This window comes from Panulirus ornatus, chromosome 10 (assembly GCF_036320965.1).
Source record: "Panulirus ornatus isolate Po-2019 chromosome 10, ASM3632096v1, whole genome shotgun sequence".
Classification (NCBI taxonomy): domain Eukaryota; kingdom Metazoa; phylum Arthropoda; class Malacostraca; order Decapoda; family Palinuridae; genus Panulirus; species Panulirus ornatus.
This window is the reverse complement of record NC_092233.1, coordinates 44,033,985-44,178,163: the sequence shown is the minus strand read 5'-3', so window position 1 is coordinate 44,178,163 and position 144,179 is coordinate 44,033,985. Positions and strand designations below refer to the sequence as shown.

At 41.7% G+C, this 144,179-nt stretch overlaps 1 long non-coding RNA gene across 1 annotated transcript; it reads right to left on the bottom strand.

Moving 5' to 3' along the window:
• Positions 1-50,896: 50,896 nt before the first annotated feature.
• On the bottom strand, positions 50,897-118,741 carry LOC139750922 (uncharacterized). The gene is made up of 2 exons (XR_011713250.1): positions 118,617-118,741; positions 50,897-51,077 (listed from the first exon to the last, which is right to left on the bottom strand). It is a non-coding gene; the product is annotated as an uncharacterized lncRNA (long non-coding RNA).
• Between the last annotated feature and the right edge of the window lie 25,438 nt (positions 118,742-144,179).

Here is a 144,179-nt window from a genome sequence, read left to right as displayed (position 1 = left end):
TGTGTGTGTGTGTGTGTGTGTGTATGTGTGTGTGTGTGTGTGTGTGTGTGTGTGTGTGTGTGTATGTGTGTGTGTGTGTGTGTGTGTGTGTGTGTGTGTGTGTGTGTGTGTGTGTGTGTGTGTGTGTGTGTGATGCTATTTCCTGTGTAGAGGGGTGGCGACTGAAGTGGATGAAGGCAGCAAGAATGAATATTTACATGTTTACATATGTATATGTCTGTGTATATATACACTGGAATGTATATGTATATGCATATGTATGTGCATGTATGGGCGTTTATGTATGTATATATATATATATATATATATATATATATATATATATATATATATATATATATATATATATATATATATATATATATATATATATATATATATATATATATATATATATATATATATATATATATGTGTGTGTGTGTGTATAGGAGTGGTTGGGCCATTCTTCGTCTGTTTCCTTGCGCTACTTTGCTGACACGGGAAAGAGCAAATAAGTATGGTAATAACAAAAAAAAAAAAAAAATCATAAGTATATGTATGTGAGTAGGGGAGATGGTCAAAGGGCATTATTGGACGTGTTAATTGATAGGAGTGTAAAAGTGAGCTTACGGATGTTAATGTGCTGAAAGGGTAAGCTGGAGAGATGTTTGATCACTATCTTCTGGAGGCGAAGGTGAAGATTTGTGGAGGCTTTCAGAAAAGAAGAGAGATGTTGGGAAGAAAAGAGTAGTGAGAGTAAATGAGCCGGGAAAGAAGACTTATGTAAGGAAGTATCAAGAGAGATTGAGTTTAGAATGGCAGAAGGTGAGAGCAAATGACGTGAGGGAAGTGGGTGAGGAATAGGATCCATTTAGGGAAGCGGTGATGGCTTGTAGAAATGATGCATGTGGCATGAGAAAAGTGAGAGGTGGGCAGATTAGAAAGAGTAGTGAGTGGTGGGATGAAGAAGTAAACTTGTTAGTGAAAGCGAGAAGAGAGGCGTTAGGATGATACTTGCAAGGGAGGAGAGCAAATGACTGGGAGATGTATAACATAAAGTGGCAGGAAGTCAAGAGAAAGGTGCAAGGGTTGAAAAAGAGGGCAAATGTGAGTTGGGGTGAGAAAGTATCACTAAATTTTAGGGAGAAAAGTAGAAGTTTTGGTAAAAGGTAAATAATGTGCGTAAGACGAGAACAAATAGTAACATTGGTGAAGGGAGCACGTGGGGAAGTGATATCAGAAAGTGATGGAGTGAGAAGATGGAGTGAGTATTTTGAAGGTTTTTTTTTTTTAATGTATTTGATGATAGAGTGGCAGATATAGGTTTTTTTTTGGTCGGGGTGGTGTGCTAAGTGAGAGGGTCAGGGAGAATGGTTTGGTTAAGAGAGAAGAGTTAGTGAAAGCTTTGCAGAAGATGAAATCCGGCAAGGCGGCGGGTTTGGATGGTATTGCAGTGGAATCTATTGAAATACGGGGTGACTGTGTTGTTGATTGATTGATAAGGGTATTCAAAGTATGTATGGACGATGGTGAAGTGCCTGAGGATTGGCGGAATACATGCATAGAGCCATTGTACAAAGACAAAGGGGATAAAGGTGAGTGTTCAAACTACAGAGGCATAAGTTTGTTAAGTGTTCCTGGAAATTATATGGGAGGGTATTGATTAAGAGGGTGAAGGCATGTACATAATATCAGACTGGGGAGAAGCAGTGTGGTTTCCGAAGTGGTAGAGGATATGTGGGTCAGGTGTTTCCTTTGATACAGCCGATGATACAATTCTAGTGCCTGATTCGTGTGAGAAACTGCAAAGGATGGTGACTGAGTTTGGAAAAGTATGTAAAAGGAGAAAGTTGAGAGTGAATGTGAATAAGAGCAAGGCTATTAAGTTTAGTAGGGTTAAGGGACAAGTTAATTGGGATATAAGTTTGAATGGAGAAAAACTGGAGGAAGTGAAGTGTTTCAGATATCTGGGAGTGGACTAAGCAGCGGATGGAACTATGGAAGCGGAAGTGAGTCACAGGGTGGGGGTTGGGGAGAATGTATTGGGAGTGATGAAGAATACGTGGAAGGAGAGAACGTTATCTTGGGGAGGAAAAATCGGTATGTTTGAAGGAATCCTTGTTCCAACAATGTTACATTGTTGAGAGACGTGGGCTATAGATAAGGTCTTATGGAGGAGGGTGGATGTGATGGAAATGAAATATTTGACGACAATGTGTGATGCGAGGTGGTTTGATCGAGTAAGCAATGTAAGGGTAAGAAAGATGTGTGGAAATAAAAAGAGTGTGATTGAGAGAGCAGAGGAGGGTGTGCTGAAATGGTTTGGACATATGGAGAAAATCAGTGAGGAAAGACTGACAAAGAGGATATGTGTCAGAGGTGGAGGGAACAAGGAGAAACGGGAGACCAAATTGGCGGTGAAAGGATGGAGGGAAAAAGATTTTGAGCGACTGGGGTTTTAACATACAGGAGGGTGAGAGGCGTGCAAGGAATAGAGTGAATTGGAACGATGTGGTATATCGAGGTCGACGTGCTGGCAATGGACTGAACCAGGGCATGTGAAGCGTCTGTGGTAAACCATGGACAGGTCTGTGGGCCCTGAATGTGGATAGGGAGCTGCGATTTCGGTGCATTACATATGAATGCTAAAGACTGGGTGTGAACGAATGTGGCCTTTTTGTCTTTTTCCAGCACTACCTTGCTGAAGGTGGAGAGTGGCCGGGGTGGGAGGGGGGGCGATGCTGTTTCCTATGGCGCCAGGAATAGATGAAGGCAGCAAGAATGATTATGTGCAGGTGTATATGTGTCTGTGTATGTATATGTATGTATACGTTGATATGTATATGCAGTTGTACGTTGAAATATATATGTATGTATACGTTGATAAGTATATGTATTTATACGTTGATATGTATATGTATGTATATGTATGTATACGTTGATATGTATATGTATGTATATGCTTGTGCATGGGCGTTTCTCCCCTATCCCTGGGAATAGGGGAGAAAGAATACTTCCCACGTATTCCCCGCGTGTTGTAGAAGGTGATTAAAGGTGACGGGAGCGGGGGCGGGGGGGGGGGGGGGGGTAGAAACCCTCCCGTCCTTGTATTTTACCTTTCTGAAAGGGGAAACAGAAGAAGGAGTCGTGCAGGGAGTGTTCATCCTCCTCGAAGGCTCAGATTGGGGTGTCTAAATGTGTGTGGATGTAGCCAAGATGAGAAAAAAAGGAGAGATAGGTAGTATGTTTGAGGAAAGGAACCTGGATGTTTTGGCTCTGAGTGAAACGAAACTCAAGGGTAAAGGGGAGGAGTGGTTTGGGAATATCTTGGAAGTAAAGTCAAGGGTTGGTGAGAGGACAAGAGCAAAGGAAGGAGTAGCACTACTCCTGAAGCAGTTGTGGAAGTATGTGATAGTATAAGAAAGTAAACTCTAGATTGATGTGGGTAAAACTGAAAGTGGATGGAGAGAGATGGGTGATTATTGGTGCCTATGCACCTGGTCATGAGAAGAAACATCATGAGAGGCAAGAGTTTTGGGAGCAGCTGAGTGAGTGTGTTAGCAGCTTTGATGCACGAGACCAGGTTATAGTGATGGGTGATATGGGGCGTTAAGCGTTGTAAATGGTAATGGTGAAGAGCTTGTAGGTTTCTGTGCTGAAAAAGGACTGGTGATTGGGAATACCTGGTTTAAAAAGAGGGATATACATAAGTATATGTATGTAAGTAGGAGAGATGGCCAGAGAGTTATTGGATTACGTGTTGATTGATAGGTGCGAAAAAGAGAGACTTTTGAATGTTAGTGTGCTGAGAGGGGTAACTGGACGGATGTCTGATCATTACGTTGTGGAGGCGAACGTGAAGATTTGTAGAGGTTTTCAGAAAAGAAGAGAGAATGTTGGCGTGAAGAGAGTGGTGAGAGTAAGTGAGCTTGGAAAGCAGACTTGTGTGAGGAAGTACCAGGAGAGATTGAGCGCAGAATGGAAAAAGGTGAGAGCATATGACGTATGGGGAGTGAGGGAGGAATGAGATGTATTTAGGGAAGCAGTGATGGTTTGCTCAAAAGATGCTTGAGGCATGAGAAAAGTGGGAGGTGGGCAGATTAGAAAGGGTAGTGAGTGGTGGGATGAAGAAGAAAAGATTTTTAGTGAAAGAGAAGAGAGAGGCATTTGGACGATTTATGCAGGGAAATAGTGCAAATGACTGGGAGATGTATAAAAGAAAGAGGTAGGAGGTCAAGAGAAAGGTGCAAGAGGTGAAAAAGAGGGCAAATGAGAGATGGGGTGAGAGAGTATCATTAGATTTTAGGGAGAAAAAAAAAAGATGTTTTGGAAGGAGGTAAATAAAATGCGTAAGACAAGGGAACAAATGGGAACATCAGTGAAGGGGTCTAATGGGGAGGTAATAACTAATGGTGAAGTGAGAAGGAGATGGAGTGAGTACTTTGATGGTTTGTTGAATGTGTTTGATGATAGAGTGGCAGATATAGGGTGTTATGATCGAGGTGGCGTGTGAAGTGAAAGAGTCAGAGAGAGTGGTTTGGTAAACAGAGAAGAGGTAGTGAAAGTTTGAGGAAGATGAAAGCCGGCAAGGCGGAGGGTTTGGATTGTATTGCAGTGGAATTTATTCAAAAAGGGGGTAACTGTGTTGTTGACTGGTTGGTGAGGATATTCAACGCATGTGTGGTTCATGGTGAAACGCCTGAGGATTGGTGGAATGCGTGCATAGTGCCATCGTACAAAGGCAAAGGGGATAAAGATGACTATTCAAATTACAGAGGTATAAGTGTGCTGAGTATTCCTGGGAAATTATATGGGAGGGTATTGATTGCGAGGGTGAAGGCAAGTACAGAGCATCAGATTGGGGAAGAGCAGTGTGGTTTCAGAAGTGGTAAATGATGTGTGGATCAGGTGTTTGCTTTGAAAAATGTATGTGAGAAATACTTAGAAAAACAAAAAGATTTGTGTGTAGCATTTATGGATCTGGAGGAGGCACATAATAGAGTTGATAGAGATGCTCTTTGGAAGGTGTTAAGAGTATATGGCGTGGGAGGTAAGTTGCTAGAAGCAGTGAAGTTTTTATCGAGGATGTAAGGCGTGTATGAGTAGGAAGAAAGGAGAGTGATTGGTTCCCAATGAATGTTGGTTTCCGGCAGGGGTGCGTGATGTCTCCATGGTTGTTTATCTTGTTTATGGATGGAGTTGTTAGGGAGGTAAATGCAAGAGCTTTGGAGAGAGGGGCAAGTATGCAGTCAGTTGTCGATGAAAGGGCTTGGGAAGTGAGTCAGTTGTTGTTCGCTGATGATACAGCGCTCGAGGTTGATTCGGGTGAGAAACTCCAGAATTTGGTGACTGAGTTTGGTAAAGTGTGTGAAAGAAGAAAGCTGAGAGTAAATGTGAATAAGAGCATAAGAAGAGTAGGGTTGAGGGACAAGTCAATTGAGAGGTAAGCTTGAATGGAGGAAATGGAAGGTTGGTGCCACTTCACGTGTGGCGGGATGGCGTCGGGAAAGCATGAAGGCAGATAGTATGAATATGTACATGTGTATATATGTATATGTCCGTATGTGGGCGTGTATATATATATATATATATATATATATATATATATATATATATATATATATATATATTTTTATACTTTGTCGCTGTCTCCCGCGTTTGCGAGGTAGCGCAAGGAAACAGACGAAAGAAATGGCCCAACCCCCCCCATACACATGTATATACATACGTCCACACACGCAAATATACATACCTACACAGCTTTCCATGGTTTACCCCAGACGCTTCACATGCCTTGATTCAATCCACTGACAGCACGTCAGCCCCGGTATACCACATCGCTCCAATTCACTCTGTTCCTTGCCCTCCTTTCACCCTCCTGCATGTTCAGGCCCCGATCACACAAAATCTTTTTCACTCCATCTTTCCACCTCCAATTTGGTCTCCCTCTTCTCCTTGTTCCCTCCACCTACGACACATATATCCTCTTGGTCAATCTTTCCTCACTCATTCTCTCCATGTGCCCAAACCACTTCAAAACACCCTCTTCTGCTCTCTCAACTACGCTCTTTTTATTTCCACACATCTCTCTTACCCTTACGTTACTCACTCGATCAAACCACCTCACACCACACATTGTCCTCAAACATCTCATTTCCAGCACATCCATCCTCCTGCGCACAACTCTATCCATAGCCCACGCCTCGCAACCATACAACATTGTTGGAACCACTATTCCTTCAAACATACCCATTTTTGCTTTCCGAGATAATGTTCTCGACTTCCACACATTCTTCAAGGCCCCCAGAATTTTCGCCCCCTCCCCCACCCTATGATCCACTTCCGCTTCCATGGTTCCATCCGCTGCCAGATCCACTCCCAGATATCTAAAACACTTCACTTCCTCCAGTTTTTCTCCATTCAAACTCACCTCCCAATTGACTTGACCCTCAACCCTACTGTACCTAATAACCTTGCTCTTATTCACATTTACTCTTAACTTTCTTCTTCCACACACTTTACCAAACTCAGTCACCAGCTTCTGCAGTTTCACACATGAATCAGCCACCAGCGCTGTGTCGTCAGCGAACAACAACTGACTCACTTCCCAAGCTCTCTCATCCCCAACAGACTTCATACTTGCCCCTCTTTCCAAAACTCTTGCATTTACCTCCCTAACAACCCCATCCATAAACAAATTAAACAACCATGGAGACATCACACACCCCTGCCGCAAACCTACATTCACTGAGAACCAATCACTTTCCTCTCTTCCTACATATATATATATATACACACACACACACACATATGTATCCCTGGGGATAGGGGAGAAAGAATACTTCCCACGCATTCCTCACGTGTCGCAGAAGGCGACTGAAGGGGACGGGAGCGGGGGTTTAGGAGCCCTCCCCTCCTTGTATTTTAACTTTCTAAAATGGGAAACAGAAGGAGTCACGCGGGGAGTGCTCATCCTCCTCAAAGGCTCAGATTGGGGTGTCTAAATGTGTGTGGATGTAACCAATTGAGAAAAACGGAGAGATAGGTAGTATGTTTGAGGAAAGGAACCTGGATGTTTTGGCTCTTGGATGCATCTATAAAGTGCCATGTAGAAATTGTGATAAATTTCATGTTGGTCAGACTGGTAAGGATCTTTCTGTTAGACTTAAGCAACATAAATATAGTATAAGAACGAGAGAAGAATCAAATGCCTTGTTCAATACGTGAAAAACTATGATCATTGTATTGAGTGGAGTAATGCCATCTCAGTTATTAACTCTAACTCTATTACCAAGAGAAATATCATTGAATCTTCTATTCTTAAAAACACAATGAATTATAATCTAATATCATTGATGGTCTATACAAGTTAGATAACTTTGCTGATAAAATTTGTGAAATGGTAAGTTAATGAACGCTCGTTGTATGTTTTGGACAATCACATGTTTACCAAATGGCGTCCTAGCTTCGTCTCTTCGATGTATATCACCCGACATAATTCTCTCTTGTGTCTCCCCTGATGATGTGATTATTACACGAAAGTGTACTTGGGAACTTATCGTGTTTCATTTTCCCCGTGGACTCATAGGAATATCTTGATCACGCGCAAAATTGTGATCCTTTCCAACATATATATATATATATATATATATATATATATATATATATATATATATATATATATATATATATATATATATATATATATATATATATATATATATATATATATATATACATATGTGTGTGTTTGTGTGTGTGTGTGTGTGTGTGTGTGTGTGTATGAGTAGTTGGGCCATTCTTCATCTGTTTCCTTGAACTGCCTCGCTGACACAGGAAACAGCGATTAAGTATGGTAATAATAATAATAATAATAATAATAATAATAATAATAATAATAATAATAATAATAATAATAATAATAACAATATACATAAGTATATGTATGTGAGTAGGAGAGATGGTCAAAGGGCATTACTGGACTATGTGTTAATTGATAGGTGTGTAAAAGAGATTTTTGGATGTTAATGTGCTGAGAGGGGCAGCTGAAGGGATGTCTGATCACTGTCTTGTGGAGGCAAAGGTGAAGATTTGTAGAGGTTTTCGAAAGAGGAAAGAAGAGAAAATGTTGGGGAGAAATGAGTGGTGAGAGTAAGTGAGCTTGGAAAGGAGCTTGTGTGAGGAAGTATCAGGAGAGACTGAGTGTAGAATGGCAGAAGGTGAGAGCAAATGACACGATGGGAGTGAGTGAGGAATGGGATGTATTTAGGGAAGCAATGATGGCATGCACAAAAGATGCATGTAGCATGAGAAAAGTGGGAGGTGGGCAGAGTAGAAATAGCAGTGAGTGGTGGGATGAAGAAGTAAAGTTGCTAGTGAAAGAGAATAGAGTGTTTGAATGATACTTTCAGGGCAGGAGTGCAAATGACTGGGGGATGTATAAAAGAAAGCGGCAGGAGGTCAAGAAAGATGTGCAAGGGTTGAAAAAGAGGGCAAATGAGAGTTGGGGTGAGAGAGAATCACTAGATTTTAGGGAGAACAAAAAGATATTTTGGAAGGAGGTAAATAACATGCGTAAGCTTCGTATTCCTATTGCAGGGTCCTTCCAGAAGCTGGACATCGTGGCTTCCAGAGGGTCAGAAAACTGCATCACAGATACGCAGGTCTCTGGAGTTTGCTTCGCGCTCTCAGCTGCCCATGATCACAAGTGTAGCTACTATGGCACCCCAGAAGTCCTCACCTGAAAAGACACCGCGCACGCGACATCTGCAACATCAAATTAGCGAGGCGCATGGTGTCAGGAGAGTGGGAGTGCTCTCAGAGGGTTAGGGCTTTCCTACCGGCACCTGGAGGTGTGCTCCGCGAGAGCCCTAACCTGGATCCACTCCCTTTACAGGATGTGGTCCAAGAGCACAGGTTAATTAGTCAGTAGCCCGCTGTGTAACATCTGGTATCAGCCCTTTGGCTGGCTGAACGTGTTTCCCCCTTCGTGTGCTTGTGGATGACAGTTGGCTGTTCGTCCCCCCGAAGGTTCATTGGCGGGTCCCAGTTCCCGAAGGTGGTTCTGTATGGTAGGGGGAGTAGGTGTCTTGGCAGGATCACATGCTGACAGGCTACACTGGACGGTAAGGGGTGCTAGGGACTGAGTTGGGTACAACCAAATTTGGATAGTATGGTGGGGCCCACCACTTTCCTGTCTGCCCATCTCATTCTTCCACCCATGCTGTCAGTAGTCTGACTTTTTACCTTCCTCTTTTTGACTCACACATTTCTGGTCAACCAACATCTTTCACTATCTACACTTGTAAATACATCTTATCTTACTAACATAGCACTGTATGTGATTAGTCTTTGCACTTTTACTGATAAATGGTAACAGGGAAAAAATAACATCGAAGAAGGTAGCAAGTGGGGAAGTGATAACAGACAGTGATGCAGTGAGTATTTTGAAGGCTTGTTGAATGTGTTTGATGATAAAGTGGCAAATATAGGGTGTTTTGGTCGAGCTGGTGTGTGAAGTGAGAGGGTCTGGGAGAACGGTTTGGTTATGAGAGAAGAGGTAGTGAAAGCTTTGCAGAAGATGAAATCCGGCAAGGCGGCGGGTTTGGATGGTATTCCAGTGGAATTTATTAAAAAAAGGGGGTGACTGTGTTGCTGACTGGTTGGTAAGGGTATTCAAAGTATGTATGGACCATGGTGAAGTGACTGAGGGTTGGCGGAATGCATGCATAGTGCCATTGTACAAAGGTAAAGGGGATAAAGATGAGTGTTCAAACTACAAAGGTATAAGTTCCTTGAGTATTCCTGGGAAATTATATGGGAGGGTATTGATTGAGAGGGTGAAGGCGTGTAGATTGCATCAGACTGGGGAGAAGCAGTGCGGCTTCCGAAGTGGTAAAGGATGTGTGGATCAGGTGTTTGCTTTGAAGAATGTATGTGAGAAATACTTAGCAAAACAAATGGATATGTATGTAGCATTCATCGATCTGGAGAAGGAATATGATAAGGTGGAAGGTTTTAAGAGTATGTGGTGTGAGAGGTAAGTTGTTAGAAGCAGTGAAAAGATTTTTACCAAGGATGTAAGACACGTGCACGAGTAGGAAGAGAATAGAGTGATTGGTTCCCAGTTAATGTCGGCCTGCGACAGGGGTGTGTGACGTCCCTATGGTTGTTTACTTTGTTTATGGATAGGGTGGTTAGGGAGGTAAATGCAAAAGTTTTGGAGAGAGGGGCGAGTATGCAGTCTGTTTGGGATGTGAGAGCCTGGGAAGAGAGTCAGTTGTTGTTTGCCTATGATACAACTCTAGTGGCTGATTCGTGTGAGAAACTGCAGAAGTTGGTGACTGAGTATGGAAAAGTGTGTGAAAGGAGAAAGTTGAGAGTAAATGTGGATAAGAGCAAGGTTATTAGGTTCAGTAGGGTTGAGGGACAAGTTAATTGGTATGTAAGCTGGAGTGGAGAAAAGTTGGAGGAAGTGAAGAGTTTTAGATATCTGGGAGTGGACTTAGCAGCGGATGGAACCATGGAAGTGCAAGTGAGTCACAGGGTGGGGGAGGGTGCAAAGGTTCTGGGAGCGTTGAAGAATGTGTAGAAAGAGAGACCGTTATCTTGGGGAGCAAAAATGGGTATGTTTGAAACAATAGTGGTTCCAACAATGTTATATGGTTGCGAGGCATGGGCTATATATAGGATTGTACAGAGGAGGGTGGATGTGTTAGAAATGAAATGTTTGAGGACAATGTGGTGTCAGGTGGTTTGATCGAGTAAGTAATGTAAGGGTAAGAGAGATGTGTGGTAATAAAAAGAGTGTGGCTGAGAGAGCAGAAGAGAGTGTATTGGAATGGTTTTTCACACATAAAATGAGTGAGGAAAGATTGACAAAGAGGATATATGTGTCAGAGGTGGAGGGAAGGAGAAGCGGGAGACCAAATTGGAGGTGGAGGGATCGAGTGAAAAAGATTTTGAGGGATCGGGGCCTGAACATACAGTAGGGTGAAAGGCGTGCAAGGAATAGAGTGAATTGGAATGATGTGGAATACTGCGATAGACGTGCTGTCAATGGATTGAACCAGGGCATGTGAAGTGTCTGGGGTAAACCATGGAGAGGTCTGTGGGGCCTGGATATGGGAAGGGAGCTGTGGTGTCGGTGCATTACACATGACAGCTAGAGACTGAGTGTGAATAAATTATATCCTTTTTTGTCTATTTCATGTGTGGCGGGGTGGCGAAGGGATTGGATGATGGCAGCAAGTATGATTATGTACATGTGTATATATGTATATGTCTGTATATGTATATATATGCTAAAATGTATATGGATGTGCATGTGCGTGTATGTGGGTGGGTTGGGCCATTCCTCATCTTGCGCTACCTCGCTAACTCGGGTGACGGCGATTAAGTATAAAATATATATATATATATATATATATATATATATATATATATATATATATATATATATATATATATATATATGTATATATATATATATATATATATATATATATATATATATATATATATATATATATATATATATATATATATATATATATATATATATATATATATATATATATATATATATATAAATATATATATATATATATATATATATATATATATATATACATATATATATATATATATATATATATATATATATATATATATACATATATATATATATATATATATATATATATATATATATTTGTATATATATATATATATATGTATATATATATATATATATATATATATATATATATATATATATATATATATATATATATATATATATATATATATATATATATAGCCCGGTCTTGTGCATCAAAACCACTAACACACTCATTCAGCTGCTCCCAAAACACTTGCCTCTCATGATCTTTCTTCTCATGCCCAGGTGCATATGCACCAATAATCATCCATCTCTCTCCATCAACTTTCAGTTTTACCCATATCAATCTAGAATTTACTTTCTTACACTCTATCACATACTCCCACAACTCCTGTTTCAGGAGTAGTGCTACTCCTTCCCTTGCTCTTGTCCTCTCACTAACCCCTGACTTTACTCCCAAGACATTCACAAACCACTCTTCCTCTTTACCCTTGAGCTTCGTTTCACTCAAAGCCAAAACATCCAGGTTCCTTTCTACAAACACACTACCTATCTCTCCTTTTAGACACCCCAATCTGAGCATTCGAGGAGGATGAGCACTCCCCGCGTGACTCCTTCTTCTGTTTCCCGTTTTAGAAAGTTAAAACACAAGGAGGGGAGGGTTTCTAGCCCCCCGCTCCCATCCCCTTTAGTCGCCTTCTACGACACGTGAGGAATGCGTGGGAAGTATTCTTTCTCCCCTATCCCCAGGGATAATATATATACATATATATGGTGATGTGAGAAGGAGATGGAGTGAGTATTTTGAAGGTTTGTTGAATGTGTTTGATGATAGAGTGGCAGATATAGGGTGTTTTAGTCGAGGTGGTGTGCAAAGTGAGAGGGTTAGGGAAAATGATTTGGTAAACAGAGAAGAGGTAGTAAAAGCTTTGCGGAAGATGAAAGCCGGCAAGGCAGCAGGTTTGGATGGTATTGCAGTGGAATTTATTAAAAAAGGGGGTGACTGTATTGTTGACTGGTTGGTAAGGTTATTTAATGTATGTATGACTCATGGTGAGGTGCCTGAGGATTGGCGGAATGCGTGCATAGTGCCATTGTACAAAGGCAAAGGAGATAAGAGTGAGTGCTCAAATTACAGAGGTATAAGTTTGTTGAGTATTCCTGGTAAATTATATGGGAGGGTATTGATTGAGAGGGTGAAGGCATGTACAGAGCATCAGATTGGGGAAGAGCAGTGTGGTTTCAGAAGTGGTAGAGGATGTGTGGATCAGGTGTTTGCTTTGAAGAATGTATGTGAGAAATACTTAGAGAAGCAAATGGATTTGTATGTAGCATTTATGGATCTGGAGAAGGCATATGATAGAGTTGATAGAGATGCTCTGTGGAAGGTATTAAGAATATATGGTGTGGGAGGCAAGTTGTTAGAAGCAGTGAAAAGTTTTTATCGAGGATGTAAGGCATGTGTACGTGTAGGAAGAGAGGAAAGTGATTGGTTCTCAGCGAATGTAGGTTTGCGGCAGGGGTGTGTGATGTCTCCATGGTTGTTTAATTTGTTTATGGATGGGGTTGTTAGGGAGGTGAATGCAAGAGTTTTGGAAAGAGGGGCAAGTATGAAGTCTGTTGGGGATGAGAGAGCTTGGGAAGTGAGTCAGTTGTTGTTCGCTGATGATACAGCGCTGGTGGCTGATTCATGTGAGAAACTGCAGAAGCTGGTGACTGAATTTGGTAAAGTGTGTGAAAGAAGAAAGTTAAGAGTAAATGGGAATAAGAGCAAGGTTATTAGGTACAGTAGGGTTGAGGGTCAAGTCAACTGGGAGGTAAGTTTGAATGGAGAAAAACTGGAGGAAGTAAAGTGTTTTAGATATCTGGGAGTGGATCTGGCAGCGGATGGAACCATGGAAGCGGAAGTGGATCATCGGGTGGGGGAGGGGGCGAAAATCGTGGGAGCCTTGAAGAATGTGTGGAAGTCGAGAACATTATCTCGGAAAGCAAAAATGGGTATGTTTGAAGGAATAGTGGTTACAACAATGTTGTATGGTTGCGAGGCGTGGGCTATGGATAGAGTTGTGCGCAGGAGGATGGATGTGCTGGAAATGAGATGTTTGAGGACAATGTGTGGTGTGAGGTGGTTTGATCGAGTAAGTAACGTAAGGGTAAGAGAGATGTGAGGAAATAAAAAGAGCGTGGTTGAGAGAGCAGAAGAGGGTGTTTTGAAATGGTTTGGGCACATGGAGAGAGTGAGTGAGGAAAGATTGATCAAGAGGATATATGTGTCGGAGGTGGAGGGAACGAGGAGAAGTGGGAGACCAAATTGGAGGTGGAAAGATGGAGTGAAAAAGATTTTGTGTGATCGGGGCCTGAACATGCAGGAGTGTGAAAGGAGGGCAAGGAATAGAGTAAATTGGATCGATGTGGTATACTGGGGTTGACGTGCTGTCAGTGGATTGAATAAGGGCATGTGAAGCGTCTGGGGTAAACCATGGAAAGCTGTGTAGGTATGTATATTTGCGTGTGTGGACGTGTATGTATATACATGTGTATGGGGGGGGGGGGGGGTGGGGCCATTTCTTTCGTCTGTTTCCTTGCGCTACCTCGCAAACGCGGGAGACAGCGACAAAGCAAAATATATATATATATATATATATATATATATATATATATATATATATATGTATATATATATATATATATATATATATATATATATATATATATATATATATAGAATAATAATAATAATAATAATAATAAAAATAAATCACATAATTCAAAACTTTTTTTATTTTTTTATTTTATTTTTTATTTAACATGTAATTTTTCTATCCATGCATCACTACATGTTTCACAGAGACAATCTGTCTCATCGGGTGCAAATATTTCATAAAGTTTTAAAATCCTAACACCACTACAAAACTTCCATCTTTGTTGCGCCATTCTCAACTATACACTCATTGTGTTGTGCCATTCTCGACAATGCATTCAGTGTATTGTCGAGAATGGCAAATGAAAAACGGAATTTTTTGTGGTGGTGTTGAGATTTATAAACTTTATGAACTGTTTGCACTTAATAAGGTGGACTGTTTCCGTGAAACATGTAGTGATGCATGTCTCCAAAAATTACATATTTAATGAAATTATCTGAACTCCTACTGAACTGTGATTTCACCTTCATAACTATCATCACGGACTGGTGTGAGCAACATATCAACACATATATTCATGAATAGAGTTGAAATTATACTTCCCATGTATTGCCTGCGTGTTGTAAAAGGCGACTAAAAGAGGAGGAAGTGTGGGGCTGGAAATTCACCCCTCCAGTTTTTCCTTTTCCAAAAGAATGAACAAAGAAGGGGAGCAGGTGAGGATTTCCCCTCTTCGGCTCAGTCCTCTGTTCGTAACGCTACCGCCCTATTCTATCTATCTTGTATTTATCTAATATACATAATCAAAAAGGTAGTGAGTGGTGGGACGAAGAACTAAGATTGTTAGTGAAAGAGAAGAGAGAGGTGTTTGGATGATTTTTGCAAGGAAGTAGTGCAAATGACTGGGAGATGTATAAAACAAAGCAGTAGGAGGTCAAGAGAAAGTTGCAAGAGGTGATAAAGAGGGCAAACAAGAGATGAGGTGAGAGTGTATCAATATAATTTAGGGAAAATAAAGAGACGTTTTGGAGGGAGGTAAATAAAACGCCTAAGACAAGAGAACAAATGGAAACATCAGTGAAAGGGGCAAATGGAGAGGTAATAACAAGTAGTGATGTAGTAAGGAGATGGAGTGAATATTTTGAAGGTTTGTGGAATGTGCATGATGATAGAGTAGCAGCTATAGAGTGTTTTGGTCGGGATAGTGTGCAAAGTGAGAGGATCAGGGAGAATGGTTTTGTAAACAGAGAAAAAGTAGTGAATGTTTGCAGAAGATAAAAGCCGGCAAAGCGGCGGGTTTGGATGGTATTGCAAAGGAATTTATAAAAAAAAAGGAGTGACTGTGTTGTTGATTGGTTGGTAAGGATATTCAATGTATGTATGGATCATGGTAAAGTGCCTGCGGATTGACAGAATGCATGTATAGTGCCATTGTACACAGCCAAAGGGGATAAAGATGAGTGTTCAAATTACAGAGGCATAAGTTTGTTGAGTATTCCTGGGAAATCATATGGGAGTGTATTGATTGAGAGGGTAAAGGCATGTACAGGGCATCAGACTGGGGAAGATCGGTGTAGTTTCAGAAGTGCTAGAGGATGTGTGGAACAGGTGTTTGCTTTGAAGAATGTATGTAAGAAATACATAGAAAAATAAATGGATTTGTATGTAACATTTATGGATCTGGAGAAGGCATATGATAGAGTTGATAGAGATGCTTTGTGGAAGGTATTAAGAGTATATGGTGTGGGAGGTAAGTTGGTAGAAGCAGTGAAACGTTTTTACCAAAGATGTTAGGCATGTGTACAAGTAGGAAGAGAGGAAAATGATTGGTTCCCAGTGAATGTCAGTTTGCAGGAGTGCGTGATGTCTCCACGGTTGTTTAATTTGTTTATGGGTTGGGTGGATAAGGAGGTGAATGCAAGAGCTTTGGAGAGAGGGGGAAGTATGCAGTCTGTTGTGGATGAGAGAGCTTGGGAAGCGAGTCAGTTGTTGTTCGCTGATGATACAGCGCTGGTGGCTGATTCGGGTGAGAAACTGCAGAAGCTGGTGACTGAGTTTGGTAAAGTGTGTGAAAGAAGAAAGTTGAGAGTAAATGTGAATAAGAGCAAGATTATTAGGTTCAATATGGTTGAGGGACAAGTTAATTACGAGGTAAGTTTGAATGGAGAAAAACTGGAGGAAGTGAAGTGTTTTGAATATCTGGGAGTGGACTTAGCAGCGGATTGAACCATGGAAGCGGAAGTGAGTCACAGGGTTGTGCGGAGGAGGGTGGATGTGTTGGAAATGAGATGTTTGAGGACAATATGTGGTGTGAGGTGGTTTGATCAAGTAAGTAATGAAAGGGTAAGAGAGATGTGTGGCAATATAAAGTGTGTGGTTAAAAAAAGAAGGGAGCTGTGGTTTCAGTGCATTACACATGGCAACTAGAGACTGAGTGTGAAAGAATATGACCTTTTTTGTCTTTTCCTGGCGCTATGTCTCCGGGTGTGTGTGTGTGTGTGGGGGGGGGGGGGGAGGTTATACCATGTGTGAGGGGGCTGGTGGCGAGAATGGATAAAGACAGCAAGTATGAATATGTACATGTGTGTATATATGTATATGTCTTTTCCCATCAGGCTCACACAGCCAGCAGATAGACCGGTGTAGACCCCGTTGCTCACCAACGTGGTGCTAAGAGCATTCGAGTACATAGTATTCGAATAGTCATTTCCTTATTAGGGGCGATCATAGCCTAACGGTAGCGCTCCCGCATGTTGCACAGGGGTCCCGGCTTCGATCCTGGCTGTTGGAGGTTTGTATTTTCTATGAAGATGTTCGTTCATATGCACTTTGTTCGTATATATATATATATATATATATATATATATATATATATATATATATATATATATATATATATATATAGATAGATAGATAGATAGATAGCTGGATAGATAGATATATATTATACTTTGTCGGTTTCACCCACGTTAGCGAGGTAGCGCAAGGAAACAGACGAAAGAATGGCCCAACCCACCTACATGCACATGTATATACATAATCGACCACACACACACACACGTGTATACATACCTATACATTTCAACGTATTCATACATATACATACAGAGACACATACATATATACACATGTACACATTCACATGCTGCCTTTATCCATTCCTGTCGACATCCGAGCACACATGAAATGGCAACCCCCTCCCCCCGCATGTGCGCGAGGTAGCTCTAGGAAAACACAACAAAGGCCACATTCGTTCACACTTGGCCTCTAGTTGTCATGTGTAATGAACCGAAACCACAGCTCCCTTTCCACATCCACGCCCGACAAAACTTTCCATGGTTTACCCCAGACGCTTCACTTGCCGTGGTTCAATCTATTGCCAGCACGTCGAGCCCTGTATACCACAACCTTCCGATTCACTCTATTCCTTGCACTTCTTTCACCTTCCTGTACCTAATGACCTTGCTCTTATTTACATTTACTCTCAGCTTTCTTATGTCACACACTTTACCAAACTCAGTCATAAGCTTCTGCAGTTTCTCACCTAAATCAGCCACCAGCGCTGTATCATCAGCGAACAACAACTGACTCACTTCCCAAGCCCTCTCATTAACAACAGACTGCATACTTGCCCCTGTCTCCAAAACTCTTGCATTCACCTCCCTAAAAACACCGTCCATAAACAAATTAAACAACCATGGAGACATCACGCACCCCTGCCGCAAACCAATATTCACTGAGAACCAATCATTTTCCTCTCTTCCTACACGTACACATGCCTTACATCCTCGATAAAAACGTTTCATTGCTTCTAGCAACTTACCTCCCACACCATATATTCTTCATACTTTCCAGAGAGCATCTCTATCAACTCTATCATATGCCTTCTCCAGATCCATAAATGCTACATACAAATCCATTAGTTTTTCTAAGAACTTCTCACATACATTCTTCAAAGCAAATACCTGATCCACACATCATCTACCACTTTTGAAACCACACTGCTTTTCCCCAATCTGATGCTCTGTACATGCCTTGACCCTCTTAATCAATACCCTCCCATATAATTTCCCAGGAATACTCAACAAACTTATACCTCTGAAATTTGAACACTCACCTTTATCCTCACTGACTTTGTACAATGGCACTATGCATGCATTCCGCTAATCGTCGGTTACTTCACCATGAGCCATACATGCAGTGAATATCCTCACCAACCAGCTAACAACACAGTCACCCCCTTTTTTAATAAATTCCAATGCAATACCATCCAAACTCGCTGCCTTTAATCTTCCGCAAAGCTTTCACTACCTATTCTCTATTTACCAAACCATTCTCCCTGAACCTCTCACTTCGCACACCACCTCAACCAAAACACCCTATATCTGCCACTCTATCATCTAAGAGACCTATCATTCAAGAGACCTTCAAAATACTCACTTCATCTCCTTCTCACATCACCACTACCTGTTATTACCTCCCTATTAGCCTCCTTCCCCGATGTTCCTACTTGTTCTCTTGTTTTATACATTTCATTTACCTCCTTCCAAAATATCTTTTTATTCTCCCTAAAATTTAATGATACTCTCTCACCCCAACTCTCATTTGCCCTCTTTCTCACCTCTTGCACCTTTCTCTTGACCTCCTGCCTCTTTCTTTTATACATCTCCCAGTCATTTGCACTATTTCCCTGCTAGACTCGTCCAAATGCCTATCTTCTCTTTCACTAATAATCTTACTTCTTTATCCTACCACTTACTACCATTTCTAATTTGTCCACCTTTCACGTTTTTCATGCCATAAGCAAGCCATCACTGCTTCCCTAAATAAATCCCATTCCTCCCCCACTCCCTTGAAGTCCTTTGCTCTCACTTTTTTCCATTCTGCACTCAGTCTCTCCTGGTACTTCCTCACACAAGTCTCCTTCACAAGCTCACTTACTCTCACCACTCTCCTCACCCCAACATTCTCTCCTGTTTTCTGAAAAACTCTACAAATCTTCACCTTCGCCTCCAAAAGATAATGGTCAGACATCCCACCAGTTGCGCCTCTCAGCACATTAACATCCAAAAGACTCTCTTTCACGCGCCTATCAATTAACACGTAATCTAATAACGCTCTCTGGTAATCTCTCCTACTTACATATGTATACTTAAGTATATCTCTCTTTTTAAACCAGGTATTCCCAATCACCAGTCCTTTTTCAGCACAGAAATCTACAAGCTCTTCACCATTTCCATTTACAACACTGAACACTCCATGTATACCAATTATTCCCTCAACTGCCACATTACTCACCGTTGCATTCAAATCACCTATCAATATAACCCGGTCTCGTACATCAAAACTGATAACACACTCACTCAGCTGCTCAGAAAACACTTGCCTTTCATGATCTTTCTTCTCAAGACAAGGTGCATAGGCACTAACAATCACCCATCTCTCTCCATTCACTTTCAGTTTTACCCATATCAACCTAGAGCTTACTTTCTTGCGCTATCACATACTCCCACCACTCCTGTTTCAGGGGTATTGCTACTCCTTCCTTTCCTCTAGTCCTCTCACCAACCCCTGACTTTACTCACAAGAGATTCCCAAACATTCTTCCCCTTTACCCGTGAGCTTCGTTTCACTCAGAGCCACAACATCCAGGTTCCTTCCCTCAAACATACTACCTATCTCTCCTTTTTTCTCATCTTGATTACATCCACACACATTTAGACACCCTAATCTGAGCCTTCGAGGAGGATGAGCACTCCACGCGTGACTCCTTCTGTTTCCTCTTTTAGACAGTTAAAACACAAGAAGGGAAGGGTTTCTAGCCCCCGCTCCCTTCCCCTTTAGTCGCCTACTACGACACGCGGGTAATACGTAGGAATTATTCTTTTTATATAAATATATATATATATATATATATATATATATATATATATATATATATATATATATATATATATATATATATATACATATATCCCTAGGGATAGGGGAGAAAGAATACTTCCCACATATTCCCTGCGTGTCGTAGAAGGCGACTAAAAGGGGAGGGAGCGGGCGCTGGAAATCCTCCCCTCTTGTTTTTTCTTATTTTCCAAAAGAAGGAACAGACAAGGGGGCCAAGTGAGGATATTCCCTCAGAGTCCCAGTCCTCTGTTCTTAACGCTACCTTGCTAATGCGGGAAATGGCGAATAGTTTGAAAGATATATATATATATATATATATATATATATATATATATATATATATATATATATATATATATATATATATATATATTCTTATATATATATATATATATATATATATATATATATATATATATATATATATATATATATATATATATATATATATAGGGGAGAAAGAATACCTCCCACATATTCCCATATATTCTTTCGTCTGTTTCCTTGCGCTACCTCGCAAACGCGGGAGACAGCGACAAAATATAAAAAAAAAAAAAAAAAAAAAATATATATATATATATATATATATATATATATATATATATATATATATATATATATATAGGGGAGAAAGAATACTTCCCACATATTCCCTGCGTGTCGTAGAAGGCGACTAAAAGGGGAGGGAGCGGGGGGCTGGAAATCCTCCCCTCTTGTTTTTTTTAATTTTCCAAAAGAAGGAACAGAGAAGGGGGCCAGGTGAGGATATTCCCTCAGAGGCCCAGTCCTCTGTTCTTAACGCTACCTTGCTAATGAAAAAAAAAAAATATATATATATATATAGTGGTAGAGGATGTGTGGATCAGGTGTTTGCTTTGAAGAATGTATGTGAGAAATACTTAGAAAAGCAAATGGATTTGTATGTAGCATTTATGGATCTGGAGAAGGCATATGATAGAGTTGATAGAGATGCTCTGTGGAAGGTATTAAGAATATATGGTGTGGGAGGAAAGTTGTTAGAAGCAGTGAAAAGTTTTTATCGAGGATGTAAGGCATGTGTACGTGTAGGAAGAGAGGAAAGTGATTGGTTGTCAGTGAATGTAGGTTTGCGGCAGGGGTGTGTGATGTCTCCATGGTTGTTTAATTTGTTTATGGATGGGGTTGTTAGGGAGGTGAATGCAAGAGTTTTGGAAAGAGGGGCAAGTATGAAGTCTGTTGGGGATGAGAGAGCTTGGGAAGTGAGTCAGTTGTTGTTCGCTGATGATACAGCGCTGGTGGCTGATTCATGTGTGAAACTGCAGAAGCTGGTGACTGAGTTTGGAAAAGTGTGTGGAAGAAGAAAGTTAAGAGTAAATGTGAATAAGAGCAAGGTTATTAGGTACAGTAGGGTTGAGGGTCAAGTCAATTGGGAGGTGAGTTTGAATGGAGAGAAACTGGAGGAAGTGAAGTGTTTTAGATATCTGGGAGTGGATCTGGCAGCGGATGGAACCATGGAAGCGGAAGTGGATCATAGGGTGGGGGAGGGGGCGAAAATCCTGGGGGGCCTTGAAAAATGTGTGGAAGTCGAGAACATTATCTCGGAAAGCAAAAATGGGTATGTTTGAAGGAATAGTGGTTCCAACAATGTTGTATGGTTGCGAGGCGTGGGCTATGGATAGAGTTGTGCGCAGGAGGATGGATGTGCTGGAAATGAGATGTTTGAGGACAATGTGTGGTGTGAGGTGGTTTGATCGAGTGAGTAACGTAAGGGTAAGAGAGATGTGTGGAAATAAAAAGAGCGTGGTTGAGAGAGCAGAAGAGGGTGTTTTGAAGTGGTTCGGGCACATGGAGAGAATGAGTGAGGAAAGATTGACCAAGAGGATATATGTGTCGGAGGTGGAGGGAACAAGGAGAAGAGGGAGACCAAATTGGAGGTGGAAAGATGGAGTGAAAAAGATTTTGTGTGATCGGGGCCTGAACATGCAGGAGGGTGAAAGGAGGGCAAGGAATAGAGTGAATTGGAGCGATGTGGTATACCGGGGTTGACGTGCTGTCAGTGGATTGAAGCAAGGCATGTGAAGCGTCTGGGGTAAACCATGGAAAGCTGTGTAGGTATGTATATTTGCGTGTGTGGACGTATGTATATACATGTGTATGGGGGGGGGGTTGGGCCATTTCTTTCGTCTGTTTCCTTGCGCTACCTCGCAAACGCGGGAGACAGCGACAAAGTATAATATAAAAAAAAATATAATATATATATATATATTCAGCGACAAAGTATAATATAATATATAATAATATAGATATATATATATATATATATATATATTTTTTTTTTTATACTTTGTCGCTGTCTCCCGCGTTTGCGAGGTAGCGCAAGGAAACAGACGAAAGAAATGGCCCCCCCCCCCATACACATGTATATACATACGTCCACACACGCAAATATACATACCTACACAGCTTTCCATGGTTTACCCCAGACGCTTCACATGCCTTGATTCAATCCACTGACAGCACGTCAACCCCGGTATACCACATCGCTCCAATTCACTCTATTCCTTGCCCTCCTTTCACCCTCCTGCATGTTCAGGCCCCGATCACACAAAATCTTTTTCACTCCATCTTTCCACCTCCAATTTGGTCTCCCTCTTCTCCTTGCTCCCTCCACCTCCGACACATATATCCTCTTGGTCAATCTTTCCTCACTCATCCTCTCCATGTGCCCAAACCACTTCAAAACACCCTCTTCTGCTCTCTCAACCACGCTCTTTTTATTTCCACACATCTCTCTTACCCTTACGTTACTCACTCGATCAAACCACCTCACACCACACATTGTCCTCAAACATCTCATTTCCAGCACATCCATCCTCCTGCGCACAACTCTCTCCATAGCCTACGCCTCGCAACCATACAACATTGTTGGAACCACTATTCCTTCAAACATACCCATTTTTGCTTTCCGAGATAATGTTCTCGACTTCCACACATTCTTCAAGGCCCCCAGAATTTTCGCCCCCTCCCCCACCCTATGATCCACTTCCGCTTCCATTGTTACATCCGCTGCCAGATCCACTCCCAGATATCTAAAACACTTCACTTCCTCCAGTTTTTCTCCATTCAAACTCACCTCCCAATTGACTTGACCCTCAACCCTACTGTACCTAATAACCTTGCTCTTATTCACATTCACTCTTAACTTTCTTCTTCCACACACTTTACCAAACTCAGTCACCAGCTTCTGCAGTTTCTGACATGAATCAGCCACCAGCGCTGTATCATCAGCGAACAACAACTGACTCACTTCCCAAGCTCTCTCATCCCCAACAGACTTCATACTTGCCCCTCTTTCCAAGACTCTTGCATTTACCTCCCTAACAACCCCATCCATAAACAAATTAAACAACCATGGAGACATCACACACCCCTGCCGCAAACCTACATTCACTGAGAACCAATCACTTTCCTCTCTTCCTACACGTACACATGCCTTACATCCTCGATAAAAACTTTTCACTGCTTCTAACAACTTGCCTCCCACACCATATATTCTTAATACCTTCCACAGAGCATCTCTATCAACTCTATCATATGCCTTCTCCAGATCCATAAATGCTACATACAAATCCATTTGCTTTTCTAAGTATTTCTCACATACATTCTTCAAAGCAAACACCTGATTCACACATCCTCTACCACTTCTGAAACCACAATGCTCTTCCCCAATCTGATGCTCTGTACATGCCTTCACCCTCTCAATCAATACCCTCCCATATAATTTCCCAGGAATACTCAACAAACTTATACCTCTGTAATTTGAGCACTCACTCTTATCCCCTTTGCCTTTGTACAATGGCACTATGCACGCATTCCGCCAATCCTCAGGCACCTCACCATGAGTCATACATACATTAAATAACCTTACCAACCAGTCAACAATACAGTCACCCCCTTTTTTAATAAATTCCACTGCAATACCATCCAAACTTGCTGCCTTGCCGGCTTTCATCTTCCGCAAAGCTTTCACTACCTCTTCTCTGTTTACCAAATCATTTTCCCTAACCCTCTCACTTTGCACACCACCTCGACCAAAACACCCTATATCTGCCACTCTATCATCAAACACATTCAACAAACCTTCAAAATACTCACTCCATCTCCTTCTCACATCACCACTACTTGTTATCACCTCCCCATTTGCGCCCTTCACTGAAGTTCCCATTTGCTCCCTTGTCTTACGCACTTTATTTACCTCCTTCCAGAACATCTTTGTATTCTCCCTAAAATTTAATGATACTCTCTCACCCCAACTCTCATTTGCCCTTTTTTTTCACCTCTTGCACCTTTCTCTTGACCTCCTGTCTCTTTCTTTTATACATCTCCCACTCAATTGCATTTTTTCCCTGCAAAAATCGTCCAAACGCCTCTTTCTTCTCTTTCACTAATACTCTTATTTCTTCATCCCACCACTCACTACCCTTTCTAATCAACCCACCTCCCACTCTTCTCATGCCACAAGCATCTTTTGCGCAATCCATCACTGATTCCCTAAATACATCCCATTCCTCCCCCACTCCCCTTACTTCCATTGTTCTCACCTTTTTCCATATATATATATATATATATATATATATATATATATATATATTTACACAGACGTCAATAGTAGTTTTCATCAATTTAACCACTGTATCAATAAACTTCAATGTCTAAGCTACATTTTTTCCAATTTCACTATTTTCTTGTCAAAGCACCATGTATCCAAACTATCACTCCAGTAACACAACTATAAACATTTACTTCCCCTTTAAAAAAGTTCTGGGGAAGTCTGTCTCGATACACTGCGGGTCACTCTACCACCTGGCGAGGTTTGTGTTGCAATGGTTCTTGATTCACAAACGTAGTAGCATCACTGGTGGGCGGAAGAACATTCTTGTAACCACAGCAAGGATCACAGTCCAAGCAACTCCATTATGATGGTTCTTCTCATGACGCGACTCTTAAGCTTCTAAGTAGCGTGACCAGAGAGGATCCAGAGAGCGTCGTGGCTGGGAACCGCCAAGACTGCGCCTGACCTCACGAACACTGAGGACCTGGGTTCGACACTCGGCTGCATGTTGGCTGCTCCTTGTGCCACTGGAGAAAGTACAGTTCTCGACGTCTCATCACAGATGTCCGTCCTTTTTTGGGAAACCTTCAGTGTTATAGTGATGGGTGATTTGAATGCAAAGGTGAGTAATGTGGCAGTTGAGGGAATAATTGGTATGCATGGGGTGTTCAGTGTTGTAAATGGAAAAGGTGAAGAGCTTGTAGATTTATGTGCTGGAAAAGGACTGGTGATTGGGAATACCTGGTTTAAAAAGCGAGATATATATAAGTATACGTATGTAAGTAGGAGAGATGGCCAGAGAGCGTTATTGGATTACGTGTTAATTGACAGGCGCGCGAAAGAGAGACTTTTGGATGTTAATGTGCTGAGAGGTGCATCTGGAGGGATGTCTGATCATTATCTTGTGGAGGCTAAGGTGAAGATTTGTATGGGTTTTCAGAAAAGAAGAGTGAATGTTGGGGTGAAGAGGGTGGTGAGAGTAAGTGAGCTTAGGAAGGAGACTTGTGTGAGGAAGTACCAGGAGAGACTGAGTACAGAATGGAAAAAGGTGAGAACAATGGAAGTAAGGGGAGTGGGGGAGGAATGGGATGTATTTAGGGAATCAGTGATGGATTGCGCAAAAGATGCTTGTGGCATGAGAAGCGTGGGAGGTGGGTTGATTAGAAAGGGTAGTGAGTGGTGGGATGAAGAAGTAAGATTATTAGTGAAAGAGAAGAGAGAAGCATTTGGACGATATTGGCAGGGAAAAAATGCAATTGAGTGGGAGATGTATAAAAGAAAGAAACAGGAGGTCAAGAGAAAGGTGCAAGAGGTGAAAAAGAGGGCAAATAAGAGTTGGGGTGAGAGAGTATCATTAAATTTTAGGGAGAATAAAAAGATGTTCTGGAAGGAGGTAAATAAAGTGCGTAAGACAAGGGAGCAAATGGGAACTTCAGTGAAGGGCGCAAATGGGGAGGTGATAACAAGTAGTGGTGATGTGAGAAGGAGATGGAGTGAGTATTTTGAAGGTTTGTTTAATGTGTTTGATGATAGAGTGGCAGATATAGGGTGTTTTGGTCGAGGTGGTGTGCAAAGTGAGAGGGTTAGGGAAAATGATTTGGTAAACAGAGAAGAGGTAGTAAAAGCTTTGCGGAAGATGAAAGCCGGCAAGGCAGCAGGTTTGGATGGTATTGCAGTGGAATTTATTAAAAAAGGGGGTGACTGTATTATTGACTGGTTGGTAAGGTCATTTAATGTATGTATGACTCATGGTGAGGTGCCTGAGGATTGGCGGAATGCTTGCATAGTGCCATTGTACAAAGGCAAAGGGGATAAGAGTGAGTGCTCAAATTACAGAGGTATAAGTTTGTTGAGTATTCCTGGTAAATTATATGGGAGGGTATTGATTGAGAGGGTGAAGGCATGTACAGAGCATCAGATTGGGGAAGAGCATTGTGGTTTCAGAAGTGGTAGAGGATGTGTGGATCAGGTGTTTGCTTTGAAGAATGTATGTGAGAAATACTTAGAAAAGCAAATGGATTTGTATGTAGCATTTATGGATCTGGAGAAAGCATATGATAGAGTTGATAGAGATGCTCTGTGGAAGGTATTAAGAATATATGGAGTGGGAGGCAAGTTGTTAGAAGCAGTGAGAAGTTTTTATCGAGGATGTAAGGCATGTGTACGTGTAGGAAGAGAGGAAAGTGATTGGTTCTCAGTGAATGTAGGTTTGCGGCAGGGGTGTGTGATGTCTCCATGGTTGTTTAATTTGTTTATGGATAGGGTTGTTAGGGAGGTGAATGCAAGAGTTTTGGAAAGAGGGGCAAGTATGAAGTCTGTTGTGGATAAGAGAGCTTGGGAAGTGAGTCAGTTGTTGTTCGCTGATGATACAGCGCTGGTGGCTGATTCATGTGAGAAACTGCAGAAGCTGATGACTGAGTTTGGTAAAGTGTGTGAAAGAAGAAAGTTAAGAGTAAATGGGAATAAGAGCAAAGTTATTATGTACAGTAGGGTTGAGGGTCAAGTCAATTGGGAGGTAAGTTTGAATGGAGAAAAACTGGAAGAAGTAAAGTGTTTCAGATATCTGGGAGTGGTCTGGCAGCGGATGGAACCATGGAAGCGGAAGTGGATCATAGGGTGGGGGAGGGGGCGAAAATCGTGGGAGCCTTGAAGAATGTGTGGAAGTCGAGAACATTATCTCGGAAAGCAAAAATGGGTATGTTTGAAGGAATAGTGGTTCCAACAATGTTGTATGGTTGCGAGGCGTGGGCTATGGAGAGAGTTGTGCGCAGGAGGATGGATGTGCTGGAAATGAGATGTTTGAGGACAATGTGTGGTGTGAGGTGGTTTGATCGAGTAAGTAACGTAAGGGTAAGAGAGATGTGTGGAAATAAAAAGAGCGTGGTTGAGAGAGCAGAAGAGGGTGTTTTGAAATGGTTTGGGCACATGGAGAGAATGAGTGAGGAAAGATTGACCAAGAGGATATATGTGTCGGAGGTGGAGGGAACGAGGAGAAGTGGGAGACCAAATTGGAGGTGGAAAGATGGAGTGAAAAAGATTTTGTGTGATCGGGGCCTGAACATGCAGGAGGGTGAAAGGAGGGCAAGGAATAGAGTGAATTGGATCGATGTGGTATACCGGGGTTGACATGCTGTCAGTGGATTGAATCAGGGTATGTGAAGCGTCTGGGGTAAACCAAGGAAAGCTGTGTAGGTATGTATATTTGCGTGTGTGGACGTATGTATATACATGTGCATGGGGGTGGGTTGGGGCATTTCTTTCGTCTGTTTCCTTGCGCTACCTCGCAAACGCGGGAGACAGCGACAAAGAAAAAAATATATATATATATATATATATATATATATATATATATATATATATATATATATATATATAGACATATATATCATTTATCATTTTTTATTTTGCTTTGTCGCTGTCTCCCGCATTAGCGAGGTAACGCAAGGAAACAGACGAAAGAATGGCGCAACCCACCCATATACGCATGTATATACACACACGTCCACACACGCAAATGTGCATACCTATACATCTCAACATATACATACATATACACACACAGATATATACATATATACACATGTACATAATTCATACTGTCTGCCTTTATTCATTCCCATCACCACCCTGCCACACATGAAATAACACACCCCTCCCCCCTCATGTGTGCGAGGTAGCGCTAGGAAGACAACAAAGGCCCCATTCGTTCACACTTCTTCTCTAGCTGTCATGTAATAATGCACCGAAACCACAGCTCCCTTTCCACGTACAGGCCCCACAGAACTTTCCATGGTTTAACCCAGACGCTTCACATGCCCTGGTTCAATCCATTGACAGCACGTTGACTCCGGTATACCACATCCATCCAATTCACTCTATTCCTCGCACGCCTTTCACCCTCCTGCATGTTCAGGCCCCGATCACTCAAAATCTTTTTCACTTCATCTTTCCACCTCCAATTCGGTCTCCCACTTCTCCTCGTTCCCTCCACCTCTAACACATATATCCTCTTGGTCAATCTTTCCTCACTCATTCTCTCCATGTGACCAAACCATTTCAAAATACCCTCTTCTGCTCTCTAAACCACACTCTTTTTATTACCACACATCTCTCTTACCCTATTATTACTTACTCGATCAAACTACCTCACACCACATATTGTCCTCAAACATCTCATTTCGTGCACATCCACCCTCCTTCGCACAATTCTATCCATAGCCAACGCCTCGCAACCATACAACATTGTTGGAACCACAATTCCTTCAAACATACTCATTTTTGCTTTCAGAGATAATGTTCTCGACATCCACACATTCTTCAAAGCTCCCAGAATTTTCGCCCCCTCCCCCACCCTATGATTCACTTCCGCTTCCATGTTTCCATCCGCTGCCAAATACACTCCCAGATATCTAAATCACTTCATTTCCTCCAGTTTTCCTCCATTCAAACTTACCTCCCAATTGACTTGACCCTCAACCCTACTGTACCTAATAATCTTGCTCTTATTCACATTTACTCTCAACTTTCTTCTTTCACACACTTTGCCAAACTCAGTCAAAAGCTTCTGCAGTTTCTCACATCAATCAGCCACCAGCGCTGTATCATCAGCGAACAATAACTCACCCACTTCCCAAGCTCTCTCATCCACAACAGACTGCATACTTGTCCCTCTTTCCAAAACTCTTGCATTCACCTCCCTAACAACCCCATCCATAAACAAATTAAACAACCATGCAGACATCACACAACCCTGCCGCAAACCTACATTCACTGAGAACCAATCACTTTCCTCTCTTCCTACACGTACACATGCCTTACATCCTCGATAAAAACTTCTCACTGCTTCTAACAACTTGCCTCCCACACCATATATTCTTAATACCTTCCACAGAGCATCTCTATCAACTCTATCATATGCCTTCTCCAGATCCATAAATGCTACATACAAATCCATTTGCTTTTCTAAATATTTCTCACATACATTCCTCAAAGCAAACACCTGATTCATACATCCTCTACCACTTCTGAAACCACAATGCTCTTCCCCAATCTGATGCTCTGTACATTCCTTCACTCTCTCAATCAATACCCTCCCGTATAATTTATCAGGAATACTCAACAAACTTATACCTCTGTAATTTGAGCACCCACCTTTGTCCCCTTTCCCTTTGTACAATGGCACTATACAAGCATTCCACCAATCCTCAGGCACCTCACCATGAATCATACTTACATTAAATAACCTTACCAACCAGTCAACAACACAGTCACCCCCTTTTTTTTTTTTATAATTTCCACTGCAATACCATCCAAACCTGCTGCCTTGCCGGCTTTCATCTTCCGCAAAGCTTTTACTACCTCTTCTCTGTTAACCAAATCATTTTCCTAACCCTCTCACTTTGCACACCACCTCGACCAAAACACCCTATATCTGCCACTCTATCATCAAACACATTCAACAAAACTTCAAAATACTCACTCCATCTCTTTCTCACATCAACACTACTTGTTATCACCTCCCCATTGGCCCCCTTCACTGAAGTTCCCATTTGTTCCCATGTCTTACGCACTTTATTTACCTCCTTCCAAACATCTTTTTATTCTCCCTAAAATTTAATGATACTCTCTCACCCCAAGTTTCATTTGCCCACTTTTTCACCTCTTGCACCTTTCTCTTGACCTCCTGCCTCTTTCTTTTATACATCTCCCACTCATTTGCATTATTTCCCTGCAAAAATCGTCCAAATGCCTCTCTCTTCTCTTTCACTAATAATCTTACTTCTTTATCCCACCACTCACTACCCTTTCTAATCTGCCCACCTCCCACGCTTCTCATGCCACAAGCATCTTTTGCGCAAGCCGTCACTGCTTCTCTAAATGCATCCCATTCATCCCCCACTCCCCTTACCTCCTTTGTTCTCACCTTTTTCCATTCTGTACTCAGTCTCTCCTGGTACTTCCTCTCACAAGTTTCCTTCCCAAGCTCACTTACTCTCACCACTCTCTTCACCCCAACATTTTCTCTTCTTTTCTGAAAACTCCTACAAATCTTCACCTTCGCCTCCACAAGATAATGATCAGACATCCCTCCAGTTGCACCTCTCAGCACATTAACATCCAAAAGTCTCTCTTTTGCGCGCCTATCAATCAACACGTAATCCAAAAACGCTCTCTGGCCATCTCTCCTACTTACATACGTATACTTATGTATATATCTCTCTTTAAAACAGGTATTCTCAATCACCAGTCCTTTTTCAGCACATAAACCTACAAGCTCTTCACCATTTCCATTTACAACACTGAACACCCCATGTACACCAATTATTCCCTCAACTGCCACATTACTCACCTTTGCATTCAAATCACCCATCACTATAACCCGGTCTCGTGCATCAAAACCACTAACACACTCATTCAGCTGCTCCCAAAACACTTGCCTCTCATGATCTTTCTTCTCATGCTCAGGTGCATATGCACCGATAATCGCCCATCTCTCTCCATCAACTTTCACTTTTACCCATATCAATCTAGAGTTTACTTTCTTACACTCTATCACACTCCCACCATTCCTGTTTCAGGAGTAGTGCTACTCCTTCCCTTGCTCTTGTCCTCTCACTAACCCCTGACTTTACTCCCAATACATTCCCAAACCACTCTTCCCCTTTACCCTTGAGCTTCATTTCACTCAGAGCCAAAACATCCAGGTTCTTTTTCAAAAACATACTACCTATCTCTCCTTTTTTCTCATCTTGCTTACATCCACACACATTTAGACACCCCAATCTGAGCCTTCGAGGAGGATGAGCACTCCCTGCGTGACTCCTTGTTCTGTTTCCCCTTTTAGAAAGTTGAAATACAAGGAGGGGAGGTTTTCTATCCCCCTGCTCCCGTCCCCTTTAGTCACCTTTATGACACGTGAGGAATGCGTGGGAAGTATTTCTTTTTTTTTTTTTTTCCAAAAGAAGGAACAGAGAAGAGGTCCAGGTGAGGATATTCCCTCAAAGGCCCAGTCCTCTTTTCTTAACGCTACCTTGCTATCGCGGGAAATAGCGAATAGTATGAAAAAAAAATATATATACATATATATATATATATATATATATATATATATATATATATATATATATATATATATATATATATATATATATATATATGTTGATGGAGAGAGATGGGTGATTATTGGTGCATATGCACCTGGGCATGAGAAGAAAGATCATGAGAGGCAAGTGTTTTGGGAGCAGCTGAATGAGTGTGTTAGCGGTTTTGATGCACGAGACCGGGTTATAGTGATGGGTGATTTGAATGCAAAGGTGAGTAATGTGGCAGTTGAGGAAATAATTGGTATACATGGGGTGTAGGGTGTTGTAAATGGAAATGGTGAAGAGCTTGTAGATTTATGTGCTGAAAAAGGACTGGTGATTGGGAATACCTGGTTTAAAAAGCGAGATATACATAAGTATATGTATGTAAGTACGAGAGATGGCCAGAGAGCGTTATTGGATTACGTGTTAGTTGACAGGCGCGCGAAAGAGAGACTTTTGGATGTTAATGTGCTGAGAGGTGCAACTGGAGGGATGTCTGATCATTATCTTGTGGTGGCTAAGGTGAAGATTTGTATGGGTTTTCAGAAAAGAAGAGTGAATGTTGGGGTGAAGAGGGTGGTGAGAGTAAGTGAGCTTGGGAAGGAGACTTGTGTGAGGAAGTACCAGGAGAGACTGAGTACAGAATGGAAAAAGGTGAGAACAATGGAAGTAAGGGGAGTGGGGGAGGAATGGGATGTATTTAGGGAATCAGTGATGGATTGCGCAAAAGATGCTTGTGGCATGAGAAGAGTGGGGGGTGGGTTGATTAGAAAGGGTAGTGAGTGGTGGGATGAAGAAGTAAGATTATTAGTGAAAGAGAAGAGAGAGGCATTTGGACGATTTTTGCAGGGAAAAAATGCAATTGAGTGGGAGATGTATAAAAGAAAGAGATATGTCAAGAGAAAGGTGCAAGGGGTGAAAAAGAGGGCAAATGAGAGTTGGGGTGAGAGAGTATCATTAAATTTTAGGGAGAATAAAAAGATGTTCTGGAAGGAGGTGAATAAAGTGCGTAAGACAAGGGAGGAAATGGGAACTTCAGTAAAGGGCGCAAATGGGGAGGTGATAACAAGTAGTGATGATGTGAGAAGGAGATGGAGCATGTTGAAGGTTTGCTGGATGTGTTTGATGATAGAGTGGCAGATATAGGGTGTTTTGGTCGAGGTGTAGTGGAAAGTGAGAGGGTTAGGGAAACTGATTTGGTAAACAGAGAAGAGGTAGTAAAAGCTTTGCGGAAGATGAAAGCCGGCAAGGCAGCAGGTTTGGATGGTATTGCAGTGGAATTTATTAAAAAAGGGGGTGACTTTATTATTGACTGGTTGGTAAGGTTATTTAATGTATGTATGACTCATGGTGAGGTGCCTGAGGATTGGCGGAATGCGTGCATAGTGCCATTGTACAAAGGCAAAGGGGATAAGAGTGAGTGCTCAAATTTCAGAGGTATAAGTTTGTTGAGTATTCCTGGTAAATTATATGGGAGGGTATTGATTGAGAGGGTGAAGGCATGTACAGAGCATCAGATTGGGGAAGAGCAGTGTGGTTTCAGAAGTGGTAGAGGATGTGTGGATCAGGTGTTTGCTTTGAAGAATGTATGTGAGAAATACTTAGAAAAGCAAATGGATTTGTATGTGTAGCATTTATGGATCTGGAGAAGGAATATGATAGAGTTGATAGAGATGCTCTGTGGAAGGTATTAAGAATATATGGTGTGGGAGGCAAGTTGTTAGAAGCAGTGAAAAGTTTTTATCGAGGATGTAAGGCATGTGTACGTGTAGGAAGAGAGGAAAGTGATTGGTTCTCAGTGAATGTAGGTTTGCGGCAGGGGTGTGTGATGTCTCTATGGTTGTTTAATTTGTTTATGGATGGGGTTGTTAGGGAGGTGAATGCAAGAGTTTTCGAAAGAGGGACAAGTATGAAGTCTGTTGTGGATGAGAGAGCTTGGGAAGTGAGTCAGTTGTTGTTCGCTGATGATACAGCGCTGGTGGCTGATTCATGTGAGAAACTGCAGTTTGGTGGAGTGTGTGAAAGAAGAAAGTTAAGAGTAATAGTGAATAAGAGCAAGGTTATTAGGTACAGTAGGGTTGAGGGTCAAGTCAATTGGGAGGTAAGTCTGAATGGAGAAAAACTGGAGGAAGTAAAGGCAGCGGATGGAACCCTGGAAGCGGAAGTGGATCATAGGGTGGGGGAGGGGGCGAAAATCCTGGGAGCCTTGAAGAATGTGTGGAAGTCGAGAACATTATCTCGGAAAGCAAAAATGGGTATGTTTGAAGGAATAGTGGTTCCAACAATGTTGTATGGTTACGAGGCGTAGGCTATGGATAGAGTTGTGCGCAGGAGCGTGGATGTGCTGGAAATGAGATGTTTGAGGACAATGTGTGGTGTGAGGTAGTTTGATCGAGTAAGTAACGTAAGGGTAAGAGAGATGTGTGGAAATAAAAAGAGCGTGGTTGAGAGAGAGCAGAAGAGGGTGTTTTGAAATGGTTTGGGCACATGGAGAGAATGAGTGAGGATAGATTGACCAAGAGGATATATGTGTCGGAGGTGGAGGGAACGAGAAGTGGGAGACCAAATTGGAGGTGGAAAGATGGAGTGAAAAAGATTTTGTGTGATCGGGGCCTGAACATGCAGGAGGGTGAAAGGAGGGCAAGGAATAGAGTGAATTGGATCGATGTGGTATACCGGGGTTGACGTGCTGTCAGTGGATTGAATCAGGGCATGTGAAGCGTCTGGGGTAAACCATGGAAAGCTGTGTAAGTATGTATATTTGCGTGTGTGGACGTGTATGTATATACATGTGTATGGGGGTGGGTTGGGCCATTTCTTTCGTCTGTTTCCTTGCGTTACCTCGCAGACGCGGGAGACAGCGACAAAGTATAAAAAAAAAAAAAAAAAAAAAAAAAAAAGTATGAATTATGTACATGTGTATATATGTATATGTATATGTGCATCTATATATGTATACATTGAGATGTATAGGTATGTATATGTGCGTGTGTGGACGTGTAAGTATATACATGTGTATGTGGGTGGGTTGTGTCATTCTTTCGTCTGTTTCCTTACGCTACCTCGCTAACGCGGGAGATAGCGACAAAGTATAATAAAAAAATAAAAAAAAAAAAAATATATATATATATATATATATATATATATATATATATATATATATATATATATATATATATATATTCCTGTGAGTCCACGGGGAAAATGGAGTATCTTGATCACGCGCAAAATTGTGATCCTTTCCAATATATATATATATATATATATATATATATATATATATATATATATATATATATATATATATATATACGCCCACACATGCACATATATATACCTGTACATTTCAACTTATACATACATATACATACACAGACATATACATATGTACACATGTATATATTCATACATGCTGCTTTCATCCAATCCCGCCGCCACCCCGCCACACATGAAATGGCATCCCTTTCCCCTGCGTGCGCGCGAGGTAGCGCTAGGAAAAGACAACAAAGGCCACATTCGTTCACACTCAATCTCTAGGTGTCATGTGTAATGCACCGCAACCACAGCTCCCTTTCCACATCCAGACCCCACAGAACTTTACATGGCTTACCCCAGATGCTTCGCATGCCCTGGTTCAATCCACTGACAGCTTATCGACCCCGGTATACCACATCATTCCAATTCACTCTATTCTTTGCACAACTTCCACCCCCCTGTATGTTCAGGCCCGATTGCTCAAACTCTTTTCACTCTATCCTTCCAACTCTAATTTGGTCTCCCACTTCTCGTTCCCTCCACCTCTGACACATATATCCTCTTTGTCAATCTTTCCTCACTTATTCTCTGCATGTGACCAAACCATTTCAATACATCCTCTTCTGCTCTCTCAACCAACTCTTTATTACCACACGTCTCTCTTACCTTTTCATTTCTTACTCGATCAAACCACCTCACACCACATATTGTCCTTAAACATATAATTTCAGACACATCCATCATCCTCCGCAGAAACCTATCTATAACCCACACCTCACAACCATATACCATTGTCGGAACCACTATTCCTTCAAACATACCCATTTTTGCTTTCCGAGATAACGTTCTCGCGTTCCCCACATTCTTTAACGCTCCCAAAACCTTCGCACCCTTCCCCAACCAGAGACTCATTTCCGCTTCCATGGTTCCATCCGCTGCCAAATCCACTCCCAAATATCTAAAACACTTTTCTTCGTCCAGTTTTTCCCCAGTCAAACTTTCCTCCAAATTGAATTGTCCCTCAACCCTACTGAACCTAATAACCTTTGTCTTATTCACATTCAGTCTCAGCTTTCTTCATTCACACACTTTACGAAACTCAGTCACCAACTTCAGCAATTTTTCACCGGAATCAGCCACCAGCGTTGTATCATCAGCGAACAACAACTGATTCACTTCCCAAGCTCTCTGATCCACAAGAGACTGTATACTTGTCCCTCTCTGCAAAAATCTTGCATTCACCTCCCTAACAACCCCATCCATAAACAAATTATAGAACCATGGAGACATCACACACCCCTGCCGAAAACCGACATTCACTAGGAACCAATCGCTTTCCTCTCCTACTCGTACACTTTCCTTACATCCTCGATATAAACTTTTCACTGCTTCTAGCAACTTACTTCACACACCATATATTCTTAATACCTTCCACAAAGTATCTGTGTCAACTCTTATTATATCCCTCCTCCAGATCCATAAATGCTACATAGAAATCCATCTGTTTTTCTAAGTAATTCTCACATACATCCTCTACCACTTCTGAAACCACATTGCTCCCCAGTCTGATACTCCGTACATGCCATGACCCTCTCAATCAATACACTCCCATACAATTTACCAGGAATACTCAACAAACTTATACCTCTGAAATTTTAACACTCACCTTTATCTCCTTTGCCTTTGTACAATGGCACTATGCATGCATTTCGCCAATGCTCAGGAACTTCACTATGAACCATACATACATTGAATATACTCACCAACCAGTCAACAATACAGTCACCCACTTTTTAAATAAATTCCACTGCAATACCATCCAAACCTGCTGCCTTGTCGGCTATCATTTTCCGCAAAGCTTTCACTACCTCCTTTCTGTTTACCAAATCATTCTCCCTAACCCTCTCACTTTGCACACCACCTCGACCAAAATACCCTATATCTGCCACTCTATCATCAAACATATTCATCATACCGTTAAAATACTCACTCCATCTCCCTCTCACTTCACCACTACTTGTTATTACTTCCCCATTTGCCCCTTCACCGATGTTACCATTTGTTATCTTGTCTTACGCACTATATTTACCTACTTCCAAAACCTTTTTTCATTCTCCCTAAAATTTACTGATATTTTCTCACACCAACTCTTATCTGTCCTCTTTTTCACCTTCATCTTGACCTCTTGCCTCTTTCTTTTATACATTTCTTAGTCATCTGCACTATTTCCCTTGAAAAATCGTCCAAATGCCTATCTCTTCTCTTTCACTAACAATCTTACTTCCTCATCCCATCAATCAATACCGTTTCTAATCTGCCCATCATCCACCTTTCTTATGCCACAGGCATCTTTTGCACAAGCCATCGCTGCTTCCCTAAATACATCCAATTCTTCCCTCACTCCCCTTACGTCATATATTCATATATATTGGAAAGGATCACAATTTTGGGCGTGATCAAGATATTCCTATGAGTCCACGGAGAAAATGAAACACGATAAGTTCCCAAGTGCACTTTCGTGTAATCATCACATCATCAGGGGAGACACAAGAGAGGATTACAACAGTCAGTTGATATACATCGAAGAGACGAAGCTCGGGCGCCATTTGGTAAACATGTGATTGTCCAAAACATACAACGAGCGTTCATAAACTTATCTTACAAATTTTATCAACAATAAAGTTATCTAATTTGTATAGACCATCACTAATATTAAGATTATAATTCTTTGTGTATTCAATAATAGAAGATTCAATGATATTTCTCTTCGTAATAGAGTTAGAGTTAATAATTGAGATGGCGTTACTCCAGTCAATACAATGATCATAATTTTTAACGTGATTAAACAAGGCATTTGATTCTTGTCCCGTTCTTATACTATATTTATGTTGCTTAAGTCTAACAGAAAGATCCTTACCAGTCTGACTAACATAAGATTTATCACAGTTTCCACAAGGGACTTTATAGATGCATCCAAGAGAAATTTCTGGTGAATTCTTGATTAAGATATTCTTTATAGTATTATTGTTGCTAAAGGCAACATTTACATTAAAGGATTTAAGCAACATGGGAAGCAAAGTGAAATCATTATTAAAAGGGAGAACTAAAAGATTCTTGGTGTCAATGGGAGGTTTGGGCTCAACTCTATAAAATGATTTCTTTGCTAACTTATGGGATTTATCAATGAAAGATCTAGGGTACTTTAACTTAGATCCAATATAATATATCTTCTCAAACTCATCATCAATAAACTCTGGACTGCAAATACGTAATGCCCTAAGGAACATAGATTGAAATGATGATAATCTAACTCTGTCATGATGAGTAACAATGGATATATGAGCATACATTGGTGGGTTTTCTGTATATGCTAAACTTAAACTTGTTTCCTTGTCTATGTATCATGCAATCTAAAAATGGTAACATACCATTATTTTCATTTTCTACACGCAAATATACATACCTATACATCTCAATGTACACATATATATACACACACAGACATATAACATACAAAGCTCCAACAGCCAGGATCGAACCTGGGACCACTTGTGCAAGAGGCAGGCATGCTAACCGCTAGGTTAAGGGACTGTATAATAGGAAACAACTATTCGAAATACTAAGTACTCGAATACCCTTCGTCTCACAATGGTGAGCAACGGGGTCTATCGGTTGTTTCCGAACAGAACACATAGCCAGCTGATAGCGTTTTACCGAACCAGACTGTACAACGCGGAGTTATATGAATACGAATAAAGTGTATATGAACGCGCACAAGGGGTCCCAGGTTCGATCCTGGCTGTTGGAGCTTTGTATGTTCTATGAAGGTGCGCGTTCATATACACTTTATTCGTATTCATATAACTCCGCGTTGTACAGTCAGGTTCGGTAAAACGCTATCAGCTGGCTATGTGTTCTGTTCGGAAACAACCGATAGACCCCGTTGCTCACCATTGTGAGACGAAGGGTATTCGAGTAACTAGTATTTCGAATAGTTGTTTCCTATTGTACAGTCCCTTAGCGTAGCGGTTAGCATGCCTGCCTCTTGCACAAGGGGTCCCAGGTTCGATCCTGGCTGTTGGAGCTTTGTATGTTCTATGAAGGTGCGCGTTCATATACACTTTATTCGTACACAGACATATACATATATACACATGTACATAATTCATACTAACTGCCTTTATTCATTCACAACGCCACCTCGCCACACATGGAATAACAACCCCCTTGCCCTTCATGTGTGCGAGGTAGCGCTAGGAAAAGACAACAAAGGCCACATTCGTTCACACTTAGTCTTTAGCTGTCATGTAATAATGCACCGAAACCACAGCTCCCTTTCCACATCCAGGCCCCACAGAACTTTCCATGGTTTACCCCAGACGCTTCACATGACCTGGTTCAATCCATTGACAGCACGTCGACCCCGGTATACCACATCGTTCCAATTCACTCTATTCCTTGCACTCCTTTCACCCTCCTGCATGTTCAGGCCCCGATCACTCAAAATCTTTTTCACTCCGTCTTTCCACCTCCAATTTGGTCTCCCACTTCTCCTCGTTCCCTCCATCTCCGACACATATATCCTCTTGGTCAATCTTTCCTCACTCATTCTCTCCCTGTGACGAAACAATTTCAAAACACCCTCTTCTGCTCTCTCAGCCACGCTCTTTTTTATTTCCACATATCTCTCTTACCCTTATATTACTTACTCGATCAAACCACCTCACACCACATATTGTCCTCAAACATCTCATTTCCAGCACATCCACCCTCCTGCGCACAACTCTATCCATAGCCCACGCCTAGCAACCATACAACATTGTTGGAACCACTATTCCTTCAAACATACCCATTTTTGCTTTCCGAGATAATGTTCTCGACTTCCACACATTCTTCAAGGCTCCCAGAATTTTCACCCCCTCCCCATCCTATGATTCACTTCTGCTTCCATGGTTCCCTCCGCTGCCAGATCCACTCCCAGATACCTAAAACACTTTACTTCCTCCAGTTTTTCTCCATTCAAACCTACCTCCCAATTGACTTGACCCTCAACCCTACTGTACCTAATAACCTTGCTCTTATTCTCATTTACTCTTAATTTTCTTCTTTCACACACTTTACCAAACTCAGTCACCAGCTTCTGCAGTTTCTCAAATGAATCAGTCACCAGCGCTGTATCATCAGCGAACAACAACTGACTCACTTCCCAAGATCTCTCATCCACAACAGCCTGCATACTTGCCCCTCTTTCCAAAACTCTTGCATTCACCTCCCTAACAACCCCATCCATAAACAAATTAAACAACCATGGAGACATCACACACCCCTGCCGCAAACCTACATTCACTGACAACCAATCACTTTCCTCTCTTCCTACACGTACACATGCCTTACATCCTCGATAAAAACTTTTCACTGCTTCTAACAACTTGCCTCCCACACCATATATTCTTAATACCTTCCACAGAGCATCTCTATCAACTCGTATCACATGCCTTCTCCAGATCCGTAACTGCTACACACAAATCCATTTGCTTTATTAAGTATTTCTCACATACATTCTTCAAAGAAAACACCTGATCCACACATCCTCAACCACTTCTCAAACCACACTGCTCTTCCCCAATCTGATGCTCTGTACATGCCTTCATCCTCTCAATCAATACCCTCCCATACAATTTACCAGGAATACTCAACAAACTTATACCTCTGTAGTTTGAGCACTCACTCTTATCATCTTTGCTTTTGCACAATGGCAGTATGCAAGCATTCCGCCAATCCTCAGGCACCTCACCATGAATCATACATACATTAAATAACCTTACCAACCAGTCAACAATAGAATCACCCCCTTTTTTAATAAATTCCGCTGCAATACCATCCAAACCTGCTGCCTTGCCGGCTTTCATCTTCCGTAAAGCGTTTACTACCTCTTCTCTGTCTACCAAATCGTTTTCCCTAACCCTCTCACTTTGCACCCCACCTCGACCAAAACACCCTATATCTGCCACTCTATCATCAAGCACATTCAACAAACCTTCAACATACTCACTCAATCTCCTTCTCACATCACCACTACTTGTTATCACCATCCCATTAGCCCCCTTCACTGAAGTTCCCATTTGCTCCCTTGTCTTACGCACTTTATTTACCTACTTCCAAAACATCTTTTCATTCTCCCTAAAATTTAATGATACTCTCTCACCCCAAGTTTCATTTGCCCTCTTTTTCACCTCTTGCACCTTTCTCTTGACCTCCTGCCTCTTTCTTTTATACGTCTCCCATTCATTTGCATTTTTTCCCTGCAAAAATCGTTCAAATGTTTCTCTCTTCTATTTCACTAATAATTTTACTTCTTCATCCCACCACTCACTACCTTTTCTAATCAACCCACCTCCCACTCTTCTCATGCCACGAGCATCTTTTGCGCAAGCCATCACTGCTTCCCTAAATACATCCCATTCTTTCCCCACTCCCCTTACCTCCTTTATTATCACCTTTTTCCATTCTGTACTCAGTTTCTCCTAGTACTTCCTCACACAAGTCTCCTTCACAAGCTCACTTACTCTCACCACTCTCTTCACCCCAACATTTTCTCTTCTTTTCTAAAAACTCCTACAAATCTTCACCTTCGCCTCCACAAGATAATGATCAGACATCCCTCCAGTTGGTCCTCTCAGCACATTAACATCCAAAAGTCTCTCTTTCGCGCGACTATCAATTAACACGTAATCCAATAACGCTCTCTGGCCATCTCTCCTACTTACATACGTATACTTATGTATATCTCGCTTTTTAAACCAGGTATTCCCAATCACCAGTCCTTTTTCAGCACTTAAATCTACAAGCTCTTCACCATTTCCATTTACAACACTGAACACCCCATGTATATCAATCATTCCCTCAACTGCCACATTACTCACCTTTGCATTCAAATCACCCATCACTATAACCCGGTCCTGTGCATCAAAACCCCTAACACACTCGTTCAGCTGCTCCCAGAACACTTGCCTCTCATGATCTTTCTTCTCATGCCCAGGTGCATATGCACCAATAATCGCCCATCTCTCTCCATCAACTTTCAGTTTTACCCATATCAATCTAGAATCTACTTTCTTACACTCTATCACATAATCTCACAACTCCTGTTTCAGGAGTAGTGCTACTCCTTCCCTTGCTCTTGTCCTCTCACTAACCCTGACTTTACTCCCAAGACATTCCCAAACCACTCTTTCCCTTTACCCTTGAGCTTCGTTTCAACCAGATCCAAAACATGCAGGTTACTTTCCTCAAACATACTACCTATCTCTCCTTTTTTCTCATCTTGATTATATCCACACACATTTAGACACCCCAGTCTGAGCCTTCCAGAAGGATGAGCACTCCTCGCGTGACTCCTTCTTCTGTTTTCCGTTTTAGAAAGTTAAAATACAAGGAGGGGAGGGTTTCTAGCCCCCCGCTCCCGTCCCCTTTAGTCGCCTTCTTCGCCACGTGAGGAATGCGTGGGAAGTATTCTTTCTCCCCTATCCCCAGGGATATATATATATATATATATATATATATATATATATATATATATATATATATATATATATGACTTGAGGAGGCAGAAGTGATATTGTGACAGTGATTGTGTCAGCGTCGCGTCGCCTCGCCGCAGTGTATCGAGACAGACTTCCCCAGAACTTTTAAAGGGGAAGTAAATGTTTATAGTTGTGTTAATGGAGTGATAGTTTTTCATGCATGATGTTTTTGACAAGAAAATAGTGAAGTTGGAGAAAAATGTAGCTTAGACATTGAAGCTTATTGACACAGTGGTGAAATTGATGAGAACTGCTATTGACGTTTGTGTGAATAAATTGTACATTTCCTTTTCCATAGCCAGAGGTTGTACCATTATGTGACATTCATTTTTTTTCATTCATTTCAAGCTAAAAGTTTGTTTTCTAAATTGTTTCTTACATTTTTCATATGTATATATATGTATGTGTGTGTGTGTGTGTGTATGTGCATATGTGTGTGTGTGTGTGTGTGTGTGTATATGTGTATATATATGTATATTATCCCTGGGGATAGGGGTGAAAGAATACTTCCCACGTATTCCTCGCGTGTCGTAGAAAGCGACTAGAGGGGACGGGAGCGGGGGGCCGGAAATCCTCCCCTCCTTGTATTAACTTTCTAAAATGGGAAACAGAAGAAGGAGTCACGCGGGGAGTGATCATCCTCCTCGAAGGCTCAGAGTGGGGTGCCTAAATGTGTGTGGATGTAACCAAGATGTGAAAAAAGGAGAGATAGGTAGTATGTTTGAGGAAAGGAACCTGGATGTTTTGGCTCTGAGTGAAACGAAGCTCAAGGGTAAAGGGGAAGAGTGGTTTGGAAATGTCTAGGGAGTGAAGTCAGGGGTTAGTGAGAGGACAAGAGCAAGGGAAGGAGTAGCAATACTCCTGAAACAGGAGTTGTGGGAGTATGTGATAGAATGTAAGAAAGTAAATTCTCGATTAATATGGGTAAAATTGAAAGTTGATGGAGAGAGGTGGGTGATTATTGGTGCATATGCACCTGGGCATGAGAAGAAAGATCATGAGAGGCAAGTGTTTTGGGAGCAGCTAAATGAGTGTGTTAGCGGTTTTGATGCACGAGACCGGGTTATAGTGATGGGTGATTTGAATGCAAAGGTGAGTAATGTGGCAGTTGAGGGAATAATTGGTATGCATGGGGTGTTCAGTGTTGTAAATGGAAATGGTGAAGAGCTTGTAGATTTATGTGCTGAAAAAGGACTGATGATTGGGAATACCTGGTTTAAAAAGCGAGATATACATAAGTATACTTATGTAAGTAGGAGAGATGGCCAGAGAGCGTTATTGGATTACGTGTTAATTGACAGGCGTGCGAAAGAGAGACTTTTGGATGTTAATGTGCTGAGAGGTGCAACTGGAGGGATGTCTGATCATTATCTTGTGGAGGCTAAGGTGAAGATTAGTATGGGTTTTCAGAAAAGAGGAGTGAATGTTGGGGTGAAGAAGGTGGTGAGAGTAAGTGAGCTTGGGAAGGAGACCTGTGTGGGGAAGTACCAGGAGAGACTGTGTACAGAATGGAAAAAGGTGAGAACAATGGAAGTAAGGGGAGTGGGGGAGGAATGGGATGTATTTAGGGAATCAGTGATGGATTGCGCAAAAGATGCTTGTGGCATGAGAAGAGTGGGAGGTGGGCTGTTTAGAAAGGGTAGTGAGTGGTGTGATGAAGAAGTAAGAGTATTAGTGAAAGAGAAGAGAGAGGCATTTGGACGATTTTTGCAGGGAAAAAATGCAATTGAGTGGGAGAAGTATAAAAGAAAGAGACAGGAGGTCAAGAGAAAGGTGCAAGAGGTGAAAAAAAGGGCAAATGAGAGTTGGGGTGAGAGACTATCAGTAAATTTTAGGGAGAATAAAAAGATGTTCTGGAAGGAGGTAAATAGGGTGCGTAAGACAAGGGAGCAAATGGGAACTTCAGTGAAGGGCGTAAATGGGGAGGTGATAACAAGTAGCGGTGATGTGAGAAGGAGATGGAATGAGTATTTTGAAGGTTTGTTGAATGTGTCTGATGACAGAGTGGCAGATATAGGGTGTTTTGGTCGAGGTGGTGTGCAAAGTGAGAGGGTTAGGGAAAATGATTTGGTAAACAGAGAAGAGGTAGTAAAAGCTTTGCGGAAGATGAAAGCCGGCAAGGCAGCAGGTTTGGATGGTATTGCAGTGGAATTTATTAAGAAAGGGGGTGACTGTATTGTTGACTGGTTGGTAAGGTTATTTAATGTATGTATGACTCATGGTGAGGTGCCTGAGGATTGGCGGAATGCGTGCATAGTGCCATTGTACAAAGGCAAAGGGGATAAGAGTGAGTGCTCAAATTACAGAGGTATAAGTTTGTTGAGTATTCCTGGTAAATTATATGGGAGGGTATTGATTGAGAGGGTGAAGGCATGTACAGAGCATCAGATTGGGGAAGAGCAGTGCGGTTTCAGAAGTGGTAGAGGATGTGTGGATCAGGTGTTTGCTTTGAAGAATGTATGTGAGAAATACTTAGAAAAGCAAATGGATTTGTATGTAGCATTTATGGATCTGGAGAAGGCATATGATAGAGTTGATAGAGATGCTCTGTGGAAGGTATTAAGAATATATGGTGTGGGAGGCAAGTTGTTAGAAGCAGTGAAAAGTTTTTATCGAGGATGTAAGGCATGTGTACGTGTAGGAAGAGAGGAAAGTGATTGGTTCTCAGTGAATGTAGGTTTGCGGCAGGGGTGTGTGATGTCTCCATGGTTGTTTAATTTGTTTATGGATGGGGTTGTAAGGGAGGTAAATGCAAGAGTCCTGGAAAGAGGGGCAAGTATGAAGTCTGTTGGGGATGAGAGAGCTTGGGAAGTGAGTCAGTTGTTGTTCGCTGATGATACAGCGCTGGTGGCTGATTCATGTGAGAAACTGCAGAAGCTGGTGACTGAGTTTGGTAAAGTGTGTGGAAGAAGAAAGTTGAGAGTAAATGTGAATAAGAGCAAGGTTATTAGGTACAGTAGGGGTGAGGGTCAAGTCAATTGGGAGGTGAGTTTGAATGGAGAAAAACTGGAGGAAGTGAAGTGTTTTAGATATCTGGGAGTGGATGTCAGCGGATGGAACCATGGAAGCGGAAGTGGATCATAGGGTGGGGGAGGGGGCGAAAATTTTGGGAGCCTTGAAAAATGTGTGGAAGTCGAGAACATTATCTCGGAAAGCAAAAATGGGTATGTTTGAGGGAATAGTGGTTCCAACAATGTTGTATGGTTGCGAGGCGTGGGCTATGGATAGAGATGTGCGCAGGAGGATGGATGTGCTGGAAATGAGATGTTTGAGGACAATGTGTGGTGTGAGGTGGTTTGATCGAGTAAGTAACGTAAGGGTAAGAGAGATGTGTGGAAATAAAAAGAGCGTGGTTGAGAGAGCAGAAGAGGGTGTTTTGAAATGGTTTGGGCACATGGAGAGAATGAGTGAGGAGAGATTGACCAAGAGGATATATGTGTCGGAGGTGGAGGGAACGAGGAGAAGAGGGAGACCAAATTGGAGGTGGAAAGATGGAGTGAAAAAGATTTTGTGTGATCGGGGCCTGAACATGCAGGAGGGTGAAAGGAGGGCAAGAAATAGAGTGAATTGGAGTCATGTGGTATACAGGGGTTGACGTGCTGTCAGTGGATTGAAGCAAGGCATGTGAAGCGTCTGGGGTAAACCATGGAAAGCTGTGTAGGTATGTATATTTGCGTGTGTGGACGTGTGTATGTACATGTGTATGGGGGGGGGGGGTGGGGCCATTTCTTTCCTCTGTTTCCTTGCGCTACCTCGCAAACGCGGGAGACAGCGACAAAGTATAAAAAAAAAAAAAAAAAAAAAAAAAAAAATATATATATATATATATATATATATATATCCCTAGGATATATATATATATATATATAAATATATATATATATATATATATATATATATATATATATATATATATATATATATATATATATTTTTTTTTTTTTTTTTTTTTTTTTTTTTTTTTATACTTTGTCGCTGTCTCCCGCGTTTGCGAGGTAGCTTCCCACGCATTCCTCATGTGTCGCAGAAGGCGACTAAAGGGGACGGGAGGGGTGGCCAGAAATCCTCCCCTCCTTGTATTTTAACTTTCTAAAATGGGAAACAGAAGAAGGAGTCACGCAGGGAGTGCTCATCCTCCTCGAAGGCTCAGATTGGCGTGTCTAAATGTGTGTGGATGTAACCAAGATAAAAAAAAAGAGATGGGTAGTATGTTTGAGGAAAGGAACCTGGATGTTTTGGCTCTGAGTGAAACGAGGCTCAAGGGTAAAGGGGAAGAGTGGTTTGGGAATGTCTTGGGAGTAAAGTCAGGGGTTAGTGAGAGGACAAGAGCAAGGGAAGGAGTAGGACTATTCCTGAAATAGGAGTGGTGGGAGTATGTGACAGTGTAAGAAATTAAATTCTAGATTGATATGGGTAAAACTGAAAGTTGATGGAGAGAGATGGGCGATTATTGGTGCATATGCACCTGGGCATGAGAAGAAAGATCATGAGAGGCAAGTGTTTTGGGAGCAGCTGAATGAGTGTGTTAGTGGTTTTGATGCACAAGACCGGGTTATCGTGAAGGGAGATTTGAATGCAAAGGTCAGTAATGTGGCAGTTGAAGGAATAATTGGTAAACATGGGGTGTTCAGTGTTGTAAATGGAAATGGTTAAGAGCTTATAGATTTATGTGTTGAAAAAGGACTGGTGATTGGGAATACCAGGTTAAAAAAGAGAGATATACATAAGTATACGTATGTAAGTAGGAGAGATGGCCAGAGAGCGTTATTGGATTACGTGTTAATTGATAGGCGCGCGAAAGAGAGTTTTAGATGTTAATGTGCTGAGAGGTGCAACTGGATTGATGTCTGATCATTATCTTGTGGAGGCGAGGGTGAAGATTTGAAGGGGTTTTCAGAAAAGAAGAGAGAATGTTGGGGTGAAAAGAGTGGTGAGAGTAAGTGAGCTTGGGAGGGAGACTTGTGTGAGGAAGTACCAGGAGAGACTGAGTACAGAATGGAAAAAGGTGAGAACAAACGAGGTAAGGGGATTGGGGGAGGAATGGGATGTATTTAGGGAAGCAGTGATGGCTTGCGCAAAAGATGCTTGTGGCATGAGAAGCGTTGGAAGTGGGTTGATTAGAAAGGGTAGTGAGTGGTGGAATGAAGAAGTAAGATTATTAGTGAAAGAGAAGAGAGAGGCATTTGCAGGGAAAACATGCAAATGAGGGGGAGATGTATAAAAGAAAGAGGCAGGAGGTCAAGAGAAAGGTGCAAGAGGTGAAAAGGAGGGCAAATGAGAGTTGGGGTGAGAGAGTATCATTAAATTTTGAGGAGAATAAAAAGATGTTTTGGAAGGAGGTAAATAAAGTGCGTAAGACAAGGGAGCAAATGGGAACTTCAGTGAAGGGGGCTAATGGTGAGGTGAAAACAAGTAGTGGTGATATGAGGAGATGGAGTATTTTGAAGGTTTGTTGAATGTGTTTGATGATAGAGTGGCAGATATAGGGTGTTTTGGTCGAGGTGGTGTGCAAAGTGAGAGGGTTAGGGAAAACGATTTGGTAAACAAAGAAGAGGTAGTAAAAGCTTTGCGGAAGTTGAAAGCCGGCAAGACAGTAGATTTAGATGGTATTGTAGTGGAATTTATTAAAAAAGGGGGTGACTGTATTGTTGACTGGTTGGTAAGGTTATTTAATGTATGTATGACTCATGATGAGGTGCCTGAGGATTGGCGGAATGCTTGCATAGTGCCATTCTACAAAGGCAAAGGGGATAAAAGTGAGTGCTCAAATTACAGAGGTATAAGATCATTGAGTATTCCTGGTAAATTATATGGGAGGGTATTGATTGAGAGGGTTAAAGCATGTACAGAGCATCAGATTGGGGAAGAGCAGTGTGGTTTCAGAAGTGGTAGAGGATGTGTGGATCAGGTGTTTGCTCTGAAGAATTTATGTGAAAAATACTCAGAAAAGCAAATGGATTAGTATGTGGCATTTATGGATCTGGAGAAGGCATATGATAGAGTTGATAGAAAAGCTCTGTGGAAGGTATCAAGACTATATGGTGTGGGAGGCAAGTTGTTAGAAGCACTGAAAAGTTTTTATCGAGGATGTAAGGCATGTGTACGTGTAGGAAGAGAGGAAAGTGATTGGCTCTCAGTGGGTGTAGGTTTGCGGCAGGGGTGTGTGATGTCTCCATGGTTGTTTAATTTGTTTATGGATGGGGTTGTTAGGGAGGTGAATGCAAGAGTTTTGGAAAGAGGGGCAAGTATGCAGTTTGTTGTGGATGAGAGAGCTTGGGAAGTGAGTCAATTGTTGTTTGCTGATGATACAGGGCTGATGGCTGATTCATGTGAGAAACTGCAGAAGCTGGTGACTGAGTTTGGTAAAGTGTGTGAAAGAAGAAAGTTAAGAGTAAATATGAATTAGAGCAAGGTTATTAGGTACAGTAGGGTTGAGGGTCAAGTCATTTGGGAGGTAAGTTTGAATGGAGAAAAACTGGAGGAAGTAAAGTGTTTTAGATATCTGGGAATGGGTCTGGCAGCGGATAGAACCATGGAAGCGGAAGTGAATCAAAGGGTGGGGGAGGGAGCGAAAATTCTGGGAGCCTTGAAGAATGTTTGGAAGTCGAGAACATTATCTCGGAAAGCAAAAATGGGTATGTTTGAAGGAATAGTGGTTCCAACAATGTTGTGTGGTTGCGAGGGGTGGACTATGGATAGAGTTGTGCGCAGGAGGGTGGATGTGCTGGAAATGAGATGTTTGAGGACAATATGTGGAGTGAGGTGGTTTGATCTATTAAGTAATGTAAGGGTAAGAGAGATGTGTGGAAATAAAAAGAGTGTGGTTGAGAGAGCAGAAGAGGGTGTTTTGAAATGGTTTTGAAATGGTTTGGTCACATGGAGAGAATGAGTGAGGAAAGATTGACCAAGAGGATATATGTGTCAGAGTTGGAGGGAACGAGAAGTGGGAGACCAAATTGGAGGTGGAAAGATGGAGTGAAAAGGATTTTGAGGAGGGTGAAAGGCGTGCAAGGAATAGAGTGAATTGGAACGATGTCGTATACCGGGGTCGACGTGCTGTCAATGGATTGAACCAGGGCATGTGAAGCGTCTGGGGTAAACCATGGAAAGTTCTGTGGGGCCTGGATGTGGAAAGGGAGCTGTGGTTTCTGTGCATTATTACATGACAGCTAGAGACTGAGTGTGAACGAATGTGGCCTTTGTTATCTTTTCCTAGCGCTACCTCGCACACATGAGGGGGGAGGGGGTTGTTATTCCATGTGTGGCGAGGTGGCGATGGGAATGAATAAAGGCAGACAGTATGAATTACGTACATGTTTATATATGTATGTCTGTATGTGTATATATATGTGTACATTGAGATGTATAGGTATGTATATTTGTGTGTGTGGACGTGTATGTATATACATGTGTATGTGGGTGGGTTGCGCCATTCTTTCGTCTGTTTCCTTGCGCTACCTCGCTAACGCGGGAGACAGCGACAAAGCAAAATAAAAAATAAAATATATATATATATATATATATATATATATTCTTTTCTTTTAAACTATTCGCCATTTCCCGCGTTAGCGAGGTAGCGTTAAGAACAGAGGACTGGGCCTTTTTTGGAATATCCTCACCTGGCCCCCTCTGTTCCTTCTTTTGGAAAATTAAAAAAAAAAAAAAAAACGAGAGGGGAGGATTTCCAGCCCCCCGCTCCCTCCCCTTTTAGTCGCCTTCTACGACACGCAGGGAATACGTGGGAAGTATTCTTAATCCCCTATCCCCAGGGATATATATATATATATATATATATATATATATATATATATATATATATATATATATATATATATTCGTATGAGTGACTGAGCCATTCTTCGTCTGTTTCCTTGTGCTATCTTGCTGATGCGGGAACCAGCGATTAAGTATAATGAATATAAATAATATATATATTTATACATATTTACCATTTCCCGTGTTAGCAAGGTAGTGTGAAGGATAGAGGATTGAGCCCCATAAGGAATATGATCGTAACACATGGAAAGCAAGATAAAAGTTATGGCATCAATTCATAAAAGAAAACAAAAATTTATGATAAAATAAGCCTGTCAGCAACATTTGTCATCATTATCTACAATAATGACGGTACAATAACTTATTTGTGAAGTTTACCGGTTAAATTTACTTTAATATTATGTCTCTCATTCTTTAAGGGTAAAAAGATTTTATACAACTTTAAAAGACATGAATTTCATAGAAGTGGAAAAAAACTTTATTGAGAGGTTAGAAGGTTAAGACACATCCCAATTACAACTAATCCACTATTTTATCTTGATATTCAGGATGACGGTTCTCCTGGAAGTATTTCTTTAAATACCAACACGTCAACTTCATCTGCTGGTTGCTTGCAACGAAGTGGTCAAATGCTGCCTGCCAATGGATAAATAAACAAAATTATGTATATCAGTAAATACAATTCTTTCACAAACTAAAAGTAAATTGCGATCATGGATACATAAACGTTTACAAGAATATAAATGATTCCTTTTCATTATATAATTTCCATAAACATATAAGAATATATATGCTGCCTGTCTTTATGAAGTGCAGCTGCCAAGTTGGAGGAACCCCATAAAATGGGTACTCCAGTTCCATAAAAGCAATAATAATAACAATGATAATAATAAAAAGAGGAACTCCCGGGAAGAAAATATTTCATTGAAGACTGTACTACCTTTCATTGACTGACGATAATACAGGCTTGCTGAATGTGACTTTTCACTTGTGGTCTTAACAAATGCAGGTGACATTTAGTAGCATCTCTATATATCATCAACATTTGATGGAATTCACCAATACTTGCATATTTCAAGGTGCAGGGATTATGGCCATACTTCGGTTGCATCTGCCTGCCTTCATTTAAACAAGAGGTGTGCTTTATCATCATGTATAAGTACCATATATCACAAATAACTATAACTAGCTCCAGAAAAATCCTAGACCATTAGAAAACCATATAACACAATCAGGTAATATCTCTGACCTGAGGAAATTAGCCATACTTGCCTTTCCCTACCATCTTTTGAACTGGAAAGCATGCTTTATCAGAAATAATCAGCAAGAGGAAAAATCCTGGTGTTTTAGTTACCCAAATAACACGATGCGTACACTATGCCAATCAATAACAATCTTTGGGACACTTAGTGTGGTGATCATGATTCAGTAGATGTTGAACTATTAGCTTTGGGAAAAATTATTTGCCGATCAGTAAACCATTGAAAGTGACAAAGAAAAGATGTGTTAGTCATCAAAAGTCAACAAACTTGATAAGTTGAGGATGTGCACGGCACCAAGTTTATATGTAAGTACAACAAAAAATATAAACGATTGATCAAGTCTTTCCACGTTTTTCAACTTATTTTTATTAACTATTAAAACTTGATTCTATTTGAATTTTTGGATAAACCTACATCCTCAGGACTCTCTAAACTTTCAAAACTCTATCCTTTCATGGGTTCAATATATATGAGATATAAAAATATCATTATTATCAATACTATCACCAATATCACTGTTATTATTCATGATTATCATTTTAATATAATTTAACCCAATGACCCTTTCATGGAACTCCTATAGCTTCAAGGAGCAAGGAAATGATGTACTCCTTTGAGCAAAATAATGACAATGCAGACCTGCTCCCCTAGATGCAGTCCCTTTTCCAACTCTCTTCAATTTCTTCCTACAAACTCTTCTAATACCTCAGACAAACCTTAACATGAAGGTCATTTCACATGCACACATCACAATACCCTGACACCACAACAATAATGTCAAACATGCAGCACTTACATTACACAAATATGACTCACCCAGAACAGAATGTCTTCATCTCCAGAGAAGTCCTCAATCACATTTTAGCCCTGGACATACACAAATCAAGCTCACATCTTCCAGTCAAACTGAATGAACAGTCTCTCCAGCTAAGCAAAACACAAACCATTCTAGGCATCACATGCAACATACATGACATTTACTCCCTACACCAATAACATAGCAGAAACTAAATGCCTCAGAACACTAACGGCCACCAGATTTGAATTATGCCACTCTAGCCTGGTTTATCACCTTCTCAAAAGTAAATACAGGTACACCACCGAATTTTCGGCAACTGATGGTTCGGCACCGCCTTTAGTCCGGACAAGATTACGTGAGGGCACTGAAAATTACCACGGCCACCAGACTAGTTTACTGGGTGGCCACAGATGGCGCTGTGTGTAGAGCGCGCTTATTTACATTCTTTACATTGCACTTGTTGGTAGAGACCGCAATTCTGACATTCTTAACTTATTTTGCTTAGATTTAATCCAAGATATGGCTTCTAAGACATATGAGAGTGTCAGTCGTAATGTCAAACGTAAACATCAGTCCATATCGATACAAGATAAAGTAGATCTGTTGAAAAAATGAACTGTGGTGTTTCGGTGGGTATGCTGTGACATCTACACTGTTGGTTCATCAGCTGTTTATGATACTGAGAAGCGAAGGGAAACATATTGAAATTCTCTGCAGACAGTGATTCCAAGAAGCAAATGATGATTAGAAAAATTATGAAAAATGGTAAGAGTACTGAGCACGATCGAGTGATGATGGAATGGTTTCGACAGCGTCGGAGTGATGGAGTGGACTGGTCAGGCAGCATGATAATGGACCAGGCTAAGTTGCTCCGAAAAGAACTTAAATTACAACATAAGCGTGACTATAGTAAAGGATAGCTTTAAAGATTCAAGAAGCGCCATGAAATTTCCATCAATAAAGTGTGCAGAGAAAAGCGGTCTGCAAACCACGGAGCTGCCGAGTATGTGGACAAATTTGCAAAACTCATAGGTGACAAGCACCTCAATCCTGAGCAGGTGTATAATGCAGAAGGAACTGCATTATTCTGGCGATGCGCACCTAGGAAAACACTAACACCAGAAGACGAAGACGACCCCGACGGGTGCTCGAACATTTAATATATGTTTAATTAAAATTTCTAACAGTCCATGGCATACTTTAGACACATGAGAGATGTATAATTAGTGGGTTACAGTTGTGTTGATGAAGTATCATTACGTGGCCAAGGTTGGTTCGGCAAAATGGTTAATCCGGCAAGGATTTGGAGCTACTGGTGCCGGAAAATAGGTGGTAAACCTGTATAACCGAGCTGCGTGACACACAACAATCCCTGGCTGCCAAGCAACCACAAAAATTTGAACACTTTCACAGTGAAGTGATGATCCTCTCAATACAGTCCCACCTTAGCATGCTTGGCACTCAATTCTATGCTGCAGCACTGGACCCCTCCCCCTCACCACTCTAAAACTAACCAAAGACCCCTAAGTAGAAATAAAAAGCTTACCCATGCCTCACAAGTCAGTAACCTCTACTCACAAAAACCCTATTTCCAGCAAATATAACACTGACAAATATGAAATAACCTGACAAACTCAACACAAATGACCTCCCAATTCACAATTCAACTCCAGCACAACAACAATCGGAAGCCACACTCCTCAGATAAACAATAGTCGCACTCTTCTTTCCATGCAATGGACATCACCCAACACTAAAACATCATTTCAGCATACCACGACCCTTCATGCCCACAATGTAACTGCCATAAAGAAGACACCAAACACTCTGTACTCAACTGCCTTGCATTATCTGCACATAAACGCGCACACACCATAACACTTTATGACTTGTGGTCCCAAATGGTGGATGTGGCTAGCTTCCTAAGTGTTGCAGGAGTCTCATAAGGATAGAAGGAACACCTAGGGCAGGAAGTAAGTACCCAATCAACTGATCCATTAATAAAGGAAAATGGTAACTTGGTTCAAGAGAAACGAAGCCTTGACAACTACCTTGAATTACTTTTTTGCATTTGAATTTATGATCAAAGACACAAACTAAATCTTGAATTCAGCTTCAGTGATAAGATAGAATAACGTTTTTCAACAAACTGACAAAAGCAGAAGACATAGTATAAGCAACTCACGATTCAAAAATGAATAAAACAGCAGGCCTTAATAAGTTATTTTGCGGACAATGAGAGGCAAAAAATGAGATAGTGAAGCCCTTGACTGCCATTTTCAATAGGTCATTTGCTATGAGAAAATTTCCACATGAATGCAATTTTGCCAATGTAACACTAACAGTCAAAAAAGGTAATAAGTCACTGCCTGAAATCATCGTCCCATTAGTTTAATGTCTGTAGTTAAGAAACTTATAGAAGTCATCATTCGAGATAGAACTGTAGACTATTCAGAGGACCACCACTTAATAAACTACTCTCAGCATGGTTTTTTATGAAACTTATGTCTGACAAATCTGCATGATTTCTTTCATGATATATTCAATATGTATGATGAAAGTACAGCAGTTGATATCTATCATGATTTTCTAAAAGCATTCGATTAAGTTTCACATCAAAAGTTACAAACAATAATTGGTAACATGGCGCTGATGGGGTTGTACTTCAGTGGACAGGATATTAGCTGACTGGCCATAATCAGATCTGTGATTAATGCTCAAGCTTCAAAATGGCTAAATGTGCTACGTGATGTAACGCAAGAATCAGTTGGAGACTGAGAGGGTGAAAGCAAAACTATAGTTACATTTAAGAATAAACTTGAAAATACAACCTCTTCCGACATATGTCTGAGTTCTGTTCTGATTGATCAGTCGGATCTTGAAATGGACATAAGTTGGACGTATGTCAGCATGGTATGTAGAATGCATATACCTGTACAACATTCTTTTATCCTACTAAATTTCTATCATGATTATCTTGTTTTTTAATAATCGGTTTTTTATCAATCAGCTTTATTATATGATTCAGAAGTTTCTTTATACATTCTATTTAAGAGTCTTTAGTTCATAATACATCATTTTTATCTCTTAATTTATATTCTTTTTCGGTCGTAAGTAGGTGAGAGCTTGCATTTCACTTCAAATCCACAATATTTATCATTTGCTCCTTGTTGGTAACATAGACAATGTGCAGGGTATTCTCTTTGAATTATCAGTATGCCTCCTAACTCTTACCACACTAATCTGTAATTTTCTGATATCTTCCAATATCACAAACAACCTTGACAGGACTCGTTGGTATGATGCTATATCAATTCCATAGGAGTAAAGTTGGGCTGGTGAGAGGAAAAGAGTTAAGGAAGGAGTAGCACTACTCCTGAAGCAGGAGTTGTGGGAGTATGTGACAGAGTGTAAGAGAGAAAATTCCAGATTGATGTGGGTAAAACAGAAAGTGGATGGAGAGAGAAGGGTGATTACTGGTGCTTATGCACCTGGTCATGAGAAGAAAGATCATGAAAGGCAAGTGTTTTGGGAGCAGCTGAGTGAGTGTGTCAGCAGCATGCACAAGACCAGGTTTTAGGGATGAGTGATTTAAATGCGACGGTAAGTAATGTGGCAGTTGAGGGTATTATTGGTGTACATGGGGTATTCGGTGTTGAGAATGGAAAAGGTGAAGAGCTTGTGAATTTGAGTGCTGAAAAAAGACTGGTGATTGGGAATACCTGGTTTAGAAAGAGAAATATACATAAGTATACACATGTGAGTAGGAGAGATGGTCAAAGAGCATTATTGGATTAAGTGCTAATTGATAAGCATGTAAAAGAGAGACTTTTGGATGTTAATGTGCTGAGAGGGACAGCTAAGGGAATGTCTGATCACTATCTTGTGGAGGTGAAGGTGAAGATTTGTAGAGGTTTTCAAAAAAGAAGAGAAAATGTTATGGAGAAGAGAGTGGTGAGAGGAAGTGAGCTTGCAAAGACGTGTGTGAGGAGATTTCGTGTAGAACAGCAAAAGATGAGAGCAAATGGCATGAGACAGGTGGGAAGTGGGCAGATTAGAAAGGGTCGTGAGTGATGGGATGAAGAAGAAAAGTTGTTAGTGAAAGACAAAAGAGAGGTGTGTGGACGATACATGAATTGAAGGAGTGAAAATGACTGGGAGATGTATAAAAGAAAGTGGCAGGAAGTCAAGAGAAAGGTGCAAGAGGTGAAAAAGAGGGCAAATGAGAGTGGAGCATAAAAAGATGTTTTGGAAGAAGGTAAATAACATGTATAAGAGAAGAGAACAAATGGGAACATTGGTGAAGGGAGCAAGTTGGGAAGTAATAACAGGTAGTGATGAAGTGGGAAGATGGAGTGAGTATTTTGAAGGTTTGTTCAGTGTGATTGATGATAGAGTGTTAGATATAGGGTGTTTTGGTCAGGGTGGTGTGTGAAGTGAGAGGGTCAAGGAGAATGGTTTGGCTAAGAGAGAAGAGGTAGTGAAAACTTTGCAGATGAAATCTGGCCAGGTGGCGGGACTGGATAGCACTGCACTAGAATATATTAAGAAAGGGGGTGACTGTGTTGTTGATTGTTTGTTAAGGATATTCACTGTATGTTTAGCTCATGGTGAGGTGCCTGAGGATTGGCGGAATGCTTGCATAGTGACATTGTACAAATACAAAGGGGATAAAGGTGAGCGCTCAAACTACAGAGGCATAAGTTTGTTGAGTATTCCTGCGAAATTATAAGGGAGGGTATTGACTGAGAGGGTGAAAGCATGTACAGAGCATCAGACTAAGGAAGAGCAGCGTGGTTTCAGAAGTGGTATAGAATGTGTAGATCAGGTGTTTGCTTTGAAGAATGTGTGAGAAATACTTAGAAAAACAGATGGATTTGTATGTGGCATTTATGGATCTGGAGATGGGAAATAGTGGGGTTGAGAAATGCTTTGTAGGAGGTTTCGAGTATATGGTGCGGGAGGTAAGTTGCTAGAAACAGTGAAAAGTTTTTACAAAGGTTGTAAGGCATGTGTACGAGCAGAAAGAGAGGTGCTTGCGTGGTTCCCAGTGAATGGTGGTGTGCGGAAGGGGTGTGTGATATCCCCATGGCTGTTTAATTTGTATATCGATGGGGTGGTCAGAGAGGTAAATGCAAGAGTTTTGGAGAGAGAAGTGAGTATGCAGTCTGTCGGGGATGAGAGGGCCTAGGAAGTGAGTCAGTTGTTGTTTGCCGATGATACAGCCCTAGTGGCTGATTTTTTGTGAGAAATTGCAGAAGTTGGTGACTGAGTTTGGAAAATTGTGTGAAAGGAAAAAGTTGAGAGCAAGGCTATAAGGTTCAGTAGGGATAAGGGACAAGAAATTGGGATGTAAGTTTGAATGGAGGAAGAGGTGTTTTACATATCTGGGAGCAGACTTAGCAGAGAATGAAACCATGGGAGCAGAAGTAAATCACTGGAGGAGAAAGTTCAGCGAGCGATGAAGAATGTGTGAAAAGAGAGAACGTTATCTCAGAGAGGAAACACAGGTAAGTTTGAAGGAATAGTATTTCCAACAATAATATATGGTTGTAAGGCATGGGCTATAGATAGGGTTGTATGGAGGAGGGGGGATGTGTTGGAAATGAAATGTTTGAGGACAATATGTGGTGTGAGGTGGTTTGATCAAGTAATGGTTGAGAGAGCAGAAGAGGGTGTGTTGAAATGGTTTGGACAAATGGAGAGAATGACTGAGGAAAGACTGATAAAGATGATGTATGTGTCAGGCGTGGAGGGAAAAAGGAAAAGCGAGAGACCAAATTGGAGGTGGAAGGATGGAGTGAAAAAAATTTTCAGGGATTGGGGCCTGAATATGCAGGAGGGTAAACGGCATGCAAGAAAAAGAGTGCATTGGAACGATGTGGTATACCGGGGTCGATGTTCTGCTAATGCATTGAACCAGGGCATGTGAAGCATCTGGGGTAAACCATGGAAAGATATATGGGGCCTGGATGTGGAAAGGGAGCTGTGGTTTCTGTGCATTACACATGGCAGTTAGAGGCTGAGTGTGAATGAATGTAGCCTTCTTTGTCTGTTCCTGGCGCCATCTCGCTGGAGGGGAGGGGGAAGGGGTGGGGTGGGGGTTGGTGCTATTTCGTGTGACGGGATAACGCCGGGAATGGATGAAAGCAGCAAGTATGAATATGTACATGTGTATATATGTACATGTCTGCGTATGTATATGGTGAAATGCATATGTATGTATATGTGCGAGTATGAGCGTTTATATATCTTATATATATATACATATGTATGGGTGGGTTGAGCCATTCCTCGTTTGTTTCCTTGCGCTAACCTGCTAACCCTGGAGATAGTCAAGAATAATAGATAAATAAATAAATAAATAAATAAATACATAAATAAACAAATAAATAAATATATGAATATATATATATATATATATATATATATATATATATATATATATATATATATATATATATATATATGTAGGTTTGCGGCAGGGGTGTGATGTCTCCATGGTTGTTTAATTTGTTTATGGATGGGGTTGTAAGGGAGGTGAATGCAAGAGTCCTGGAAAGAGGGGCAAGTATGAAGTCTGTTGGGGATGAGAGAGCTTGGGAAGTGAGTCAGTTGTTGTTCGCTGATGATACAGCGCTGGTGGCTGATTCATGTGAGAAACTGCAGAAGCTGGTGACTGAGTTTGGTAAAGTGTGTGGAAGAAGAAAGTTGAGAGTAAATGTGAATAAGAGCAAGGTTATTAGGTACAGTAGGGGTGAGGGTCAAGTCAATTGGGAGGTGAGTTTGAATGGAGAAAAACTGGAGGAAGTGAAGTGTTTTAGATATCTGGGAGTGGATCTGTCAGCGGATGGAACCATGGAAGCGGAAGTGAATCATAGGGTGGGGGAGGGGGCGAAAATTTTGGGAGCCTTGAAAAATGTGTGGAAGTCGAGAACATTATCTCGGAAAGCAAAAATGGGTATGTTTGAGGGAATAGTGGTTCCAACAATGTTGTATGGTTGCGAGGCGTGGGCTATGGATAGAGATGTGCGCAGGAGGATGGATGTGCTGGAAATGAGATGTTTGAGGACAATGTGTGGTGTGAGGTGGTTTGATCGAGTAAGTAACGTAAGGGTAAGAGAGATGTGTGGAAATAAAAAGAGCGTGGTTGAGAGAGCAGAAGAGGGTGTTTTGAAATGGTTTGGGCACATGGAGAGAATGAGTGAGGAGAGATTGACCAAGAGGATATATGTGTCGGAGGTGGAGGGAACGAGGAGAAGAGGGAGACGAAATTGGAGGTGGAAAGATGGAGTGAAAAAGATTTTGTGTGATCGGGGCCTGAACATGCAGGAGGGTGAAAGGAGGGCAAGAAATAGAGTGAATTGGAGTCATGTGGTATACAGGGGTTGACGTGCTGTCAGTGGATTGAAGCAAGGCATGTGAAGCGTCTGGGGTAAACCATGGAAAGCTGTGTAGGTATGTATATTTGCGTGTGTGGACGTGTGTATGTACATGTGTATGGGGGGGGGGGGGGGCATTTCTTTCGTCTGTTTCCTTGCGCTACCTCGCAAACGCGGGAGACAGCGACAAAGTATAAATAAAAAAAAAAAAAATATATATATATATACTTTCTTTCAAACTGTTCGCCATTTCCCGCGTTAGCAAGGTAGCGTTACGTACAGAGGACTGCGCCTCTGAGGGAATATCCTCACCTGGCCCCGTTCTCTATTCCTTCTTTTGGAAAATTGAAAAAAAAAAAAAATGAGAGGGGAGGATTTCCAGCCCCCCGCTCCCTCCCCTTTTAGTCGCCTTCTACGACACGCAGAGAATACGTGAGAAGTATTCTTTCTCCCCTATCCCCAAGGATATATATATATATATATATATATATATATATATATATATATATATATATATATATATATATATATATATATACACACACACACACACACACACACACATATATATATATATATATATATATATATATATATATATATATATATATATATATATGTTTGGAAGTCGAGAACATTATCTCGGAAAGCAAAAATGGGTATGTTTGAAGGAATAGTGGTTCCAACAATGTTTTATGGTTGCGAGGCGTGGGCTATGGATAGAGTTGTGCACAGGAGGGTGGATGTGCTGGAAATGAGATGTTTGAGGGCAATATGTGGTGTGAGGTGGTTTGATCGAGTAAGTAATGTAAGGGTAACAGAGATGTGTGGAAATAAAAAGAGTGTGGTTGAGAGAACAGAAGAGGGTGTTTTGAAATGGTTTGGTCACATGGAGAGAATGAGTGAGGAAAAATTGCCCAAGAGAATAGATGTGTCAGAGGTGGAGGGAACGAGGAGAAGTGGGAGACCAAATTGGAGGTGGGAAGATGGAGTGAAAAAGATTTTGAGTGATCGTGGTCTGAACATGCAGGAGGGTGAAAGGCGTGCAAGGAACAGAGGAATTGGAACGATGTGGTATACCGGGGTCGACGTGCTGTCAATGGATTGAACCAGGGCATGTGAAGCGTCTGGGATAAACCATGGAAAGTTGTGTGGGGCCTGGATGTGGAAAGGAAGCTGTGGTTTCGGTGCATTATTACATGACAGCTAGAGACTGAGTGTGAACGAATGGGGCGTTTGGTGTCTTTTCCTAGAGCTACCTCGCACACATGAGGGGGGAAGGGGTTGTTATTCTATGTGTGGCGAGGTGGCGATGGGAACAAATAAAGGCAGACAGTATGAATTATGTACATGTGTATATATGTTTATGTCTGTTTGTGTATATATATATGTGTACATTGAGCTGTATAGGTATGTATATTTGCGTGTGTGGACGTGTATGTATATGCATGTGTATGAGGGCGGGTTGGGCCACTCTTTCGTCTGTTTCCTTGCGCTACCTCGCTAACGCGGGAGACAGCGACAAAGCAAAATAAAAAATGAATATAAATATATATACATATATATATATATATATATATATATATATATATATATATATATATATATACATATATATATATATATATATATATATATATATATATATATATATATATATATATATATAGGGAGTATGTGATAGAATGTATGAAAGTAAATTCTCGATTAATATGTGTAAAACTGAAAGTTGATGGAGAGAGATGGGTGATTATTGGTGCATATGCACCTGGGCATGAGAAGAAAGATCATGAGAGGCAAGTGTTTTGGGAGCAGCTGAATGAGTGTGTTAGTGGTTTTGATGCACAAGACCGGGTTATAGTGATGTGTGATTTAAATGCAAAGGTGAGTAATGTGGCAGTTGAGGGATTAATTGGTATATATGGGGTGTTCAGTGTTGTAAATGGAAATGGTGAAGAGCTTGTAGATTTATGTGCTGAAAAAGGACTGGTGATTGGGAATACCTGGTTTAAAAAGCGAGATATACATAAGTATACGTATGTAAGTACGAGAGATGGCCAGAGAGTGTTATTGGATTACGTGTTAATTGACAGGCGCGCGAATAAGACTTTTGGATGTTAATGTGCTGAGAGGTGCAACTGGAGGGATGTCTGATCATTATCTTGCGGAGGTGAAGGTGAAGATTTGTATGGGTTTTCAGAATAGAAGAGAGAATGTTGGGGTGAAGAGGGTGGTGAGAGTAAGTGAACTTGGGAAGGAGACTTGTGTGAGGAAGTACCAGAAGAGACTGAGTACAGAATGGAAAAAGGTGAGAACAAAGGAAGTAAGGGGAGTGGGGGAGGAATGAGACGTACTTAGGGAAGCAGTGATGGCTTGCGCAAAAGATGCTTGTGGCATGAGAAGCGTGGGAGGTGGGTTGATTAGAAAGGGTAGTGAGTGGTGGGATGAAGTAAGATTATTAGTGAAAGAGAAGAGAGAGGCATTTGGACGATTTTTGCAGGGAAAAAATGCAAATGAGTGGGAGATGTATAAAAGAAAGAGACAGGAGGTCAAGAGAAAGGTGTAAGAGGTGAAAAAGAGGGCAAATGAGAGTTGGGGTGCGAGAGTATCATTAAATTTTAGGGAGAATAAAAAGATGTTTTGGAAGGAGGTAAATAAAGTGCGTAAGACAAGGGAGCAAATGGGAACTTCAGTGAAGGGGGTTAATGGGGAGGTGATAACAAGTAGTGGTGATGTGAGAAGGAGATGGAGTGAGTATTTTGAAGGTCTGTTGAATGTGTTTGATGATAGAGTGGCAGATATAGGGTGTTTTGGTCGAGGTGGTGTGCAAAGTGAGAGGGTTAGGGAAAATAATTTGGTAAACAGAGAAGAGGTAGTAAAAGCTTTGCGGAAGATGAAAGCCGGCAAGGCAGCAGGTTTGGATGGTATTGCAGTGGAATTCATTAAGAAAGGGGGTGACTGTATTGGTGACTGGCTGGAAAGGTTATTTAATGTATGTATGATTCATGGTGAGGTGCCTGAGGACTGGCGGAATGCGTGCATAGTGCCATTGTACAAAGGCAAAGGGGATAAGAGTGAGTGCTCAAATTACAGAGGCATAAGTTTGTTGAGTATTCCTGGTAAATTATATGGGAGGGTATTGATTGAGAGGGTGAAGGCATGTACAGAGCATCAGATTGGGGAAGAGCAGTGTGGTTTCAGAAGTGGTAGAGGATGTGTGGATCAGGTGTTTGCTTTGAAAAATGTATGTGAGAAATACTTAGAAAAGCAAATGGATTTGTATGTAGCATTTATGGATCTGGAGAAGGCATATGATAGAGTTGATAGAGATGCTCTGTGGAAGGTACTAAGAATATATGGTGTGGGAGGCAAGTTGTTAGAAGCAGCGAAAAGTTTTTATCGAGGATGTAAGGCATGTGTACGTGTAGGAAGAGAGGAAAGTGATTGGTTCTCACTGAATGTGGGTTTGCGGCAGGGGTGCATCATGTCTCCATTGTTGTTTAATTTGTATATGGATGGGGTTGTTAGGGAGGTGAATGCAAGAGTTTTGGAAAGAGGGGTAAGTATGAAGTCTGTTGGGGATGAGAGAGCTTGGGAAGTGAGTCAGTTGTTGTTCGCTGATGTTACAGCGCTGGTGGCTGATTCATGTGAGAAACTGCAAAAGCTGGTGACTGAGTTTGGTAAAGTGCGTGAAAGAAAAAGTTAATAGAAAATTTGAATAAGAGCAAGGTTATTAGGTACAGTAGGGTTGAGGGTCAAGTCAATTGGGAGGTAAGTTTGAATGGAGAAAAACTGGAGGAAGTAAAGTGTTTTAGATATCTGGGAGTGGATCTGGCAGCGGATGGAAACATGGAAGCGGAAGTGAATCATAGGGTGGGGGAGGGTGCGAAAATCCTGGGAGCCTTGAAGAATGTGTGGAAGTCGAGAACATTATCTCCGAAAGCAAAAATGGGTATGTTTGAAGGAAAAGTGGTTCCAACAATGTTGTATGGTTGCGAGGCGTGGGCTATGGATAGAGTTGTGCGCATGAGGGTGGACGTGCTGGAAATGAGATGTTTGAGGACAACATGTGGTGTGAGGTGGTTTGATCGAGTAAGTAATTTACGTAAGGGTAAGAGAGATGTGTGGAAATAAAAAGAGCGTGGTTGAGAGAGCAGAAGAGGGTGTTTTGAAATGGTTTGGGCACATGGGGAGAATGAGTGAGGAAAGACTGACCAAGAGGATATATGTGTCGGGGGTGGAGGGAACGAGGAGAAGTGGGAAACCAAATTGGAGGTGGAAAGATGGAGTGAAAAAGATTTTGAGTGATCGGGGCCTGAACATGCAGGAGGGTGAAAGGCGGGCAAGAAATAGAGTGAATTGGATCGATGTGGTATACCGGAGTCGACGTGCTGTCAATGGATTGAATCAGGGCATGTGAAGCGTCTGGGGTAAACCATGGAAAGTTCTGTGGGGCCTGGATGTGGAAAGGGAGCTGTGGTTTCGGGCATTACTGCATGACAGCTAGAGACTGAGTGTGAACGAATGGGGCCTTTGTTGTCTTTTCCTAGCGCTACCTCGCACACATGAGAGGTGAGGGGGATGTTATTCCACGTGTGGCGAGGTGGTGATGGGAATCAATAAAGGCAGACAGTGTGAATTGTGTGCATGTGTATATATGTATGTGTCTGTGTGTGTATATATATGTGTACATTGAGATGTATGGGTATGTATATTTGCGTGTGTGGACGTATATGTATATACATGTGTATGGGGGTGGGTTGGGCCATTTCTTTCGTCTGCTTCCTTGCGCTACCTCGCAAACGCGGGAGACAGCGACAAAGCAAAATATATATATATATATATATATATATATATATATATATATATATATATATATATATATATATATATATATATATATCATCAGCGAACAACAACTGACTCACTTCCCAAGCTCTCTCATCCCCAACAGACTTCATACTTGCCCCTCTTTCCAAAACTCTTGCATTTACCTCCCTAACAACCCCATCCATATACAAATTAAACAACCATGGAGACATCACACACCCCTGCCGCAAACCCACATTCACTGAGAACCAATCACTTTCCTCTCTTCCTACACGTACACATGCCTTACATCCTCGATAAAAACTTTTCACTGCTTCTAACAACTTTCCTCCCACACCATATATTCTTAATACACCTTCCACAGAGCATCTCTATCAACTCTATCATATGCCTTCTCCAGATCCATAAATGCTACATACAAATCCATTTGCTTTTCTAAGTATTTCTCACATACATTCTTCAAAGCAAACACCTGATCCACACATCCTCTACCACTTCTGAAACCACACTGCTCTTCCCCAATCTGATGCTCTGTACATGCCTTCACCCTCTCAATCAATACCCTCCCATATAATTTACCAGGAATACTCAACAAACTTATACCTCTGTAATTTGAGCACTCACTCTTATCCCCTTTGCCTTTGTACAATGGCACTATGCACGCATTCCGCCAATCCTCAGGCACCTCACCATGAGTCATACATACATTAAATAACCTTACCAACCAGTCAACAATACAGTCACCCCCTATTTTTGTTCGCTGATGATACAGCGCTGGTGGCTGATTCATGTGAGAAACTGCAGAAGCTGGTGACTGAGTTTGGTAAAGTGTGTGGAAGAAGAAAGTTAAGAGTATATGTGAATAAGAGCAAGGTTATTAGGTACAGTAGGGTTGAGGGTCAAGTCAATTGGGAGGTGAGTTTGAATGGAGAAAAACTGGAGGAAGTGAAGTGTTTTAGATATCTGGGAGTGGATCTGGCAGCGGATAGAACCATGGAAGCGGAAGTGGATCATAGGGTGGGGAAGGGGGGCGAAAATTCTGGGGGCCTTGAAGAATGTGTGGAAGTCGAGAACATTATCTCGGAAAGCAAAAATGGGTATGTTTGAGGGAATAGTGGTTCCAACAATGTTGTATGGTTGCGAGGCGTGGGCTATGGATGGAGTTGTGCGCAGGAGGATGGATGTGCTGGAAATGAGATGTTTGAGGACAATGTGTGGTGTGAGGTGGTTTGATCGAGTGAGTAACGTAAGGGTAAGAGAGATGTGTGGAAATAAAAAGAGCGTGGTGGAGAGAGCAGAAGAGGGTGTTTTGAAGTGGTTTGGGCACATGGAGAGAATGAGTGAGGAAAGATTGACCAAGAGGATATATGTGTCGGAGGTGGAGGGAACGAGGAGAAAAGGGAGACCAAATTGGAGGTGGAAAGATGGAGTGAAAAAGATTTTGTGTGATCGGGGCCTGAACATGCAGGAGGGTGAAAGGAGGGCAAGGAATAGAGTGAATTGGAGCGATGTGGTATACCGGGGTTGACGTGCTGTCAGTGGATTGAATCAAGGCATGTGAAGCGTCTGGGGTAAACCATGGAAAGCTGTGTAGGTATGTATATTTGCGTTTGTGGACGTATGTATATACATGTGTATGGGGGGGGGGTTTGGGCCATTTCTTTCGTCTGTTTCCTTGCGCTACCTCGCAAACGCGGGAGACAGCGACAAAGTATAATAAAAAATAATAATATAATATATATATATATATATATATATATATATATATATATATATATATATATATATATATATATATATCCCTGGGGATAGGGGAGAAAGAATACTTCCCACGTATTCCCTGCGTGTCGTAGAAGGCGACTAAAAGGGAAGGGAGCGGGTGGCTGGAAATCCTCCCCTCTCATTTTTTCTTTTTTTTAATTTTCCAAAAGAAGGAACAGAGAAGGGGGCCAAGTGAGGATAATCCCTCAAAGGCCCAGTCCTCTGTTCTTAACGCTACCTCGCTAATGCGGGAAATGGCGAATAGTATGAAAGAAAGAAAGATATATATATATATATATATATATATATATATATATATATATATATATATATATATATATATATATATATATCCTCACCTGGCCTCGTTCTCTGTTCCTTCTTTTGGAAAATTAAAAAAAAAAAAAAAATGAGAGGGGAGGATTTCCAGCCCCCCGCTCCCTCTCCTTTTAGTCGCCTTCTACGACACGCAGGGAATACGTGGGAAGTATTCTTTTTCCCCTATCCCCAGGGATATATATATATATATATATATATATATATATATATATATATATATATATATATATATATATATATATATATATGGGCATGTTTAAAGGAATAGTGGTTCAAACAATACTATATGGTTGTGAGGCGTGGGCTATAGATAGAGTTGTGCAGAGGAGGGTGGATGTGGAGGAAATGAGATGCTTGAAGACAACATGTGGTGTGAGGTGGTTTGATCGAGTAAGTAATAATAGGGCAAAAGAGATGTGTGGTAATGAAAGAGTGTGGTTGAGAGAGCAGAAGAGGGTGTTCTGAAATGGTTTGGTCACTTGGAGAGAATGAGTGAGGAAAGATTGACCAAGAGGATATATGTGTCAGAGGTGCAGGGAACGAGAAGTGGGAGACCAAATTGGAAGAGGAAAGATGGAGTGAAAAAGATTTTGAGTGATCGGGGCGTAAACATGCAAGAGGGTTAAAGGCGTGCAAGGAACTGAGTGAATTGGAACGATGTGGTATACCGGGATCGACGTGCTGTCAATGGATTGAACCAGGGCATGTGAAGCGTCTGGGGTAAACCTTAAAAAGTTCTGTGGGGCCTGGATGTGGAAGGGGAGCAGTGGTTTCGGTGCATCATTACATGACAGCTAGAGACTGAGTGTGAAAAAAATGTGGCATTTGTTGTCTTTTCCTAGCGCTACCGCGCGCACTTTAGGAGGGAGGGGGTGGTTATTTCATGTGTGGCGGGCTGGAGATGGGAATGAATGAAGGCAGACATTATGAATTATGTACATGTGTATATATGTATATGTCTGTGTGTGTATATATATGTATACGTTGAGATGTATAGGTATGTATATTTGCGTGTGTGGACGTGTATGTGTGTATGTGTATGTGTATGTGGGTGGGTTGGGCCATTCTTTCGTCTGTTTCCTTGTGCTACCTCGCTAACGCGGGAGACAGCGACAAAGCAAAATGAAAAATATATATATATAATATATATATATATATATATATATATATATATATATATATATATATATATATATATATATATATATATATATATTCCTGGGGATAGGGGAGAAAGAATACTTCCCACGCATTCCTCACGTGTCGTAGAAGACGACTAAAGGGGACGGGAGCGGGGGAGTGAAAACCCTCCCCTCCTTGTATTTAAACTTTCTAAAAGGAGAAACATAAGAAGGAGTCACGAGGGGAGTGCTCATCCTTCTGGAAGGCTCAGACTGGGGTGTCTAAGTGTGTGTGGTTGTAACCAAGATGAGGAAAAAAGGAGAGATAGGTAGTATGTTTGAGGAAAGGAACCTGGATGTTTTGGCTCTGAGTGAAACGAAGCCCAAGGGCAAAGGGGAAGAGTGGTTTGGGAATGTCTTGGGAGGAAAGTCAGGGGTTAGTGAGAGGACAAGAGCGGGGGAAGGAGTAGCACTACTCATGGAACAGGAGTGGTGGGAGTATGTGATAGAGTGTAAGAAAGTAAACTCTAGATTGATATGGGTAAAACTGAAAGTTGATGGAGAGAGATGGGAGATTATTGGTGCATATGCACCTGAGTATGAGGAGAAAGACCATGAAAGGCAAGTGTTTTGGGAGCAGGTAAGTGGGTGTGTTAGTAGTTTTGATGCACGAGAGAGGGTTATAGTGATGGGTGATTTGAATGCAAAGGTGAGTAATGTGGCAGTTGAAGGAATAATTGGTGTACATGGGGTGTTCAGTGTTGTAAACGGAAATGGTTAAGAGCTTGTAGATTCATGTGCTGAAAAAGAACTGATGATTGGAAATACCTGATTTAAATAGAGATATACATAGGTATACGTATGTAAGTAGGAGAGATCGTCAGAGAGCGTTATTGGATTACGTGTTAATTGATAGGCGCGCGAAAGAGAGACTTTTAAATGTTAATGTGCTGAGAGGTGAAACTGGAGGGGTGTCTGATCATTATCTTGTGGAGGCGAAGGTGAAGATTTGTACAGGTTTTCAGAAAAGAAGAGAGAATGTTGGGGTGAAAAGAGTGGTGAGCTTGGGAAGGAGACTTGTGTGAGGAAGTACCATGAAAGACTGAGTACAGAATGGAAAAAGGTGAGAACAAAGGAGGTAAAGGGAGTGGGGGAGGAACGGGATGTATTTACGGAAGCCGTGATGGCTTGCGCAAAAGATGCTTGTGGCATGAGAAGCGTGGGAGGTGGGCAGATTAGAAAAGGTAGTGAGAAGAGTGATGTAGAAGTAAGAGTATTAGTGAAAGAGAAGACAGAGGCATTTCGACGATTTTTGCAGGGAAAATTTGCAAATGACTGGGAGCTGTATAAAAGAAAGAGGCAGGAGGTCAAGAGAAAGGTGCAAGAGGTGAAAAAGAGGGCAAATGAGAGTTGGGGTAAGAGAGTATCAATAAATTTTAGGGAGAATAAAAAGATGTTTTGGAAGAAGGTAAATAAAGTGCGTAAGACTAGGGAACAAATGGGAACTTCAGTGAAGGGGGCTAATGGGGAGGTGATAACAAGTAGTGGTGATGTGAGAAGGAGATGGAGTGAGTATTTTGAAGGTTTGTTGAATGTGTTTGATGATAGAGTGGCAGATATAGGGTGTTTTGGTCGAGGTGCTCTGCAAAGTAAGAGCGTTAGGGAAAATGATTTGGTAAACAGAGAAGACGTAGTAAAACCTTTGCGGAAGATGAAAGCCGGCAAGGCAGCGGGTTTGGATGGTATTGCAGTGGAATTTATTAAAAAAGGGGGTGACTGTATTGTTGCCTGGTTGGTGAGGTTATTTAATGTATGTATGACTCATGGTGAGGTGCCTGAGGATTGGCGGAATGCTTGCATAGTGAAATTGTACAAAGGCAAACAGGATTAAAGTGAGTGCTCAAATTACAGAGGTATAAGTTTGTTGACTATTCCAGGGAAATTAGAAGGGAGGGTATTGATTGAGAGGGTGAAGGCATCTACAGAGCATCAGATTGGGGATGAGCAGTGTGGTTTAAGATGTGGTAGAGTATGTGTGGATCAGGTGTCTGCTTTGAAAAATGTATGAAAAATACTTAGGAAAGCAAATGGATTTGTATGTAGCATTTATGGATCTGGAGAAGGTATATGATAGAGTTGATAGAGATGCTCTGTGGAAGGTATTAAGAATAAATGGTGTGGGAGGCAAGTTGTTAGAAGCAGTGAAAAGTCTTTATCGAGGATGCAAAGCATGTGTACGTATAGGAAGAGAGGAAAGTGATTGGTTCTCAGTGAATGTAGGTTTCCGGCAGGGGTGTGTGATGTCACCATGGTTGTTCAATTTGTTTATGGATGGGGTTGTTAGGGAGATGAATGTAAGAGTTTTGGAAAGGGGCAAGTATGCGGTCTGTTGTGGATGAGAGAGCTTGGGAAGTGAGTCACTTGTTGTTCGCTGATGATACAGCGCTGGTGGCTGATTAATGTGAGAAACTGCAGAAGCTGGTGACTGAGTTTGGTAAAGTGTGTGAAAGAAGAAAGTTGAGAGTAAATGTGAATAAGAGCAAGGTTATTAGGTACAGTAGGGTTGAGGGTCAAGTCAATTGGAAGGTAAGTTTGAATGGAGAAAAACTGGAGGAAGTGAAGTATTTTAGATATCTGGGAGTGGATTTGGCAGCGGATGGAACCATGGAGGCGGAAGTGAATGATAGGGTGGGGGAGGGTGCGAAAATTCTGGGAGCCTTGAAGAATGTGTGGAAGTCAAGAACATTATCTCGGAAAGCAAAAATAGGTAAGCTTGAAGGAACAGTGGTTCCAACAATGTTGTATGGTTGCGAGGCGTGGGCTATGGATAGAGTTGTGCGCAAGAGGGTGGATGTGCTGGAAATGAGATGTTTGAGGACAATATGTGGTGTGAGGTGGTTTGATCGAGTAAGTAATAATAGGGTAAGGGAGATGTGTGGTAATAAAAGGAGTGTGGTTGAGAGAGCAGAAGACGGTTTTGAAATGGTTTGGTCACATGGAGGGAATGAGTGAGGAAAGATTGACCAAGAGGATATATGTGTCAGAGGTGGAGGGAACGAGGAGAAGTGGGAGACCAAACTGGAGGTGGAAAGATGGAGTTAAAAAGATTTTGAGTGATCGGGGCCTGAACATGCAGGAGGGTGAAAGGCGTGCAAGGAATAGAGTGAATTGGAACGATGTGGTATACCGGGGTCGACGTGCTTGTCAATGGACTGAACCAGGGCATGTGAAGCGTCTGGGGTAAACCATGGAATGTTCTGTGGGGCCTGAATGTGGAAAGGGAGCTGTGGTTTCGGTGCATTATTACATGACAGCTAGAGACTGAGTGTGAACGAATGGGGCCTTTGTTGTCTTTTCCTAGAGCTACCTCGCACACATGAGCGGGGAGGGGGTTGTTATTTCATTTGTGGCGAGCTGGCGATGGGAATGAATAAAGGCAGACAGTATGAATTATGTACATATGTATATATATGTATATGTCTGTGTGTATATATATATATATATATATATATATATATATATATATATATATATATATATATATATATATATATGTATACTTTGAGATGTATTGGTATGTATATTTGCGTGTGTGGACTTGTATGTATATACATGTGTATGTGGGTGGGTTGGGCCATTCTTTCGTCTGTTTCCTTGCGCTACCTCGCTAACGCGGGAGACAGCGACAAAGCAAAATAATAAATAATATATATATATATATATATATATATATATATATATATATATATATATATATATATATATATATATATATAATATATATATATATATATATATATATATATATATATATATATATATATATATATATATATATATATATATATAAAGTGCGTAAGACAAGGGAACAAATGGGTACTTCAGTGACGGGGGTTAATGGGGAGGTGATAACAAGTAGTGGTGATGTGAGAGGGAGATGGAGTGAGTATTTTGAAGGTTTGTTGAATGTGCTTGATGATGGAGTGGCAGATATAGGGTGTTTTGGTCGAGGTGGTGTGCAAAGTGAGAGGGTTAGGGAAAATGATTTGGTCAACAGAGAAGAGGTAGTAAAAGCTTTGCGAAAGATGAAAGCCGGCAAGGCAGCGGGTTTGAATGGTATTGCAGTGAAATTTGTTAAAAAAAGAGGGTGACTGTATTGTTGACTGGTTGGTAAGGTTATTTAATGTATGTATGGCTCATGGTGAGGTGCCTGAGGATTGGCGGAATGCTTGCATAGTGAAATTGTACAAAGGCAAAAGGGATAAAAGTGAGTGCTCAAATTACAGAGGTATAAGTTTGTTGAGTATTCTTGGGAAATTATATGGGAGGGTATTGATTGAGAGGGTGAAGGCATATCCAGAGCATCAGACTGGGGAAGAGCAGTATGGTTTCAGAAGTGGTAGAGTATGTGTGGATCAGGTGTTTGCTTTGAAGAATGTATGTGAAAAATACTTAGAAAAGCAAATGGATTTGTATGTATCATTTATGGATCTGGAGAAGGTATATGATAGAGTTGATAGAGATGCTCTGTGGAAGGTATTAAGAATATATGGTGTGGGAGGCAAGTTGTTAGATGCAGTGAAAAGTTTGTATCGAGGATGTAAGGCATGTGTACGTGTAGGAAGAGAGGAAAGTGATTGGTTCTCAGTGAATGTAGGTTTGCGGCAAGGGTGTGTGATGTCTCCATGGTTGTTTAATTTGTTTATGGATGGGGTTGTTAGGGAGGTGAATGCAAGAGTTTTGGAAAGAGGGGCAAGTATGCAATATGTTGTGGATCAAAGAGCTTGGGAAAAGAGTCAGTTGTTTTTCGCTGATGATACAGCGCTGGTTGCTGATTCGTGTGAGAAACTACAGAAGCTGGAGACTGAGTTTGGTAAAGTGTGTGAAAGAAGAAAGCTGAGAGTAAATGTGAATAAGAGCAAGGTTATTAGGTACTGCAGGGTTGAGGGACAAGTTAACTGGGAGGTGAGGGACAAGTTAATTGGGAGGTGTTTGAATAGATAAAAACTGTAAGAAGTGAAGTGTTTTAGGTATCTGAGAGTGGACTTGGCAGCAGATGGAACCATGGAAGCGGAAGTGAATCATTGGGAGGGGGCTAAAGTTCTGGGAGCGTTGAAGAATGTGTGGAAGTCGAGAACATAATCTCGGAAAGCAAAAATGGGTCTGTTTGAAGGAATAGTGGTTTCAACACTGTTATATCGTTGCGAGGCATGGGCTATGGATAGAGTTGTGCGGAGGAGGGTGGATGTGCTGGAAATGAGATGTCTGGGGACAATATGTGGTGTGAGGTGGTTTGATCGAGTAAGTAATAATAGGGTAAAAGAGATGTGTGGTTACAAAAAGAGTGTGGTTGAGAGAGCAGAAGAGGGTGTGTTGAAATGGTTTGGTCACATGGAGAGAATGAGTGAGGAAAGGTTGACCAAGAGGATATATGTGTCAGAGGTGGAGGGAACGAGAAGTCGGAGACCAAATTGGAGGTGGAAAGATGGATTGAAAAAGATTTTGAGTGATCGGGGTCTGAACATGGAGGAGGGCGAATGGCGTGCAAGGAATAGTGAATTGGAACGATGTGGTATACCGGCGTCGCCGTGCTGTCAATGGATTGAACCAGGGCATGCGAAGCGTCTGGGGTAAACCATGGAAAGTTCTGTGGGGCCTGGATGTGGAAAGGGAGCTGTGGTTTCAGTGCATTATTACATGACAGCTAGAGACTGAGTGTGAACGAATGTGGCCTTTGTTGTCTTTCCCAGCGCTACCTCGCGCACTTTAGGGGGGAGGGGGTGGTTATTTTCATGTGTGGCGGGGTGGCAATGGGAATGAATAAAGGTAGACAGTATGAAGTATGTGCATGTGTATATATGTATATGTCTGTGTGTGCATATATATGTATACGTTGAGATGTATAGGTATGTATATTTGCGTGTGTGGATGTGTATGTATATAAATGTGTATGTGGGCCATTCTTTCGTCAGTGTCTTTGCGCTACCTCGCTAACGAGGGAGACAGCGATAAAGCAAAATAAATAAATAAATATTCATATATATATATATATATATATATATATATATATATATATATATATATATATATATATTATTTATTAATTTATTTTACTTCGACGTCTCATGCGTTAGCAAGAAAACAGACGGGGAATGGCCCAACCCATCCACATACACATGAATATTCATAAATTCCTAGACACATACACATACATGCCCTGGTTCAATCAACTGACAGCACGTCGACCCCGGTATACCCCATGGTTCCAGTTTACTCTATTCCTTACGTGCCTTTCACACTCCCGTATGTTCAAGCCCCGATCGCTGAAAATTTTTCTCACTCCCCTTCATATCCAATTTGGTCTCCTGCTTCTCCTTGTTCCCTCCACCTCTGACACATATATCCTCTTGGCCAACCTTTTCTCACTCATTCTCTCCATGTGACCAAACCATCTCAATACACCCTCTTCTGCTCTCTCAACCACACTCTTTCTATTACCACACATCTCTCTTACCCTTTCATTACTTACTCGATCAAACCACTCACACCACATGTTATCCTTAAACATTTCATTTCCAAAACATCCATATCCTCCGCACAACCCTATCTATAGCCCACGCCTCGCAATCATATAACATTGTTGGAACCACTATTCCTTCAAACATACCCAATTTTGCTCTCCGAGACAATGTTCTTGCCTTCCACACATTCTTCAACACACCCAGAACCTTCGCCCCCTCCCCGACCTTGTGACTCACTTTCGCTTCCATGCTTCCATCCGCTGTTAAATCCACTCCCATATATCTAAAACACTTCACTTCCTCCAGTTATTCCATTCAAACTTAACTCCCAGTTAACTTGTCCCTCAACCCTACTGAACATAATAACCTTACTCTTATTCATATTTACTCTCAGCTTTCTTCTTTCACACACTTTACCAAACTCAGTCACCAGCTTCTGCAGTTTCTCACCCGAATCAGCCACCAGCGAACAACAACTGACTCATTTCCCAAGCCCTCTCATCTACAACAAACTGCATACTTGCCCCTCAATCCAAAACTGTTGTATTCACCTCCCTAACAACCCCATCCATAAACAAATTAAACAACCATGGAGACATCACACACCCCTGCCGCAAACAGTCATTCACTGGGAAGCAATCACTTTTCTTTCTTCTTACTCGTACACATGCTTTACATCCTTGGTAAAAACTTTTCACTGCTTCTAGCAACTTAACTCCCAAATCATATACTCTCAATACCTTCAAAAAAGCATCTCTATCAACCCTATCATATGCCTTATCCAGGTCCATAAATGGTACATATAAATTCATCAGTTTTTTCTATGTATTTCTCACATACATTCTACAAAGCAAATACTTGATCCACACATCCTCTTCCAGTTCTGTAACCACACTGCTGTTCCCCAATCTGATGCTCTGTATATGCCTTTACACTCTCAATGTATATCCCTGGGGATGGGGAGAAAGAATACTTCCCATGTATTCCCAGTGTGTCATAGAAGGCGACTAAAGGGGGAGGGAGTGGGGGCTAGACCCCCCCCCCCTCCTTGTATTTAAATTCTTAACTAGGGGAACAAAGGGAGGAGTCATGTGGGGAGTGCTCATCCTCCTCGAAGGCTCAGACTGGGGTGTCTAAATGTGTGTGGATGTAACAAAAATGAGAAAATTAGGACAGATATGTAGTATGTTTGAGGATAGGAACCTGGAAGTTGTCGCTCTGAGTGATACGAAGCTGAAGGATAAAGGGGAAGAGTGGTTTGGGAATATCTTGGGAGTAAAATCCGGGGTTGGTGAGAGGACAAGAGTAAAGGAAGGAGTAACACTACTCCTGAAGCAGTTGTAAGAAAGTAAACTCTAGATTGATATGGGTAAAACTGAAGGTGGATGGAGAGAGATGGGTGATTATTAGTGCCAAGGAATTTGGTCATGAGAAGAAAGATGAGAAAAAAGGACAGATAGGCAATATGTTTGAGGAAAGGAACCTGGAGGTTTTCGCTCTTGAGTGATACGAAGCTCAAGGATAAAAGGGAAGAGTGGTTTGGGAATGTCTTGGGAGTAAAATCAGGGGTTGGTAAGAGGACAAGAGTAAAGGAAGGAGTAGCACTCCTGAAGCAAGAGTTGTGGGAGTATGAGATAGATTGTAAGAAAGCAAACCCTAAATTGATATGGGTAAAATTGAAAGTGGATGGAGAGAGATGGGCGATTATTAGTGCCTAAGCACTTGGTCATGAGAAGAAAGATCATTTAAGGCAAGTGTTTTGGAAGCAGCAGAGTGAATATGTTAGCAGCTTTGATGCACGAGGCTGGGTTATAGTGATGGGTGATTTGAATACAAAGGTGAGTAATGGGCAATTGAGGGAATAATTGGTGTACATGGGGTGTTGTGTGTTGTAAATGGAAACGATGAAAAGATTGTGGATTTGTGTGCTGAAAAAGGATTGGTGATTGAGAATAACTGGTTTAAAAAATAGATATACATAAGTATAAGTATGTGAGTACGAGAGATGGCCAGAGGGCATAATTCGATTACGTGTTAATTGATAGGCGTGTGAAAGAGAGACTTTTGGATGCTTATGTACTGAGAAGGGCAGCCGGAGGGATGTCTGATCACTATCTTGTGGAGGCGAAGGTGAAGATTTGTAGAGGTTTTCAGAAAAGAGAGAATGTTGGGGAGAAGTGAGTGGTGAGAGTAAGTGAGCTTAGAAAGGAGACTTGTGTGAGGAAGTACCAAGAGAGACTGAGTACAGAATGGAAAAAGGTGAGAACAAAGGACGTAAGGGGAGTGGAGGAGGAATGGGATGTATTTAGGGAAGCAGTGATGGCTTGCGTAAAAGATGCTTGAGGCATGAGAAAGGTGGGAGGTCGGCAGATTTGAAAGGGTAGTGAGTGGTGGAATGAAGAAGTAAAGTCATTAGTGAAAGAGAAGAGAGAGGCATTTGGAGGATTTTTTGCAGGGAAGTAGTGCGAATTACTGGGAGATGTATAAAAGAAAGTAGGAGGAGGTCAAGAGAGAGGGGCAAGAGGCGAAAAAAGAGGGCAAAGGAGAGTTGGGTTGAGAGATTATCATTAAATTTTAGGGCGAATAATAAGAGTTTTTGAAAGGAGATAAAGTGCGTAAAACAAGAGAATAAATGTGAACATCGGTGAAGGGAGCAAATGGGGACATAATAAAATATAGCGGTGAAGTGAGAAGGAGATGGGGCGAGTATTTTGAATGTTTGTTGAAGGTGTATGATGATAAGAGTGGAAGATATAGGGTGTTTTGTTCGAGGTGGTGTGCAAAATGAGAGGGTCAGGGAGAATGGTTTGGTAAACAGAGAAGAAGTAGTGAAAGCTTTACGGAAGATTAAAGCCAGCAAGGCATGAGGTTTGGATAGTATTGTGGTGGAATTTATTAAAAAAGGGTGTGACTGTGTTGTTGATTGGTTGGTAAGGATATTCAATGTATGTATAGATCATGGTGAAGTGCCTGAGGATTGGCAGAATGCATGCATAGTGCCACTCTCTAAAGGCAAAGGGAATAAAGGTGAGCATTCAAATTACAGAGGTATAAGTTTGTTGAGTATTCCTGCGAAAATATATTGGAGGGGATTGATTGAGAGGGTAAAGGCATGTACAAAGCATCAGATTGGGGAAGAGCAGTGTGGTTTCAGAAGCGGTAGAGGATGTGTGGATCAGGTGTTTGCTTTGAAGAATGGATGTGAGAAATACTTAGAAAAATAGATGGATTTGTATGTAGCATTTATGGATTTGGAGAAGGCATATGATACAGTTGATTGAGATGGTTTGTGAAAGGTTTTCAAAATAAATGGTGTGGAAGGTAAGTTTCTAGAAGGAGTGAAAGGTTTTTATCAAGGAAATAAGGCATGTGTACGAGTAGGTAAAGGGGAACGTGACTGGTTACCAATGAATGTTGGTTTGCGGCAGGGGTGCATGATGTCTCCTTGGTTGTTAAATTTGTTTATAGATGGGGTGGTTAGAGAGGTAAATGCTTGAGTTTTGGAGAGAGGGGCAAGTATGCAGTCTTTTCTGGATGAGAGGGCTTGGGAAGTGAGTCAGTTGTTCGCTGATGATACAGCGCTGGTGGCTGATTCGGGTGGGAAACTGCAGAAGCTGGTAAATGAGTTCGGTGAAATGTGTGAAAGAAGGAAGCTGAGAGTAAATGTGAATAAGAGCAAGGTTATTAGGTTCAGTGGGGACAATTTAATTGGGAGGTACGTTTGAATGGACAAAAATTTAAGGAAGTGAAGTGTTTTAGATATCTGGGATTGAACTTAGCAGCAGAAGGAACCATGGAAGCGAACGTGAGACACAGGTGGTGGAAAGGTCAAAGGTTCTGGGAGCGTTGAAGAATGTGTGGAAGGCGAGAACGTTGTCTCGGAGAGCAAAAATGGATATATTTGAAGGAATAGTGGTTCCAACACTGTTATATACTTGTGAGGCATGGGCTACAGACAGGGTTAAGCGGAGGAGGGTGGATCTGTAGGAAATGAAATGTTTGAGGACAATATATAGTGTGAGGTGGTTTGAGTAAGTAATGAAAGGGTAAGAGAGATGTGTGGTAATAAATAGAATGTAGTTGAGAGAGGAAAAGACGGTGTGTTGTAATGGTTTGGACACATGGAGAGGATGAGTGCGAAAAGACTAACAAAGAGGATTTATGTGAAAGAGGTGGAGGGAAGAAGAAGCGGGAGACCAAATTGCAGGTGGAATGATGGAGTGAAAAAGATTTTGAGCAATCGGGGCCTGAACATACGAGAAGGTGAAAGGCATGCAAAGAATAGAGTGAACTGGAACGATGTGGTATACTGGGGTCAAAGTATTGTCAATGGATTGAACCAGGGCATGTGAAGCGTCTGGGGTAAACCATGGAAAGGTCTGTGGGGCCTGGATGTGGAAAAGTGACTGTGGTTTCGGTGCATTACACATGAAATCTAGAGACTGAGTGTGAACTAATGTGGAATTTCTTTTCTTTCCTGGCGCTACCTCACTGGTGTGTGTGTGTTTTGGGGGCGGGATGCTATTTCATGTGTGGCGGGGTGGCGATGGAAATGGATGAAGGCAGTAAGTATGAATTATGTACATTTCTGTATATGTATATGTCTGTGTATGCATATTATGTATACGTTTAAATGTATATGTATGTATATATGTGTGTAGGGGCGTTTATGTATATCCATGTGTATGTGGGTAGGTTGGGCCATTTCTCGTCTTTTTCCATGCGCTATTTCGCGGATGCGGAAGATGGCAAAAGGTGAGTGCAAATGACAAGGGAAGTGGGGAGGAATGGGATGTATTCAGGGAAGCAATGATGGCTTGCACAAAAGATGCTTGTGGCATGAGAAAGGTGGAAGATGGGCAGATTAGAAAGGGTAGTGAGTGGTGATGTGAAGAAGATTGTTAGTGAAAGAGAAGAGAGGCGTTAGGACGAATTTTGCAGGGAAGTAACACATATGACTGGGAGATGCATAAAAGAAAGCGGCAGGTCAAGAGAAAGATGCAAGAGGTGAAAAAGAGGGCAAATAATAGTTGGGGTGAGAGAGAGTATCATTAAATTCTAGGGAGAATAAAAAGATGTTTTGGAAGGAGGTAAAAAAAAGTACGTAAGACAGGGGAAGAAATGGGAACATCGGTGAAGGGGGGCTAATGGGGAGGTAATAACAAGTAGTGAAGAAGTGAGAAGGAGATGGAGTGAGTATTTTGAATGTTTGTTAAATGTCTAATGATAGTGTGGCAGATATAGTGTGTTTTGGTCGAGGTGGTGTGTGAAGGGTCAGGAAGAATGGTTTGGTAAACAGAGAAGACGTAGTGAAAGCTTTATGAAAGATGAAAGCCGGCAAGGAGGCGGGTTTGATGGTATTACAGTGGAATTTAATAAAAATGGGGTGACTGTGTTGTTGATTCTATGGTAACGATATTCAGTGTATGTATGGTTCATGGTGAAGTGCCTGAGGACTGGCGGAATGCATGCATTGTGCCATTGTACAAAGGGAAGGAGGATAAAGATGAATGTTCAAATTACAGAGGTTTAAGTTTGTTGAGTATTCCTGGGAAATTATATGGGAGGGTATTGATTGAGAGGGTGAAGGCATGTAGAGAACATCAGACTGGGGAGGAGCAGTGTGGTTTCAAAAGTAGCAGATGTGTGGATCAGGTGTTTGCTTTGAAGAATGAATGTGAGAAATACTTAGAAAAACAGATGGACTTGTATGTAGCATTTATGGATCTGGAGAAGGCATATGATGGAGTTGATAGAGATGCTTTGTAGAAGGTATTTAGAGTATATGGTGTGGGAAGTCAGTTGCTAGAAGTAGTGAAATTTACCAAGGGTGTAAGGCGTGTGTACGAAGAGGAAGAGAGGAAAGTAACTGGTTACCAGTAAATGTTGGTTTGCGGCAGGGGTGCGAAAGTGACTGGTTACCAGTAAATGTTGGTTTGCGGCAGGGGTGCGAAAGTGACTGGTTACCAGTAAATGTTGGCTTGCGGCAGGGGTGCATGATGTCTCCGTGGTTGTTTAATTTGTTCATGGATGGGGCTGTTAGGGAGGTGAATACAAGTTTTGGAAAGAGGAGCAAGTATGCAGTCTGTTGTGGAGGAGAACTTGGGAAATCAGTCAGTTGTTGTTCAATGATGATACAGCAGTGGTAGCTGATTCGGGAGAGAAACTTCAGAAGTTGGTGACTGAGTTTGGTAAAGTGTGTGAAAGAAGAAAGTTGAGAATAAATGTGAATAAGAGCAACGTTATAAGGTTCAGTAGGGTTGAGGGACAAGTTAACTGGGAGGTAGGTTTGAATGGAGAAAAACTGAAGGAAGTGAAATGTTTTAGATATCTGGGAGTGGATTTAGTAGCGGATGAACCATGGAAGCGGAGGTGAGTCAGGGGGAGGGGGAGGGGGCGAAGGCTCTGGGAGCGTTGAAGAATGAGTGGAAGGCAAGAATGTTATTTTGGAGAGCAAAAATGAATATGTTTGAAGGAATAGTGGTTCCAACAATGTTATATGGTTGTGAGCCGTGGGCTGTAGATAGAGTTGTGCGGAGGAGGGTGGGTGTGTTGGAAATGAGATGTTTGAGGACAATATGTGGTGTGAGGTGGTTTGATCTAGTAAGTAATGAAAAGGTAAGAGAGATGTGTGGTAATAAAAAGAGTGTGGTTGAGCGAGCAGAAGAGGGTGTGTTAAAATGGTTTGGTCACATGGAGAGAGTGAGAGGGGAAAGATTGATAAAGGGGCTATATATGTGTCACAGGAAGAGGGAACGAGAAGCGGGAGACCAAATTGGAGGTGGAAGGATGGAGTGAAAAAGATTTTGAGCAATCGGGGCCTGAACATACAGGAGTGCGAAAGGCGTGCAAGGAATAGATTGAGATGGAACGATGTGGTGTACCGTGGTTGATATGCTGTCAATGGAGTGAACCAGGGCCTGGATGTGGAAAGGGAGCTGTGGTTTCAGTGCATTATACATGAAATCTAGAGACTGAGTGTGAATGAATGTGGCCTTTGTCTTTTCCTAGTGCTACTTCGCGCGCGTGCGGGGGGAGGGGATGTCATTTCATGTGTGGCGGGGTGGCAACAGAAATGAATGAAGGAAATTAATGTCTGTATATGTATATGTTGAAATGTATAGGTATGTACATGTGCGTGTGTGGGCGTTTATATATATATACATGTGTATGTTGGTGAGTTGGGCCATTCTTCCCTCTGCTTCCTTGCGCTACCTCGGTAACGTGGGAGACGGTGATTAAGTATAATAATAATAATAATAATAATAATAATAATAATAATAATAATAATAATAATAATGACGTCCATTTTTTCATTCATTTCAAGCTAAAAGTTTGTTTTCTAAATTGTTTCTTACATTTTTCATATGTATATATATGTGTGTGTGTGTGTGTGTGTATGTGCGTATGTGTGTGTATGTGTGTGTGTGTGTGTGTGTATATATATATGTATATTATCCCTGGGGATAGGGGTGAAAGAATACTTCCCACGTATTCCTCGCGTGTCGTAGAAAGCGACTAGAGGGGACGGGAGCGGGGGGCCGGAAATCCTCCCCTCCTTGTATTAACTTTCTAAAATGGGAAACAGAAGAAGGAGTCACGCGGGGAGTGCTCATCCTCCTCGAAGGCTCAGAGTGGGGTGCCTAAATGTGTGTGGATGTAACCAAGATGTGAAAAAAGGAGAGATAGGTAGTATGTTTGAGGAAAGGAACCTGGATGTTTTGGCTCTGAGTGAAACGAAGCTCAAGGGTAAAGGGGAAGAGTGGTTTGGAAATGTCTGGGGAGTGAAGTCAGGGGTTAGTGAGAGGACAAGAGCAAGGGAAGGGGTAGCAATACTCCTGAAACAGGAGTTGTGGGAGTATGTGATAGAATGTAAGAAAGTAAATTCTCGATTAATATGGGTAAAATTGAAAGTTGATGGAGAGAGGTGGGTGATTATTGGTGCATATGCACCTGGGCATGAGAAGAAAGATCATGAGAGGCAAGTGTTTTGGGAGCAGCTAAATGAGTGTGCTAGCGGTTTTGATGCACGAGACCGGGTTATAGTGATGGGTGATTTGAATGCAAAGGTGAGTAATGTGGCAGTTGAGGGAATAATTGGTGTGCATGGGGTGTTCAGTGTTGTAAATGGAAATGGTGAGGAGCTTGTAGATTTATGTGCTGAAAAAGGACTGATGATTGGGAATACCTGGTTTAAAAAGCGAGATATACATAAGTATACTTATGTAAGTAGGAGAGATGGCCAGAGAGCGTTATTGGATTACGTGTTAATTGACAGGCGTGCGAAAGAGAGACTTTTGGATGTCAATGTGCTGAGAGGTGCAACTGGAGGGATGTCTGATCATTATCTTGTGGAGGCTAAGGTGAAGATTAGTATGGGTTTTCAGAAAAGAAGAGTGAATGTTGGGGTGAAGAAGGTGGTGAGAGTAAGTGAGCTTGGGAAGGAGACCTGTGTGAGGAAGTATCAGGAGAGACTGTGTACAGAATGGAAAAAGGTGAGAACAATGGAAGTAAGGGGAGTGGGGGAGGAATGGGATGTATTTAAGGAATCAGTGATGGATTGCGCAAAAGATGCTTGTGGCATGAGAAGAGTGGGAGGTGGGCTGTTTAGAAAGGGTAGTGAGTGGTGGGATGAAGAAGTAAGAGTATTAGTGAAAGAGAAGAGAGAGGCATTTGGACGATTTTTGCAGGGAAAAAATGCAATTGAGTGGGAGAAGTATAAAAGAAAGAGACAGGAGGTCAAGAGAAAGGTGCAAGAGGTGAAAAAAAGGGCAAATGAGAGTTGGGGTGAGAGACTATCAGTAAATTTTAGGGAGAATAAAAAGATGTTCTGGAAGGAGGTAAATAGGGTGCGTAAGACAAGGGAGCAAATGGGAACTTCAGTGAAGAGCGTAAATGGGGAGGTGATAACAAGTAGTGGTGATGTGAGAAGGAGATGGAATGAGTATTTTCAAGGTTTGTTGAATGTGTCTGATGACAGAGTGGCAGATATAGGGTGTTTGGGTCGAGGTGGTGTGCAAAGTGAGAGGGTTAGGGAAAATGATTTGGTAAACAGAGAAGAGGTAGTAAAAGCTTTGCGGAAGATGAAAGCCGGCAAGGCAGCAGGTTTGGATGGTATTGCAGTGGAATTTATTAAAAAAGGGGGTGACTGTATTGTTGACTGGTTCGTAAGGTTATTTAATGTATGTATGACTCATGGTGAGGTGCCTGAGGATTGGCGGAATGCGTGCATAGTGCCATTGTACAAAGGCAAAGGGGATAAGAGTGAGTGGTCAAATTACAGAGGTATAAGTTTGTTGAGTATTCCTGGTAAATTATATGGGAGGGTATTGATTGAGAGGGTGAAGGCATGTACAGAGCATCAGATTGGGGAAGAGCAGTGTGGTTTCAGAAGTGGTAGAGGATGTGTGGATCAGGTGTTTGCTTTGAAGAATGTATGTGAGAAATACTTAGAAAAGCAAATGGATTTGTATGTAGCATTTATGGATCTGGAGAAGGCATATGATAGAGTTGATAGAGATGCTCTGTGGAAGGTATTAAGAATATATGGTGTGGGAGGCAAGTTGTTAGAAGCAGTGAAAAGTTTTTATCGAGGATGTAAGGCATGTGTACGTGTAGGAAGAGAGGAAAGTGATTGGTTCTCAGTGAATGTAGGTTTGCGGCAGGGGTGTGTGATGTCTCCATGGTTGTTTAATTTGTTTATGGATGGGGTTGTTAGGGAGGTGAATGCAAGAGTCTTGGAAAGAGGGGCAAGTATGAAGTCTGTTGGGGATGAGAGAGCTTGGGAAGTGAGTCAGTTGTTGTTCGCTGATGATACAGCGCTGGTGGCGGATTCATGTGAGAAACTGCAGAAGCTGGTGACGGAGTTTGGTAAAGTGTGTCGAAGAAGAAAGTTAAGAGTAAATGTGAATAAGAGCAAGGTTATTAGGTACAGTAGGGTTGAGGGTCAAGTCAATTGGGAGGTGAGTTTGAATGGAGAAAAACTGGAGGAAGTGAAGTGTTTTAGATATCTGGGAGTGGATCTGTCAGCGGATGGAACCATGGAAGCGGAAGTGGATCATAGGGTGGGGGAGGGGGCGAAAATTTTGGGAGCCTTGAAAAATGTGTGGAAGTCGAGAACATTATCTCGGAAAGCAAAAATGGGTATGTTTGAAGGAATAGTGGTTCCAACAATGTTGTATGGTTGCGAGGCGTGGGCTATGGATAGAGTTGTGCGCAGGAGGATGGATGTGCTGGAAATGAGATGTTTGAGGACAATGTGTGGTGTGAGGTGCTTTGATCGAGTAAGTAACGTAAGGGTAAGAGAGATGTGTGGAAATAAAAAGAGCGTGGTTGAGAGAGCAGAAGAGGGTGTTTTGAAATGGTTTGGGCACATGGAGAGAATGAGTGAGGAAAGATTGACCAAGAGGATATATGTGTCGGAGGTGGAGGGAACGAGGAGAAGAGGGAGACCAAATTGGAGGTGGAAAGATGGAGTGCAAAGGATTTTGTGTGATCGGGGCCTGAACATGCAGGAGGGTGAAAGGAGGGCAAGGAATAGAGTGAATTGGAGCGATGTGGTATACAGGGGTTGACGTGCTGTCAGTGGATTGAATCAAGGCATGTGAAGCGTCCGGGGTAAACAATGGAAAGCTGTGTAGGTATGTATATTTGCGTGTGTGGACGTGTGTATGTACATGTGTATGGGGGGGGGTTGGGCCATTTCTTTCGTCTGTTTCCTTGCGCTACCTGGCAACCGCGGGAGACAGCGACGAGGTATAAAAAAAAAAAAAAATAATAATAATAATAATAATTATCTCGGAAAGCAAAAATGGGTATGTTTGAAGGAATAGTGGTTCCAACAATGTTGTATGGTTGCGAGGCGTGGGCTATGGATAGAGTTGTGCGCAGGAGGATGGATGTGCTGGAAATGAGATGTTTGAGGACAATGTGTGGTGTGAGGTGGTTTGATCGAGTGAGTAACGTAAGGGTAAGAGAGATGTGTGGAAATAAAAAGAGCGTGGTTGAGAGAGCAGAAGAGGGTGTTTTGAAGTGGTTTGGGCACATGGAGAGGATGAGTGAGGAAAGATTGACCAAGAGGATATATGTGTCGGAGGTGGAGGGAACAAGGAGAAGAGGGAGACCAAATTGGAGGTGGAAAGATGGAGTGAAAAAGATTTTGTGTGATCGGGGTCTGAACATGCAGGAGGGTGAAAGGAGGGCAAGGAATAGAGTGAATTGGATCGATGTGGTATACCGGGGTTGACGTGCTGTCAGTGGATTGAAGCAGGGCATGTGAAGCGTCTGGGGTAAACCATGGAAAGCTGTGTAGGTATGTATATTTGCGTGTGTGGACGTATGTATATACATGTGTATGGGGGGGGGGGGGTGGGGCCATTTCTTTCGTCTGTTTCCTTGCGCTACCTCGCAAACGCGGGAGACAGCGACAAAGTATAATAAAAAAAAATAATAAATATATATATATTTTTTTTTTGCTTTGTCGCTGTCTCCCGCGTTTGCGAGGTAGCGCAAGGAAACAGATGAAAGAAATGGCCCAACCCACCCCCATACACATGTATATACATATGTCCACACACGCAAATATACATACCTACACAGCTTTCCATGGTTTACCCCAGACGCTTCACATGCCCTGATTCAATCCACTGACAGTACGTCAACCCCGGTATACCACATCGATCTAATTCACTCTATTCCTTGCCCTCCTTTCACCCTCCTGCATGTTCAGGGCCCGATCACAAAAAATCTTTTTCACTCCATCTTTCCACCTCCAATTTGGTCTCCCACTTCTCCTAGCTCCCTCCACCTTCGAAACATATATCCTCTTGGTCAATCTTTCCTCACTCATTCTCTCCATGTGCCCAAACCATTTCAAAACACCCTCTTCTGCTCTCTCAACCAAGCTCTTTTTATTTCCACACATCTCTCTTACCCATACGTTACTTACTCGATCAAACCACCTCACAACACATATTGTCCTCAAACATCTCATTTCCAGCACATCCATCCTCCTGCGCACAACTCTATCCATAGCCCACGCCTCGCAACCATACAACATTGTTGGAGCCACTATTCCTTCAAACATACCCATTTTTGCTTTCCGAGATAATGTTCTCGACTTCCACACATTCTTCAAGGCTCCCAGAATTTTCGCCCCCTCCCCCACCCTATGATCCACTTCCACTTCCATGGTTCCATCCGCTGCCAGATCCACTCCCAGATATCTAAAACACTTTACTTCCTCCAGTTTTTCTCCATTCAAACTTACCTCCCAATTGACTTGACCCTCAACCATACTGTACCTAATAACCTTGCTCTTATTCACATTTACTCTTAACTTTCTTCTTTCACACACTTTACCAAACTTAATCACCAGCTTCTGCAGTTTCTCACATGAATCAGCCACCAGCGCTGTATCATCAGCGAACAACAACTGACGCACTTCCCAAGCTCTCTCATCCCCAACAGACTTCATACTTGCCCCTCTTTCCAAAACTCTTGCATTCACCTCCCTAACAACCCCATCCATAAACAAATTAAACAACCATGGAGACATCACACACCCCTGCCGCAAACCTACATTCACTGAGAACCAATCACTTTCCTCTCTTCCTACATGTACACATGCCTTACATCCTCGATAAAAACTTTTCACTGCTTCTAACAACTTGCCTCCCACACCATATATTCTTAATACCTTCCACAGAGCATCTCTATCGACTCTATCATATGCCTTCTCCAGATCCATAAATGCTACATACAAATCCATTTGCTTTTCTAAGTATTTCTCACATACATTCTTCAAAGCAAACACCTGATCCACACATCCTCTGCCACTTCTGAAACCACATTGCTCTTCCCCAATCTGATGCTCTGTACATGCCTTCACCCTCTCAATCAATACCCTCCCATATAATATACCAGGAATACTCAACAAACTTATACCTCTGTAATTTGAGCACTCACTCTTATCCCCTTTGCCTTTGTACAATGGCACTATGCACGCATTCCGCCAATCCTCAGGCACCTCACCATGAGTCATACATACATTAAATAGCCTTACCAACCAGTCAATAATACAGTCACCCCCTTTTTTAATAAATTCCACTGCAATACCATCCAAACCTGCTGCCTTGCCGGCTTTCATCTTCCGCAAAGCTTTTACTACCTCTTCTCTGTTTACCAAATCATATTCCCTAACCCTCTCACTTTGCACACCACCTCGACCAAAACACCCTATATCTGCCACTCTATCATCAAACACACTCAACAAACCTTCAAAATACTCACTCCATCTCCTTCTCACATCACCACTACTTGTTATCACCTCCCCATTTCCACCCTTCACTGAAGTTCCCATTTGCTCCCTTGTCTTATGCACTTTATTTACCTCCTTCCAGAACATCTTTTTATTCTCCTCAAAATTTAATGATACTCTCTCACCCCAACTCTCATTTGCCCTCTTTTTCACCTCTTGCACCTTTCTCTTGACCTCCTGTCTCTTTCTTTTATACATCTCCCACTCAATTGCATTTCTTCCCACGCAAAAATCGTCCAAATGCCTCTCTCTTCTCTTTCACTAATAATCTTACTTCTTCATCCCACCACTCACTACCCTTTCTAATCAACCCACCTCCCACTCTTCTCATGCCACAAGCATCTTTTGCGCAATCCATCACTGATTCCCTAAATACATCCCATTCCTCCCCCACTCCCCTTACTTCCATTGTTCTCACCTTTTTCCATTCTGTACTCAGTCTCTCCTGGTACTTCCTCACACAAGTCTCCTTCCCAAGCTCACTTACTCTCACCACCCTCTTCACCCCAACATTCACTCTTCTTTTCTGAAAACCCATACAAATCTTCACCTTAGCCTCCACAAGATAATGATAAGACATCCCTCCAGTTGCACCTCTCAGCACATTAACATCCAAAAGTCTCTCTTTCGCGCACCTGTCAATTAACACGTAATCCAATAACGCTCTCTGGCCATCTCTCCTACTTACATACGTATACTTATGTATATCTCGCTTTTTAAACCAGGTATTCCCAATCACCAGTCCTTTTTCAGCACATAAATGTACAAGCTCTTCACCATTTCCATTTACAACACTGAACACCCTATGTATACCAATTATTCCCTCAACTGCCACATTACTCACCTTTGCATTCAAATCACCCATCACTACAACCCGGTCTTGTGCATCAAAACCACTAACACACTCATTCAGCTGCTCTCAAAACACTTGCCTCTCATGATCTTTCTTCTCATGCCCAGGTGCATATGCACCAATAATCACCCATCTCTCTCCATCAACCATCAGTTTTACCCATATTAATCGAGAATTTACTTTCTTACAGTCTATCACATACTCCCACAAATCCTGTTTCAGGAGAACTGGTACTCCTTCCCTTGCTCTTGTCCTCTCACTAACCACTGGCTTTACTCCCAAGACATTCCCAAACAACTCTTCCCCTTTACCCTTGAGCTTCGTTTCACTCAGAGCCAAAACATCCAGGTTCTTTTCCTCAAACATACCACCTATCTCTCCTTTTTTCAAATCTTGGTTACATCCACACACATTTAGACACCCCAGTCTGAGCCTTCGAGGAGGATGAGCACTTCCCGCGTGACTCCTTCTTCTATTTCCCATTTTAGAAAGTTAAAAAAATACAAGGAGGGGAGGATTTCTGGCCCCCCGCTCCTGTCCCCTCTAGTCGCCTTCTACGACACGCGAGGAATGCGTGGGAAGGATTCTTTCACCCCTATCCCCAGGGATAATATATATATATATATATATATATATATATATATATATATATATATATATATACATATATATATATATATATATATATATATATATATATATATATATATATATATATATATATAAATATATATATATATATATATATATATATTTTTTTTTTTGCTTTGTCGCTGTCTCCCGCGTTTCCGAGGTAGCGCAAGGAAACAGACGAAAGAAATGGCCCAACCCACCCCCATACACATGTATATACATACGTCCACACACGCAAATATACATACCTACACAGCTTTCCATGGTTTACCCCAGACGCTTCACATGCCCTGATTGAATCCACTGACAGTACGTCAACCCCGGTATACCACATCGATCCAATTCTCTCTATTCCTTGCCCTCCTTTCACCCTCCTGCATGTTCAGGCCCCGATCACACAAAATCTTTTTCACTCCATCTTTCCACCTCCAATTTGGTCTCCCACTTCTCCTCGTTCCCTCCACCTCCGACACATATATCCTCTTGGTCAATCTTTCCTTACTCATTCTCTCCATGTGCCCAAACCATTTCAAAACACCCTCTTCTGCTCTCTCAACTACGCTCTTTTTATTTCCACACATCTCTCTTACCCTTACGTTACATACTTGATCAAACCACCTCACACCACACATTGTCCTCAAACATCTCATTTCCAGCACATCCACCCTCCTGCGCACAACTCTATCCATAGCCCATGCCTCGCAACCATACAACATTGTTCGAACCACTATTCCTTCAAACATACCCATTTTTGCTTTCCGAGATAATGTTCTCGACTTCCACACATTCTTCAAGGCTCCCAGGATTTTCGCCCCCTCCCCCACCCTATGATCCACTTCTGCTTCCATGGATCCATCCGCTGCCAGATCCACTCCCAGATATCAAAAACACTTTACTTCCTCCAGTTTTTCTCCATTCAAACTTACCTCCCAATTGACTTGACCCTCAACCCTACTGTACCTATTAACCTTGCTCTTATTCACAATTACTCTTAACTTTCTTCTTTCACACACTTTACCAAACTCAGTCACCAGCTTCTGCAGTTTCTCACATGAATCAGCCACCAGCGCTGTATCATCAGCGAACAACAACTGACTCACTTCCCAAGCTCTCTCATCGCAAACAGACTTCATACTTGCCCCTCTTTCCAAAACCCTTGCATTTACCTCCGTAACAACCCATCCATAAACAAATTAAACAACCATATATATAAATATATATATATATATATATATATATATTTTTTTTTTTTTTTTATACTTTATCGCTGTCTCCCGCGTTTGCGAGGTAGCGCAAGGAAACAGACGAAAGAAATGGCCCAACCCACCCCCATACACATGTATATACATACGTCCACACACGCAAATATACATACCTACACAGCTTTCCATGGTTTACCCCAGACGCTTCACATGCCTTGATTCAATCCACTGACAGCACGTCAACCCAGGTATACCACATCGCTCCAATTCACTCTATTCCTTGCCCTCCTTTCACCCTCCTGCATGTTCAGGCCCCGATCACACAAAATCTTTTTCACTCCATCTTTCCACCTCCAATTTGGTCTCCCTCTTCTCCTTGCTCCCTCCACCTCCGACACATATATCCTCTTGGTCAATCTTTCCTCACTCATCCTCTCCATGTGCCCAAACCACTTCAAAACACCCTCTTCTGCTCTCTCAACCACGCTCTTTTTATTTCCACACATCTCTCTTACCCTTACGTTACTCACTCGATCAAACCACCTCACACCACACATTGTCCTCAAACATCTCATTTCCAACACATCCATCCTCCTGCGCACAACTCTATCCATAGCCCACGCCTCGCAACCATACAACATTGTTGGAACTACTATTCCTTCAAACATACCCATTTTTGCTTTCCGAGATAATGTTCTCGACTTCCACACATACTTCAAGGCCCCCAGAATTTTCGCCCCCTCCCCCACCCTATGATCCACTTCCGCTTCCATGGTTCCATCCGCTGCCAGATCCACTCCCAGATATCTAAAACACTTCACTTCCTCCAGTTTTTCTCCATTCAAACTCACCTCCCAATTGACTTGACCCTCAACCCTACTGTACCTAATAACCTTGCTCTTATTCACATTTACTCTTAACTTTCTTCTTCCACATACTTTACCAAACTCAGTCACCAGCTTCTGCAGTTTCTCACATGAATCAGCCACCAGCGCTGTATCATCAGCGAACAACAACTGACTCACTTCCCAAGCTCTCTCATCCCCAACAGACTTCATACTTGCCCCTTTTTCCAAAACTCTTGCATTTACCTCCCTAACAACCCCATCCATAAACAAATTAAACAACCATGGAGACATCACACACCCCTGCCGCAAACCTACATTAACTGAGAACCAATCACTTTCCTCTCTTCCTACACGTACACATGCCTTACATCCTCGATAAAAACTTTTCACTGCTTCTAACAACTTTCCTCCCACACCATATATTCTTAATACCTTCCACAGAGCATCTCTATCAACTCTATCATATGCCTTCTCCAGATCCATAAATGCTACATACAAATCCATTTGCTTTTCTAAGTATTTCTCACATACATTCTTCAAAGCAAACACCTGATCCACACATCCTCTACCACTTCTGAAACCACACTGCTCTTCCCCAATCTGATGCTCTGTACATGCCTTCACCCTCTCAATCAATACCCTCCCATATAATTTACCAGGAATACTCAACAAACTTATACCTCTGTAATTTGAGCACTCACTCCTATCCCCTTTGCCTTTGTACAATGGCACTATGCACGCATATATATATATATATATATATATATATATATATATATATATATATATATATATATATATATATGTATACATATACATATATATATATTTTTTTTCATACTATTCGCCATTTACGCGTTAACGAAGTAGCGTTAAGAACAGAGGACTGAGCCTTTGAGGGAATATTATCACTTGGCCCCCTTCTCTGTTCCTTCTTTTGGAAAATTAAAAACGAGAGGGGAGGATTTCCAGCGGCCCGCTCCCTTCCCTTTTAGTCGCCTTCTACGACACGCAGGGAATACGTGAGAAGTATTCTTTCTCCCATATCCCCAGGGATAAAAGATTTTGAAAAAGATTTTGTGTAATCGGGGCCTGAACATGCAGGAGGGTGAAAGGAGGGCAAGGAATAGAGTGAATTGGATCGATGTGGTATACCGGGGTTGAGGTGCTGTCAGTGGATTGAATCAGGGCATGTGAAGCATCTGGGGTAAACTATGGAAAGTTGTGTGGGGCCTGGATGTGGAAAGGGAGCTGTGGTTTTGGGCATTATTGCGTGACAGCTGGAGACTGAGTGTGAACGAATGGGGCCTTTGTTGTCTTTTCCTGGTGCTACCTCGCACACATGAGGGGGGAGGGGGATGGCATTCCATGTGTGGCGAGGTGGCGATGGGAATGAATAGGGGCAGACAGTGTGTACTGTGTGCATGGGTATATATGTATGTGTCTGTGTGTGAATATATATGTGTACATTGAGATGTATAGGTATGTATATTTGCGTGTGGGGGCGTGTGTGTGTGTACATTGTGTATGGGGGTGGGTTGGGCCATTTCTTTCATCTGTTTCCTTGCGCTACCTCGCAAACGCGGGAGACAGCGATAAAGCAAAATAATAATAATAATAAAATATTTTTTTTTTTTTTTTTTTTTTTGCTTTGTCGCTGTCTCCCACGTTTGCGAGGTAGCGCAAGGAAACAGACGAAAGAAATGGCCCAACCCACCCCCATACACATGTATATACATACGTCCACACACGCAAATATACATACCTACACAGCTTTCCATGGTTCACCCCAGACGCTTCACATGCCTTGATTCAATCCACTGACAGCACGTCAACCCCGGTATACCACATCGCTCCAATTCACTCTATTCCTTGCCCTCCTTTCACCCTCCTGCATGTTCAGGCCCCGATCACACAAAATCTTTTTCACTCCATCTTTCCACCTCCAATTTGGTCTCCCTCTTCTCCTCGTTCCCTCCACCTCCGACACATATATTCTCTTGATCAATCTTTCCTCACTCATTCTCTCCATGTGCCCAAACCATTTCAAAACACCCTCTTCTGCTCTCTCAACCACGCTCTTTTTATTTCCACACATCTCTCTTACCCTTACGTTACTTACTCGATCAAACCACCTCACACCACACATTGTCCTCAAACATCTCATTTCCAGCACATCCATCCTCCTGCGCACAACTCCATCCATAGCCCACGCCTCGCAACCATACAACATTGTTGGAACCACTATTCCTTCAAACATACCCATTTTTGCTTTCCGAGATAATGTTCTCGCCTTCCACACATTCTTCAAGGCTCCCAGAATTTTCGCCCCCTCCCCCACCCTATGATCCACTTCCGCTTCCATGGTTCCATCCGCTGCCAGATCCACTCCCAGATATCTAAAACACTTCACTTCCTCCAGTTTTTCTCCATTCAAACTCACCTCCCAATTGACTTGACCCTCAACCCTACTGTACCTAATAACCTTGCTCTTATTCATATTTACTCTTAACTTTCTTCTTTCACACACTTTACCAAACTCAGTCACCAGCTTCTGCAGTTTCTCACATGAATCAGCCACCAGTGCTGTATCATCAGCGAACAACAACTGACTCACTTCCCAAGCTCTCTCATCCCCAACAGACTTCATACTTGCCCCTCTTTCCAAAACTCTTGCATTCACCTCCCTAACAACCCCATCCATAAACAAATTAAACAACCATGGAGACATCACACACCCCTGCCGCAAACCTACATTCACTGAGAACCAATCACTTTCCTCTCTTCCTACACATACACATTACAGAGGTATAAGTTTGTTGAGTATTCCTGGTAAATTATATGGGAGGGTATTGATTGAGAGGGTGAAGGCATGTAAAGAGCATCAGATTGGGGAAGAGCAGTGTGGTTTCAGAAGTGGTAGAGGATGTGTGGATCAGGTGTTTGCTTTGAAGAATGTATGTGAGAAATACTTAGAAAAGCAAATGGATTTGTATGTAGCATTTATGGATCTGGAGAAGGCATATGATAGAGTTGATAGAGACGCTCTGTGGAAGGTATTAAGAATATATGGTGTGGGAGGCAAGTTGTTAGAAGCAGTGAAAAGTTTTTATCGAGGATATATATATATATATATATATATATATATATATATATATATATATATATATATATATATATATATATATATAAAGCAAAAATGGGTATGTTTGAAGGAATAGTGGTTCCAACAATGTTGTATGGTTGCGAGGCGTGGGCTATGGATAGAGTTGTGCGCAGGAGGATGGATGTGCTGGAAATGAGATGTTTGAGGACAATGTGTGGTGTGAGGTGGTTTGATCAAGTGAGTAACGTAAGGGTAAGAGAGATGTGTGGAAATAAAAAGAGCGTGGTTGAGAGAGCAGAAGAGGGTGTTTTGAAGTGGTTTGGGCACATGGAGAGGATGAGTGAGGAAAGATTGACCAAGAGGATATATGTGTCGGAGGTGGAGGGAACAAGGAGAAGAGGGAGACCAAATTGGAGGTGGAAAGATGGAGTGAAAAAGATTTTGTGTGATCGGGGCCTGAACATGCAGGAGGGTGAAAGGAGGGCAAGGAATAGAGTGAATTGGAGCGATGTGTTATACCGGGGTTGACGTGCTGTCAGTGGATTGAATCAAGGCATGTGAAGTGTCTGGGGTAAACCATGGAAAGCTGTGTAGGTATGTATATTTGCGTGTGTGGACGTACGTATATACATGTGTATGGGGGGGGGTTGGGCCATTTCTTTCGTCTGTTTCCTTGCGCTACCTCGCAAACGCGGGAGACAGCGACAAAGTATAATAAAAAAAATAAAAAAAAAAATATATATAAATATGAGTAGGCATTGTTTATCTATTTACATATAATTTACGCACACATTATGTACAAGTAAATGAATAAAAAAAAATTCAAAACATATAAAAAAAAGTTGCTCTGTATAAGAAAAGTGTTTATTATATAACTGACAACAATAGTTGCCATATAAATCTAGCTTATTACCCATTTGATGCAGTTACACTCTGTGATGATGTGTGGGTGACTGGGATGAACCTAGTATTAGGTATATTAGGTTCCTTGCGACACGTGACATTTCATCCCAGGGGATATGGGACTAAGAGTACTTCCCACGTATTCCCTGCGTGTCGTAGAAGGCGACTAAAAGGGGAGGGAGTGGGTGGCTGGAAATCCTCCCCTCTTTTCTTTTTTTTTTCCAAAACAAGGAACAGAGAAGAGGGCCAAATGAGGATATTCCCTCTCAGGCCCAGTCCTCTGTTCTTAACGCTACCACACTAACGCGGGAGGTGGCGAATAGTTTGAAAGAAAGAAAAAGATATATATATAAATACACAGACATATACATATATAACCATGTAAATAATTCATACTTGCTGCCTTCATTCCTTTCCGTTGCCACCCTGCCACACATAAAATGACAACCCCCTTCTTCCACACGAGCGTGACGTAGTGCTAGGAAAAGACAACAAAGGCCACATTCGTTCACACTCAGTCTCTAGCTGTCATGTATAATGCACCAAAACCACAGCTCCCTTTCCATATCCAGGCGCTACAAAACTTTCCATGGTTTACCACAGTAGCTTCACATGCTCTAATTCAATCCACCGACAGGAGGTTGAACCCGGTATACCACATCGTTCCAATTCATTCCACTCCTTACACGCCTTTCACCCTCTTGCATGCTTAGTTCCTGATCACTCAAAATCTTTTTCACTCTATCCTTCCACCTCCAATTTGGTATCCCACTTCTCGTTCCCTCTACCTCTGACACATATATCCTCTTGGTCAATCTTTCCTCACTCATTCTCCCCTTGTGACTAAATTATTTCAATACACCCTCTTCTGCTCTCTCAACCACAAACTTTTTATTACCACACACCTCTCTTACCATTTCATCACTTACTTAATCAAACCACCTCACACCACATATTGCCCTCAAACATCTCATTTCCAACACATCCACCCTCCTTCGCACAACCTTATATATAGCCCACGCCTCGCAACCATACAACATTGTTGGAACCACTATTCCTTCAAACATACCCATTTTTGCTTTCCGAGATAATGTTCTCGACTTCCACACATTCTTCAAGGCTCCCAGAATTTTCGCCCCCTCCCCCACCCTATGATCCACTTCTGCTTCCATGGTTCCATCCGCTGCCAGATCCACTCCCAGATATCTAAAACACTTTACTTCCTCCAGTTTTTCTCCATTCAAACTTACCTCCCAATTGACTTGACCCTCAACCATACTGTACCTAATAACCTTGCTCTTATTCACATTTACTCTTAACTTTCTTCTTTCACACACTTTACCAAACTCAATCACCAGCTTCTGCAGTTTCTCACATGAATCAGCCACCAGCGCTGTATCATCAGCGAACAACAACTGACTCACTTCCCAAGATCTCTCATCCCCAACAGACTTCATACTTGCCCCTCTTTCCAAAACTCTTGCATTCACCTCCCTAACAACCCCATCCATAAACAAATTAAACAACCATGGAGACATCACACACCCCTGCCGCAAACCTACATTCACTGAGAACCAATCACTTTCCTCTCTTCCTACATGTACACATGCCTTACATCCTCGATAAAAACTTTTCACTGCTTCTAACAACTTGCCTCCCACACCATATATTCTTAATACCTTCCACAGAGCATCTCTATCGACTCTATCATATGCCTTCTCCAGATCCATAAATGCTACATACAAATCCATTTGCTTTTCTAAGTATTTCTCACATACATTCTTCAAAGCAAACACCTGATCCACACATCCTCTGCCACTTCTGAAACCACATTGCTCTTCCCCAATCTGATGCTCTGTACATGCCTTCACCCTCTCAATCAATACCCTCCCATATAATATACCAGGAATACTCAACAATCTTATACCTCTGTAATTTGAGCACTCACTCTTATCCCCTTTGCCTTTGTACAATGGCACTATGCACGCATTCCGCCAATCCTCAGGCACCTCACCATGAGTCATACATACATTAAATAACCTTACCAACCAGTCAACAGTACAGTCACCCCCTTTCTTAATAAATTCCACGGCAATACCATCCAAACCCGCTGCCTTGCCGGCTTTCATCTTCCGCAAAGCTTTCACTACCTCTTCTCTGTTAACCAAATCATTCTCCCCAACCCTCTCACTTTGCACACCACCTCGACCAAAACACCCTATGTCTGCCACTCTATTATCAAACACATTCAACAAACTTTCAAAATACTCACTCCAACTCCTTCTCACATCACCTCTACTTGTTATCACCTCCCCATTAGCACACTTCAGTGATGTTCCCATTTGTTCCCTTGTCTTACACACTTTCTTTAAAGAACCTCCTTCCAAAAAATCTTTTTATTCTCTCTAAAATTTAATGATACTTTCTCACCCCAACTCTCATTTGCCCTCTTTTTTGCCTCTTGCACCTTTCTCTTGACCTCTTGCCTCTTTATTTTATATATCTCTCAGTCATTTGCATTATTTCCTACGCAAAAATCATACAAATGCCTCTATCTTCTCTTTCACTAATAATCTTACTTCTTCATCCCACCACTCACTACCCTTTCTAATCAGCCCACCTCCCACTCTTCTCATGCCACATGCATCTTTTGCGCAAGCCATCACTGCTTCCGTAAATACATCCCATTCCTCCCCCACTCCCCTTACTTCCATTGTTCTCACCTTTTTCCATTCTGTACTTAGTCTCTCCTGGTACTTCCTCACACAAGTCTCCTTCCCAAGCTCACTTACTCTCACTACTCTCTTCACCCCAACATTCTCTCTTCTTTTCTGAAAACCTTTACAAATCCTCACCTTCGCCTCCACAAGATAATGATCAGACATCCCTACAGTTGCACCTCTCAGCACATTAACATCCAAAAGTCTCTCTCTCTCGGCGCCCTGTCAATTAACACGTAATCCAATAACGCTCTCTGGCCATCTCTCCTACTTACATAAGTATACTTAGGTATATCTCTCTTTTTAAACCAGGTATTCCCAATCACCAGTCCTTTTTCAGCACATAAATGTACAAGCTCTTCACCATTTCCATTTACAACACTGAACACCCTATGTATACCAATTATTCCCTCAACTGCCACATTACTCACCTTTGCATTCAAATCACCCATCACTACAACCCGGTCTTGTGCATCAAAACCACTAACACACTCATTCAGCTGCTCTCAAAACACTTGCCTCTCATGATCTTTCTTCTCATGCCCAGGTGCATATGCACCAATAATCACCCATCTCTTTCCATCAACCATCAGTTTTACCCATATTAATCGAGAATTTACTTTCTTACAGTCTATCACATACTCCCACAAATCCTGTTTCAGGAGAACTGGTACTCCTTCCCTTGCTCTTGTCCTCTCACTAACCACTGGCTTTACTCCCAAGACATTCCCAAACAACTCTTCCCCTTTACCCTTGAGCTTCGTTTCACTCAGAGCCAAAATATCCAGGTTCTTTTCCTCAAACATACCACCTATCTCTCCTTTTTTCAAATCTTGGTTACATCCACACACATTTAGACACCCCAGTCTGAGCCTTCGAGGAGGATGAGCACTTCCCGCGTGACTCCTTCTTCTATTTCCCATTTTAGAAAGTTAAAAAAATACAAGGAGGGGAGGATTTCTGGCCCCCCGCTCTTGTCCCCTCTAGTCGCCTTCTACGACACGCGAGGAATGCGTGGGAAGGATTCTTTCACCCCTATCCCCAGGGATAATATATATATATATATATATATATATATATATATATATATATATATATATATATATATATATATATATATATACATATATATATATATATATATATATATATATATATATATATATATATATACATATATACATATATACATTATATATATATATATATATATATATATATATATATATTTTTTTTTTTTTTTTTTTTTTTATACTTTGTCGCTGTCTCCCGCGTTTGCGAGGTAGCGCAAGGAAACAGACGAAAGAAATGGCCCAACCCCCCCCATACACATGTACATACACACGTCCACACACGCAAATATACATACCTACACAGCTTTCCATGGTTTACCCCAGACGCTTCACATGCCTTGATTCAATCCACTGACAGCACGTCAACCCCTGTATACCACATCGCTCCAATTCACTCTATTCCTTGCCCTCCTTTCACCCTCCTACACGTACACATGCCTTACATCCTCGATAAAAACTTATATATTTATTTTTTTTTTTGCTTTGTCGCTGTCTCCCGCGTTTCCGAGGTAGCGCAAGGAAACAGACGAAAGAAATGGCCCAACCCACCCCCATACACATGTATATACATACGTCCACACACGCAAATATACATACCTACTCAGCTTTCCATGGTTTACCCCAGATGCTTCACATGCCCTGATTCAATCCACTGACAGTACGTCAACCCCGGTATACCACATCGATCCAATTCTCTCTATTCCTTGCCCTCCTTTCACCCTCCTGCATGTTCAGGCCCCGATCACACAAAATCTTTTTCACTCCATCTTTCCACCTCCAATTTGGTCTCCCACTTCTCCTCGTTCCCTCCACCTCCGACACATATATCCTCTTGGTCAATCTTTCCTCTCTCATTCTCTCCATGTGCCCAAACCATTTCAAAACACCCTCTTCTGCTCTCTCAACCACGCTCTTTTTATTTCCACACATCTCTCTTACCCTTACGTTACTTACTCAATCAAACCACCTCACACCACACATTGTCCTCAAACATCTCATTTCCAGCACATCCATCCTCCTGCGCACAACTCTATCCATAGCCCACGCCTCGCAACCATACAACATTGTTGGAGATACTATTCCTTCAAACATACCCATTTTTGCTTTCCGAGATAATGTTCTCGACTTCCACACATTCTTCAACGCTCCTAGGATTTTCGCCCCCTCCCCCACCCTATGATCCACTTCCGCTTCCATGGTTCCATCTGCTGCCAGATCCACTCCCAGATATCTAAAACACTTTACTTCCTCCAGTTTTTCTCCATTCAAACTTACCTCCCAATTGACTTGACCCTCAACCCTACTGTACCTAATTACCTTGCTCTTATTCACATTTACTCTTAACTTTCTTCTTTCACACACTTTACCAAACTCAGTCACCAGCTTCTGCAGTTTCTCACATGAATCAGCCACCAACGCTGTATGATCAGCGAACAACAACTGATTCACTTACCAAGCTCTCTCATACACAACAGACTTCATACTTGCCCCTCTTTCCAAAACTCTTGCATTCACCTCCCTAACAACCCCATCCATAAACAAATTAAACAAACCATGGAGACATCACACACCCCTGCCGCAAAACTACATTCACTGAGAACCAATCACTTTCCTCTCTTCCTACACGTACACATGCCTTACATCCTCGATAAAAACTTTTCACTGCTTCTAACAACTTGCCTCCCACAACATATATTCTTAATACCTTCCACAGAGAATCTCTATTAACTCTATCATATGCCTTCTCCAGATCCATAAATGCTACATACAAATCCATTTGCTTTTCTAAGTATTTCTCACATACATTCTTCAAAGCAAACACCTGATCCACACATCCTCTACCACTTCTGAAACCACACTGCTCTTCCCCAATCTGATGCTCTGTACATGCCTTCACCCTCTCAATCAATACCCTCCCACATAATTTACCAGGAATACTCAACAAACTTATTCCTCTGTAATTTGAGCACTCACTCTAATCCCCTTTGCCTTTGTACAATGGCACTATGCACACATTCCGCCAATCCTCAGGCACCTCACCATGAGTCATACATACATTAAATAACCTTACCAACCAGTCAATAATACAGTTACCCCCTTTTTTAATATATTCCACTGCAATACCATCCAAACCTGCTGCCTTGCCGGCTTTCATCTTCCGCAAAGCTTTTACTACCTCTTCTCTGTTTACCAAATCATTTTCCCTAACCCTCTCACTTTGCACACCACCTCGACCAAAACACCCTATATCTGCCACTCTTTCATCAAGCACATTCAACAAACCTTCAAAATACTCACTCCATCTCCTTCTCACATCACCACTACTTGTTATCACCTCCCCATTTCCACCCTTCACTGAAGTTCCCATTTGCTCCCTTGTCTTATGCACTTTATTTACCTCCTTCCAGAACATCTTTTTATTCTCCCTAAAATTTAACGATACTCTCTCACGCCAACTCTCATTTGCCCTCTTTTTCACCTCCTGCACCTTTCTCTTGACCTCCTCTCTCTTTCTTTTATACATCTCCCACTCAATTGCATTTTTTCCCTGCAAAAATTGTCCAAATGCCTCTCTCTTCTCTTTCAATAATAATCTTACTTCTTCATCCCACCACTCACTACCCTTTCTAATCAACCCACATCCCACTCTTCTCATGCCACAAGCATCTTTTGCACAATCCATCACTGATTCCCAAAATACATCCCATTCCTCCCCCACTCCCATTACTTCCATTGTTCTCACCTTTTTCCATTCTGTACTCAGTCTCTCCTGGTACTTCCTCACACAAGTCTCCTTCCCAAGCTCACTTACTCTCACCACCCTCTTCACCCCAACATTCACTCTTCTTTTCTGAAAACCCATACAAATCTTCACCTTAGCCTCCACAAGATAATGATCAGACATCCCTGCAGTTGCACCTCTCAGCACATTAACATCCAAAAGTCTCTCTTTCACGCGCCTGTCAATTAACACGTAATCCAATAACGCTCTCTGGCCATCTCTCCTACTTACATACGTATACTTATGTATATCTCGCTTTTTAAACCAGGTATTCCCAATCACCAGTCCTTTTTCAGCACATAAATCTACGAGCTCTTAACCATTTCTACTTACAACACTGAACACCCCATACATACCAATTATTCCCTCAACTGCCACATTACCCACCTTTGCATTCAAATCACCCATCACTATAACCCGGTCTCGTGCATCAAAACCACTAACACACTCATTCAGCTGCTCCCAAAACACTTGCCTCTCATGATCTTTCTTCTCATGCCCAGGTGCATATGCACCAATAATCACCCATCTCTCTCCATCAACTTTCAGTTTTACCCATATCAATCGAGAATTTACTTTCTTACATTCTATCACATACTCCCACAACTACTGTTTCAGGAGTACTGCTACTCCTTCCCTTGCTCTTGTCCTCTCACTAACCCCTGACTTTACTCCCAAGACATTCCCAAACCACTCTTCCCCTTTACCCTTGAGCTTCGTTTCACTCAGAGCCAAAACATCTAGGTTCCTTTCCTCAAACATACCACCTATCTCTCCTTTTTTCAAATCTTGGTTACATCCACACACATTTAGACACCCCAGTCTGAGCCTTCGAGGAGGATGGGCACTCCCCGTGTGACTCCCTCTTCTGTTTCCCATTTTAGAAAGTTAAAAAAATACAAGGAGGGGAGGATTTCTGGCCCCCCGCTCCCGTCCCCTGTAGTTGCCTTCTACGACACGCGAGGAATGCGTGGGAAGCATTCTTTCACCCCTATCCCCAGGGATAATATATATATATATATACATATATACATACACATACACACGCACATATACACACACACACACACATATACATATATATACATATGAAAAAGTAAGAAATAATTTAGAAAACTGAAACTTCTAGCTTGAAATATATATATATATATATATATATATATATATATATATATATATATATATATATATATATATATATTTTTTTTTTTGCTTTGTCGCTGTCTCCCGCGTTTGCGAGGTAGTGCAAGGAAACAGACGAAAGAAATGGCCCAACCCACCCCCATACACATGTATATACATGCGTCCACACACGCAAATATACATACCTACACAGCTTTCCATGGTTCACCCCAGACGCTTCACATGCCTTGATTCAATCCACTGACAGCACGTCAACCCCGGTATACCACATCGCTCCAATTCACTCTATTCCTTGCCCTCCTTTCACCCTCCTGCATGTTCAGGCCCCGATCACACAAAATCTTTTTCACTCCATCTTTCCACCTCCAATTTGGTCTCCCACTTCTCCTCGTTCCCTCCACCTCCGACACATATATCCTCTTGGTCAATCTTTCCTTACTCATTCTCTCCATGTGCCCAAACCATTTCAAAACACCCTCTTCTGCTCTCTCAACTACGCTCTTTTTATTTCCACACATCTCTCTTACCCTTATGTTACATACTTGATCAAACCACCTCACACCACACATTGTCCTCAAACATCTCATTTCCAGCACATCCACCCTCCTGCGCACAACTCTATCCATAGCCCATGCCTCGCAACCATACAACATTGTTCGAACCACTATTCCTTCAAACATACCCATTTTTGCTTTCCGAGATAATGTTCTCGACTTCCACACATTCTTCAAGGCTCCCAGGATTTTCGCCCCCTCCCCCACCCTATGATCCACTTCTGCTTCCATGGATCCATCCGCTGCCAGATCCACTCCCAGATATCAAAAACACTTTACTTCCACCAGTTTTTCTCCATTCAAACTTACCTCCCAATTGACTTGACCCTCAACCCTACTGTACCTATTAACCTTGCTCTTATTCACAATTACTCTTAACTTTCTTCTTTCACACACTTTACCAAACTCAGTCACCAGCTTCTGCAGTTTCTCACATGAATCAGCCACCAGCGCTGTATCATCAGCGAACAACAACTGACTCACTTCCCAAGCTCTCTCATCGCAAACAGACTTCATACTTGCCCCTCTTTCCAAAACCCTTGCATTTACCTCCGTAACAACCCCATCCATAAACAAATTAAACAACCATATATATAAATATATATATATATATATATTTTTTTTTTTTTTTATACTTTATCGCTGTCTCCCGCGTTTGCGAGGTAGCGCAAGGAAACAGACGAAAGAAATGGCCCAACCCACCCCCATACACATGTATATACATACGTCCACACACGCAAATATACATACCTACACAGCTTTCCATGGTTTACCCCAGACGCTTCACATGCCTTGATTCAATCCACTGACAGCACGTCAACCCCGGTATACCACATCGCTCCAATTCACTCTATTCCTTGCCCTCCTTTCACCCTCCTGCATGTTCAGGCCCCGATCACACAAAATCTTTTTCACTCCATCTTTCCACCTCCAATTTGGTCTCCCTCTTCTCCTTGCTCCCTCCACCTCCGACACATATATCCTCTTGGTCAATCTTTCCTCACTCATCCTCTCCATGTGCCCAAACCACTTCAAAACACCCTCTTCTGCTCTCTCAACCACGCTCTTTTTATTTCCACACATCTCTCTTACCCTTACGTTACTCACTCGATCAAACCACCTCACACCACACATTGTCCTCAAACATCTCATTTCCAACACATCCATCCTCCTGCGCACAACTCTATCCATAGCCCACGCCTCGCAACCATACAACATTGTTGGAACTACTATTCCTTCAAACATACCCATTTTTGCTTTCCGAGATAATGTTCTCGACTTCCACACATACTTCAAGGCCCCCAGAATTTTTGCCCCCTCCCCTACCCTATGATCCACTTCTGCTTCCATGGTTCCATCCGCTGCCAGATCCACTCCCAGATATCTAAAACACTTCACTTCCTCCAGTTTTTCTCCATTCAAACTCACCTCCCAATTGACTTGACCCTCAACCCTACTGTACCTAATAACCTTGCTCTTATTCACATTTACTCTTAACTTTCTTCTTCCACATACTTTACCAAACTCAGTCACCAGCTTCTGCAGTTTCTCACATGAATCAGCCACCAGCGCTGTATCATCAGCGAACAACAACTGACTCACTTCCCAAGCTCTCTCATCCCCAACAGACTTCATACTTGCCCCTCTTTCCAAAACTCTTGCATTTACCTCCCTAACAACCCCATCCATAAACAAATTAAACAACCATGGAGACATCACACACCCCTGCCGCAAACCTACATTCACTGAGAACCAATCACTTTCCTCTCTTCCTACACGTACACATGCCTTACATCCTCGATAAAAACTTTTCACTGCTTCTAACAACTTTCCTCCCACACCATATATTCTTAATACCTTCCACAGAGCATCTCTATCAACTCTGTCATATGCCTTCTCCAGATCCATAAATGCTACATACAAATCCATTTGCTTTTCTAAGTATTTCTCACATACATTCTTCAAAGCAAACACCTGATCCACACATCCTCTACCACTTCTGAAACCACACTGCTCTTCCCCAATCTGATGCTCTGTACATGCCTTCACCCTCTCAATCAATACCCTCCCATATAATTTACCAGGAATACTCAACAAACTTATACCTCTGTAATTTGAGCACTCACTCCTATCCCCTTTGCCTTTGTACAATGGCACTATGCACACATATATATATATATATATATATATATATATATATATATATATATATATATATATATATATATGTATACATATACATATATATATATTTTTTTTCATATTATTCGCCATTTACGCGTTAACGAAGTAGCGTTAAGAACAGAGGACTGAGCCTTTGAGGGAATATTATCACTTGGCCCCCTTCTCTGTTCCTTCTTTTGGAAAATTAAAAACGAGAGGGGAGGATTTCCAGCGGCCCGCTCCCTTCCCTTTTAGTCGCCTTCTACGACACGCAGGGAATACGTGAGAAGTATTCTTTCTCCCATATCCCAGGGATAAAAGATTTTGAAAAAGATTTTGTGTAATCGGGGCCTGAACATGCAGGAGGGTGAAAGGAGGGCAAGGAATAGAGTGAATTGGATCGATGTGGTATACCGGGGTTGAGGTGCTGTCAGTGGATTGAATCAGGGCATGTGAAGCATCTGGGGTAAACTATGGAAAGTTGTGTGGGGCCTGGATGTGGAAAGGGAGCTGTGGTTTTGGGCATTATTGCGTGACAGCTGGAGACTGAGTGTGAACGAATGGGGCCTTTGTTGTCTTTTCCTGGTGCTACCTCGCACACATGAGGGGGGAGGGGGATGGCATTCCATGTGTGGCGAGGTGGCGATGGGAATGAATAGGGGCAGACAGTGTGTACTGTGTGCATGGGTATATATGTATGTGTCTGTGTGTGAATATATATGTGTACATTGAGATGTATAGGTATGTATATTTGCGTGTGGGGGCGTGTGTGTGTGTACATTGTGTATGGGGGTGGGTTGGGCCATTTCTTTCATCTGTTTCCTTGCGCTACCTCGCAAACGCGGGAGACAGCGACAAAGCAAAATAATAATAATAATAAAATATTTCTTTTTTTTTTTTTTTTTTTGCTTTGTCGCTGTCTCCCACGTTTGCGAGGTAGCGCAAGGAAACAGACGAAAGAAATGGCCCAACCCACCCCCATACACATGTATATACATACGTCCACACACGCAAATATACATACCTACACAGCTTTCCATGGTTCACCCCAGACGCTTCACATGCCTTGATTCAATCCACTGACAGCACGTCAACCCCGGTATACCACATCGCTCCAATTCACTCTATTCCTTGCCCTCCTTTCACCCTCCTGCATGTTCAGGCCCCAATCACACAAAATCTTTTTCACTCCATCTTTCCACTTCCAATTTGGTCTCCCTCTTCTCCTCGTTCCCTCCACCTCCGACACATATATTCTCTTGGTCAATCTTTCCTCACTCATTCTCTCCATGTGCCCAAACCATTTCAAAACACCCTCTTCTGCTCTCTCAACCACGCTCTTCTTATTTCCACACATCTCTCTTACCCTTACGTTACTTACTCGATCAAACCACCTCACACCACACATTGTCCTGAAACACCTCATTTCCAGCACATCCATCCTCCTGCGCACAACTCCATCCATAGCCCACGCCTCGCAACCATACAACATTGTTGGAACCACTATTCCTTCAAACATACCCATTTTTGCTTTCCGAGATAATGTTCTCGACTTCCACACATTCTTCAAGGCTCCCAGAATTTTCGCCCCCTCCCCCACCCTATGATCCACTTCCGCTTCCATGGTTCCATCCGCTGCCAGATCCACTCCCAGATATCTAAAACACTTCACTTCCTCCAGTTTTTCTCCATTCAAACTCACCTCCCAATTGACTTGACCCTCAACCCTACTGTACCTAATAACCTTGCTCTTATTCACATTTACTCTTAACTTTCTTCTTTCACACACTTTACCAAACTCAGTCACCAGCTTCTGCAGTTTCTCACATGAATCAGCCACCAGTGCTGTATCATCAGCGAACAACAACTGACTCACTTCCCAAGCTCTCTCATCCCCAACAGACTTCATACTTGCCCCTCTTTCCAAAACTCTTGCATTCACCTCCCTAACAACCCCATCCATAAACAAATTAAACAACCATGGAGACATCACACACCCCTGCCGCAAACCTACATTCACTGAGAACCAATCACTTTCCTCTCTTCCTACACGTACACATTACAGAGGTATAAGTTTGTTGAGTATTCCTGGTAAATTATATGGGAGGGTATTGATTGAGAGGGTGAAGGCATGTAAAGAGCATCAGATTGGGGAAGAGCAGTGTGGTTTCAGAAGTGGTAGAGGATGTGTGGATCAGGTGTTTGCTTTGAAGAATGTATGTGAGAAATACTTAGAAAAGCAAATGGATTTGTATGTAGCATTTATGGATCTGGAGAAGGCATATGATAGAGTTGATAGAGACGCTCTGTGGAAGGTATTAAGAATATATGGTGTGGGAGGCAAGTTGTTAGAAGCAGTGAAAAGTTTTTATCGAGGATATATATATATATATATATATATATATATATATATATATATATATATATATATATATATATATATATATATATAAAAAGCAAAAATGGGTATGTTTGAAGGAATAGTGGTTCCAACAATGTTGTATGGTTGCGAGGCGTGGGCTATGGATAGAGTTGTGCGCAGGAGGATGGATGTGCTGGAAATGAGATGTTTGAGGACAATGTGTGGTGTGAGGTGGTTTGATCGAGTGAGTAACGTAAGGGTAAGAGAGATGTGTGGAAATAAAAAGAGCGAGGTTGAGAGAGCAGAAGAGGGTGTTTTGAAGTGGTTTGGGCACATGGAGAGGATGAGTGAGGAAAGATTGACCAAGAGGATATATGTGTCGGAGGTGGAGGGAACAAGGAGAAGAGGGAGACCAAATTGGAGGTGGAAAGATGGAGTGAAAAAGATTTTGTGTGATCGGGGCCTGAACATGCAGGAGGGTGAAAGGAGGGCAAGGAATAGAGTGAATTGGAGCGATGTGTTATACCGGGGTTGACGTGCTGTCAGTGGATTGAATCAAGGCATGTGAAGTGTCTGGGGTAAACCATGGAAAGCTGTGTAGGTATGTATATTTGCGTGTGTGGACGTATGTATATACATGTGTATGGGGGGGGGTTGGGCCATTTCTTTCGTCTGTTTCCTTGCGCTACCTCGCAAACGCGGGAGACAGCGACAAAGTATAATAAAAAAAATAATAAGAAAAAAAATATATATAAATATGAGTAGGCATTGTTTATCTATTTACATATAATTTACGCACACATTATGTACAAGTAAATGAATAAAAAAAATTCAAAACATATAAAAAAAAGTTGCTCTGTATAAGAAAAGTGTTTATTATATAACTGACAACAATAGTTGCCATATGAATCTAGCTTATTACCCATTTGATGCAGTTACACTCTGTGATGATGTGTGGGTGACTGGGATGAACCTAGTATTAGGTATATTAGGTTCCTTGCGACACGTGACATTTCATCCCAGGGGATATGGGACTAAGAGTACTTCCCACGTATTCCCTGCGTGTCGTAGAAGGCGACTAAAAGGGGAGGGAGCGGGTGGCTGGAAATCCTCCCCTCTTTTCTTTTTTTTTTCCAAAACAAGGAACAGAGAAGAGGGCCAAATGAGGATATTCCCTCTCAGGCCCAGTCCTCTGTTCTTAACGCTACCACACTAACGCGGGAGGTGGCAAATAGTTTGAAAGAAAGAAAAAGATATATATATAAATACACATACATATACATATATAACCATGTAAATAATTCATACTTGCTGCCTTCATTCCTTTCCGTTGCCACCCTGCCACACATAAAATGACAAACCCCTTCTTCCACACGAGCGTGACGTAGTGCTAGGAAAAGACAACAAAGGCCACATTCGTTCACACTCAGTCTCTAGCTGTCATGTATAATGCACCAAAACCACAGCTCCCTTTCCATATCCAGGCGCTACAAAACTTTCTATGGTTTACCACAGTAGCTTCACATGCTCTAATTCAATCCACCGACAGGAGGTTGAACCCGGTATACCACATCGTTCCAATTCATTCCACTCCTTACACGCCTTTCACCCTCTTGCATGCTTAGTTCCTGATCACTCAAAATCTTTTTCACTCTATCCTTCCACCTCCAATTTGGTATCCCACTTCTCGTTCCCTCTACCTCTGACACATATATCCTCTTGGTCAATCTTTCCTCACTCATTCTCCCCTTGTGACTAAATTATTTCAATACACCCTCTTCTGCTCTCTCAACCACAAACTTTTTATTACCACACACCTCTCTTACCATTTCATCACTTACTTAATCAAACCACCTCACACCACATATTGCCCTCAAACATCTCATTTCCAACACATCCACCCTCCTTCGCACAACCTTATATATAGCCCACACCTCACAACCATATAACATTGTTGGAACCACTATTCCTTCAAACATACTCATTTTTGCTTTGCGAGATACTGTTCTTGCCTTCCACACATTTTTCAATGCTCCCAGAACTTTCACTACCTCCCCCACCCTGTGACTCACTTCTGCTTCCATGGTTCCATCTGCTGCCAAATCCACTCTCAGACATCTAAAACACTTCATTTCCTCTAGTTTTTCTCCATTCAAACTTACCTCCCAGTTGACTTGTCTCTCAACCCTACTGTACCCAATAACTTTAATCTTATTCACATTTACTCTCAGCTTTCCTCTTTCACACACTTTACCAAACTCAGTCACCTGCTTCAGCAGTTTCTCACCCAAATCAGCCACCAGTGCTGTATCATTAGCGAACAACAACTGACTCACTTCCCAAGCTCTCTCATCCACAACAGACTAAATACTTACCCTTTCTCCAAAACTTGTGCATTCACCTCCCTAACAACCCCATCCATAAACAAATTATACAACCATGGACACACCACACACCCTTGCCACAAATCGATATGTACTGAGAATCAATCACTTTCCTCTCTTCCTACTCATACACATGCTTTACAGCCTCGATAAAACCTTTTCACTGCTTCAAGCAACATGCCTCCCACACCATATACTCTTAATACCTTCCACAGAGCATCTCTATCAACTCTATCTATGCCTTCTCCAGATCCATAAATGCTACATACAAATCCATTTGTTTTTCTAAGTGTTTCTCACATACATTCTCCAAAGCAAACAACTGATCCACACATCCTGTGCCACTTCTGAAATCACACTGCTCTTCCCAATCTGATGCTCTGTACATGCCTTCACCCTTTCAATCAATGCCCTCACAAATAACTTCCCAGGAATACTCAACAAACTTATATTCCTGTAATCTGAACACTCACCTTTATCCCCTTTGCCTTTGTACAATGGCACTATGCATGCATTCCGCCAATCCTCAAGCACTTCACCATGAGTCATACATACATTAAATAACCTTACCAACCAGTCAACAGTACAGTCACCCCCTTTCTTAATAAATTCCACGGCAATACCATCCAAACCCGCTGCCTTGCCGGCTTTCATCTTCCGCAAAGCTTTCACTACCTCTTCTCTGTTAACCAAATCATTCTCCCCAACCCTCTCACTTTGCACACCACCTCGACCAAAACACCCTATGTCTGCCACTCTATTATCAAACACATTCAACAAACTTTCAAAATACTCACTCCAACTCCTTCTCACATCACCTCTACTTGTTATTACCTCCCCATTAGCACACTTCAGTGATGTTCCCATTTGTTCCCTTGTCTTACGCACTTTCTTTAAAGAACCTCCTTCCAAAACATCTTTTTATTCTCTCTAAAATTTAATGATACTTTCTCACCCCAACTCTCATTTGCCCTCTTTTTTGCCTCTTGCACCTTTCTCTTGACCTCTTGCCTCTTTATTTTATATATCTCTCAGTCATTTGCATTATTTCCTAACAAAAATCATACAAATGCCTCTATCTTCTCTTTCACTAATAATCTTACTTCTTCATCCCACCACTCACTACCCTTTCTAATCTGCCCACCTCCCACGCTTCTCATGCCACATGCATCTTTTGCGCAAGCCATCACTGCTTCCGTAAATACATCCCATTCCTCCCCCACTCCCCTTACGTCCTTTGTTCTCACCTTTTTCCATTCTGTACTTAGTCTCTCCTGGTACTTCCTCACACAAGTCTCCTTCCCAAGCTCACTTACTCTCACTACTCTCTTCACCCCAACATTCTCTCTTCTTTTCTGAAAACCTTTACAAATCCTCACCTTCGCCTCCACAAGATAATGATCAGACATCCCTACAGTTGCACCTCTCAGCACATTAACATCCAAAAGTCTCTCTCTCTCTGGCGCCTATCAATTAACACGTAATCCAATAACGCTCTCTGGCCATCTCTCCTACTTACATATGTATACTTAGGTATATCTCTCTTTTTAAACCAGGTATTCCCAATCACCAGTCGTTTTTCAGCACATAAATCTACAAGCTCTTCATCATTTCCATCTACAACACAGAACACCCCATCTACACCAATTATTCCCTCAACTGCCACATTATTCACCTTTGCATTCAAATCACCTATCACTATAACCTAGTCTTAAAGCTACCTTGCTAACGCAAGAAATGGCGTATAGTTTGAACAAAAAAAAAAAATATATATATACATATATATATATATATTTTTTTTTTTTTTTTTTTTTATACTTTGTCGCTGCCTCCCGCGTTTGCGAGGTAGCGCAAGGAAACAGACGAAAGAAATGGCCCAACCCCCCCCATACACATGTACATACACACGTCCACACACCCAAATATACATACCTACACAGCTTTCCATGGTTTACCCCGGACGCTTCACATGCCTTGATTCAATCCACTGACAGCACGTCAACCCCTGTATACCACATCGCTCCAATTCACTCTATTCCTTGCCCTCCTTTCACCCTCCTGCATGTTCAGGCCCCGATCACACAAAATCCTTTTCACTCCATCTTTCCACCTCCAATTTGGTCTCCCTCTTCTCCTCGTTCCCTCCACCTCCGACACATATATCCTCTTGGTCAATCTTTCCTCACTCATTCTCTCCATGTGCCCAAACCATTTCAAAACACCCTCTTCTGCTCTCTCAACCACGCTCTTTTTATTTCCACACATCTCTCTTACCCTTTACGTTACTTACTCGATCAAACCACCTCACACCACACAAGGTCCTCAAACATCTCATTTCCAGCACATCCATCCTCCTGCGCACAACTCTATCCATAGCCCACGCCTCGCAACCATACAACATTGTTGGAACCACTATTCCTTCAAACATACCCATTTTTGCTTTCCGGGATAATGTTCTCGACTTCCACACATTTTTCAAGGCTCCCAAAATTTTCGCCCCCTCCCCCACCCTATGATCCACTTCCGCTTCCATGGTTCCATCCGCTGACAGATCCACTCCCAGATATCTAAAACACTTCACTTCCTCCAGTTTTTCTCCATTCAAACTCACCTCCCAATTGACTTGACCCTCAACCCTACTGTACCTAATAACCTTGCTCTTATTCACATTTACTCTTAGCTTTCTTCTTCCACACACTTTACCAAACTCAGTCACCAGCTTCTGCAGTTTCTCACATGAATCCGCCACCAGCGCTGTATCATCAGCGAACAACAACTGACTCACTTCCCAAGATCTCTCATCCCCAACAGACTTCATACTTGCCCCTCTTTCCAAGACTCTTGCATTTACCTCCCTAACAACCCCATCCATAAACAAATTAAACAACCATGGAGACATCACACACCCCTGCCGCAAACCTACATTCACTGAGAACCAATCACTTTCCTCTCTTCCTACACGTACACATGCCTTACATCCTCGATAAAAACTTTTCACTGCTTCTAACAACTTTCCTCCCACACCATATATTCTTAATACCTTCCACAGAGCATCTCTATCAACTCTATCATATGCCTTCTCCAGATCCATAAATGCTACATACAAATCCATTTGCTTTTCTAAGTATTTCTCACATACATTCTTCAAAGCAAACACCTGATCCACACATCCTCTACCACTTCTGAAACCACACTGCTCTTCCCCAATCTGATGCTCTGTACATGCCTTCACCCTCTCAATCAATACCCTCCCATATAATTTACCAGGAATACTCAACAAACTTATACCTCTGTAATTTGGGCACTCACTCTTATCCCCTTTGCCTTTGTACAATGGCACTATGCACGCATTCCGCCAATCCTCAGGCACCTCACCATGAGTCATACATACATTAAATAACCTTACCAACCAGTCAACAATACAGTCACCCCCTTTTTTAATAAATTCCACTGCAATACCATCCAAACCTGCTGCCTTGCCGGCTTTCATCTTCCGCAAAGCTTTTACTACCTCTTCTCTGTTTACCAAATCATTTTCCCTAACCCTCTCACTTTGCACACCACCTCGACCCAAACACCCTATATCTGCCACTCTGTCATCAGACACATTCAACAAACCTTCAAAATACTCATTCCATCTCCTTCTCACATCACCACTACTTGTTATCACCTCCCCATTTACGCCCTTCACTGAAGTTCCCATTTGCTCCCTTGTCTTACGCACCCTATTTACCTCCTTCCAGAACATCTTTTTATTCTCCCTAAAATTTACTGATAGTCTCTCACCCCAACTCTCATTTGCCCTTTTTTTCACCTCTTGCACCTTTCTCTTGACCTCCTGTCTCTTTCTTTTATACTTCTCCCACTCAATTGCATTTTTTCCCTGCAAAAATCGTCCAAATGCCTCTCTCTTCTCTTTCACTAATACTCTTACTTCTTCATCCCACCACTCACTACCCTTTCTAAACAGCCCACCTCCCACTCTTCTCATGCCACAAGCATCTTTTGCACAATCCATCACTGATTCCCTAAATACATCCCATTCCTCCCCCACTCCCCTTACTTCCATTGTTCTCACCTTTTTCCATTCTGTACTCAGTCTCTCCTGGTACTTCCTCTCACAAGTCTCCTTCCCAAGCTCACTTACTCTCACCACCCTCTTCACCCCAACATTCACTCTTCTTTTCTGAAAACCCATACAAATCTTCACCTTATGGGTATGTTTGAAGGAATAGTGGTTCCAACAATGTTGTATGGTTGCGAGGCATGGGCTATGGATAGAGTTGTGCGCAGGAGGATGGATGTGCTGGAAATGAGATGTTTGAGGACAATGTGTTGTGTGAGGTGGTTTGATCGTGTAAGTAACGTAAGGGTAAGAGAAATGTGTGGAAATAATAAGAGCGTGGTTGAGAGAGCAGAAGAGGGTGTTTTGAAATGGTTTGGGCACATGGAGAGAATGAGTGAGGAAAGATTGACCAACAGGATATATGTGTCGGAGGTGGAGGGAACGAGGAGAAGTGGAAGACCAAATTGGAGGTGGAAAGATGGAGTGAAAAAGATTTTGTGTGATCGGGGCCTGAACATGCAGGAGGGTGAAAGGAGGGCAAGGAATAGAGTGAACTGGATCGATGTGGTATACCGGGGTTGACGTGCTGTCAGTGGATTGAATCAGGGCATGTGAAGCGTCTGGGGTAAACCAGAATGTATATATATATATATATATATATATATATATATATATATGAATGTGAATGTAGGTTTGCGGCAGGGGTGTGTGATGTCTCCATGGTTGTTTAATTTGTTTATGGATGGGGTTGTTAGGGAGGTGAATGCAAGAGTTTTGGAAAGAGGGGCAAGTATGAAGTCTGTTGGGGATGAGAGAGCTTGGGAAGTGAGTCAGTTGTTGTTCGCTGATGATACAGCGCTGGTGGCTGATTCATGTGAGAAACTGCAGAAGCTGGTGACTGAGTTTGGTAAAGTGTGTGAAAGAAGAAAGTTAAGAGTAAATGTGAATAAGAGCAAGGTTATTAGGTACAGTAGGGTTGAGGGTCAAGTCAATTGGGAGGTGAGTTTGAATGGAGAAAAACTGGAGGAAGTGAAGTGTTTTAGATATCTGGGAGTGGATCTGGCAGCGAATGGAACCATGGAAGCGGAAGTGGATCATAGGATGGGGGAGGGGGCGAAAATTCTGGGAGCCTTGAAGAATGTGTGGAAGTCGAGAACATTATCTCGGAAAGCAAAAATGGGTATGTTTGAAGGAATAGTGGTTCCAACAATGTTGTATGGTTGCGAGGCGTGGGCTATGGACAGAGTTGTGCGCAGGAGGATGGATGTGCTGGAAATGAGATGTTTGAGGACAATGTGTGGTGTGAGGTGGTTTGATTGAGTAAGTAACGTAAGGGTAAGAGAGATGTGTGGAAATAAAAAGAGCGTGGTTGAGAGAGCAGAAGAGGGTGTTTTGAAATGGTTTGGGCACATGGAGAGAATGAGTGAGGAAAGATTGACCAAGAGGATATATGTGTCGGAGGTGGAGGGAACGAGGAGAAGAGGGAGACCAAATTGGAGGTGGAAAGATGGGGTGAAAAAGATTTTGTGTGATCGGGGCCTGAACATGCAGGAGGGTGAAAGGAGGGCAAGGAATAGAGTGAATTGGAGCGATGTGGTATACCGGGGTTGACGTGCTGTCAGTGGATTGAATCAAGGCATGTGAAGCGTCTGGGGTGAACCATGGAAAGCTGTGTAGGTATGTATATTTGCGTGTGTGGACGTATGTATATACATGTGTATGGGGGTGGGTTGGGCCATTTCTTTCGTCTGTTTCCTTGCGCTACCTCGCAAACGCGGGAGACAGCGACAAAGCAAAAAAAAAAATATATATATATACACATAAATGCCTGTAGAAGCACATATACATATCAACATACACACATATATATACACATACACAGAGATATACATATATACACATGTACATATTCATGGTGAGGTGCCTGAGGATTGGCGGAATGCGTGCATAGTGCCATTGTACAAAGGCAAAGGGGATAAGAGTGAGTGCTCAAATTACAGAGGTATAAGTTTGTTGAGTATTCCTGGTAAATTATATGGGAGGGTATTGATTGAGAGGGTGAAGGCATGTACAGAGCATCAGATTGGGGAAGAGCAGTGTGGTTTCAGAAGTGGTAGAGGATGTGTGGATCAGGTGTTTGCTTTGAAGAATGTATGTGAGAAATACTTAGAAAAGCAAATGGATTTGTATGTAGCATTTATGGATCTGGAGAAGGCATATGATAGAGTTGATAGAGATGCTCTGTGGAAGGTATTAAGAATATATGGTGTGGGAGGAAAGTTGTTAGAAGCAGTGAAAAGCTTTTATCGAGGATGTAAGGCATGTGTACGTGTAGGAAGAGAGGAAAGTGATTGGTTCTCAGTGAATGTAGGTTTGCGGCAGGGGTGTGTGATGTCTCCATGGTTGTTTAATTTGTTTATGGATGGGGTTGTTAGGGAGGTGAATGCAAGAGTTTTGGAAAGAGGGGCAAGTATGAAGTCTGTTGGGGATGAGAGAGCTTGGGAAGTGAGTCAGTTGTTGTTCGCTGATGATACAGCGCTGGTGGCTGATTCATGTGAGAAACTGCAGAAGCTGGTGACTGAGTTTGGAAAAGTGTGTGGAAGAAGAAAGTTAAGAGTAAATGTGAATAAGAGCAAGGTTATTAGGTACAGTAGGGTTGAGGGTCAAGTCAATTGGGAGGTGAGTTTGAATGGAGAAAAACTGGAGGAAGTGAAGTGTTTTAGATATCTGGGAGTGGATCTGGCAGCGGATGGAACCATGGAAGCGGAAGTGGATCATAGGGTGGGGGAGGGGGCGAAAATCCTGGGGGCCTTGAAGAATGTGTGGAGGTCGAGAACATTATCTCGGAAAGCAAAAATGGGTATGTTTGAAGGAATAGTGGTTCCAACAATGTTGTATGGTTGTGAGGCGTGGGCTATGGATAGAGTTGTGCGCAGGAGGATGGATGTGCTGGAAATGAGATGTTTGAGGACAATGTGTGGTGTGAGGTGGTTTGATCGAGTGAGTAACGTAAGGGTAAGAGAGATGTGTGGAAATAAAAAGAGCGTGGTTGAGAGAGCAGAAGAGGGTGTTTTGAAGTGGTTTGGGCACATGGAGAGGATGAGTGAGGAAAGATTGACCAAGAGGATATATGTGTCGGAGGTGGAGGGAACAAGGAGAAGAGGGAGACCAAATTGGAGGTGGAAAGATGGAGTGAAAAAGATTTTGTGTGATCGGGGCCTGAACATGCAGGAGGGTGAAAGGAGGGCAAGGAATAGAGTGAATTGGAGCGATGTGGTATACCGGGGTTGACGTGCTGTCAGTGGATTGAAGCAAGGCATGTGAAGCGTTTGGGGTAAACCATGGAAAGCTGTGTAGGTATGTATATTTGCGTGTGTGGACGTATGTATATACATGTGTATGGGGGGGGGGGTTGGGCCATTTCTTTCGTCTGTTTCCTTGCGCTACCTCGCAAACGCGGGAGACAGCGACAAAGTATAATAATAATAAATACATATTCATACTTGCTTGCCGTCATCGATTCCTGTTGCTACCGCACCCAACAGGAAGCAACATCGTTACCCCCCGCTTCAGCTAGGTAGTGCCAGGAAAAAGAGACAAAAGGGCCACATATGTTCACAGTCAGTCTCTATCTGTAATGTGTAATGCCCCAAAACCACAGCTCCCTATCGACATCCAGGACCCACAGACCCTTCCATGGTTTACCCTAGATGCTGCCTTGAGAGAGAGAGAGAGAGAGAGAGAGAGAGAGAGAGAGAGAGAGAGAGAGAGAGAGAGAGAGAGAGAGAGAATTACCATCAGCTTTTGATCATGCAACAAGTAAAAAGTCATCTTCCATGAAACTGGATTACTTTAAAACAAACTCACTGAAGAATTCACATTCACTGAGTCAATCCTTCCCATGCCACCCAATGAAGTACAATTTTGAAGCTAAAGGAGTCCAAAAAGAAGGTGTGTTGGAGTATTATAATGATAAGATTATAGGCAAAGGAAATCAATAAATGTATTCTGAAATTCATAAACAAATAATAATGAGAGGAGTATGTTTACCTTTGCAAGAACTTTACCAATGTGCTGGCCCCTAAAAGCTTCAGGAACAACAGTGTGCTGAAGGTCTACTGTCTTATTCACTGGATCCACAACATCATACAGCAGGTAGGCTTTATCTGTTCAAGATAATACAGAGAATCATTGGCTCTATGAAAATATTTTACCCAAAAGCTGTGTATGCAATATTACTCAACAAGTAGTGTTGAGATGTTATACTTAGAAGCTTATGAAAATATGTACCCTATAACATATTATATGTTGAATATAAACAAGTATCCTGCATCTATTACATCCCTTACTAAAACTCAAGAGAGAAGAGTTATACCACACTTTCTGTCTATGGATTCTACTGTTTGCTTGTGAATATCATTCATGTAACTCCCCATTAAGTGCTACTCCTGGAGATCTTAAATTTTGCATGTAAGTACAGACTATAACCTTTCATTGCACTGAGCCACATTTGTGGATGAATGTAATTCAGTGCAACAAACAACATTTGTAACTAGATGTAATTCAGTGTTCTGAGCCACATTTGTGGCTTTAAGCATTGTGCCCTCATTCAATTTCTTAACTTATGTAAGATTTCACATCTTATACATAGATGTTATTAACAATCTAAGTGAAAAATATATCATCCATGTCATGATTTTGGGAAGCCAGATCCATGCAGCAACCACTGTTGTCATTTCTACAATAAAAGAGTAAAGGGCCAATTTCTTTTGTATCATCATTTACATTTTCTATCAAAATTGGGTTATTTTCTCATTTATTCAAGTGAGTAATGTTCTGAGTAAATGATACACAAATATGTAAATAATGCATATAAAAAATATGTAAATGATAAGTAAGGGAAGTGAAGAATCGGGCCTGGTATCATCATAAAGAATATAATGTGATTAGGTGTATGTAGAATTAAACATCACATACAGTACTCACATAAATAATCAATTTCTCTTGTATCATTCTTTACATTTTTTATTAAAATTGTTCCAAGTAAATGATACCAAATATGTAAATAATGCATATAAAGAAATATGTAAATGATAAGTTAGGGAAGTGAAAAATCGGGCCTGGTATGATCATAAAGAGTACAATGTGATTAGGTGTATGTAGAATTAAATTATACCAATAAACATCACATACAGTAGTCACATAAATAATCAGGATCTAAGCCACCAGCCAAGGCCTGTCCCCATCAATTCATTATCCTTCCACACCAATATAGAGGAAACTATACTTTTTTTCTGGTTTGGGTTACACAGAATTTGGTGCTTGAGATATTAGGCCTTTTCTTAGGTAAATTATGGTTGCTGATTCTAAATATGCCATCAGTTTTTCTCTATCAGCTCCGGTTATCAAGATATGATATACCCCTAATAGCTATGCATACTACCAATCGGGCACAAAGATTGATGACTACAAATCATTAATAGTTGCCTTTTCAATAAAAAAAATGGCTTCATACAAGTAGAATTCATTTATCTATGATTAAATTACATCCATAGAAACAATTAATGGTGAAACAAGCATAAAAGTTATATATCACTGATACAATGTTCATTTACTGAGACATACGAAAGTAGCATTTCAAAGACTTCTTGCAGTTAGCTGCCCCAGGCCAATCATGTTGAATGGTCCAGCAGTAATCCACCATCCTATGGGTATCCCAAAGTCCCTGGAATCTTTCTTCCTTGGTTCTTAAATCTTGGTGGAATCATCCACCCTGTTCCTCACTTACGTCACAAAGGTTGTCTGGGAAACAATCCAAGTGGCTGTGGAGATAATGCACTGTGATGCTCATTTTACTGCCAAGTTGATGGAAAGAAGAGAGCATGTTCTCCACTAGTTCAGAGTAGTTATCTGCTTTATGGTTCCCAAGAAAATTCCATACAGCCAGAAAGAATGAAGACCATGTATCTGCCTCAGCATTGTTCGATGAATATTGGAAATGTGGGTCTTTCACGAGTTCCCTAATTTGTGGCCTGTTGAAAATACCTGCCTTCAGCTTCTCCATGCTCAGCACTGGAAATTTTCTGCATATGTAATCAAAGTAGTCCCCTTCTTTGTTCAAAGCCTTCACAAACTTCCATTAAACCTAGTTTGATAAGCACTGGTGGTAAAATGATCTTATCTCTGTCAACCAAGGGTTCTGCAATTACATTCTTTTCTCCAATCACCATACTTTCTCTGAGAGGCCATTGTTTTCTCACCAAGTGCTCATCCTTAGCTCTACTATCCCAGAGACAGATAAAGCAAGGATACCTGATGTATCCACTCTGCTGACCCATGAGAAAAGTCACCATCTTAAGATCCACATGGATCAGCCATTGGTGATCATGGTATGATATCTTCTGTAAGACCAGGGCAATTGTTTCCAGCTGTTCAGTCATCTTAATTGAGAGGTACATTTATTGATAAAAGCATTATCTCAAAAACTATAGCTGCTAGAAGGAAATGAAGATCATATTCTTATTCAACGGCATGAATATACCTAGAATCATATCTGAAATCTGAGGGTAAAAGAAGCTGGATATTTTTGTTCACTGGGAACATACAAAATGAAAAGCTTGTGCAATGAAGGGGTTAAATTCAGAACTGGTGCATGAATAAAGCCAAAAAAAAACTGTACATCTGTATAAAGTACAGTCTTGAGCTTCATTACTGATTGCTTGTTCTCTTATCATTTCAAAGAGTAGTTAGTGAATACAGTAACACCTTGTTACATATTCAAAAACCATCACAAAGGACATTCTGCCAAACTTCAGCAAACTAATCTGTATCTTAACAATGTGGTACATTGTATTGCATTGAAAGAGGTTTTGCACTGACATGTTCCAAAATCCTACATTAATACTTGTAATCTTTGGAGATCTGTTCGTTTCATACAAACTAAACATTTTTAGGTATATCAGACACAAAAAAGAAATCTAGATCATTATCATTGACAATCCTTTTACAGTAATACTGGAGTGCCCTAACAGATTTATGTATTACATTAAAATTTCTTCATTAAAACATTGATATCAAAACTGCCTCAGATCAGTAATCTCTAAAAGATATGTTCAAACAACCATAACATCCTATTTATTCTATCCTCTTCACTTATACAGTAGGCAGGGTTTTGAAGGGGCAAGAAACTGAAGCAAGGAATATCTAAATAGCAAACTTATTTCGAATGCAGCAAAAGAAATAATCAAAATAAACGCATTTCACTTATGTTTGGATATTGTGTACCTAACCAAAGCATGCTTAATTTTACCAAACCAGACCCTAAATAAGGGTTTTCATTTCTCCTAGCCATATCAAACCATTTCTAAACCAACCTAGGCTAGCTTTAGGTTGAGTTGGTTTATATTCTGTTGATTTCTGTCTACCATACATAAGCTAAATCAAAAGACAGCTGAGGGAATTCTGTGCCAGGAACCTTTCATGCCATGAATGTTTTTATTACCCAGGTTCCAAGAAAGCTGATGTTGCTGATCCTGTAGAGGAGGTCTAGGGTAGCACTAACAATAATACACTTGTTATCTGTCATGTAAGTACTAATGACATACTGAAGGAGAGATCAGAGGAGCTGCTGGAAAAATATCTCCTGGTTATTCAATGTTTCCAAGTTAAAGCTAATAATATTATGATTTCAGGAGTTCTTCCAAAGATCAGCACTAAAAATGCCCTCATTAGCATGGTATTAATTGGATAAGCACAAAGAATGCCATCTTTGATAAGATGTTCAGTCTAAAAAGTAAATTAGAGAACCTTTGTTTTCAGTAAGGAGTCAAGTTCACAAACTTTTGGCAGCATTTCACCATACAGCCTGATATATCTATGTTCATTAAAGATGGATTAAACCTGAATGAAATGAGAACTATACGCTTTAATAGGCTCCTCACTGTGCTTTGTTCAAAAAACAGTCTGTGTGGAACAACCATCCTCCTTCATAAGTATTTTATGTTATTGCTCAGACTATATGCAATAACATTTCAGAGTTAGAGACAATAGCATTAGAAGAGAACATGAATCTTGTTCATGAAAAATTTCTGCCAGCTGATCATAAAATCTTTCACCTATCTCTGGTGTATGTAAAGTAGTCTTACTGTTATTTTTTCGAAGCTTATCTATTATCTAAAATAAAAAAGTCAGCATTCTCATCAATTACATTTTTCAGCAGAGGATCAAATTAAGCTTTCACCAAGAGCAAGGCACTACATTTCTCTTTATTTTCCCTATTGCTCTTAAACAGAATGTACCCTGGAATTGGGTATTCACTGAGGAAATCTCTGTTACTGATATCTAACAAAGATTCAGAAATATACAACAACAATATTGTATCATATTGTTGTATATTTCTGAATCTTGGTTAGATATCAGTAACAGAGATTTCCTTAATGAATACCCAATTCCAGGGTGCACTCTGTTTAAGAGCAATAGGGAAAATAAAGTAGGAGGTAGTGCCTTGCTCTTGGTTAAAGCTTAATTCAATCCTCAGCTGAAAAGTGTAATTGATGAGAACGCTGACTTCATTTTTTCAGATATAAAAGATAAGTTTCAAAAGAAAATAACAGAAGACTACTTTTCAGACACCAGAGGTAGGTGAAAGATTTTATGATCAGTAAGCAGAAATTTGTAATGAACAAGATTCTACCATAGCAGAAGATTTCAACATTCCAGCATTCAAGCAAGGGGAATCTCTTTCCAGGGGCTCAGGAGCAGACTAAACTTAAATTTGCTTGATAGTGCTCTAATCCAATTAGTCAAAAAAAACCAACTTGTGATAAGACTTTATGAGAATTAGTTGGAAGTACAAATGAAAATCTTGTTAACGATGCTGAAGTTGGAGAACAGTTTGGTACAAGTGATCACCAAGATTACTTTTAAGGTCCCTTTCAATACTGCACGTAATGCTGGGCAAGTTGACAGTTGCTAAAAAATACCCAATTTCAAACTTGCAAATCTTATTGATCTTCATACTGCTCTTTACAAGCAAATCTGAGATGAAATAGTCAATGAAAAGACATGAAACATGAAACATTCCTGTAAAACTTTCAAAGCAGAAGAGGGAACATATATACCACTGCGTAGCCATCTTCTATCCATATCTCTGACGCCTGTTCCCTTCTGGAACTCCCTCAATGGGGTGGTCATGGCAACAGTCTCCATAACTAGCGAACTCCAGTGCCGCTTCTTAGCTCTTGGTAGTGTAGCAGATGGTCTACTTCTAAAATGAAGTCAAGGTGGCGAAACAATGAAACAGAGCAGTGCTGTTGTCTAAGAAAGCAGCTCATAAGAAACTCACCCAGATAATAACATGACAGAGCTAGTTATGTATGTTTACATAGAGAATCCAAGAGACTCATATGACAAAGTAAACCAATGTGAAGCTTATATTGACAAAAATAGCAAAATAGCAAGAGAAACCCAAAAGAGTTTTAAAGTTATGTTTGAAGCAAGAATGTCATTAACCAGCCTATTCCTCCAATATTTACAGAAAATAGTAACTTGGTTTAAGACAATGAATTCATGACAAAATTCTTAAATGACTGAAAGACTTTACTGCATCTGTATTTATGATTTATGACAAAACTCAACTGAATCATGTTTCACTGATAAGAGAGAACATTCTGTAACAATTTGAAATAAAAGCTGAAGACATACTATCAGAAATAAACTGAATGAAAATGAATAAAATGGCAGGCCCTCATAAGTTTTATTCAAGGACAATGAATGCGGCAAAAAAATTCGAGAATCAAGTCACTGACTGCTCTTTTCAATGTGTTACTTGCTACAGGAAAAGTTCCAGATGAATAGAAGTTTGCCAATGTAACATAAATATTCAAAAAAGCTAATAAGTCACTGCTTAGAAATTATCATTCACTTAGTTTAAAATCTGTAGTTGGAAGACTTGTGGAAACTGTAATTCAAGCCAGAACTATAAACCATTTGGAGGACCACCACTTGATAAATGATTCTCAGCATGTTTCTTGACGAAAATGCTCATGGCTGACAGGTCAGCTTAATTTTTTTTGTAATACAATCAAAATGTATGATGAAAGCAAAGCAGTTGGTGTGACCTAAATAGGTTTTCAAAAAGCAATTGATAAGGTTCTACATCAACGGTTTCTGTCACATGTATTGATGTAGTGGACAGGAAATTGGTTGACTTGGCATAACAATGGAATTGTGATTAATGGTCTACCCTTAAAATGGTTGGATGCAACAAGTGATGTGCCACAAGGGTTCTGTTTTGGGACAGGTTCCCTTTCTCGTAAATACTAATGATAGTGATATGGAGCTGCATTGTAATATTTTAAAATCTGCATAAAATAATATGTTGGGAAAGAAATCTGCAAATGAACCTGAACATATACAGCTTCAACATGACATGGACAAATGATAGACTGGGTTCACAAGTGGCAATTGACTTCTAATACTGATATGTGAGAAATTTTGATTATTGGCAGTAAACTGAAAAGGTATGCAACTATGAATTCTATAGGACTGCGAAAGGTAAATGAGGAAAAGGGCTTGGGCGTGAATTCTCTGGTGACCTAAAACCAAGCAAGTAGAGCACAGAGGCAGTGAAAAAACTCTTGATTTCACAGGTAGGGTTTTCAAACTTTAAGTTTAGGTAAATAATTCTTACTCTAAAATTCACTGGTTCATCCTTATCTTGAATACTAAATTCAGTTTTGGTCACCCTCCTTGAAAAATCATAGACAGATTGGATATTTCTCAGACTGAGGAACAAATCTTATGAGAGCTGAATAAATGACTTGAATCAATTTAGCTTAGAAAAGAAAAAAGATATAAATAAAATATTCAAAATTTAAAGCTTTGATAATTCAAATGCACTCAAAGTACATTTAAATAGACTTGATGAATATTCACTTCAAGTCCACAACTAACATTATTTGCACTTTAGTCACAACTGCAGTTTGCAGGTATTAACTGAATTCTCTGTATGACTTCTGGTTTTAATCACAATGAGTTTTGAATATCTTCCAAAACAGCCTTGGAGGGACTCTGTGATCTGTTGCTGTTTGAAATCCTTTGTATTGTATTCCTTGTAACTCTACGGATCATTTATTATTATGAATTACTAAAATAAAAAGTATGGTTTTGGCATTTGCTTCCTCTAACCATATTCAATCCCTTACGGTAAGATTATGCCATTTGATCCCATGCTCTCGCAAGAGTTCACTAGCATTTTTTGGGTGAATTTTCAAACCCATCTATGCCTCTTTTACTACCAACATGCAAAATTTTATGTATGGTCCTTCTAACTCACATCCAAATAGTTATTACTTTCAAATTCTCTTAAGATGTCTAATGCAAACAGAGTATATAGCATTCCTAGAAATGTTCTCAGGTCTGACACTTGTACTATTTCTTTTTTTATTATACTTTGTCGCTGTCTCCCGCGTTTGCGAGGTAGCGCAAGGAAACAGACGAAAGAAATGGCCCAACCCCCCCCATACACATGTATATACATACGTCCACACACGCAAATATACATACCTACACAGCTTTCCATGGTTTACCCCAGACGCTTCACATGCCTTGATTCAATCCACTGACAGCACGTCAACCCCGGTATACCACATCGCTCCAATTCACTCTATTCCTTGCCCTCCTTTCACCCTCCTGCATGTTCAGGCCCCAATCACACAAAATCTTTTTCACTCCATCTTTCCACCTCCAATTTGGTCTCCCTCTTCTCCTCGTTCCCTCCACCTCCGACACATATATCCTCTTGGTCAATCTTTCCTCACTCATTCTCTCCATGTGCCCAAACCACTTCAAAACACCCTCTTCTGCTCTCTCAACCACGCTCTTTTTATTTCCACACATCTCTCTTACCCTTACGTTACTCACTCGATCAAACCACCTCACACCACACATTGTCCTCAAACATCTCATTTCCAGCACATCCATCCTCCTGCGCACAACTCTATCCATAGCCCACGCCTCGCAACCATACAACATTGTTGGAACCACTATTCCTTCAAACATACACATTTTTGCTTTCCGAGATAATGTTCTCGACTTCCACACATTCTTCAAGGCCCCCAGAATTTTCGCCCCCTCCCCCACCCTATGATCCACTTCCGCTTCCATGGTTCCATCCGCTGCCAGATCCACTCCCAGATATCTAAAACACTTCACTTCCTCCAGTTTTTCTCCATTCAAACTCACCTCCCAATTGACTTGACCCTCAACCCTACTGTACCTAATAACCTTGCTCTTATTCACATTTACTCTTAACTTTCTTCTTCCACACACTTTACCAAACTCAGTCACCAGCTTCTGCAGTTTCTCACATGAATCAGCCACCAGCGCTGTATCATCAGCGAACAACAACTGACTCACTTCCCAAGCTCTCTCATCCCCAACAGACTTCATACTTGCCCCTCTTTCCAAAACTCTTGCATTTACCTCCCTAACAACCCCATCTATAAACAAATTAAACAACCATGGAGACATCACACACCCCTGCCACAAACCTACATTCACTGAGAACCAATCACTTTCCTCTCTTCCTACACGTACACATGCCTTACATCCTCGATAAAAACTTTTCACTGCTTCTAACAACTTTCCTCCCACATCATATATTCTTAATACCTTCCACAGAGCATCTCTATCAACTCTATCATATGCCTTCTCCAGATCCATAAATGCTACATACAAATCCATTTGCTTTTCTAAGTATTTCTCACATACATTCTTCAAAGCAAACACCTGATCCACACATCCTCTACCACTTCTGAAACCACACTGCTCTTCCCCAATCTGATGCTCTGTACATGCCTTCACCCTCTCAATCAATACCCTCCCATATAATTTACCAGGAATACTCAACAAACTTATGCCTCTGTAATTTGAGCACTCACTCTTATCCCCTTTGCCTTTTACAATGGCACTATGCACGCATTCCGCACACTTGTACTACTGTACATAAAACTTCTAATGTTGGACACACTGTAAACACATACTAATTAGCTCATTTCACACAAAACACATGCATTTGACATGGGTGGGACTTCAGAAGCACAAAATTATCCCTCTATTAAATTGCATGCATCTTCATGAGCACACCTGCAAGATGAACATCCAGTTTGTTATGACGAGAAAAACTATCCTTCAAATACAGGATTTTTGAAAAAAAATTTTCTTTTAATAACCTCGAAACAACTCTGGTATAGGATGTGCTGGCCTATAATACCAAACATATAAAGGACGTGGTCATTAAGCATCTATACCTTTAATCCCAGTTTAATTCCGAGGCCAGACTCCAAACCAATGTAGCATGTGTTCATGACTATTCAAGTATAGGTAGCTCATGAGTGGGCACACACTGTGATGATAAAAAGCTGAATGGTGATTTCAGGCAAGGAGCATCTATCAAATGAACAAAAAGATAATGAGTAACTTTGAAATATTTTAAATGATTTTATTTTCATTACTGAGAAATCGTTATTCTGAAAGTCAGATTTAAAAGAAAACAGATGGATAAACTAACTATGGTAATGTATAATAAACAACACAGCAAAGTGAGTTTTCTCAAAAGTGTCCATCAGCCATTCAATTTTTCTTGCAGTCTGCACTCAAATTGATTTGTTTTCTAAAAAAGCTCTTGAATTCAAGGCTTCAAGACAGCTGTCCACTGTACCACCAGTTGAATTAGCACAATGAAGTGTATAATGTGAACTGAAACTAACTGCATAGATTCTTAAATAAGCCCAGGTGGCATTCATTAAAGGAGATAAAAAAAAAAAAAAAAAAAAAAAAAAAGCACGCATTTGAAACTTGCATGATCTGACTCTTAGTTAATGCTTAGAACAAGTATAGGGCTTCAGTATTTAATAGTCTAACAGCTGTCTCAGAGAAGATGATGGGTGGTGGAGTGTTCTAGGACTGGTTTGTGACTTCAACATAGTCCTTGATAAAATTACATTTATTTATTTATTTATTCTCCTTTGTCACTGTCTCAAGCGTTTGCAAGGTAGCACAAGGAAACAGACGAAAGAAATGGCCTAACCCATCCCCATACACAATGTATATACATACACGTCTACACACAAAAATATACATACCTATACATCTCAATGTACACATATATATACACACACAGACACATACATATATACCCATGCACACAATTCACACTGTCTGCCTTTATTCATTCCCATTGCCACCTTGCCACACATGGAATACCATCCCCCTCCCCCCTCATGTGTGCGAGGTAGCACTAGGAAAAGACAACAAAGGCCCCATTCGTTCACACTCAGTCTCTAGCTGTTATGCAATAATGCCTGAAACCACAGCTCCCTTTCCACATCCAGGCCCCACACAACTTTCCATGGTTTACCCCAGACGCTTCACATGCCCTGATTCAATCCACTGACAGCACGTCAACCCCGGTATACCACATCGATCCAATTCACTCTATTCCTTGCCCTCCTTTCACCCTCCTGCATGTTCAGGCCCCGATCACACAAAATCTTTTTCACTTCATCTTTCCACCTCCAATTTGGTCTCCCACTTCTCCTCGTTCCCTCCACCTCTGACACATATATCCTCTTGGTCAATCTTTCCTCACTCATTCTCTCCATGTGCCCAAACCATTTCAAAACTCCCTCTTCTGCTCTCTCAACCACGCTCTTTTTATTTCCACACATCTCTCTTACCCTTACATTACTTACTCGATCAAACCACCTCACACCACACATTGTCCTCAAACATCTCATTTCCAGCACATCCACCCTCCTGCGCACAACTCTATCCATAGCCCACGCCTCGCAACCATACAACATTGTTGGAACCACTATTCCTTCAAACATACCCATTTTTGCTTTCCGAGATACTGTTCTCGACTTCCACACATTCTTCAAGGCTACCAGGATTTTCGCCCCCTCCCCCACCCTATGATTCACTTCCACTTCCATGCTTCCATCCGCTGCCAGATCCACTCCCAGATATCTAAAACACTTCACTTCCTCCAATTTTTCTCCATTCAAACTTACCTCCCAATTTACTTGAACCTCAACCCTACTGTACCTAATAACCTTGCTCTTATTCACATTTACTCTTAACTTTCTTCTTTCACACACTTTACCAAACTCAGTCACCAGCTTCTGCAGTTTCTCACATGAATCAGCCATCAGTGCTGTATCATCAGCGAACAACAACTGACTCACTTCCCAAGCTCTCTCATCCACAACAGACTTCATACTTGCCCCTCTTTCCAAAACTCTTGCATTCACCTCCCTAACAACCCCATCCATAAACAAATTAAACAACCATGGAGACATCACACACCCCTGCCGCAAACCTACATTCACTGAGAACCAATCACTTTCCTCTCTTCCTACACGTACACATGACTTACATCCTCGATAAAAACTTTTCACTGCTTCTAACAACTTTCCTCCCACACCATATATTCTTAATACCTTCCACAGAGCATCTCTATCAACTCTATCATATGCCTTCTCCAGATCCATAAATGCTACATACAAATCCATTTGCTTTTCTAAGTATTTCTCACATACATTCTTCAAAGTAAACACCTGATCCACAAATCCTCTACCACTTCTGAAACAACACTGCTCTTCCCCAATCTGATGCTCTGTACATGCCTTCACCTTCTCAATCAATACCCTCCCATATAATTTACCAGGAATACTCAACAAACTTATAACTCTGTAATTTGAGCACTCACTCTTATCCCCTTTGCCTTTGTACAATGGCACTATGCACGCATTCCGCCAATCCTCAAGCACCTCACCATGAGCCATACATACATTAAATAACCTTACCAACCAGTCAACAATACAGTCACCCCCTTTTTTAATAAATTCCACTGCAATACCATCCAAACCTGCTGCCTTGCCGGCTTTCATCTTCCGCAAAGCTTTTACTACCTCTTCTCTGTTTACCAAATCATTTTCAATCACCCTCTCACTTTGCACATCACCTCAACCAAAACACCCTATATCTGCCACTCTATCATCAAACACATTCAACAAACCTTCAAAATACTCACTCCATCTCCTTCTCACATCACCACTACTTGTTTTCACCTCCCCATTTGCGCCCTTCACTGAAGTTCCCATTTGTTCCCTTATCTTACGCACTTTATTTACCTCCTTCCAGAACATCTTTTTATTCTCCCTAAAATTTAATGATACTCTCTCACCCCAACTCTCATTTCCCCTCTTTTTCACCTCTTGCACCTTTCTCTTGACCTCCTGTCTCTTTCTTTTATACATCTCCCACTCAATTGCATTTTTTTCCCTTCAAAAATCGTCCAAATGCCTCTCTCTTCTCTTTCACTAATAATCTTACTTCTTCATCCCACCACTCACTACCCTTTCTAATCAACCCACCTCCCACTCTTCTCATGCCACAAGCATCTTTTGCGCAATCCATCACTGATTCCCTAAATACATCCCATTCCTCCCCCACTCCCCTTACTTCCATTGTTCTCACCTTTTTCCATTCTGTACTCAGTCTCTCCTGGTACTTCCTCACACAAGTCTCCTTCCCAAGCTCACTTACTCTCACCACCCTCTTCACCCCAACACTCACTCTTCTTTTCTGAAAACCCATACAAATCTTCACCTTAGCCTCCAAAAGACCTTATATTTTTAGTGCTAATGGTCAAAATGGATTCTGTAACAAATGTTATCTATTTCATTTCATTATACTTTGTCGCTGTCTCCCGTGTTAGTGGGGTAGTGCAAGGAAACAGACAAAAGAATGACCCAACCCACCCACATACACATGTATATACATACACGTCCACACACGCACATATACATAACTATATACTTCAACGTATACATATATATATATATATATATATATGGTTCTCAGTGAATGTAGGTTTGCGGCAGGGGTGTGTGATGTCTCCATGGTTGTTTAATTTGTTTATGGATGGGGTTGTTAGGGAGGTAAATGCAAGAGTCCTGGAAAGAGGGGCAAGTATGAAGTCTGTTGGGGATGAGAGAGCTTGGGAAGTGAGTCAGTTGTTGTTCGCTGATGATACAGCGCTGGTGGCTGATTCATGTGAGAAACTGCAGAAGCTGGTGACTGAGTTTGGTAAAGTGTGTGGAAGAAGAAAGTTAAGAGTAAATGTGAATAAGAGCAAGGTTATTAGGTACAGTAGGGTTGAGGGTCAAGTCAATTGGGAGGTGAGTTTGAATGGAGAAAAACTGGAGGAAGTGAAGTGTTTTAGATATCTGGGAGTGGATCTGGCAGCGGATGGAACCATGGAAGCGGAAGTGGATCATAGGGTGGGGGAGGGGGCGAAAATTTTGGGAGCCTTGAAAAATGTGTGGAAGTCGAGAACATTATCTCGGAAAGCAAAAATGGGTATGTTTGAAGGAATAGTGGTTCCAACAATGTTGTATGGTTGCGAGGCGTGGGCTATGGATAGAGTTGTGCGCAGGAGGATGGATATGCTGGAAATGAGATGTTTGAGGACAATGTGTGGTGTGAGGTGGTTTGATCGAGTAAGTAATGTAAGGGTAAGAGAGATGTGTGGAAATAAAAAGAGCGTGGTTGAGAGAGCAGAAGAGGGTGTTTTGAAATGGTTTGGGCACATGGAGAGAATGAGTGAGGAAAGATTGACCAAGAGGATATATATGTGTCGGAGGTGGAGGGAACGAGGAGAAGAGGGAGACCAAATTGGAGGTGGAAAGATGGAGTGAAAAAGATTTTGTGTGATCGGGGCCTGAACATGCAGGAGGGTGAAAGGAGGGCAAGGAATAGAGTGAATTGGAGCGATGTGGTATACAGGGGTTGACGTGCTGTCAGTGGATTGAATCAAGGCATGTGAAGCGTCTGGGGTAAACCATGGAAAGCTGTGTAGGTATGTATATTTGCGTGTGTGGACGTGTGTATGTACATGTGTATGGGGGGGGGGTTGGGCCATTTCTTTCGTCTGTTTCCTTGCGCTACCTCGCAAATGCGGGAGACAGCGACAAAGTATAAAAAAAAAGAAAAAAAAAAAAAAAAAAAATATATATATATATTCACAGATACAGAGACGTATACATATATACACATATACATAATTCATACTCGCTGCCTTTATTCATTCCCGTCGCCACCTCGCCACATATGAAATGACAACCCCCTCCCCCCGCATGCAGGCAAGGTAGCACTAGGAAAAGACAACAAAGATCACATTCATTCACACTCAGTCTCTAGCTATCATGTATAATGCACCGAAACCACAGCTCCCTTTCCACATCCAGGCCCCACAAAACTTTCCATGGTTTACCCCAGACGCTTCACATGCCCTGGTTCAATCCACTGACAGCATGTCGAACCCGGTATACCATATTGTTCCAATTCACTCTATTCCTGGCACACCTTTCACCCTCCTGCATGTCTAGGCCCTGATCGCTCAAAATCTTTTTCACTACATCTTTCCACCTCCAATTTGGTCTCCCACTTCTCCTCGTTCCCTCCACCTCTGACACATATATCCTCTTTATCAATCTTTCCTCACTCATTCTCTCCATGTGACCAAACCATTTCAAAACAACCTCTTCTGCTCTCTCAACCACACTCTTTTTATTACCACACATCTCTCTTACCCTTTCATTACTTACTCGATCAAATCACTTCACACCACATAATATCCTCAAACATCTCCTTTCCAACACTTCCACCCTCCTCCGCACAACTCTATCTACAAACCACACCTCGCAATAATATAACATTGTTGGAACCACTTTTCCTTTAAACATACTCATTTTTGCTTTCCAAGATAATGTTCTTGCCTTCCTCACATTTTTCAACGCCCCCAGAACTTTCACCCCCTTCCCCACCGTGTGACTCACTTCCACTTCCATGGTTCCATCCGCTGCCAAATCCACTCCCAGATATCTATAACACTTCACTTCCTCCAGTTTTTCTCCATTCAAACTTACCTCCCAATTGACTTGTCCCTCAATCCTACTGTACCTAATAACCTTGCTCTTATTCACATTTACTCTCAGCTTTCTTTTTTCATACACTTTACCAAACTCATACACTTTACCAAACTCAGTCACAAGCTTCTACAGTTTCTCACCCGAATCAGCCATCAGTGCCGTATCATCAGCGAACAACAACTGACTCACTTTCCAAGCTCTCTCATCCACAACAGACTGCATACTTGCCCTTCTTTCCAAAACTCTTGCATTCACCTCCCTAGCAACCCCATCCATAAGCAAATTAAACAACCATGGACACATCACGCACCCCTGCCGCAAACCAACATTCATAGAGAACCAATCCCTTTCCTCTCGTCCCACACGTACACATGCCTTACATCCTCGATAAAAACTTTTCACTGCTTTTAACAACTTGCCTCCCACACCATATATTCTTAATACCTTCCAAAGAGCATCTATATCAACTCTATCATATGCCTTTTCCAGATCCATAAATGCTACATACAAATCCATTTCCTTTTATAAGTATTTCTCAAATACATTCTTCAAAGCTAACACCTAATCAACACATCCTCTACCACTTCTGAAACCACACTGCTCTTACCCAATCTGATGCTCTGTACATGCCTTCACCCTCTCAATCAATACCCTCCAATATAATTTCCCAAGAATACTCAACAAACTTATACCTCTGTAATTTGAGCACTCCCCTTTATCCCCTTTGCCTTTGTACAATGGCACTAGACATTCCCAAACCACTCTTCCCCTTTACCTAAACAGAGATTCGTTTCACTCACAGCCAAAACACCTAGGTTCCTCTTCTCAAACATACTACCCATCTCTCATTTTTCTCATCTTGGTTACATCCACACACATTTAGACACCCCAATCTGAGCCTTCGAGGAGGATGCACACTCCCCGCGTGATCCTTCTTCTGTTTCCCCTTTTAGAAAGTTAAAAAACAAGGAGGGTAGGGTTTCCAGACCCCCGCTCCCGTCCCCTATAGTCACCTTCTACAACATGTGAGGAATGCGTTGGAAGTATTCTTTCTCCCGTCCCCAGGGATATATATGTGTATATATATATATATATATATTTTTTTTTTTTTTTTGCTTTGTTGCTGTCTCCCGCGTTTGCGAGGTAGCGCAAGGAAACAGACGAAAGAAATGGCCCAACCCCCCCCCATACATACGTCCACACACGCAAATATACATACCTACACAGCTTTCCATGGTTTACCCCAGACACTTCACATGCCTTGATTCAATCCATTGACAGCACGTCAACCCCGGTATACCACATCGCTCCAATTCACTCTATTCCTTGCCCTCCTTTCTCCCTCCTGCATGTTCAGGCCCCGATCACACAAAATCTTTTTCACTCCATCTTTCCACCTCCAATTTGGTCTCCCTCTTCTCCTCGTTCCCTCCACCTCCGACATATATATTCTCTTGGTAAATCTTTCCTCACTCATTCTCTCCATGTGCCCGAACCATTTCAAAACACCCTCTTCTGCTCTCTCAACCACGCTCTTTTTATTTCCACACATCTCTCTTACCCTTACGTTACTTACTCGATCAAACCACCTCACACCACACATTGTCCTCAAACATCTCATTTCCAGCACATCCATCCTCCTGCGCACAACTCTATCCATAGCCCACGCCTCGCAACCATACAACATTGTTGGAACCACTATTCCTTCAAACATACCCATTTTTGCTTTCCGAGATAATGTTCTCGACTTCCACACACTCTTCAAGGCTCCCACAATTTTCGCCCCCTCCCCCACCCTATGATCCACTTCCGCTTCCATGGTTCCATCCGCTGCCAGATCCACTCCCAGATATCTAAAACACTTCACTTCCTCCAGTTTTTCTCCATTCAAACTCACCTCCCAATTGACTTGACCCTCAACCCTACTGTACCTAATAACCTTGCTCTTATTCACATTTACTCTTAACTGTCTTCTTTCACACACTTTACCAAACTCAGTCACCAGCTTCTGCAGTTTCTCACATGAATCAGCCACCAGTGCTGTATCATCAGCGAACAACAACTGACTCACTTCCCAAGCTCTCTCATCCACAACAGACTTCATACTTGCCCCTCTTTCCAAAACTCTTGCATTCACCTCACTAACAACCCCATCAATAAACAAATTAAACAACCATGGAGACATCACACACCCCTGCCGCAAACCTACATTCACTGAGAACCAATCACTTTCCTCTCTTCCTACACGTACACATGCCTTACATCCTCGATAAAAACTTTTCACTTCCTCTAACAACTTGCCTCCCACACCATATATCCTTAATTCCTTCCACAGAGCATCTCTATCAACTCTTATCATATGCCTTCTCCAGATCCATACATGCTACATACAAATCCATTTGCTTTTCTAAGTATTTCTCACATACATTCTTCAAAGCAAACACCTGATCCACACATCCTCTACCAATATATATGTATATATTCCTTTTTTTTTTGAAAGTTAAAATACAAGGAGGGGAGGGTTTCTGGCCCCCCACTCCAGTCCCCTTTAGTCGCCTTCTACGACACGTGAGGAATGCGTGGGAAGTATTCTTTCTCCCCTATCCCCAGGGATATTAAACTTTCTAAAAGGGGAAACAGAAGAAGAAGTCATGTGAGGCGTGCTCATCCTCCTCGAAGGCTCAGATTGGGGTGTTTAATTGTGTGTGGATGTAACCAAGATGAGAAAAAAGGAGAGATAGGTACTATGTTTGAGGAAAGGAACCTGGATGTTTTGGCTCTGAGTGAAACGAAGCTCAAGGGTAAAGGGGAAGAGTGGTTTGGGAATGTCTTGGGAGTAAAGTCAGGGGTTAGTGAGAGGACAAGAGAAAGGGAAGGAGTAGCACTACTCTTGAATCAAGAGTTGTGGGAGTATGTGATAGAGTGTAAGAAAGTAAATTCTAGATTAATATGGCTAAAACTGAAAGTTGATGGAGAGAGATGGGTGATTATTGGTGCATATGCACCTGGGCATGAGAAGAAAGATCATGAGAACAAGTGTTTTGGGAGCACCTGAATAAGTGTGTTAGTGGTTTTGATGCACAAAACCGGGTTATAGTGATGAGTGATTTGAATGCAAAGGTGAGTAATGTGGCAGTTGAGGGAATAATTGGTATACATGGAGTGTTCAGTGTTGTAAATGGAAATGGTGAAGAGCTTGTAGATTTATGTGTTGAAAAAGGACTGGTGATTGGGAATACCTGGTTTAAAAAGCGAGATATACATAAGTATACGTATGTAAGTAGGAGAGATGGCCAGAGAGTGTTATTGGATTACGTGTTAATTGATAGACGCACGTAACAGAGACTTTTGGATGTTAATGTGCTGAGAGGTGCACCTGGAGGGATGTCTGATCATTATCTTGTGGAGGCGAAGGTGAAGATTTGTATGGGTTTTCAGAAGAGAAGAGAGAATGTTGGGGTGAAGAGAGTGGTGAGAGTAAGTGAGCTTGGGAAGGAGACTTGTCTGAGGAAGTACCAGGAGAGACTGAGTACAGAATGGAAAAAGGTGAGAACAAAGGAGGTAAGGGGAGTGGGAAAGGAATGGGATGTATTTTGGGAAGCAGTGATGGCTTGCGCAAAAGATGCTTGTGGCATGAGAAGTGTGGGAGGTGGGTTGATTAGAAAAGGTAGTGAGTGGTGGGATGAAGAAGTAAGATTATTAGTGAAAGAGAAGAGAGAGGCATTTGGATGATTTTTGCAGGGAAAAAATGCAAATGAGTGGGAGAGGTATAAAAGAAAGAGGCAGGAGGTCAAGAGAAAGGTGCAAGAGGTGAAAAAGAGGGCAAATGAGAGTTGGGGCAAGAGAGTATCATCAAATCTTAGGGAGAATAAAAAGATGTTTTGGAAGGAGGTAAATAATGTGTGTAAAACAAGGGAGCAAATGGGAACTTCAGTGAAGGGGGCTAATGGGGAGGTGATAACAAGTAGTGGTGATGTGAGAAGGAGATGGAGTGAGTATTTTGAAGGGTTATTGAATATGTTTGATGATAGAGTGGCAGATAGGGTATTTTGGTCGAGGTGGTGTGGAAAGTGAGAGGGTTAGGGAAAATGATTTGGTAAATAGAGAAGAGGGAGTAAAAGCTTTACGGAAGATGAAAGCCGGCAATGCAGCAGGTTTGGATGGTATTGCAGTGGAATTTATTAAAAAAGGGGGTGACTGTATTGTTGATTGGTTGGTAAGGTTATTTAATGTATGTATGATTCACGGTGAGGTGCCTGAGGATTGGCGGAATGCTTGCATAGTGCCGTTGTACAAAGGCAAAGGGGATAAGAGTGAGTGCTCAAATTACAGAGGTATAAGTTTGTTGAGTATTCCTGGTAAATTATATGGGAGGGTATTGATTGAGAGGGTGAAGGCATGTACAGAGCATCAGATTGGGGAAGAGCAGTGTGGTTTCAGAAGTGGTAGAGGATGTGTGGATCAGGTGTTTACTTTGAAGAATGTATGTGAGAAATACTTAGAAAAAAAATGGATTTGTATGTAGCATTTATGGATCTGGAGAAGGCATATGATAGAGTTGATGGAGATGCTCTTTGGAAGGTTTTAAGAATATATGGTGTGGGAGTCAAGTTGTTAGAAGCAGTGAAAAGTTTTTATCGAGGATGTAAGGCATGTGTACGTGTAGGAAGAGAGGAAAGTGATTGGTTCTCAGTGAATGTAGGTTTGCGGCAGGGGTGTGTGATGTCTCCATGGTTGTTTAATTTGTTTATGGATGGGGTTGTTAGGGAGGTGAATGCAAGAGTTTTGGAAAGAGGGGCAAGTATGCAGTCTGTTGTGGATGAGAGAGCTTGGGAAGTGAGTCACTTGTTGTTCGCTGATGACACAGCGCTGGTGGCTGATTCATGTAAGAAAATGCAGAAGCTGGTGACTGAGTTTGGTAAAGTGTGTGAAAGAAGAAAGTTAAGAGTAAATGTGAATATGAGCAAGGTTATTAGGTACAGTAGGGTTGAGGGCCAAGTCAATTGGGAGGTAAGTTTGAATGGAGAAAAACTGGAGGAAGTAAAGTGTTTTAGATATCTGGGAGTGGATCTGGCAGCGGATGGAACCATGGAAGAGGAAGTGAATCATAGGGTGGGGGAGGGGGCGAAAATTCTGGGAGCCTTGAAGAATGTTTGGAAGTCGAGAACATTATCTCGGAAAGTAAAAATGGGTATGTTTGAAGGAATAGTGGTTCCAACAATGTTGTATGGTTACGAGGCGTGGGCTATAGATAAAGTTGTGCGCAGGAGGGTGGAAGTGCTGGAAATGAGATGTTTGAGGGCAATATGTGGTGTGAGGTGGTTTGATCGAGTAAGTAATGTAAGGGTAAGAGAGATGTGTGGAAATAAAAAGATTATGGGTGAGAGAGCAGAAGAGGGTGTTTTGAAATGGGTTGGTCACATGGAGAGAATGAGTGAGGAAAGATTGACCAAGAGGATATATGTGTCAGAGGTGGAGGGAATGAGGAGAAGTGGGAGACCAAATTGGAGGTGGAAAGTTGGAGTGAAAAGATTTTGAGTGATCGGGGCCTGAACATGCAGGAGGGTGAAAGGCGTGCAAGGAATAGAGTGAATTGGAACGATGTGGTATACCGGGGTCAAAGTGCTGTCAATGGATTGAACCAGGGCATGTGAAGCATCTGGGCTAAACCATGGAAAGTTGTGTGGGGCCTGGAGTTGGAAAGGGAGCTGTGGTTTCGGTGCATTATTACATGACAGCTAGAGGCTGAGTGTGAACGAATGGGGCCTTTGGTGTCTTTTCCTAGCGCTACCTCACACACATGAGGGGGGAGGGGGTTGTTATTCCATGTGTGGCGAGGTGGCGATGGGAACAAATAAAGGCAGACAGTATGAATTATGTACATGTGTATATATGTATATGTCTGTGTGTGTATATATGTGTGTACATTGAGATGTATAGGTATGTATATTTGCGTGTGTGGACATGTATGTATATACATGTGTATGTGGGCGGGTTGGGCCATTCTTTCATCTGTTTCCTTGCGCTACCTCGCTAAAGCCGGAGACAGCGACAAAGCAAAATAAATAAATTAATATATTCCTATGAGTCCATGGGGAAAATGAAACACGAAAAGTTCCCAAGTGTACTTTCGTGTAATAATCACATCATCAGGGGAGAGACATGAGAAAAATATAAAAGTTAGTTGATATACATCGAAGCGACGAAGCTAGGACGCCATTTGGTAAACATGTTTTGGACAATCACTCAGTCACCAAGCTCTCTCATCCACAACAGACTGCATACTTGCCCCTCTTTCCAAAACTCTTGCATTCACCTCCCTAACAACCCCGTCCATAAACAAATTAAACAACCATGGAGACATCACACACCCCTTCCGCAACCCTACATTCACTGAGAACCAATCACTTTCCTCTCTTCCTACACGTACACATGCCTTACATCCTCGATAAAAACTTTTCACTGCTTCGAACAACTTGCCTCCCACACCATATATTCTTAATACCTTCCACAGAGCATCTCTATCAACTCTATCATATGCCTTCTCCAGATCCATAAATGCTACATACAAATCCATTTGCTTTTATAAGTATTTCTCACATACATTTTTCAAAAGAAACACCAAAGAAGAGGTAGTAAAAGCATTGTGGAAGATGAAAGCCGGCAAGGCAGCAGGTTTGGATGGTATTGCAGTGGAATTTATTAAAAAAGGGGGTGACTGTATTGTTGACTGGTTGGTAAGGTTATTTAATGTATGTATGATTCATGGTGAGGTGCCTGAGGATTGGTGGAATGCTTGCATAGTGACATTGTACAAAGGCAAAGGGGATAAGAGAGAGTGCTCAAATTAACAGAGGTATAAGTTTTTTGAGTATTCCTAGTAAATCATATGGGAGGGTATTGATTGAGAGGGTGGAAGCATGTACAGAGCATCAGATTGGGGAAGAGCAGTGTGGTTTCAGAAGTGGTAGAGGATGTGTGGATCAGGTGATTGCTTTGAAGAATGTATGTGAGAAATACTTAGAAAAGCAAATGGATTTATATGTAGCATTTATGGCTCTGGAGAAGGCATATGATAAGAGCTGATAGAGATTCTCTGTGGAATTAAGAATATATGGTGTGGGAGGCAAGTTGTTAGAAGCAGTGAAAAGTTTTTATCGAGGATGTAAGGCATGTGTATGTGTGGGAAGAGAGGAAAGTGATTGGTTCACAGTGAATGTAGGTTTGTGGCAGGGGTGTGTGATATCTCCATGGTTGTTTAATTTGTTCATGGATGGGGTGGTTAGGGAGGTGAATGCAAGAGTTTTGGAAAGAGGGGCAAGTATGCAGTCTGTTGTGGATGAGAGCTTGGGAAGTGAGTCAGTTGTTGTTCGCTGATGATACAGCGCTGGTGGCTGATTCATGTCAGAAACTGCAGAAGCTGGTGACTGAGTTTGGTAAAGTGTGTGAAAGAAGAAAGTTGGAGAGTAAATGTGAATATGAGCAAGGTTATTAGGTACAGTAGGGTTGAGGGCCAAGTCAATTGGGAGGTAAGTTTGAATGGAGAAAAACTGGAGGAAGTAAAGTGTTTTAGATATCTGGGAGTGGATCTGTCAGCGGATGGAACCATGGAAGCGGAAGTGAATCATAGGGTGGGGGAGGGGGCGAAAATTCTGGGAGCCTTGAAGAATGTTTGGAAGTCGAGAACATTATCTCGGAAAGTAAAAATGGGTATGTTTGAAGGAATAGTGGTTCCAACAATGTTGTATGGTTACGAGGCGTGGGCTATAGATAGAGTTGTGCGCAGGAGGGTGGATGTGCTGGAAATGAGATGTTTGAGGGCAATATGTGGTGTGAGGTGGTTTGATCGAGTAAGTAATGTAAGGGTAAGAGAGATGTGTGGAAATAAAAAGATTATGGTTGAGAGAGCAGAAGAGGGTGTTTTGAAATGGGTTGGTCACATGGAGAGAATGAGTGAGGAAAGATTGACCAAGAGGATATATGTGTCAGAGGTGGAGGGAATGAGGAGAAGTGGGAGACCAAATTGGAGGTGGAAAGTTGGAGTGAAAAGATTTTGAGTGATCGGGGCCTGAACATGCAGGAGGGTGAAAGGCGTGCAAGGAATAGAGTGAATTGGAACGATGTGGTATACCGGGGTCAAAGTGCTGTCAATGGATTGAACCAGGGCATGTGAAGCATCTGGGGTAAACCATGGAAAGTTGTGTGCGGCCTGGAGTTGGAAAGGGAGCTGTGGTTTCGGTGCATTATTACATGACAGCTAGAGACTTAGTGTGAACGAATGGGGCCTTTGGTGTCTTTTCCTAGCGCTACCTCACACACATGAGGGGGGAGGGGGTTGTTATTCCATGTGTGGCGAGGTGGCGATGGGAACAAATAAAGGCAGACAGTATGAATTATGTACATGTGTATATATGTATATGTCTGTGTGTGTATATAAGTGTGTACATTGAGATGTATAGGTATGTATATTTGCGTGTGTGGACATGTATGTATATACATGTGTATGTGGGCGGGTTGGGCTATTCTTTCATCTGTTTCCTTGCGCTACCTCGCTAAAGCCGGAGACAGCGACAAAGCAAAATAAATAAATTAATATATTCCTATGAGTCCATGGGGAAAATGAAACACGAAAAGTTCCCAAGTGTACTTTCGTGTAATAATCACATCATCAGGGGAGAGACAAGAGAAAAAATATAAAAGTTAGTTGATATACACCGAAGTGACGAAGCTAGGACGCCATTTGGTAAACATGTTTTGGACAATCACTCAGTCACCAAGCTCTCTCATCCACAACAGACTGCATACTTGCCCCTCTTTCCAAAACTCTTGCATTCACCTCCCTAACAACCCCGTCCATAAACAAATTAAACAACCATGGAGACATCACACACCCCTTCCGCAACCCTACATTCACTGAGAACCAATCACTTTCCTCTCTTCCTACATGTACACATGCCTTACATCCTCGATAAAAACTTTTCACTGCTTCGAACAACTTGCCTCCCACACCATATATTCTTAATACCTTCCACAGAGCATCTCTATCAACTCTATCATATGCCTTCTCCAGATCCATAAATGCTACATACAAATCCATTTGCTTTTATAAGTATTTCTCACATACATTTTTCAAAGCAAACACCAGAGAAGAGGTAGTAAAAGCATTGTGGAAGATGAAAGCCGGCAAGGCAGCAGGTTTGGATGGTATTGCAGTGGAATTTATTAAAAAAGGGGGTGACTGTATTGTTGACTGGTTGGTAAGGTTATTTAATGTATGTATGATTCATGGTGAGGTGCCTGAGGATTGGCGGAATGCTTGCATAGTGACATTGTACAAAGGCAAAGGGGATAAGAGTGAGTGCTCAAATTACAGAGGTATAAGTTTTTTGAGTATTCCTAGTAAATTATATGGGAGGGTATTGATTGAGAGGGTGGAGGCATGTACAGAGCATCAGATTGGGGAAGAGCAGTGTGGTTTCAGAAGTGGTAGAGGATGTGTGGATCAGGTGATTGCTTTGAAGAATGTATGTGAGAAATACTTAGAAAAGCAAATGGATTTATATGTAGCATTTATGGATCTGGAGAAGGCATATGATAAGAGCTGATAGAGATGCTCTGTGGAATTAAGAATATATGGTGTGGGAGGCAAGTTGTTAGAAGCAGTGAAAAGTTTTTATCGAGGATGTAAGGCATGTGTATGTGTGGGAAGAGAGGAAAGTGATTGGTTCACAGTGAATGTAGGTTTGTGGCAGGGGTGTGTGATATCTCCATGGTTGTTTAATTTGTTCATGGATCGGGTGGTTAGGGAGGTGAATGCAAGAGTTTTGGAAAAAGGGGCAAGTATGCAGTCTGTTGTGGATGAGAGTTTGGGAAGTGAGTCAGTTGTTCGCTGATGATACAGCGCTGGTGGCTGATTCATGTCAGAAACTGCAGAAGCTGGTGACTGAGTTTGGTAAAGTGTGTGAAAGAAGAAAGTTGAGAGTAAATGTGAATAAGAGCAAGGTTATTAGGTACAGTAGGGTTGAGGGTCAAGTCAACTGGGAGGTAAGTTTGAATGGAGAAAAACTGGAGGAAGTGAAGTGTTTTATATATTTGGGAGTGGATTTGGCAGCGGATGGAACCATGGAAGCGGAAGTGAATCATAGGGCGGGGGTGGGGGCGAAAATTCTGGTGGCCTTGAAGAATGTGTGGAAGTTGACAACATTATCTCGGAAAGCAAAAATGGGCATGTTTGAAGGAATAGTGGTTCCGACAATGTTGTATGGTAGCGAGGCGTGGGCTATGTATAAAGTTGTGCGAAGGAGGGTGGATGTGTTGGAAACGACATGTTTGAGGACAGTATGTGGTGTGAGGTGGTTTGATCGAGTAAGTAATAATAGGGTAAGAGAGATATGTGGTAATAAAAAGCCTGTGGTTGAGAAAGCAGAAGGTGTTTTAAAATGGTTTGGTCACATGGCGAGAATGAGTGAGGAAAGATTGACCAAGAGGATATATGTGTCAGAGGTGGAGGAAATGAGAAGTGGGAGACCAAATTGCAGGTGGAAAGATGGAGTGAAAAGGATTCTGAGTGATCAGGGCCTGAACATGCAGGAGGGTGAAAAGTGTGCAAGGAATA